This window comes from Dermacentor variabilis, chromosome 9, assembly GCF_050947875.1.
Source record: "Dermacentor variabilis isolate Ectoservices chromosome 9, ASM5094787v1, whole genome shotgun sequence".
NCBI lineage: Eukaryota > Metazoa > Arthropoda > Arachnida > Ixodida > Ixodidae > Dermacentor > Dermacentor variabilis.
In genome coordinates this window covers 91,687,169-91,798,644 of record NC_134576.1, presented here as the reverse complement: position 1 = coordinate 91,798,644, position 111,476 = coordinate 91,687,169, and the positions used below count along the sequence as shown (strand labels likewise).

Genomic DNA, 111,476 nt, shown 5'->3' with positions numbered 1-111,476 from the left:
TCACCTCCAGACACGCACTTGTTGGCATTGGGCTGTGGGCCTGAGAACACTAACATAGCAGATTTTCTGGCATTAAAGCTAAGGTCAAGGTGGCGTAAGCAGGTTACAGGGAGTGTAACCAGCTGTTGAAGATCATTTAGGGTCCCTGCAAGGAGGAATTTGTCAGCGTAAATTAAACCAGGCAGCTTCCAAGTCACGGAGGTTCCGTTGTACAGGTGCCTAAACGCAAAGCTGCCTCCAGCTGCTAAAATTGCTTGCTCCAGTCGGGAAACATACAACATATATAGCATCAGTGACATTGGACAGCCACTGCTAGAGTCCCCGCATCACTACTGATTGCGACAGGACTCCACCAAAGCGTGCAATGACCATGTTGTTTTTGTACAGCTGGCGTAACAGACCAATCCATACTTTAGGCATGTGGATGTCTGCCATCCGGTGGAACAGGTGATCGTGGAGAGACACTGTCGTATGCCTTTGACACATCCAGAAAGCACCCCTAGAAGCTTCTTCACTCCTTGCGGGCTACTTCCACTACCCTGTTTGTGTCGCGGCCCTGCACGCCCATTGAGAAGGGTGGGGGAGGAGGGGGTGCGACGACTTTGGGAGAGCATATTGCCAGTATTGCCGGGCACTGGTCATACAACCATAGAGGTATGATACATCAGTCAAACGATAAAACCGAGGAAAGGCGTCATGTAGCCGCACACGAGACACCGCCGCAGTGGAGATGGCGCTTCGCTATTCCTAGGCGGCAACTTCAACTTTGTCGCATCTCTCCTCGTGCCGGCGCGCGCTCGCTTTTTCTTCAAACTCAAGGGCGCATACCCGACACATGCGCGCACCATTTTTCGACCCTAACGGGCACTGTTTTCTGCTGGTTTCTGAAGTGCCACTGCAGATGGCGTTCCGTTCACTTTTGGTCTGGCTGTATGTCCGCAAGGTCAATTTTACCACCATTGCATTCCGCCACCTCATGGTCTCCTCTTCAAACACCTGAAGAGGAGATCATGCATCGCACAGTGGGGAGATGCATAGCAACAGAGTCTGCACAAATTAAAATGACACATTTTCGGCAAAAGAGAAGTACATAAAAATGAGAGAGAATGACGGCAAGTTTGTATAAGGGACACCTTGCTATGCTAGACTGGGGTAAAGGGTTAGCTATAACAAAACATGAGGACCATTTGCAAACGTGTGGAAATGCACAACCGGAGTGCAACTGCAGCTGTGCTACCACAAATTTATAGCTGTACTGTGGTGGCTGCATACACAAATACAAACCTGGTCCTTTCAAGTTCGAAAATTGCTTTATTTGCTCACTTCTTACATATGGCAAGTCCTAAAGAATTACACCAGTGAGAACAGCTTACATACAGTTCAACAAAAAGGACCACCACTCTTGTATACGTATATACATATACACTTAGACCTCAATTTAACAAAGTCCATGGGACCCAAGGCTTACCGTGCTACATTAAGGACAGTAAAAGCACTCATGTGACAACATAATATAGTTCAAGAGCCAAAAAAAGACATAACTTTTGCATTTATGGAATTTTTTTGGAATAAAGAATTGCAGACTAAGGCTGCCCTGAGAAGACAACACTTGTTTTATCTTGGCTGCTATACAGCAACTGGTGCCATCTGATAAGCCAACGTGGAGTTTGTAACGCTGCAATGGAGTGTTTCATAAAAGCAAAACTAGCCATCCTAAAACAGGCAAGGTAAAGCGTTCACTTTTGAAATAAATTTTGTGGTGTTTTGAAACCAACACATTCCCTATATGCTGAGTTCAAAACGCAAAACCAGGCTTTATAGGACACATAAAGTCAAAAACGCATAAATCCATATGGGACCTCAACAAACGCGTCATTTGTAGCGTTAAAATAAAATAAGGCAATGAAGGTATAATGCACTTTAAGTGGTATTTTGGGAATAATTAAGTTTATCAACAAGGACATGTAGAAAAAAATAAAGGGGTGAAGCACAAATGCAGTGAACTTAAATGTGTGAAGGAGCAATAACACACACACACAGCTAATAGTAGAAGGCTAATGGGCTAGTATGTGTAGCAATTTGAATTATTTCTGAAGTGCTGACCCTTGGAACAAGCATACAGCAGTTGACAACTCATGCACAACCTCTCTGCAGAACAAATGTAGTCGTCACTGATAGTTTTAACAGGTGAAAATTTCCTATTTCTCCTTGCTCGCAGGGTGCTTAGCTTCCCTGCAATCCCTATGAAGTATCCATGCCCTGCCACATGTGTACCTTCTCCATGTGCTTCTGCCGGTGCGGCTTGCGTGTGAACGTCAATGGACAAAAGCTACACTGGTATGGCTTTACGCCTGTATGCGTTTGTGTGTGCCGCACCATGCCCGATTTTTGTGTAAAGCTCATAGGGCAGAGGTGACAGCGGAACGGTTTCTCGCCGGTGTGGATACGTAGGTGATCGTCCAAGTTGCTCTTTTGAAAGAAGAGCTTGTTGCAGTAGTCGCACTGGTGCGAGCGCTGCCTATAACGTGCTCTACGGAGATTCTCCATTCTCTTATGGGAAGTTGTGACATAGGAGCTCACAGGGTGCCGCACAAGACGCCTTTCCATGTTCGAGCATCGTAGAGGGGATGGCCCTGGCTGGTAATGCACGGCTTGAATGTCTGCACAAAAGAAAGCGACACGTCCTGAGCAAAACATACTACCTGCAGTTTTCTGCACCAATGAGCATGTTGGTTCGCTATCCCAAGGCTGCAGTTGTCAGCGAAGGACATGGTTCTCTTATGTTGGCGCAAGAAGCAATCGCGCACAGGTTGTGAGAAGAGGCAAATGACAACAGTGAACGACCACGAGGATGTTGGTAGGCAGGTTATGTCAGTGACTTGGTAGGAAAAGGATGGTTTATTTTGAAGCTTTACAGGTGTCTTGATTTGCCCAAAATATATCATACCTTGCAAAGTTTTCTGCCAGTGTGCACATGTGAATGTGTTTCACACACCATTATTTTCCTGTGCAACCAGGATGGAAAAGCATTTTCTGCCAAACCACTAACATAGTCTACCAACATACATTCTCACAATGTACAGTGAAGAACATTTGCTGACAACACAGGGCACATTTATGCATTTTTGTTGTTTTATTATTCCACCCCTTATGTGATGTTGCCCGAAGAGGTCTTTAAACAAACTGTCCAAAGTATATATTAAAAGAAGAGTTGAGCCAAGCCTGTCATTGTCCAGTTTCCAGCATAATATCAGAATAGAACAGGATGTGACACAGAACACCTCTTCCAATTATGTGAAATCATGGCATGTGGTTGTGGCATAACTCTACACTAAACACGCTTTAGCCACAATACTAGGTTTCTCACTAGTACCACTCACGCAGTGGCAAATGTGGACAGCAAAATGTGTGTTTTAGCAAGACGGACAATTGTGTTGGTGATGCACAGCTTCTGCATATGTGTTATCGCACCGAGTAGTCTGGCAGAGTTATACAGCGCTTTTGGTTTCTTGGAGCGGATACTAAATCGGCGTGGCTTTCACGTGCAATGGATTCCAATTTGATCAGATGCAGAAAAGAAAAGCAGAAAGATGTCAAATCTAACACTCAGTGGTGTGTGTAGTCTTATTTTGCTGCTGCAAATATTTTTCCCATTGTCCAATGGCATTAACTCACCAAAATAACCATGTCTTCAAGTTTGCTCATATTTATGTTTTATTGTGGTGTTGTAGTACATGTAGAGCGAAAGTGCATACATACTCTGAAATAGCGCAAACCAGGTATTGTGGTGAAAGACTCGGGAAGAAGTACCTGTTCCATTTGTGCTCTTTCAAATATGAACGTTAACCAACACACCCAACTGTCCACTTTGCTACATACTCTGCGTCCTACATGCCTGTATATGTGATTCTTTGGCTGCTCGGTCAAGAGGCTGATTCGTCCTGCACCAGCTTCTTGTCATCCACGAGTCCAGTGCAAATATTCTTTCCATAATGTGCTTTAGTGCTGTATGCATATTACAATAGCATGGAATTATCTACCATATTTTATAAAATCACCAAGCATTCTCTGGCTCCGAGAAATCATTTAGAGCAATCTTAACATCTACTAGTGGATTACAATCACTTCACTCATTTTGTGCCACGATTTTCTTTTCTATGTATCCTGCAGCTTACTTATGTCTGATGATGATGATGATGGTGAATGTGAATTGTTAGCGATATGTTAGTTAGCGGTTAGTTGACTTTTAACTAATAATTTATTCAATTTGGTCCCTGAATTGAATAGTCACTATTTGAAAAGCCAAAAAAATTTAGAATTATTTCTTAATACTTCACATCATAATTGTGCATGATTAAACAAAGCAGAGGTAAATATGCAACACCTTTCATAGAAGCCATAGTGAAGACAGATTTTTTTTTTTTATTTTCACCAGTCTAGCTTATATGCTCAGGTACCCTTCTTTCAGTCATTTCAGAACGCACGCCTGCATGCACACAGATATACAACAACAACAACGAAAAAGTCTGCACAGCTCTGGAGGCATAAAGAAAAAAATTCACTGCATCTAAGCAACTAATTTTCTCTTGAAAGGCTCTGCAACACATTTTGAACAGAGTGAACGAATGGTGCTAGTTCTTAGGTTGTGTGGTGAACACTTTTACCCAGATATCATATACACCTATACATATGGCAGAGAATCGAAAATGAGACCAAAGGAAACGCAATGCACTGCTGTCAGTGGACTTGTTCGTTTAGGCATCAAGGTCTAAGGTTATTTTTCCTGTAGATGTTGGCCTTTGATCCTTTTACGTAGTCTTTCCTGTGCTGGCCTGTGGAATGGTCATAGCATCTGCAAGAAATGAAAGCATGAAGCTGAGATTTCAGCACAATGAAAACAGGAGGCACTTGCGGCATTGGGAATTGTAATGCACTCTGTGTCACCCTCCTAACAGCACAACGGCTCAGTGACTATTAGGGCTGCCACTTTGCTGATTCATATGCCACCTTCATATGGCCACTCCTCTCGCCAGTTTTCAGTACACTAAAAATTGAATCACAAGCACTCTGTCTGGTGTTCATACATAGCAGACAACTGATCGGTCGCAAGCGGATTCATTCCCAATTCCTTAACCTTTTCACCATCGTGTTATCCAAAGTTGCAAAATTAAACCATCTACCTTAGTGCTTTTTTTCTTCTTCAGAGTAAGAGCTTTCTCCTAAAGACCAAACACATGCTTGGCTTGACTCTGATAAGTTTTTTCAACAATAAGCCACTGCTAGCCCTTGCTGCATCAGCAGGCACAACCAGTTTGACACACACAGGCGAAACGGACGCATAATGTGTGTTCTGCCGCCACACAACCCTACAGCATGAAACCTATGCACAGCCTGCTGTCAGCTTTACTTGCTGGACTCCTAAAAATATGCCAATACTACATAAAGCCTTCAGGTAATCAGATCGCACTCAGCCATGTCACTGTTATCACCGAGATCAGACACCAATTACATCCAGTCATGCTCATTCATACTTACTTGCACTCGCAACCGGGAAAAATTGGGTGCAAGCATGAGTTAGTGTGCCAGGCCCCTACACTTGACGCCATGGCACCAGCATTCATTCATTTTTATTCAACATCATGTTACATGGTTTCTCCTTAGCCTCTTCTGCTGCAGTTTTTATGCAAACACCATAGGGCAAAAGCGCCCCTGAAATGGCATCTCGCCTTTGTGGATCTGCAAATGGTGTGCAAGGTTCTTCTGCGCAACATAAATGGGGCAGAGTTGGCAAGAGAATTGTCTCCTGATGGTATGGACACATAGGTCTACAACCAAGTGGCTCCTCTGCATGAAGGCCTTGCCAAAGTAGTTGCACTTGTGGAGACACTCGCCTCTGTGTATTCTTTGGTGAATCTGCGTGCTTGTGTGGAGAACCATGATGTAGACTCACATGAGACACTGCCACAGATGCCGTCCCCTGTGAGAGTCTAATCGAGGTCATTTGGGATGAATATGCACATCAACAAAGTCTGTTTAAAGCAATCTGGCCCATTCTCAACAAAAGAGACAGAGGAAATTGAGAGGACAATAGAGAGAGTTTAGCCAGCATAAGGTGCAAATGGCTACTCTGTACTGGAGTAACAAGGTAATAATACTGAAACATAAGTAGACACAAGATTTAAATGAGAAAACAACTTGAAATTGCACAGCATTTACAGCCCATGCGTAAGTAAAGAAAGCAGTACCACATTTAAGGCCCCCGTGTCGTTAACAGTCCACACAGTAACAGTCCTTCCCACTAATGGAGCCATTTGTATATTCTGTCGGCATGGTGCAGGTATCTTCCCTTGGGGCTTTGATGCTTCGCATTAAAGAGTTAGACAGCGAATGTATAAAGGATACGTCCGTACAGCTATATAAGTTTGAAATTAGATTCTTTGAGTGCTGGTTGTCCCGTAAGATGTGACTGATACCTTCTCGACATGAGACATGATTTACTCTTAGTTTCGTACCCGCATCAGCCGCAAGTGCCACCCGGATTATCGTGTTTTGTATGATCTCTGTGGTTTGTGTGGCATACTTTAAGTGACGAGTATGTTTCAGGGGAAGCATAAACTAGCTCAAATAGAAAGTTCCTTTCCCTGTGATTGCTTGGCCTTTGTGGGCATAATCTGTGAGAAGAGCACCAGAGCAGTCCCAGAATACGCTTAGTATGACATTTCGTGATGCCGGCGCGGACTGGCGAGTTCACGTGCTGTTTGCTTTGCGATTTCGTTCCTGGGTCATAATGGTGGGCCCAACACTCATGAATGGTGACGAGGCGGTCGAAAAGGTTACCAGTGTGGCTCTCGCAAAGCTTTAACAATTTTGCCACAGCTTCCTTCAGCAAGTCATTCTCATCCTGCATTGCTGTGAGCATTCGTGTAAACCAGAGCGCGGCTACCTTTGTCACGATGGATACTATGGACTGAGCCCGCACTCACGTTATCCTGCGGCACTATTTGTTCAATAGATATCCGCCAGAGCAATGGAGCCTCCACTTCCATTAGTAATTTGTTGTTCACCATCGAGCGACGGTCGGTTACATTGTTCCTCGTCGTCCAGGCTAGCTTGATCGCATTGAAATCGTCTGCGCAGTTTCAAAACAGTGTCATTAGTTGGGACGTTGTCACCGTGCACCACCACCAGCTTGGCATAAATTTGCTTGGAATTGCATTCTTTCAAATGCAGAAAACAGATCACCGTTTGTGCACCAAATCATTGTGTCAAACTTTTCTAATGGACGCTGACATCTTTGTTTCGATACCCTAGCGGTGTTTTGTGGTACTGGATGGGTGGATGGATGATTAAGGCTCAACCCTTTGACTCGGGCAGCAACGTGGCCTCTGACGGAGTGTACTTGAACCATTGCCTCTGAAGGCGCATCAAGAACGTTCGGCGCATCCACGCGCCATTGGATGGCGCCCATTGGACGGTCGCGTTGGGAACGGTCGTGGCTCGCGGACGCTCCTGTGGACGAGGCTTCAGCGACTTCGTTCGTAGCTAAGTACTCTTTTATCTTTATTAGCTAGTGTTTTGAAGTGTTTTCTTTTGCATGGAGTAGGGGCGCAAATTTTGAATTTTTGGTAGGAGTAGGAAACGTACCGGCTTTGTCTAGGTCTGGCGGCTCCCCCGTTAGGCCTAGGGGGTAGTTCTTTCAGCTAGCTCTTCGGATTCTCACATGGAGTAGGGAGTGATAATTCTTTGTTTTTGTTTGGGATAGCGGTCGAGGTCGGGTTTGCGTGAGTGATTTGGCGAACTTGCTCGTTGGGCCTAGGGACGTAGGCCTAGCGATGAACTCGAAAAACATGAAGGCCGCGGGGGACGGGGAGCAAGTGCAGTGCGACGAGTGCCTGCGCTGGTGCTTCCTCGACGAGACTAAATTTCAGAATTTAGCAGACGCGGTGGGGTCTAGCTTCACGTGCAGGTCGTGCGAGCGCGTCAGGGAAGCCGTCCAAAAACTGGAAGAGAATTGGGCGGCTAAGTTTGAAGAGCTTAAGGCAAACCTGAGGGAGGAGCAGGAGAAGCGGATAGAACTGCAGGCGAAGGTTGAAAATTTCGTCAAGGTGGAGGCGGCCCAGGCCGCGCAGTTGGTGAGGACTGTGGCCGAGCTTGGGGAGGCGAAAGAAAGGAGCGCCGAACTGCAAAGGCGGCTCGACGCTCTTGAGACTCGGGCAGCGGATAATGTCGGGTCAGGACACCAAAGCGAGGGCGAAGTGGGAGGCAGGGAGCCAAAGCAAGCGGTCGCCAGCTCGCCGCCGGTGAATCGGCGTAGCTATAGCGAAGCAGCGCAACACGCCCCGAGTGAGGCGACGCTGCAGCCACAGGAAGCCGGGAAGCAGGGAGAGGTAGGAGAGAGTCAAAGGGTGATTATCGCTGGCGACTCAAACATGGCTGGGTGCTCAAAAGCAATTGTAGAGAGGGTGAAAGGCGACAAAAGAGTGGCGGTAGGGACATTTCCAGGACAGACACTGGGTTCTGTCATGGAGCGAGCAAAAGAAAAGCTCACGGAAAATGCCCACGTGCGCAACCTTGTCGTAGTAGCAGGTGGGCTAAATGACGTCCTGAAAGGGAAAGGGCCAGGACTAGCCCAGCGCTTGGCGAAGGGGGTGGACGACTTGCGCGAGCTATCCCCTCAGGCGCAGATCGTGGTGTGCACGGTGCCGGAGGTGCCTGTGCGTGACAGTCACGTACAAAGAGCCGTAATGGCTGCCAATGAGGCAATATGGAAAATGAGCCGAGAGAAAGGCTTCGAGGTTGTCGAAGTAAACAGGGAAGTGAGAAGTTGTGGTGGTTTTAAACGAGATGGGATCCACTTCAATTACAGGCTAGCACGAGAAGTGGGCTGGCGACTTGGGGGTCGCGCTGTTGCTTTTTTAGGGGGCCCGCGGGCGCTCAGGAGGTCAGAGTAGGTAGTAATAAAGAAGGTCCCCTAGGGGAACATCAGAAGAGCATTGCCGTCGATAACAGAAAAAGGAGGAAAGCAAGAACAAGAGCTCGCCATGCAATAGGCTACATAAACATGCAGGGCGGCAGAAGAAAGGAAAAGTGGGCAGAGATTGAGGAGCAGTTACATAGAGAACAAATAGGGGTGTATGCGGTTACAGAAACGCACCTTAGAGACTCAGAAGAGCCGCCAGTTATTGAGAATTATGTATGGGAAGGGTGCAACAGAACTAAGTCGGAAAGAAAGGGAGGGGGAGTCGGAATGCTCATCCATCAGGGAGCCAAATGGAAGAGAGTAAATTCACAATGTCAAGAGCATCTTTGGTTAGCAGGTACAATGAGTGGGAAAGAAACTTGGCTTGGAGTTACGTATTTGTGGACCGGAATAAATTGCACAGAGAAGAATAAAGAGTTAGTGGAATGCATAAGCGCTGATATTAGGGGTTTCGGGAATGGTGCTGAGATAATCCTATTAGGTGACATGAATGCCCACATACAGGATTTAGATGGCTATACCGACAATAACGGGAAGTCAATGCTAGACCTTTGCGAGCAACATAACCTCGTGATCGTGAATACAGGGCTTAAGTGTGAAGGACAGATCACGTGGGAAGTGGGAAACCGGCAATCGACCATTGATTACTGTCTGATGACAGAAGGAATTCATGATAAGTTGAGAGAAATGGTCATCGATGAGGAAGGGTTTAGCAGCATAGGGAGTGACCATAAACGCATCATTTTGAAAATGGGATATGTAGTTGGGAAAGAGAGCAACGAAAGCAAAATGGCCAGTCCAAATTTGAACGCTGAACAAATAGCGAATATAGTCACTAGAGTGGAGGAAGAAATTGGCAAGTCGCCAAGTAAGGGGTGGGAATATGGTGAGCTTCTAAGTGTAGTAACGACAGAATTACGGAAAGAGAAACAACATGTTCATTGGAAAGGAAAAAAGAAACCGAAAAGCTGGTGGAACAAGGAGATACGAGAAGCGATCGCCGAACGACAGAAAGCATCTCGAGAGCACAGGCAGGCAAAGAAGGCGCAGTTGCCACAGGATGAAGTAACCAGTAAATGGGAAATATACCGGGAGAAAAAGTCTATGGTTCAAATACTGGTACAAGCAAAATTAAAAGGTGAAAGCGAAAGTTGGTTGTCAGAAATACGTGAGAAAAAGAAGGCCGCACCTAGAATATTTTGGAATCACATAAAATCATTAGGCAGGAAGTCAACAACAATACAACAACATATCCTAGATGAAGATGAAAACAGACTGGAAGGAGAAGCAGCAATAAATTACATCCAAAAAGTAACAGCCGAATCTTTCAAAGGCAAGGACGAGGTTGTATTTGAAGAAAAAAAGAGCATGAAAGAGACCCAAGGGGGAAAGGAGCTAGTGCTTACAAATTTAAACTGGAAGAAAGCGGAAGAGAAAATTCCTAAGCGCACAGCCACAGGGCTAGACGAGGTTCCCGTTAGGCTGATAAATGAACTGGGACCAAAAAGTAAGGAAGCTCTCGTGAAAGCAGTTGAAAAAACTTTAAAAGATAGACGAATACCAGACAGTTGGCGACAAAGTAGAATGAATTTAATTTATAAAGGTAAGGGGGAGAAAGACAGAATTCACTCGTATAGACCGTTGACCATTACATCGGTAATATACAGGCTAGCAATGCAGGCAATCAAATTAAAGCTTCAAGCATGGGCAGAAAATAATGGCATTTTGGGAGAGCTTCAGAATGGCTTTAGAATAGGTAGGCGTTTGGATGATAACTTGTTTGTTCTTACTCAGTGTATTGAAATATCAAAAGCAGAAAGCAGACCGTTGTATGTGGCCTTTTTGGACATTACAGGAGCATACGACAACGTAGACCGCAGCATTTTGTGGGATATTCTGGAAGGGGAAGGCTTAGGTAACGATTGTATACAGCTTTTCAGAGAGATTTACCTAGAAAATACTGTTTGCGTTGAATGGGAAGGGAGGAGGAGCGCGGAGAAAGTTCATATCAACAAGGGACTGAGGCAGGGGTGCCCTTTATCTCCGCTGCTGTTTATGATGTACATGGTGAGGATGGAGAGGGCGCTAGAAGGAAGTAATATCGGGTTCAATCTATCATACAAACAGGCAGGTACAGTAATAGAGCAGCAACTCCCAGGTTTATTTTATGCGGACGACATTGTGTTGCTCGCAAACAAGCAAAGTGATTTGCAACGTCTGGCTAATATCTGTGGACAGGAAGCCAACAATTTAGGTTTGAAATTTAGTGTTAGAAAATCAGGTGTTATTGTATTCAATGATAACAGTGAACAGACAGTGGAGATACAGGGCCAAGAAATACCTCGGGTAACAGAATATAAATACCTTGGTATATGGATAAACGAAGGCAACGGATATATGGAAACACAGGAAAAAACCATAACAGTCAAGGGGAAGAGAAATGCAGCCATAATGAAGCACAGAGCGCTATGGGGATACAATAGGTACGAGGTCCTCCGAGGTATGTGGAAAGGGGTAATGGTTCCAGGACTTACTTTTGGAAATGCGGTTGTTTGCTTTAAATCAGGGGTACAATCAGGACTCGACGGGAACCAAAGGTCAGTGGGTCGCCTCGCATTGGGCGCTCACGGGAAGACTACAAATGAAGCTGTGCAAGGGGATATGGGCTGGACTAGTTTTGAAGTGAGGGAAGCTCGCAGTAAAATTGAGTATGAAGAACGGCTGAGGAATATGGAGGAAAGTAAATGGGCTGGGAGAGTGTTCAGGTATCTGTACAGGCAAAACATTGATTCACAGTGGAGGAAAAGAACTAGGAAGCTTACCAGCAAGTATGCGGCCTGTGGGGTGGGCAACACAGCAACAAAGAAGGTCAAGCGGAAAGTCAGAGAGGCTGAATTAATCTCATGGGTGGCGGCAATGGAAAAGAAACCTGCCATGAGTAACTACTTAAGGGGAAAAAACGAAATTAGGAAAGAAACCATTTATGATAACTCAAAGGGAAGCTCATTACTTTTCGAAGCGAGATCGGGATGCCTTAGAACACGCACCTATAAAGCGAGATATAAGAAGGAAGAAGAAGCATGTGCTTGCTGCGGTAAAGCTAGGGAAACGACGGAGCATATTTTATTAGAATGTGAAGACGTCTATCCAGCGGTCGATTTAGGCACCACTGGCCTCCTTGAAGCCCTTGGGTTCAGCGGGAGCAGTGGTAAAGCAAACAGGTCCGCAATAGACATCAGTAAGAGGCGATTGGAGGATTGGTGGAAGAAAAGTAGGGAAACGACAAAAGACGGAGACGTACAAAAGCACAGTTCGCAATAGGGTATCAGAAAATTTGGACGTGGTAGTTCATAGTGTCTTTTTTTTTGTTTCTCATTGATTAACCAAGGTAGGATATTAGGCAGCATAGTAGCAAGAGTTTGGTGGCGCAAGCCACCGCCCCGTTCCAAAGGGGACACTCATAACATCCATCCATCCATGCACATCTTAAAGGCTATGCTTTTGCTGGTAGAATGTGGTAGGGGCGATTTCGGGATACTTCGAATTTTGAACACCACCTACGGTTACCGACAATTACGATAAAAAATTCACAGACGGTTACGATACGCCCTAATGCGAAATTTGAGCGCACTTCTATACGTGCGTTCATTTAGGCATGGCATCGATCAACGCACCGCACTGCAACGACTGGCAGAGCCGGCAACTGCAGCTTATGCAACCGCGATTTTTGCCGTTCTTTATTTACCGGAAAACGCTTGCGGCGAACGGAATGCGCGAAGGCGAGCCACAACGTCCTGAGCGCGGTATGGTCGTATGGTCCGGAGAGAGCGCGGCATAGAGAGTATAGATGGAGCGCGGAATGCCACCAAGATGGCATGCGCGCGATTACGCGCTCAGCCGCACCGACTGAGAGAGAGAGTGATTATGACGAAGAAAGTGCGCTTTTTTCTGCAACCCGTCTCGGCGCCTTTCGCCGTGCCTGGAATATAAGAGGAGGTGCGCCCCCTCCCTCCCCCCATAGCGCTTGTGAGATGTCGCGCACCCTCCCTCCCTGCCTTCCTCCCTTGTGAGCGCAAGCTGACTACGCCGCATCAAGCCACCATATGCCACCATCCATTTCGGCTCACTCTCGCAAGCTTTCGATCGCACCGACATCTTACGGAGCGCGGCCGCGATATTATCGCACTCAGACTTTGTACGGAACATCACGCCGACGGCGTAATTTCGTCCGAGCAACAGAAAGCTGAATAGCGACTTTTTCAGGATGCTCCACAATTTTCTCGTTGACACTTTTGCCCTGGATATATTATTTGAAAAATTGATTAACTATAATAACTAATTATGTAATTAGGTAATATACTAGTCTGAATTTGTCCAAATGACAGCAAACAACATTACTTTGGCTGTGTCCAGCTGCATGTCACTTCGATATTTTAAAATTTTAGCACTAGTTACTTGAAACACATGGTATATTCAAGAGTAAGTTGTGCAATTTCATTGCATATTCACTAACGAATTACTCTTCAGATCAGTATCAGAATTACAGTGTCAGATCTTTCTACCTTGTTTTGAGGCCAAAGTTTTGTTTTGACCGACTACAAATTCTTTTGTAGCGGCAGCCTAGAGTAAGGACACACACTGTATTGCAAATCTCTTGCAATTAACAAAATTACTATCTGTGGCAGGTTCAAAAGGTTAATTTGTTTCTGCAGCTGGGCATTGGAGTGCATCTCAGTGAACTTGACATGCATTATGTCTGTAGTCACAATGTTCGCAAATGCGCGAAAACTTGTAGACTGCACGCAGTACTGGCCACTGCATACAACGTTCGGCAGTTGGCTTGCAGCGCACAACATTGCTGTGTACGGTGGGACTACGACAGCCACACTGTCCTGGGGAGAGCACCGAAGGAAACGGCCAGAGCAAAGGTGCTCCTATGCGATATCGGAAGCCGCGAACACAGCATAGCCTCCAAAAATTCGTGGTGCGGTCTTACGCAGACTAATCACGAATGCTATGAAAATCATTTTATACTTCGTCAAAGCTAGAGGAACACATGCTCATTTTAATGCCTCTCTTGTACGCCTGTTTCAAATTTATGCCGCTGGTAACACAAACTTCATGAACGCACCTTGTATCCAAGAGTGTTAACAATTAAGTTGTGTGGATTAACATCCTGAAGCTACACAGTAGGTATGAGAGACACCACAGTAGATGGCTTCTGATTAATTTTTACCACCTAGGATTATTTAATGTGCACCTGAATAAGTAAAAGAGAGTTACTGGCTTTCAACCCTGCTGTTGCGATATGTACAGCACAACATCATGATGTTTCTTTACTGTAGTACTACACAAAAGTCAGTCATCATGCCACTGCTATTATACTACTATCATCACCAGCATCACTACCTTGCTGCTGTCAATGAGCACGATTGGATCACACACACCACTTGCTTCTGTTATACAAACATGTTCATCTATATAGCAACGATTTCTAAAAGCCCAATGTTGGATGATCAGCTACCTGCAAAGTGTCTCACATGACCAATTCCTACACTGCAGAGGATCTGGTTACACTTTATTCCTAAGCACTGCAAGAATTTGTGAACTCAGTCTTCCGACATAATGCAGTGGCTCTGTCGATCTTGCACAGGATTGGTAATTTCAGCCGACCTGATCAATTTCTGTCATGTTTACGTATGACTAAAAGAGCACTTATCTTTGCTTCAGAGGGACCTGCACCTGCCTACACTTTGTAGATGTGGAAGCTCCCTTTCCAACATGATAACAGAGAAAACTACAATTTTGTTTGGTCACGAAGACTAGGAAATAAGGAAAACCATGAAGGCCTTGTCAGTCGCTAGGAAATGGAACAAGTGCATTAGCAAGCCATCAGTCAGTTGCTCTTAGTGGGAAAGGATTACGATTTTTGCAATAGCATGAATTTCTTTAACCAGCACTTGGAGGGCGGGGGGGGGCAGGCACGTGTTGCTTTTCTGTGTCTAAAAGACAAAGTTTACCTTCTATCTTATCTTCTTATTGTGCTTCTATCTTATCTTCTTGTTGTGCTCGAAAGGCATTGTCATGCATGTGCGATTTTTATCTGTACACGTATCCATGTTTACTTCTTTAATTTATGTTTACATTTTTTCACCAATAAATTCGTGGCTGCAAATCAGTGCTCATGTGCGTGCCTTATTCCTCATCTGCTTGGGCACTGTCCAGCAAATGCACTGCCCAGCAAGAATTCCCCCAACAAGCCAAACTTTCCCTGCCTTTCCCTGTGCATAGCCATTCAGTTGACCCATTACATCATTCGTCAAGAGGCCAGGTGTAATGGATGTTGGTCAAACTGTGTGGTGAGGTGGGCACTTTTTGCTGGCACTTTTCACCAGGGACACAGAGTGGGAATTCCAGCTGTGTGCCTACACTTGGGCACATAAGATGTACGAAATACTGTGGTGTTTTGAAATTTTGAAATATCAGCCTTCTCCATTACCTGGGCATGCCGTTACAAATTTCTATCTGTACTGTTGTTGTTGTGTACACAAAGGCAAAACTGGTCATATCAAGTTTAAAATTTCGTTTATTTGCTCACTTATATATGGTGAGTCCTCAAAACATACACCAGTGGAAACAACTGGATCACCTGCTCTGTTCTCTTGATATACAAGGCAGCTATAAAAATCAATACAAAAAGGAAGACCACTCTTGTATACACAAAGCATTAAACCTCAGTTTAACAGTCCAAGGGATTGCAGTCTCATTTGACATCGACAAAACTCAGGCGACTAACACAACATTATTCAAGAGCCAAAAATGGCAAATTTTGTCTTCCTGCGCTTTGTAAGAATAAGTAATTGTGGGATAAGGCTAAACTGAGAAGACAACACCTTTTTTAACTTGGCTGCAACGGAAGAGTGGCACCAGCTTGTAAGCCAACACTGAGCTTGTGATACCGAGACACTGCGATAAACCGTTACATAAAAGGAAAACCACCCGTGTGAAACTGGCAAGGTAATGCATTCATTGCTACAACACTTGAATAAATTTAGTAAAATTCTGAACATAACCATGAATTGATGTGACATGTTCTTTCCTTTACCAATATTTTCCCTTGAAATATAATTGATTCAGATGACAGATTGAACTCACTTCATTGCTTCAAGGTTTTTGTCACATCAAGCTCTATAAATAGGATTTGGGAATAAAAATATTTCAGATAGAAAATTTTGTAAAGTTGGGTTTTACTTAATGGAGGTTTGACTGTATATAAAATCAGAAGATGGTGGTGACCTGCTTCAACAAAAAAAAATAATAATAATAAAAAAGATGCAATCAATGGATCGCCTGGTACAAGCCTGCAAAACAAGTGAAACTGTGACAAATATTAATGCACACAATGAAAATGTTACAATGTTCCGAAGAAGCAATACAGCCCATTAAGAACACATGAAGTCGATAAATGCATAAACCTGCAAAACCTCAACAAATATGTCAGTTGTAATGTTAAACATTGCATTTAGCAATAAGGATATGTTGGAAAAATAAAGGACTGAATGTAAATATGTGGAAAATTAATATATAAGCAAGACTCTGTTAACAGCTAGCATGTGAAACAATAATCTCTTGAATGATTCTTGAAGTATCTGCCCCCTGAAGTGAGCATGTGGAAGTTGACTTCCCATGTACAACCTCTCTCCAGAACAAAACAGGCTGTCATGGATAGCTTCACATGACAGGCGGCAATTTCCTACTCCGCCTTGCTCAAGTGTTGCTTAATTCTCCTGAATTTACTGCTACAGTGTGTGCGGCCTGCCGCATGTATAATTTCTCTTCATATGCCTCTTCTGGTGTGCTTTGCGGCCAAACCGCATTGGACAAAACCTACACTGACATGGCTTCTCGCCTCTCTGAGACTGTATACGGCACATAAGGACCCCTTTCTGAGCACAGGCATAGGGCAGAGGGGACAACAGACTGGTCTCTAGCCAGTGTGGACACGTAGATGTACGTGCAGGTTGTACCTCAGTGGGAACACCTTGCCGCAGTAGTCACACTTGTTCAGGAAATTCTCATTATGTTCTCTTTGGTGAATCTCCATTGTGTTGCGGGAAGCTGTGGCATAGCCGCACACAGTATGCCGCAGCAGATGCCTTTCCATGTTTGAGCATAGTTGAGGGGACGCTTCCGGGTAGCGACTCATGGCGACGGTGTCTGCGCCACAGAAAGTGACACACTCTGAACCAGAGTGTTGACGTCGGCTAACCGGTACATATATCGAAGTCTAAACAGCACGAAGGATCGGACAAATAAGAACGCAAACGCTTCGTCAATTGTGTTCTTACGTGTCCCGTCCTTTGTGCTGTTCAAATTGTCACATTCTGAAACAAGCATGATACCTGCTGTTTTCCGCACTAGTGAGCATGTTGGCTGTCAATTGTCAGTGAATGGTATTGGTGTATCACATGGTAGCACAAGAGGTAATTAGAAAACAGGGTATGAAAAATAAAATTAAAAATAGTAAAAGGCCTTTTGGTGGGCAGGTCGTGTCAGTGAGTTGGCGGGAAAAGGATGCTTCATTTTGAAGCTTTACAAACGCATTGATTTGCACAGCATACATCATACCTCGCAGCAAAGTTTCCTGGCAATGTGTTCCGCGCACCGATCTTGTCCTGTGCAAACAGGATGGAATAATACTTTCTGCCAAACGATTACCACATGCTGCCCACATATACATTCTTATGATCAACAGTGAAGAACATCTGCTGTTTAAAAATAAAAAGGCATAAGTGTTTGCACACTTATGCCTTTCTGTTTTCCTATCTTTCCACCCATTATGCAATACCATCGAAGTGGTCCTTAGATGAACTGCACATAAGAGAGGCTGGAAGAAGGCCTGAGCTAAGCCTGTCATTGCACAATTTCTAGCATGACACGATTTGCGGCTGAATGTCATTGGATAAACGCTACACTGAAACAGCTTTTCATTTGTGTAACACGAACAGGAATGGCACACAAATACGAACACAAAGCAACATAGTAGATAACCTCTTGCAATTATTTGATATCATGACACGTGATTCTGGCATAACTGCATGATTAATGTCATACTAGGTGTCTGCAATACCACATCAATGTTGCACACAGTGGTGAATTTAGAGTGAAATGTGCGTTTTAGCGAGATACATGATTGGGTTAATGATGCACATTAATATAAGGGAGCCAGTTAATAGGCAATGGATAAGTTGCCTGCTGCAAAGTGAAACGACAAGAGACAAATCATTTTGTTGTTGCACCTACTTTTCCATTGTCCACTAGCAGAGACCCACCAAGATTACCGCATCTTCAACTTTCATTGCTCATATTTATGTTTTATTTATGCTATTTGAGAGGTATAGCTGCCAGGAGTGCAGCCATAAGGACAAGTCTGAGACAGAAAGTGGATACAAGGACAGCATGAAATTTGTGAGGAAGCACATAGTGCGATTTTTTTGCACAGCATATTGCACTGACCACAGGCTAGCGCAAGCCCCAGCTCCTGTATATTTCAGTGCATGAAGGCACAGTCACACTCCTAATGTGAAAAAGACAATCATGAAAATGGCGGCAGAAATAACACAAGCACAAAGGTGAAGATTGGCGTACAGAGGGCACCAGTAATAGTAATTGTCATAATCACTCTCTGCCGTCATGAAGAGACAGCAGACAGTCAATATGTCAATTGCTATTACTGGCACCCTCACAAGGGTTGTCCCTCATGAGGACGTCCTCTTATCTAACCTCACCCTCATGTGTTAAGGTGAGGGTGAGGAAGGGTGACAATGTGGAACTAAATGAGAAAGGCGCAATTCATATTGCTGAAGTGCAGAGGAAGAGAGCGCGAGAAACAACTTCATTTAGTTGCCTGCAGAATGACACCATGACTAAATGGTGCCGCGACGCGGGCCCTGACGTCTTCTCAGCGGGTGGTCTCTACTCAACTCCAGCGTGTGTTACTCCTGTGGTCGGTCGCCCTGAGGGGCAATATTCCATCGGTTTCGCTCGGCCTTTGTCTTTCAAGAGTCGCCGAGACCTGCTGGGCCCAGGTTTGGATTTTGTGGTCGTAGCATTCCACCGCAGCCGCGAGTCGCGGCGGAATCGTTGTACTTGTCGAAGCTTCGTCGGGGAACTTGGTGCAATCCCATAGGATGTGCGTCAGTGTGGCCCTTACCCGCTAGCACACGGGGCACACATCACACATATATACTTTCGGGTACAGATGATTCATTAACACTGGGGTGGGTAAAGAACCAGTTTGTAATTGTCTGAACAGCACCGCCTCCACTCACCTCAGCCCCGGGTGCGGCGATGAAACTGTAAGTTTGTTGAACGTCGCCATGGCTGAAGTGCAGAGAAGTCACTTAGACCACATGCATGATGGGTTTGAGGACTAAAGTTTTGAAGCGCACTGGCAGGAAGGCTCTTGAGCTCCGATGTACACTGACGCCCATATTTGTAACTGACCTCAGTTGTAAAAATGGCTGTTGATGTAAGCTGTGACAGCAATGAAAGTGGGAACAGGGATGGTGACTTTTTGACATCACTCTGATGTTTCTTGTTTTTTTTTTCACCAATTACCACAACTAAGCATGCTCCTTTATCCGAAAGAAGCTTTCTGGAATTTACCTTTTCTTTCTCTGATTAGAGAGGGCCAAAAACTTGAGGTTTGAGGCTTCTCGGGCATTGATAGTGTTTTTTGACCTAGAGATGGCAACATGAAAAAGAAGAAAATACATTACATAAATATAGCTAAAGCTCAATTACAGTACGAAAACTGATTTACTTTTTGTTTCAGCTGGCACATGGCAACACTGGTAGAGGGATTTTATTTACAGTAAGCATGCAACTTAAATATTTTAGCTTATAACATCTATAGTGTCATGCTAATAATCTCAAATAAGCACAACAGGGTAGTTGATTAGTATAACAGATAGTTTAATAGTATCCCACCACAAATGCCAACAAGCTCTCCGTTTTGAAATCCCAGCAACTTGATGAAACAATGCGAGCATTGCGGATGGCTTAATTTTTAGGTTTAGTCAGCTAGTTTAGCCAATGTCCATATAAGCAAAGCAATGCGGCACACTTCGACAGTTGTAATGGCATGGCAGACAATCATAATTGTCAACTAACCTCACTAGGTGAGTAAATGGTATGAAATTGTAACAAACCACAGGTAAGAGAAGGAAGGTAGGCTCTTTAATCTGAGGGTGAGAGTGAGGGAGGGCAGATAAGTTCTTTGTGAATGCAAAGGAGGGTGGGTAAACTATTTATATATAAGGGTGAGGGCAAGAGAGGACAGGGGGTAGAAAACCAATAATTGAGGTAAAGAGTAACACTTCTACCCGCTTCACTGTGTGTGGATGATAAACAGCACACAGATCCGACAGCTCCTTCAAGCTGCAAGGTACTAGCACTTACACAGTGTTCGTAATAGACACAGGCACTCTGTGCACACTAATCACGATCACTGTCGCCATCACCATCCAGTAAGTCCACAGCACGACAGGGTGATGTTCCGATACTTCAGTACAAACAAAAACATCTACAAACGGTCTCCAATTAATGCTCTTTCTCTGTGCTTGCCACACCAGTCCTGTATTTGTAAATTGCTTGACTTCATTCCTTCCTTTGCGGTTTATGCACAAGAAGTAAGAGACAGATTGCCACTAAGGACACTTCGCACTTCCAGAAGAAGGTTAGAATCATGTGGCAGACTCTCTTCAAAGCAAAATTTTCGTTTTTGTGCAGTCAATATACTCCCTGCAGCACCCTTCACCTCAACCCACGTCAAACAAGACAGAAACAGAAAATCTTGCCCCTTCGTGCCACTGCAATATGCTGCTACACACAAGGAAGTCACTTGAAAAGGCTCTGCAATGCACCAGGAAAAGCTTGTCGAGTGACCAACGGAAACACCGGCACCACCTCTTGTCACTGTTATCTATTTGATATGCACTTACTTGCTGCTACTGTTGTGTGCGTGATCTTGGAAATGAAAGTGTCATCCATAAGGCTCTACTCAGGAAGTCTGTGGCCTCACATTTGTTATGAGGTCAAACTACACCAGTCAGGAACGCACCAAGGATGTGCAACCATTGCAAATTCACGGGGAAAATGGACGTCGTCATTTTTCATAGCCAAGCAACACTGTGCCAGATATTAGACAAACAATATGTATCAAGGTTGTTTCCCCAATGACATGAACACATTATCTAGCATATAATTCTTAAACATATGTCCAAAAATTGCCCTCAGCAGCCTGTAGTAATGTTGTGGAACACAGTTCCCATGTTTGAGGCTCTTATAATCACTTAAAGAAGGGGACATGGGAATGATAGTACTAAGCTCAGGAAATTAATTGCAACAGCTTTCATACTGGGATAGTTTTGCTACAAAAGTCTTTTACCTAGTGGCAGCTACCTACATCATAATGCATTGTTAATCAGGCCTCTAATTACACAGTCCATGTCCATGCTTCATGAAATGCTTAAGTGTTGCAGGATAGGAACAGCTAACTGTGGAAGTTTTCAAAGCACAGGAACAAAAAGAAAGTAGATATTTTGCAACATTGGCCCTTAGCATAGATATTCAGTGAAGAACATGGGCTGTCTTATGGGAAAGTACTTGCTATACCTCTTGAACAAGGGCTAACTGGTTGTGGCAATTATTTAGCTTTTTCTAAGACACTGCTTTATAAACCTTCACTTTAGGGGTAAACATTGCAATTTGTCCTGAAAAATGAACAGACATATCTTATTTTTTGGCAAATGCATCACAGCAAATAAAAGTAGACGCACATGCCTCCCAAAGTCAACCATTGAGCCATGTCACAAAAAATGCCAGCAAATGGTGGCAAGCATCTTCAAAAAGTGGTCAAATGCTCCAAATGCTTCCTGCGCTCATGGTTTTTCTGCAGCATCTTTCGTGAAAAGGCCCTGGGGCAATAGCGGCACTGATAAGGCTTTTCCCCAGTGTGTGTTCGCATGTGATACATGAGAGTGGCCCTCTGCGTGAAGTTCCTGGGGCACAGGTGACACTGGTACGGCTTCTCACCGGTGTGGATGCGGAGGTGAACGGTCAGGGCTCCCCTCTTCTTGAAGACCTTTTTGCAGTAACCACATGTGAACCGTTCATTACCATGCACACTCTCATGGTAGCTCAGGTCACTCCCACTAGTTGGAAAGAGGGAGCAATGCAGCCCTACTTGTCTGGTAGACGCGCCATCACCGAGCTGATCAGCGCTGTGCTGTAGTAGTCTAGCAGAACCTGCAAGACAGAAGATGCGACTCGTTGTAAAACAGCAAGGCTGATCAGATGGCCTGTATATCTTGCACATATAGGGTAACGTAACACATGAGCGCAGGCAGGAGGTGATGCATAAGTAGTTGACAGCATCTTTACTAGATTGACACTGAGCAGTGAACGCTGGCTAAAATCTCTGCCTTTCATTAAGGGGTTCTCTCTCTCTCTCTGCTTCATTTGCTGTAAGTACCTACGGTGCTGTTGCTACTTGTTCTCTGCAGTACTTTTCCACACTAAGGCTTGGCACAATCATTTGTACGCAGCTCTCCTCAGGTTTATGTATGTATGTATGTATGTATGTATGTATGTATGTATGTATGTATGTATGTATGTATGTATGTATGTATGTATGTATGTATGTATGTATGTATGTATGTATGTATGTATGTATGTATGTATGTATGTATGTATGTATGTATGTATGTATGTATGTATGTATGTATGTATGTATGTGTATGTACATTTAAGTAACTGTAAATACAAATTGCTCGGAAGCCTTCATAAGATCTATAGCACTGACATAACGACGTCACAAAGAAGAAACAGTACTGGAGCAGATAACTGTAGGGCAGCGCAGATAACGAGAAGTGTAGGAGAGGTCCTGGTCAGCACAGATGTATTGGAGAAAGTGTGGCGGAAGTAATGTGCTGTTTTTCATAAAGGAGCACTGGGATTCGTACCCCAAACGCCAATGTGCTCCTGAAGCTCTCGCTGCTTCTCTCGACCTCTGAAAAGTGAGATAAGGTTTTTCAGCCCTGTGTCTTTCTCGCAGCACATTCTGTTCGTGAGACAAGCTGACTCTGGAGTGTGGGATGTGTGTAAGCTCGAACATTGCGTTTTGGGGCTGTAAGTGTGAGTGTCATCCAGCAACAGTGACACTCAAGCACATCAACCAATCATGGCGCGGGTCTTCGTCATCTTCAGTCTGTCACGGAAAAAGACAGAAGTGTATCTGCTTCACTAAAAGTGTTACAAAATTTTTGTAGCCTTTGTTCTAGCGTGCGTCAGCAGCACACAGTTCCGGCAGCTCACAGCAGGTTCAAAGCTCGCACCTATTTGCTTCAGCAAGCTGATTGAAGGTGCAAAGGGAGATGGCACACCAAAATGGCTGTACGACCGGCTTCAGAAACATGACGCCAGGGCCTCTCCTATTTCGTGCTTCCTTGATGAAAAGTAGGAATTTTTTATAAATGCAGGAAGTTAGGATGGTTGGCCATTTGACTTGTACAAAATATTTGGAGCACTAAACGCTTTCATGCTGTGAATTTTTATGTCATGAAGAATTCATGTTTTAAAGCGTTCATGTTGCATGTTCATATGTAGCATAACAAGTATGTCGAAAAAGCAGAAACAACAACAGTAGAGTACATTCTATGGGGCCTCGAAAGAAAACATTTACACCTGACATTAATATTTATCTTGAGCAGTTTTTGAGCCGGAGCTTACAGAGAGGCTTAGAACTAAAACCTTTACATTTATTAAAAAGCACATTCTATACTTTTATGGTATTCATTGACCCTGCTTACACACTCCCAATTTTTGTTCCCTAAAATTGCCATTGTGAGCTGAAAGATAAGAACTGTGATGTACAAATACTTTGTCTATATCAAGTGCAATGAATAAACAAAGCAGACTATGATAAAAAATAGCAACAGGAACACAAGCAGCAAGATGAAATATGAAGCAGAAAGGTGCCAGTAATGGTAACTGCCTTATGCTGTTGAAGTTGTAGTGGTTATGAAGAGACAGCCGAAAATGACCATGAGCACATCATACAATGCAACTGTAAAAGCCATTATGCTGCTTACTGCACTCGGCATCACTGATCAACGCCTACCAGCAGCAACTAACAGACTCAGTCACAACACAGTGCTAGTGACACAAAACAGAAAGTGCTGCTGAATTGCACCCAACTCAGTGACAATGAGCAGCAATGACAGAACTCACTATACAAAAGAACAAACATTCTACACTTATCACCAGAAAGACAAATTTGCAGGGAATGTCACAAAATGACATCAAAGGAAGATGCACAAGTAGGCAGCACCACTCATACGTCTGTTATAGTGGACACTATGCATCTGCTGGTGACGCTGCAAGTGAACTTGGTGCACATGCTTGTTTGCAGACATTTGCAGATAAAAGGTTGTCATCAGTTCCTCTGACATAATCTTCTAGCATCTCATTTTCCTTGGGTGGTGCATCTGCCTTGATGCCTGCAAAATCGAGGCACAGAGAAGTGGAGTCAAGGTAAATTAGTGCCGCAAGTGGCCAGGTCTACTACACTTCATGCCATGCATGCAATAATCACATGTAATGAGGACTCTTCAACTGTAGAGAGCACGAAACTTTACAAATGTAAAGTGCCACTGACAAAAAGGGAAAATCTGAAGTGTACAGATGATCGAGGGTGCTTTCAGGTACCAACATATTCAGAAAACGCAGGTGCACCAGCCAAACTGCTCTTCAAGAATTGCCACACAGTAGCCATCATTATCATCGCCATTCTTTTGGGCCACCTTTCTTTCTCTAGCAGAATATGCCCAGGACCACTGCAAGGCCCTTGTTCCAGAAATGCTGTGGGATCCTTAGATGTGCAGAGAGTTCAAGGAAAGGCACCAGCCACAGAAATTATTGCTGCATGGTTTGAGTACAGCCTAAAATGAGTTTAACTGTAAAATGGGTCTTGCATGAGTGTGTTGCTTCAGCATGTGCTCACATGGGTTGACCACAGAGCCTCTGCTCTCCTTATGATTACCATGCGAGAGAGACAGCATTGAACCACCACTTTGAAAAACACACACTCAGGTGCTCTAATCTGTAGGTGAATGCAAGCGATTTTGATCTGAAGAGTGCGTGCTGACACGGTGAATTACTTTTGAGTGGACCTGAGCATCCTGCAGTTCTTCCCATAGAGACCTGCCATCATTCACACTGCAAGTAACACACATGTTGAAAGGAGACTGGTCGCATTTCACATTTACTGTTCAGTTATCAATGCTTTGACTCAAAGCTGGCTCAAATGTTAAGACCAGACTCTCAAGCAGGTTCCTAATCGTGGCTAAGTCAGCTGCTAGGCAAAGTCTCGCCACCTTTCTTTCTTTCCTTCTAAAGATGAAAGCCTGGTTTCATGTACTGTGAAGTGAGGAATAGCAATCCTTAAGAAATGCAAGGTCTTAAAGGGACCCCAAGGAGAAGTGACAACGTAGACTGCTAGATCACACTTCTGGAATATCAAATCGCTCAGCTTCACTGTGATATGATGCTTGCCAAGTGAGAGATCACGCAAGGATAGTTGACAAGAAAAAAAGAAAAATCTATATAAATTTCTCAAAAAGAAACATTTGCAGTCCGAATGACATTCGCTTTTGTTTGGGAACTGAGCATGGCATCGCAACCACCTTTCTGGGGAGTTTGCTTTATCAATTGAGCTAATGACGAGGCAAGTAGAAGGTAGAATTTAACCAATTTGAGGCTCAGGAGCACTGAATAAGCAAATGAGCTCTGCGTAAGTATGCAAGATGATGGAGGTGCTATGAAAAAAGAAAAGAAAGACAGTATCCACCTCAAGAGTGGCATGTGTCCACAACAAAAATCCCCCCAACGGTTTCCTCAGAATTAAACTTTGTAAGCGAAAAGAAAAAAGAAACGTCCACATTGTAAATTCCAGCAGTACTCATTGCTCTTCCCTTGTGTGCAGTGCACTTGGCTGCTGCAAATGCCCACCGTGAAAAACAGCAGCGCCATTCACAAGACTTCACTTTGGGTCTACTATCTCAAACTGGTTTTCAGGCCAAATGTTACTGGGTACTTGAAAGATGACAACGGCATTTGCATATCCTGCCATTTGTGCGTCCAGTGAGAAGTACAGAGACATTGTGACATTAGTCATTTGCAAGTTGTTCAATTAAAAAAACGTGAGATTTTTGCACAAATTAGGCCCGAGGATGGATTAACATTCTTTGTGACAATGGCGCACAGTCTCGCCAAAACAGCCAGTGCTCCATTCCATTGCTCTATCACTGCAGGCATTCAAGGCATTTCCACTGCACATCTTGGGAGGAGAGAGAAAAGTTGAATGTCTCAGATGCAGTGGAACACAGACGATTGGAGACGGCATGTAACACTCCTAGAGGTCTGCAAACACAACCTATAGTTTTTGAATAATGAGCAGATGTCCTCACTACCACTAAGACGAGGTTCACGACCTAGCATTCATAACAATAACAAAGTTCTTTCATTACATTGCACATTATGAAGCCTTATTTCTTAAAAGCACAAATGGAGCATCAGAAACAAATAAGCAGTTTGTTTGCATACACAGAATTCTTTAAAGAGTGTGAATGATCACTGTATAGCCAATAAAGTATAATACACATATCTGTGGTATAACGAAGTAGGTATGATTGGCACTTCACTATATATTAAAATTTTGTTCATTTAAAATTGTGGATAAACGCACTTCAATATACCAAGGTTCAATATACACAGTGTTCTGTGGACAACAAGTTGTAAAAAGTTAAATGTTTCATTACATCAAGATATCATTATAGTGAAGTTTGTTATATCAAGTTTAACTACACACACACACACACACACACACACACGCACACACACACACACACACACACACACACACACACACACACACACACACACACACACACACACACACACACACACACACACACACACACACACACACAATCTTTAGAGCCACAATGATATCTTGCCAAAACATGAAAGCCAAGGTTCACTTTGAGGATGCCACTTTTCTAGAAGCTGGTCGTAATTTCTGAGGCAAACTAAAGGTGGCATAAGCATGTTTTTTTGGCAAGTTACTGCTGCAATTTGAGTTGCATACAGAAGCAGCAGTAGTGCAGTAGAAAGGATGTTCTACATCTGCCGCCATGGGCATTGAGTTGTGGCACTGGCTAGCGCTCTCGGGGCTAGATCTAGCTCGCATATTAAATAGCAAAACAGCGCTGAATGAATGAATGCATTCTGGGGTTTTACGTTCCAAAACTACGATTTGATTATGAAGCACGCTGTGGTGGAGGACTCCAGGGGACCTTTAAAGTGCCCCCAACGCACAAGACACGAGCATTTTTGCATTTCACCCCCATCAAAATGCGGCCATCACAGCCAGGATTTGATCCTGCGACCTCATGCTTAGTAATACAACACCATAGACGCTAAGCCACCGTGGCTGGTGAAAATAGTGCTACAGTAGCTCAATTGGTAATAACACTGCACACATTATAAAGACGTGGGTTTGTATTCCACCTGCGGCAAGACATCTTTTTTGGTCTAGTTTCATCTCCCTTCACTATATTATTTTCTACATCTCAATTCAAAACAAGTAATTTATGCTGTGCTTTCGTTAGTTTCATTGTATGTTGGTTTTATATGATTGTGATTAACCAAAATTCTGGCGCCTCAATTCCCGTTCTTCTCGTTCAGTAGTGTGTGAAGAAAGTTTACATACCCTAGCAATGACAGCTACAGGAGGCTGCGGTTAAGCAGTCCTCATTCTGTCTTCGATCCAACTATGCGGCATTCCACATTATACTACTGTGCAACCGTGTTGCAAGGGCTGGAAATGGCAGCTGGCTCTTGGAAGCAGTAGGTGTCCCAAAGTTTCTACAGTAATGTCGCCTTGTTACCAGTCACTCTGTTCGATTAAATTCACTTTATTTCCCAGAAAGTGAGAAGAAAAAAAACAAAAAAGCGTTTTGGAGAGGCTTGTCAGCTGGAAGCTGAGTAGCTTGACAAGGCTGCCATAGGCAGAAAAATTTGTTACAATGCCTGTGTCGCCCTTTTCGAACAATGTGAACAAGTCCCTCACACTGGCTTGTCATGCAACAAGTGACAGCTTGACTCTCAAGGCAGCAGGCGTAGCGAAATTCCGGCAACACACCGTCAAAGAATATAAATTTTTGCTCTAGCTCATTCATGAATGCCGCTATTAAAAACATCAACCTATTTGTGTTCGGTGCAGAATGCAGCCTTTTTCTAGCAGTCTCGGGAACCGCTTCCTACATGTCGAGCAGTTGTTCAGATGAGACCCATCAGAACCACGCCAGGCGCCATTGTAGAAGGGATATAGAACCAAATCACACAGTAAACGTAAATTCCTTCCGTATATACAAAGTAATGACACGTTATCTACGCTTAATACTAGCGCAAATTCACACTTCCCATCGCGGCCACTGCGTCCATTATTAAAGGACGCTAACAACCACTGCGCCGTCGTTGCTCCCCTTCCGGTTTCGCACGATGCAATCCTTGCTCTTCGACACCCTGTTTGTAAGTTCCAGCGATGGGGTACACAAAGTTCATTGAACGATCAACAGTCATTCAGATCGAGACAGCTGACACCGTTGGTGTCGGTCAAACATGGTATGGAAATCTAGCTGCAGATTCATCGCTGTGTACGGCGCCGTACTCAGTAGTACACTGGCGGCCACGATGGGGCCCAGTGTAGCCGATTCAATCCAGCCTATTAAAAAGACGAACCCCTCGTATGTGAGGGCATAGCACACCAGAGATACCCACTTGCCTCCGTCAGCAAGCTCACAGTAAATTTTGAAGCTGGGAATTCGCCTTTCCTGAAGCACTCGTTCGTAGGTGTTCACCATCACTGATCGTCGGCGTTTGGCTTAGTGCATTAACATGCATTGAATGAGTGTATGCGCGGTACACACTTGGCAAACATGCGCTCAGTAGTCATTTGGTGGCAACGCAGGGACGCCAATACAGGTATACAGCGGTTTTCTCTCACGAAACTACACGGAACTAACGGAACATACACTCGGGCAGACGATGGATGGATGGATGGTGGCTATAATTTCTTTCTCTATGGCTATACCACAGAACACCTTTACATATGGCTATACCCTCTGTAACGGGCGGCGGCTGGCGCCACCTAGCCTTTTGCTCCCCCTCCTATTTTATTATTATTTTTTCCTTTCTTTATATCCTCTTTTCCTTAACCTAGTTTTCACTCCCCTCCTCCCCCCAATATAACTATCTAAAACAGTAGAGGAAACATTATCTCCCCGATTTATGGTATTATCTATCCCTTGACTTCCTCCACCAATCCTCTAGCCTCCCCTTCGTTACTGCATGCCACTCTTTTCTCGTCTATTTGCCCTCGTTCCCCGGGAAAACCTAATGCCCCTTCCATATCTGCCGCTGTTCCCTCTGCCAGGGTCGGGCGAAGGTCTGTGCATCTCAGCACTATATGCTCAGTGGTCTCCATTTCGGCTCGATCCGCAAGCTGTGCACCGAAGGTCCACGTCTTCAAATTTAGCCCTGTATGTTTTCGTTCTCAAAACCCCCGTCCTAGCTTCGAATAATAGTGAGCTGCCCAGCGAATTATCAAATAAGAGCTCTCTCTTAATCTCCTGTTTTTGTGACCTATACATTGATAGCGCTGGCTTTCCGAGCATTCTTTCTTCCCACATTTTTCTTTCCGTCGCCTTCACCTCCTTTCCCACACTAGAACCACGTTGGACCCCCTCCCTCGGCTGTAGGTATCTATTCCTCAGCTTCCTCGTCCTGAGTGTCCACTTTGTGTTCAAACTTTTCATGTACAGATATTTGTACACATTTCCTGCCCATCTTTTTTCCTCCAGTGCTCGGAGTCTCTGTTCAAATTTTAGTTTACTTATTGCCTCTCTACCTTCGAATGACGTCCATCCCATGTCCCCCTGCACTCCCTCATTAGGGGTGTTCCCGTGTGCTCCTAAGGCCAACCTGCCTACACTTCTCTGTCTCGTTTCCATGCATGCCTGAGCTTCCGATTTCATGCACAGTACTGAATTTACGAATGTGAGGCCAGGTACCATAACACCTTTCCATACGCCCCTAACCACCTCGTATACCTATTATAGTTCCAAAGTGCCTTGTGTTTCATTACAGCTGAGTTCCTTTTCACTTTTTCAATCATAATTTTTTCCTGTTCTTCCAAGTACTTTTTGCCGTCGTTTAGCCATATGCCCAAATACTTGTATTCAACATGATCAATCTTAGTGATTTGTATTTCCAATGGTTCCCCCCTTTCTTCATTGTATACTATTATCCCAGACTTCTCTCTACTGAATTGTAGTCCCAATTTTCCCCCTCCTCTCCACATATGCTCATTAGTTCCTGTAGCCCTACTCGGGTGTCAGCAATCAGTACAATATCATCTGCATACATCAGTCCGGCTAGTACTTGAGCTACCTTCTGCCCTTCCAGCATATAGCTTATGTCAGTTCCTATTGTGCTCTGTTCTAGTCTCTTTTCCATTTGGCTCATATGTAGATCATAAAGAGCAGAGGCGACAATGGACAGCCCTGCCTGCGACCTCTCCTTATTTTAGCTGGCTTTGTAGTTTCCCCCTCCCATGTTATCTCTACCTCATTATCTGTATAAACTTGTTGTAGGAACTCAATCATCTTTCTATCTAGACCATATTCCCTTAACTGGCTCCATAACTTTTCTCGGTTTACATTATCATAGGCTCCTCTGTCTAAAAAAGCTATCCATAGCGGTTTCTGCCTGCCTGTCGCTATCTCTATGCACTGTGTTATAACAAATAAATTATCATCTAGCCTTCTGTTCCTTCTAAATCCATTCTGCAGTTCTCCCAAGATCTCTTCACGTTCTGCCCATTCCTCCATTCTCTTTTTCACTATCTGCATTGCTACTCTGTATATGACTGATGTGATAGTTATTGGCCTGTAGGATGTAATGTTGTCCTTGCTTCCCTTACCTTTGTAAACTTATATCATTCTGCTTGATTTCCAGTCCTGTGGAACATCTCCCCCTACTACTATTTGTTCAATAAGTTGTCGTAATCTTAATTTACTTTTCTGGCCTAATATGCTTATCAATTTCATAGGTATGCCATCAGGTCCTGTCGCTGTTCCCACGGGAACCTTGTGTTCAATTCTGTCCCATTCCTTACTTGTCATCTTTCTGTACTCCTCCTCTAATTCTGTCCTGCTGTTGTCATTGTTCTCCATTTTGCTACCCACTGGCTCTGCAAATGCTGCCTATATTGCTAACCTAATATATTCCTGAGCTTCCTCTCCCTCTACCTTTGTTCCTTCTGGTGTGGTCAGACTCTGTTGCTTTACGTGTTCCCAAAATTTCTTAGAGGCATTTCTGTCTTTTTTTCGTATCTCTAACATCCACTGTACCCCAACTTTTGCTATCTTGGCTTGAATTAATGCCAATGCTTCTCTTTTCATTGCAAGGTAATCCTCCCATTTTGTCTCCACCTCTTCTGGTGTGGCTCCCCTGTTCTTCGCTGCTCTGTATTTTCTGCACGCATCTTTGCGTTGCTCTATGGCCTCCTTAACTTCTCGGTCCCACCAGCTTTTCGGTTTATGTTTTCCCTGCTTACTTCCTAGTTTCCTAATCTGTCCCTTCTCTAGCTCTCGTTTAAAAATACCTATTAACTCGTCGTATGTCCATGCCCTTTGCGGTTGCTTAAATACCATGCTTTCAATGTTTTTGGCCACTTCTTGTAGCTGCCTGTCATTCAATTTGCTCATACCTTTCCTTTCTTTAGTTTCTACTAGTGGTACTGTCCTTCCAAAACTGATTTTGATTCGTTTGTGATCACTCCCCAGGCTTTTTGTACCTTCCTCATCAATTTCACGACAAAGGGACGTGATGTTAGCGGCGATTGAGCTTTTCTCAGGCCTGCCAACGACGAAAGAAAAATAAACACTTTTGAATAAACCGCTTTGTTAGCTAGTTCAACGAACACATATAATAACAAAATATTAGTTGCCAAAATACTGTTGACGGGGAATTTGTTGACATAGCGCGCAAAGCTGCCAAGCCGTAAGCAATCGCAAGTACGAAAACGAAACTCAATTTGTAGCCGCGGGATATGGCGGTTTATGGTGGCGGCGCGCGTAGCTGGCTGGTGCTCGAACTGTCTTTAGCTCCAGTTTCTGATGTTTGCGATGAAAGTTAGCGCTCACTGACAGCGTAAAATCACTCTTCCTACTGGAGTGAGGCTGAAGAGTTTGTAACATTTGGTAAAACTACATGCCACCGCGGCTTCATGACAGGTTCCCAACCACACGACTCAACCGGCGTTCATAACTCGTTGCTTCCCCTCATTTTCGCAGGTGCTTGGCCGTGGCTCGTTCGGAACACTGCTGCTGATGGTGAACCTTAGGGACCGCGGAAGTATTCTTCAGCCTGTGATATGTGCAACAGTAGCAGTCAACACTCTCGGAACGATGACCGTGCGCGCACGCGCGCCCATTCTTCGACATGCACAATCTTTCTTCCAACGCCAATTACCATGCAGTGCACCTCCTGCCTGATGTCCGGTCTCTGCGCATTCGTATCGATAGCTTTAGTACAGATAACTGCCATCGTGCGTGCTAGCAAACCCCGCCTGGCATGAACGGCCGGGAATACCTAGCAAGCACTATGGCAGGGATGGCAGATCTGAGACTGTAACGGTAAGCCATTGCACTATGCCAAATCGCCTCGTACATTGTTCAGTCTTTCCTTGTTTTAATGACCATGTATGCGTCAGGTTTGGGGTGCAAGATCCACAACCTGTGAAAGCCGTAAGGTATGCCATTGTCTCTAATGTCATCCCATGCCGTATATTAAAGCGTATCCCCCTTAAACACAAGTTACTTCTGTCTGGTGGAAATTAACACATTTGTTGCATACGCAGTATCATTAAAGGCTAAATAACTATAAATTTAGTGTGTTGTGTACAAATGATGCGCGCGCCGCGTCAGAACAAGAAGAAATATTTCAGGTACAGTTACGAAATTGCCCGTAGCGCATGCAGTGTATACCTAGTGAACGCGAACTATTAAAAAAATAATGCATAATGTATATGAGAAGAGATATGTATGAGAACAGCATCCGGCTACATGACAGCATACTGGCACTGCCAGCTGTGAGGTTCTGTACTTCACAGAATTTTCATTTGTTGACGCAAAAATTATCTATATTCAGCCCTTTTCCCTACACAATTCTGAGAACCCATAAACCTCCCTGCATATACATATACAGATGTAGTGCTTGAAGAAGTACCTTGTGAACCGTGATTATTAGTCGTGAAACACGCCAAGAAATATCACAGAATTTATGCAATGTTTTGGTCGACAGTATAATCACTAAATTTCTAATGGGGATTCCTGTTCAATTCCACACGTCTCTTCCGTATAGCCTTAGCTTTAGCACTACTACTACTTGCAGCCTGCAGCTTTTTAACAATGCCTAGTGGCTTAACTTACCAAATAATGTATTCATGCAAAAGTGTCAAGTTCACATTTAATTGTACAAAACAGCATTTTGTCTTTTCACCTATGCACACTATGAAAACTTCAAACTGACTGACTCTAAGTTAAGCCCGTGCACTGACGATGATCGATGATGTGCTGTCTTGTTCACTGTCATCATTTTAACATTTACTCCTCATTTGTGCCCTTCACTACGAAATTATGGCTTGAAATTTCCAGAAAAAGGGAACGTTCCTTGCATGGAACATCACTAACTACGAGTAAAAAAACGTCGGTCTACGAGCTCTTCTTTATGACACACTTTAAGCTCATTGGCTGTCTTTGCAGTACAGGTACGATCACGGTGGCCATAAGATGCACATGACACATCTTAAAATGTTAACACTTTCATTAGTGTTAATGATTCTGCAGGTTTATCTCTTAGTGCATGTTTGCAGACGTGGTGCCTAAAGGGGATTGGTTGGTTAATTGGATTTTCTGCACACATCAAAATGTTCAGGTGTGACAGCTAGGGTGGCATGCAAACAGTACCCAATAGGGTCCTTTGCATCCATGACACAATCGTTGTCTATACTCCATTTCAGACATCAGGTGTAACGCTGTGGAGGCCAGAGAAACTTTTTGCTGTGGCTGAGTCCACACTTGGAAATAGTTCAGGGTTCTTGATCACAATTGTGCAAAACTGCTGTTTATATAGGATCAGTATTGAATAAAGAGAGTGTTAATCCTTAGAAACAAACAAAACTCGGTATACAGCTACTAATGCATTGTTTTAGGTCAATTAGTTTTTCGTTGCTTTTCTTTCTGGGTGGTCATCTGCAGCACGTTGCTGCGGCCGCACGCTTGCGTGAGCAGACAGCTTTAGTGCGCAGTGAAGCATTGGCAGAATGCAGGGAGCAATAAATTTTCGTTGCCAAACCTCTTGCCTACCTTCCACAGTGTTGCACCTGATGTCTGAACGGAGTTTATGCAGTGCAACGATGGGACAAGAAAGACAACACCCAATATTTATTCCACGGTGTGTGTGTTCTTGTGTGTGTGGTTTTTGTCGCATATTCGTAATTATTCTGCATTTTGTCTTGTTTCTGAGTCTACTATAGTCGCCGATGCGTCAGGAATGCAGCACCGACTGTCTGTCAAAGAAAGCAGCTATGCGTGCAGCTGTAAATGATCTTGTGTTGTTCCTCCTCGCTTTCCTTCTTTATTCCCAGTCTTTCTTTCCCAGTCTTTATTCCAGTCTTTCTTGTCCCGTCATTTAGCGCTGTTCCAAAAGTTGTGCTAGGTCTTGTGTTCTCAGTGTCATTGTGGCCTGTTTGAAGTTTGCGTAGCTGTGCACGCTTTTGAAAGTCACCAAACTGCGTTCACATCATAATGCACTTTCCCTCCTTCCTTGCAGCATTAGCTGCTCCAGGAAAGGAAGACAAGGAGGCACGAAGATGCAGTAATCTCTAGCCGCTACACAGTCGCCTTAAGGCACTATGTTTGCATTAGCTATTAGTGATAGCAGTGTTTATGCATTATATGCAGTGGACAAACTCTTCCCTATTGTGTGCACGAAGCACACTGCATGGCATATTGAGCGCTCAGTTCAACGATGGGTTTCAAACCCGTGTGTGTGGTTTTTGTCGCATATTTGTAATTATTCTGCATTTTGTCTTGTTTCTGAGTCTACTATAGTCGCCGATGGGTCAGGAATGCAGCACCGACTGTCTGTCAAAGAAAGCAGCTATGCGTGCAGCTGTAAATGATCTTGTGTTGTTCCTCCTCGCTTTCCTTCTTTATTCCTACATTTGCCTTGCTTAAGTTTTGCTGTGTCAGAAGCCTTTTTACTCAGGGCAACAAAGGGTTGTTTGTTCATGAAGTACAGAAAATGTCCATGTCCATGGGTGTCCTCTGTGTTGCTCAGCTGAGCTCAAGGCCACAGATTCGGTCTCTGCAGTGACTGCATTTTGATGGGGGCGAAATGCAAAAACGAATTGTGTACTTTAGATGCATGTCGAAAAACCTCAGGTGGTCAAAATTAATCCGAAGTATCCCACTACGGGTTGCTTCATATTCAGATCAGGGTTCTGACATGTACATTCTCAGAATTTTAATAATCTGTGGGGACTTGCAGTCTTCCATTCACCTTCCTGGCTCTTCCATGTGCCTTAGTGCCCTCACTTGTGGGGGTGAATGGCAAGGAGGTAGATAGGCATTTCCTACGGCAATCATATTGTAAATGTGGTGCCTGGTGCATGATAGTGTGCGTGCATGTTTGTGTTGCGAGATGTTTTCCTTATCACCATCCTTGCTGGTCTTCTTTGTCCCCCCATGCACTAACAGCCGAGATCCTTCTATTATTGGTACTTGTTTTTATCAAGTCATTTTATCTAGTGGTTACTAGATAATGATTTCGTTTGCACTTTTTCAGGTCCACACGATGATGGTGTACAGAGGATGGTAGAGAGGAAGTGAAGCCCAATATTTAGGAACTGCACAAGCATATATATTTGGGCTGGTCGATTCATGACTTGAGCAGAAACAGTGCAGAAGAACAGGATGTAGAAAGGTACAGACAGTGATGCTGTTGCCTGTCCCTTATATTTAAGTCCTGTTTTTCTTGTGCTGTTCCTGCTCAAGTCCTGATATTTAAGAGGCCTAGCTTTACTAAACTTCGTCAAAACGCAATGAAATTTTTGTCAATCTCTAACAGACTGTTCGATGATTGAATTGACTAGCTATCACCGAGTAGTGATTTAACATTTATTGATGTTCTTGACAAGTCAGCCTTAGTCTCTGGAATGTGTGAAAATGCTTTCTTACAGTAGGGTAAAAGCAGCTTAAACTCTAATATTTCATTTCGGCTTGACTTGGGTTGACTCAGTTTTGAATGTACTTCATGGTTGCAGAGTTTGAACTCTGTTTTCGCTTATTGCAAGCTTTTTCTCATCAGCTAAAATTTCTGTAATAGCAGCAGCTCTTAAAGCAAGGCGTGGCTCATCAGAAATGTTCGTGTTTGATAAATTTGATATCAAAGGTGCCTCTAGTAATAACTTGGAGTCTACAATCAGCTATAGGTTAATGGCTTTTGGGTGGCTTTTCATTGGTAAAATTTTACTGTTTAACAGTTTGCAACCTAATTTTGATCATACCTATGTTATGTAAACAGACAAAAGCTTTATTTGTACATGTGTTAAGCCATTTATTGATCATTTTGGCGTTAAAAATGATAATTGAAATGTATGCCTCAATTATGCTTGAAACTGTAATCCTGCTGTACTGTTATGTCATTTGAGAACACCTGGTCAGCTACAGGAATGTACAGTGCTTTTCCATTTGCGCGTAATTTTCCTTTCTATAAATATGTTTCATCTACAACTACAACATAGCCACGTAGAGCAAGGTTCTAATAGAAATTGGTCACATGGCACTATATGCTAAATTATTATCCTACAGAGAAAGGTGGATTTAATGCCACAAACAGAAAATAAACCTAGATCTGTGCATTCATTTCTTACAGAGTCGCACACAAGAAATAGTTGTTTTATACCTAAATCCGGCATGTTTTGTGCAGTCCTGTGCGAAATCCACCAAATTTGGTGCAATCGTACGGGGAGCCAAAGTCTTAGTGCTTCAATACGCTGATGCACCTCTTACCTAGCACAGTGCATGTTTATTGCAAGTGCTTGCAGGAACATTGCTGTACAAATGAAGAGAGATATGTGTGAGCATTACAAAATGCTATGCAAAAATAAGTATGCAGAGCATGCCCAGAGTGTTGCACTGAGGACTTGTTACAGTATTGACTTCCCTGTAATGTGATAGCTGTGGTTAGTATCTACTAGGAAATTTTTTCTTTGTAGTCTGGCATTTAGGGTTTATAGCAATCTAGTCATGAAGCAGTTTTATTTGTTTTTTTACGCTACAACGAGGCTTTTTCCCCTTGCAACGGGCTCTTTTGTCCATTTGTATAGCGCAAGCAAGCCTTTTAGCGACTTTTTCTTTTAACCCGCCACGGTGGCTTCGCAACTGTGGTGTTGCGCTGCTAAGCACGAGGTCGCGGTATCAAATCCCGGCTGCTCCAGCCGAATTTCGGTGGGGACGACATGCGAAAACGCCCTTGTCTCATGCATTGGGGTCAAATAGGCCCTTGTGGACAAATTAACCCACAGTCTCCCACTACGGCATGCCGCATAATCAAATCGTGGGTTTGGCACGTAAAATCCCAAAATGCATGTAAGCAACTTGTTTTCTTTTCTTTTTCACCCGCCGTGGTTGCTCAGTGGCTATGGTGTTGGGCTGCTGAGCACGAGGTCGCGGGATCGAATCCCGGCCACGGCGGCCGCATTTTGATGGGGGCGAAATGCGAAAACACCCGTGTGCTTAGATTTAGGTGCACGTTAAAGAACCCCTGGTGGTCAAAATTTCCGGAGTCCTCCACTACGGCGTGCCTCATAATCAGAAAGTGGTTTTGGCACGTAAAACCCCAAATATTATTATTATTATTATTACTAATTTGGTAGTCTGTCAGCTGTTTGGAGGACATTGAGGAAAGGAGGAGGCCAAGTCGTCGACTCCCGTCTTAAACTTTTTTTCACGTTAGCGCATAAGTGAACAGCACCGTACATTTCATGTGCCTTGGGTGCCTTGCCTTTTTCGTCTCGCAGAGATGTGGAAGTAGTCGTCAAGCCTTTAATTGTAAATAGAGAAGCTCAAAAGCGGTCCGTCTGGCTCTTGGTAAAAAAAAAAAAGATTACATTCTTACTGCATTAAACTGTATTCTTTTTATACATAGACGTCAATGCTATAAAGGCTAGAGAGACTTCTCTCACAGCTCGCATTCGCTAAAAAAAAATTCGGCTGCATGTTACACTAACACGTGAAAGCGGAAGCCTGCTGCACACGTGGTCACTGGTAATGTATTAAGTTATATTATTGGAGGGGTCAGACTTCTTGCAAGACATAACAAGCCGCTGTGTGAAATAAATGTATGGCACTGTAGATTAACGACACAAGCGAACACCTAATGCTCTACCTAAAGGTTCTTTCGTTCCTTTTTTTCTTTCGTTCCTTCTTTTTCACTTTGTTCTCTTTCATTTCTTCATTTATATTTAGGCTTTGCATCTTTGCTTGCTTATGCGGATATGAGCCAGTCCTGGTGATATTTTTTGCGTCACTGGACCAGACGCTGCTTTTTTCGTGTATAAGCCATTGCAACGAGCTACATAAGACTTTCGCCTTAAAATAGTGCATCACACATGTAAAAGATGTAGGCATAAGTCATGTAATTTGACTTAACGTTATGTCTCATACTCATATTTTGCAAAATAATACGCAGTTGTCACGTGGAAGGTGTTGGAGATCTGAACGTATGTATCACTTAACCAGCTAAGTGACATATTTTTATGAACAGTGGCCACAGCGCACCGCTTGCTTGTGACCAGAACATAGCATGTTGCATGCTGGAAGGACAGGGGTATACATAATTCAGGTTTTGATGTGGCCCAACATCCACAAGTTGTCATAACTTGTGCAGTAGTGAATTCGTAGCAAGTGTTGCAACTAAAAAAAAAAAAAAAACTGCGATGCAAAATGTGGGAAGCGAGACTTGTATGACCACACTAGTTGCATTGCTTTGGCAATATTGTCTGCTGAGTATGAAACTACAGTACATTACTTCTCGGGGGGGGGGGGGGGGTGTCACAAGCACTCACCGATAGGTAATGTACCACGGTTTCCTGTCGTCCTTTTAGGACATTGTTTTGGAATGCTGCTTGAAGACGAAATACTACAGTTATCCCCAAAAAGTACATTTGATCCTAAATACTCCCGTGTTTCATTTCTTTTCCCCATGTTGTACTCACTTGTATTCCTGTTTCTGTGCCTTTCTTTTTCTTCCAGCACTATCAGCCAAGACAGAGGCCCGACTTTCCATGTGTGACCAGCAAACACAGTCTCTCCCTGTGTTTGTAAGTGGCTGCACAATCCACTGCAACATGTGCAGCTTCTCCACAGCGCAGGTGGGAACCATGGAGCAGCACCAGCTCACGCACACGGGGGAACGACCTTTTGTGTGCAACTACTGCCCTCGCACCTTTGCACGCTGCTACGACCTCAAGATGCACATGCGCATCCACACAGATGAGCGACCCTACTCGTGCCCCATCTGCCCGTCGACGTTCCACCAGAAGTCGAACCTGCAGCGCCACATGGTGTCCCACACAGATGAACGGCCCTACAAGTGTAAGCGCTGCACACGGTCATACCGCAGCTCTTCGGCACTCGACTACCATGTGAAACGGTGCACGGTTCCCGTGGAGATGCCACCTGCGTGAATGCCTGCCTTGGCATGCGCGTGTGCATGTGATTTCCTGTGCTCACCTTGAAAATGACGGTAGTACATCAACTGGCCACAGTGCACAAGGACACCTCTGAAGGCCGAGATTCTACCGGAGCCGAAACTAACTGATATCGTTTGGTACAACAGTTCACGTCCGTGTGTGCAGTCCATCCTGTGGCAGCCTGCGCAGTGATGTGCACCTTAAAGCGGCTGCAGTTGCCAAGGCCAACTTTGAAAGTTGATAGGCAGCACGAGTCAGGGACAAGTGCACCTGAGGCTGCACAGCTCACAGTCGTTCGATTTTGGTGGAGAAATCGCCACAGTAAAAGTAAAAGCGCTCTTTAGAATGCACACAGGACAGCACATAGGCGCAGCCAAGTGCAAAACTTGAAATGGTAGTGATGAAGATAGCAAGTTCCTCTGTGATGTACGTGTGCCGCCTTTGAGTAATTAACTTTGGTGCTGTGCACATTTCCGATTCTATTACGATGCATGTAGTCAGTCAATTGCAAGAGAAACTTTTTATGTTGTTTTAACTGGCCTGTTCTCTAAGACGCTGGGACAAGCAGTGCATGTATATTCTAGTAAACACTTGTAGTGATCGTGAAAGAACTGCTTCTTGACCATTTGAAAAGCAACCTTGACTATGGTGGATCAGGCGCAGTCGACTTTTACTGCACTGCATAGTCAAGTTAAAGAAACTTCACAACCCATTGCCATTTGGCTCAATGCACGACAGTAGAGCGGAATATGCTTTCAAGCATAGTGCAGTGCTAAGCATAGTGCAGTTCTATCAATTCATTCATAGTACAAGCACAAGGTGGAAATTCAGAAAACATTTTCCCGTGAGCTTCAGTCACACAACAATAAAGACTGGGTGTCGCAGTTGTCACTAGGTCAAGATTTGTCAAACTCGTTCATTTTGCTGCTAAACATGGTGCAGATTTGCTACACACATCCGCAGATGGAAAATGTTTGCTCATGCTGCTTTATTAGTGATGGAACTCATCACGTACAGTTCACTTACAGCAGCAACAAGGAAATTTGTAAAGAAAGTTTGATGTCTGGTATAGCAGTGCTAATTGGAAATCGCAGGGAGAGGCCTTCGTTCTGCAGTGGACATAAAATAGGCTGATGATAGAAGTGGTGCTAAACCTTGCAGTGCTCAAATGCAGTTCCACATCAAGGACAGTGAAAATAACCTGTTCACCCTCGTTTCTAGCCATGGAGAGTACATTTGTAAAATGTTATTTGAGTTAAAACTTAATTAGTATACTTGTTAATTGGTTTTCTGAAGTGTGTCCAACTGGGGTACAATTTGTTCCTGCATGTCAAAAGCACTACTACAGGCTATGTGTTAACTTCCTTGGGCTTACATCAGAAGTTTGAAGCATCAAATATGGTGTAGCATATACATTAGACGCCACTTGAATGGGACTTAACGGTACAGAAAAAGAGTGTTCCATCTATCAGAAGTTCCGTTTATGTGAAGGATGCAAAAATCAAGGAAAATATTTATTTCAAAGGTGTCGAGTGTTTTAATTTCAGTGCGGTGAAAAAAAAAAAAAGTTTTTATACTCTGCTAGGAATAGCACCATTTCTTTCGCACAAGGCATTTGTTCACATGCTCTTGCTTTTTGACTGTCGCCGTCGCGATGCACCAAGGAATGCAAAAAATAGAACAACACGAGTGCTACGGAACAGCTGCTAATGCCACAACCGTGCAACTGGCCGATATGTTGGAATTTGACTATTTGGCATCAGCATTTGACATGTTTGTCGACCTACTCCCATTTCATATGAAGTATGACAGCCGATGAGGTAGGTGCACTTTCAGTTCCAGTTTCGTTTAACTGGAATTCACTAAAAGAAGCGTAGTGTTAATTGTTCCCATGGGTGGCCAACAAAAGTTGATGCCCTCGTCCCATTCATCTGGGATTACCGTTTAAGAGAGTTTCATTTATCCAGCGTGCACTGTACAATACTTTGGGCAGTACAGGCTTAAAGCACGAAGACTAAACTACATTTGCATAAAGCTGGCCAAGGGCTTAAAGAATGGCGTTGGGAAATATTTTTTGCACAAACAAAGAATTAAGGCATCGTATCAGAACCATGGAGTTGCCAGCTACCGAGTGAAGCAAAGAAAAAGAGGAAGATTAAAATTTCATGTTGGCACTGTTTTATTATTGGTGTCGCAAGTGGCAGCACATCAGTTTTGGTGCACGGTGCACCAAAATAGTGATGACAGAATAAGCAGGGAGAAATGTACGGAGGTTAACCATAAAGGCAACCAAATGGCTACCATATTCAAAAGGGAGGATGTGACAGAAATATTCCCTCAGCACATGCATGCACAAGCAAAGTGTGAGCAATGGCAATTGCAAAGGTTAGTTGATCTCTCAATACACTTGGTGGCTTCAGAGACTTCTGCACCATTTAACGGTGAAGTTTGTATCCTAAGATCTTGACAGTCTGCTACAGCTTGTGCTTGCATGGAGTATAAACGTAATAAAGCCAGTTTTATGGCTCTGTAGAGTTCAGATGCATCTTTTGCCAACTCCGAACCCCAACATCAGTCTATAGGCACAATGGCACATTGCACTTAACTTGGCTTGCTTAGTGCCATGTGGTTTTTAAAGTTTTAGTTGCATCTTAACAAGGCATCTGTCAAGGAAGTATTAATTCAAACCAACTAGCCTGCAAACGTGTTTTAACTAAATTAACCAGCACGGTGTCATGTGCGCACAGGTAAACATGAACACATTTCGCTTGATGAGCGCGGAAACTGTCAAAATGCTGGAGTGAGGAATTGCGGCAGCAGCAAGCAAATTGACCTTCGTGCGTCTCTTGCTTTTACACAAACGAAACGTTACATGCACAGCGCATACGAAGCTACAAGCACTCTGCTCACTCCGCAAACATCGCAGATCAGTTTGAAGATGAGGAGTCTGCAAACTTGCAACACAAATGTCTTGCGTACGCTTAACCACGGAAGACGGTCAAAACATGCGAATTTTGAGAAAACTTTTTTTCTGTAACCACTAATCTTGGCACCAACAGAGGCACAGCGGTGGTTGTGTCATCATTGGCGTATTTAAGTCCACACGTCAGGGTAAAGGCCTCTCCCAGTCACTTCCAGTTACCTCTGACCCCACTGTATGCATGCTCGTCACACCACAATCCTTGCCATGCAGACTGACCACAACAACCATGAGGTGTTTGCTATACATACCCACTAAACAACATTCCTTCCTGTTAACCTCAACCATTATGTGTGTTTGCTCCCGAAACCATGCTGCCACTTTCCAGCCAGTATCTCTAAATGCAAACTGCAACAAAATTTTGGAGTGTCTTGTTTCAGTTAGTGTCAGTATAGAACAGGCTCCGTGCAAAATTTGACATTTTAGATATGAGTGGATATGTCACGAAAAGCTCCCTAAATAGATGTTATGTCGCCAACCAAGATGGCTCCTATGCACAACTTCCGAGATGCAACAGCACCCATGATGTGCTGATTATCTCGGTGATGTACTTGGATTTGAGTCATACCTACTAACTACCAGCTGCATGCATAGTCTTATTTAGGAGCTACTTCAAGGCGCTTAATAAGAAAATAAAGCAATTGCCAGCAGTGCAGCATTGCCAAGAGAGGGAACTTGTAGACGAAACACACAGAGCCCAGGCTGAGGAAATAGACCTCTAGCCTGCCATTTTGCTCAGAGGGAGGAAATGAGAAAAAAAATTACCGACGATTACGTTACTTCCTAATGCGAAGTTTGAGCGCAGCAAATAAGCTGTTTCACCTTTTCGATAGATTGAGGCAAAGAAATCGAGCAACACATGTATGCGCTATCACAGAATTTTTTTTTTATTTTTCACACGTATTCCTTTAACAAAGACTCCACTAACAGTTCTTGACAGTCATGAAGGAAGCTTTGTGGTCGGAGAAATAGACTGATATATGTTCGACTTGGTACACCAATGCTTGATTCTCAAAGACGAGATGTATACAAGTGCCTCGCGAGGTTGTCACAGCCGTGGGACGCGTTACGAGCGAGAGGAACGGGATGTTCTCCCGCATAAGTGTTAGGAAATTGCTGTTTGTCTTTATGTCAAGCCGCCACCGATCTGGCTCTCTGATTGCCACCGCACAGGGCGAACGGCAGCGGCAATTTCGGCTCGGGCGGTGCACATATATACAGATCCGCCGCCACCGATCTGGCTCTCTGATTGCCACCGCACAGGGGTTGCATTGGAGGAGGAGCGAAGAAAGGAATTAAGTTCGAGCCGGCGCTTTGACAACCGGAGACTCGCAGGAAGAGGGGCGAGGGGGGCGGCGTGTACACCCAGCGGCAAACGATGGGGGCAGAAGCGCGCGCAGCAAGTGGACAACACGATAAAGGGAGGAGGGAAGAGATAGCAGCGACTGACTGATGCCGCTGACGCCGATAGTGAGTCAACCCCAGCTGCGGAGTTGGTTTCAGGGACAACGAATAACCGGCGCGTCGGCAACTGAAGAGCACCCTATCCGCCACACAAGAACAGGGGGGGGGGGACCCTTTCCTCCTCTTTCTGCATGGCGGCGACGGTGTTCTATGCAGTCACGTTATCTTGACTCTCTAGCGGCGTCAGCGGCATCCAGCGGTATCAGTCGGTCGCTGCTAGCGCTGGGGGGATGAAAATGGGGCGGAGCTGGTTACGAGGCCGACGACGACGACGACGCGAAACCCAGGAACGGACGCCAAAGAGCTGCGCTCTAAAAAAGAGGGCTATGAGGAGTGATGATGATGATAGACAGTAGGATACAATTGTATACATGTTCATGTTCAAAGCGCTCATTCACAGCCTTTCACCTAGGCCTCTGTTAATTAAATATGGTAAGTGAGCCTACTGGCTGCAAGATCGACGGAGTCGCCACCTGGTGGGTACTAGCTGAACTAAGAATAGTGCGGATTGCGCCCTGTGTCGTCTGCTAGCACAGCATATTTACATGTGCGCATATGGTGTGCATATCTTTAAAGGCTGTTTCTTCCGTGGTTTCAGCACAGTCGAAAATGTTGGTCAGCATTTTTTGACAATGTACAGAAGCATTAAGCCTTGCACAATTATTGTCTTTGCAATGTAGTAAGATCAGCTACTGCCCGTGTCAAGCACACAATGTGTTACCATCACATCCTCCATTCACCACAATCATATCACTTTTATTCTTGCTTCATGTTTCGAGTACATGCCAAAGAGCATTTTAACTTGTCTGAAAAAAAAATGAGGTGATCGCAGCGAGACTTGAATACTGTGGTTTTTAGCAACTGGTCACAATGGTGTGGGTCACTCCGCAATCTCTGTGATACCCTCAAAATATGCGAGGTGGCATTAACATTACTGAGCAGCAAAATAAAGAACTTTAAGCAAGCACTCATACAATATTGCATCATACACTTTATATTACGATAACTGCATTATGATAATTGCAATGATTGCATGACTCGCACAGTGGTTATATTAACAGCCTTAATTAGCTATACTCTATATTTTTTAATCTGTGGTACTGACGCCATTACTGTGAATTCATTTTGCCTCGCAAGTAAATTGTCAGCTTTTCTACACTGCTTTGCTACTACGAAAGGACAGCTCAGATGTGGTATATAGTATATCAAGACCATGTGTGACACGGCAGTCTGTAGATGTAGGAGGTCATAACACTGAGTTGAAAGAAGACTATTATAATCTCCTTTTGCTCCTCAGCGTGGCATTTTTATCATGACAAAAGATTGCGGCGATTATTAGCTGAAATAACACAACCTAATGATTTTACCTCCTCAAATCATTACAGTTTTGTCCCACCACTGTCACGTGCATAACCCATGCAAGGGCAGCTTTCAACGTCATTGACACATTTTTAGTGTAACTGCGATAAAAATAATCTCGTCTGAAGCAACTTGGTGATCCTACTGACAATGTCACTCACAGTGGCCTAGCTTCTTCATCTGAGCTCGTTACTGGTTTTTATTTCACAGCAAAACAATAAAACAAAAACTGAGATGTATGCATACAATTGGTGATGTAGAATGCGTATAAACCTGCTACTGTATCTTCGTTGCACAGGGACACAGACTTTTTAGATTAAGTGCAAGATTCAGAGGGAATGCAGTATCGTTTAAGTTGCACAGCAATATTGTTATGCGAAGGACGAGTCAGTAAGATGAGCAACTAGTATTTACAGGTTATATTTACAACAGCCGTTGCAGCGCTGACCGGTTAGGTTAGGGTTCACAGCGCGAGCCCAGTTCGTTCTTCCTCTTTTCTGGAGTGATGGCGCCCACGTGCCTTGTTCAAACAAACAAATACTACACGCCTGTAGCATAATCCCCCGGCGGCAGAAGCGACGTCCTGGAGCGTCTAAATGTCATCACTGGGAGGGTGTTACTGCTTCAGTCGTGTAACGTGCACGATATCACTGGACGAAGAAGCAGATGTGGCGTGGGGGGCGATCTCGTAGGTGACGAGAGTCATGGCACGAAGCACTCGGCATGGGCCTGTGTAATGAGACAACAGTTTTTCGGACAGGCTGTCCTGACGCGACGGAGACCATAGAAGCACCAAAGAACCAGGCGGGAACTGCACGGTGTCACCGGTCATACAAATGCCTTTGACTCTCTTGGGATTTCAGAAGGCGGTCACGGCCAATTTCCCTTGTGTGGCCACCGCGGGCGATGGCATCAAGTGCATATTCACTGGTCGGTGCTGCGTGAAGAGGGAGGGTTGTGTCAAGAAGCAGTGCTGGTTCTCAGCCGAACAGAAGGAAAAATGGGGAATAACTAGCTGTGTCGTGGCGCGAGGAATTATAAGCAAATGTAACAAACGGGAGAGCGAGGTCCCAGTCAGTGTGGTCTGAAGAGACATATTTTGCGAGCATGTCCGTGAGAGTGCGATTGAGACGCTCCGTGAGGCCATTTTCTTGCAGACGGTATGACATGGATAGCTTGTGCCTCGTGCCACAGGACTGCAGGATGTCCGCGATAACTTTTGATAGGAATGTCCGGCCACGGTCTGTGAGAAGTTGTTGTGGAGCTCCATGTAATAAAATCATGTCGTGTGTTAGAAAATCGGCGACATCTGTGGCGCAGCTTGTAGAAAGCGCTCTGGTGATTGCGTAGCGCGTGGAGTAATCCGTGGCCACAGCGATCCACCCATTCCCAGAGGTAGAAAGAGAAAAACGGCCAAGTAAGTCCAAACCAACCCGAAAGAATGGTTCTGCGGGAATGTTGAGTGGTTGAAGGTACCCAGAAGGGAGCGTCGATTGTGTCTTGCATCGCTGCCATTTCTCACACGCAGCTACGTGTCTTCGAACGGAGCGAGCAGGCCCTGGCCAAAAGAAGCGTCAGCGGATCCGGTCGTAGGTACGTAACACATCCAGGTGACCGGCAGTTGGGAGGTCGTGAAGTTCGTGGAGAACAGCCGAGCGAAGGTGTTTAGGGATCACAAGGAGTAATGCAGGGCCGTTGGGGTGAACGTTATGGCGGTAGAGTACGCCATCTTGAAGTGTGAATAAGCGAAGGGAACTGTCGGCAAGTGACAATTCCAGGCGGTCATTGATGATATGCAAGGACGGGTCACGGCGCTGCTCGTCGGCGACATGCAGCAGTGGAAAAACAGAGAGAACACAGGCGTCGGTGTCAGTATCAGACGTAGAGGTCGCGTCTTCGACTGCGTAGCGAGAGAGGCAATCTGCGTCCTGGTGTTGGCTTCCCGACTTGTAAGTCACTGTGTAGGGATATTCTTGTAGTCGGAGGGCCCAATGACCGAGCCGGCCAGTGGGATCCTTGAGCGACGAAAGCCAATAGAGTGCATGATGGTCTGTGATTACTGAGAAGGGCTTGCCATATAACCATGGGTGGAACTTTGAAACAGCCCAGACGAAAGCAAAACATTCGCGCTCGGAAATCGAATAGTTGCGCTCTGCAGGTGTCAGGAGCCGGCTAGCGTAGGCTATAACGCAGTCGTGTCTGTGTTGGTGGCGCCGATCCCATAACCACTGGCATCGGTTCAGACCTCTGTAGGTGTGAACGGGTTAAAGTGGGCCAAGACCGGTGGATTGGCGAGAATTGTGATAAGGTGCGAAAATGCGGCAGCCTGAGGGGAACCCCATGTAAAAGGCACGTAGAAGTTCAGTGAGCGGTCGAGCGATTGCTGCAAAATCTTTCACGAACCGTTGGAAATAAAAACAGAGCCCCACAAAACTCCGGACATCTTTGACAGACTGAGGTACAGGAAAAGCCGTTACTGCTTGAACCTTCTCCGGGTTGGGTTGTACTCCGGAAGCATTGATGAGGTGGCCTAGCACTGTAATAATCTGTCGGCGCCCGAAGTGGCACTTTGATAAGTTTAATTGGAGCCCAGCCTTGCGGAAGACGTCAAGGATAGCTGCGACGCGCTCGAGGTGCATATCACATGTAGGAGAAAACACAAGGACGTCGTCGAGGTAACAAAGGCAAGTTGACCATTTGAAACCTTGAAGCAGAGAGTATCATCCGTTCGAACGTGGCGGGGGCATTGCACAAACCAAACGGCATGATCTCGAATTGGTACAGGCCATCTGGAGTGACCAAAGCGGTCTTTTTTTGTTCTTGCTCATCGACGGAAATCTGCCAATAACAAGATCGAAGGTCGATGGACGAAAATTATTTGGCACCGTGAAGACAATCAAGAGCGTCGTCGATTCGTGGTAAAGGGTAAACATCCTTTTTTAGTGATTCGGTTTAGGTGGCTGTAATCAACACAGAAACGCCATGTGCCATCTTTCTTGACAAGCACGACTGGCACCGCCCAAGGACTCGACGAGGGCTCAACAATGCCTCTGGCGAGCATCTTGTTTACTTCCTGCTGAATAACTTGCCGCTCTGTCGTGGACATGTGATATGGTCGACGGTGAATGGGAACAGCATCACCAGTGTTGATCCAATGCTTAACAAGGGACATCTGACCAAGTAGTCGATTGGCAGTGTCAAATATGTCGCGGTAGGAAAGCAAAAGGCGATATAGGGCGGCTGCTTGGTCAGGTGTGAGCTCCGGAGCGACCATGGAACGTAATGGGCCATCGAGGTTCAAGGCATTCTATGCATGTAGCGATATTAACACTGGGTTAACAGCGGGCGGAACACAACCAAAACATGCACAGAAAGATTCGAGGTGCCAAAACAGAGACTCTGTGGCTGATCAGTACCAGTTCCCTATTGAATGACTAGTTGAAGCATCTTTCAAGTAAACAGAAACATTCTGTGCCTTTCACACAAAAATGTGGCATGTGGCATTAGAGGGCAATATGTGAACAGTTCACTGCTGTCAGCGCATTTCATCACCAGAAAATAAGGCCCCATCGTCCACAGTGAAGCACCACCAGGTACTGTCGGCCAAAAAAGTAAACGGACCACGGCTTAGGTGGCCGGAGCGGCTGCGGGGCCACACCGGGGCGCTGCTAATTATAGCAGCGTTACTCGGAGCACTCTCGTCGTCGCGCGCTGACGACGAGAGTGCTCCGAGTAACGCCAGACTTCGCCCTTGCTCTCTCGCGGTATCTCGTCACGCTTGATAAATTTCTAGTGCACCATTCGGTTGCTCTGCTGCTGACGGTCGCGACGAAGGGGACCATGCATTGCCGGTAGCCTAGCAGATGGCGCTTTCGCACAGTAGCGGACGGCCGTGGGGCATCAAACTGTGGCACTGAGAAGGAACGAAGACCCGTTCTGACTGCTGTTTTGCTTACATTCACCTTGTCGTTCAAATTAGTGCATGTCGCCGGCGTCCATGGCTGCTCAATTTGGCCGCAACGGCGGCTACGGTGGCGTGGGCACTTTCATGCCAGTGCGTTAAGTTACGTAATGTGGAAAGTTGGGCTAGTTGGCGATTAATCATCATACCTTGCCGGTGAAGCAGCACACTGACACGCACACAGTGAAGACACACAAGAAACGCAGACGACACAAGCAGCGAGTGTCGTCTTTTCTTGTGTGTCTTCACTGTGTCCGTGCCAGTGCGCTGCATCACTGGCAAGGTAAGCGATAAGTTACAGGCGTCAATCTTTACTGCGGGTATAGCTTTTCTGTCGAGATTACTTCTCCGGCGTTGTCTCCCACAGTGGGTTTAATATTCATATCAGCGATGCCTCTGAAAACTGCTTTGATTACCAACTACAATGCGTAGGCCGTTGTGTAACTTTACAAAAGTACCGTCAGGAAGAGATGAGTGGGAAGACGAATTGCATAAACCAGTCAGTCGTGAAAGTTTATTCACGGAAGCATTCCATAGCTTGCAGGGGGCCTCAGTGTGATGAAAAGTTCCCGTCGACTGCGATGACTTGGCTTTGTCGCCTTGACATCAAATCATAGAGCGCCGCCGCTATAGCTTTGGACATCCGCGCAGCGCTTCCCACTCTGCAACATATCGCGCCGGTGTGAAAGACCGCACGTCACCGTAGCCGCCATTGCGCCTACTTGCGTGATGTTGCCTAAAACCGAGCAGCAGTGGACGCCGGCGGCATGCACTAATATGAAAGATAATGTGAATATACGCAAAACAATCAGAACGGGTCTTCGTGAATCCTTCTCAGTGCCGCGGTTTGATGCCGCGCGGCCGTCCGCTACTGTGAGAAAGCGCCATGTGCTATACCGGCGATGCACGGTCCCCTTCGTCGCGACCATCAGCAGAACAACCATCTAGAAATTTATCAAGCGTGATGAGGTACCGCGTGAGAGTGAGGGCGAAGTCTGGCGTCACTCGGAGCACTCTCGCCATCAGTGCGCCGAGCGAGATAGTAGCACCCTGCTGTGGCCCCGCAGCCGCTCCGGCCACTTAAGGGAAGCTGAAAGCTTTTCCAGAAAAAATGAGTGAAGAGCAGTATGTCGTGGTCTTCAACCCTCTGAATTCGAATATCGCATCGAAATTGAGCGAAAGAAAGCGCAAACATATTTTATTTCGACGAAAAGTGCAGCAGCACACACGCCTAGTTCGCGCGCCTCGTTTCCGCCTGTGATTGGTCGGGTGCCTCGTGACGTCAACAATGGTGTTCGTCCGGACCGACTGTTGCCGCTACACACGGTGTAAGGTAGTTTGGTGGTGTTTTGCTGAGGCGGCCATGGAAAATTTCGAGAGCTTGCGTTTCTCTGAGGAGTTCGGCGTTAAGTCCAAACTCCACGAGAGCGATTTTGTGCACGACGGTGACGGACGATGGCTTCGAGCGACAAAACGGGCTGTCGCTTGAACAGATCGCTCGGTGTGGTCGCTCAATCGCTCGTTTCTAGAAACCTAGAACTCGTCGCTCGTTGCCCGGAAATGCTATGAGCGACTAGCCAATAGTGCGACGCCGAAACTGGATGTACTTAACTCAAATACTACTGTTTGTTGCACGGAATGAGCAAACTATTGAATTTTATACGTGCAAGAATAAGAACCTAGTGCAAGACCTTAAGAAATATTTTATGCTCCTTCTTCAATAAAATGTATCAATTTAAATTGATAAAGCATGCTTCACGCTAGTTTCGACGCGTATATTGCTGACCTCATACCGGAATGTCGTCGCTCTAAGCCGTCGCTCGCGTGGAGTTCGGCTTTCAGGCGACGAGTGAATGCGACAGCCATCGCCTCGCTTGTCAAGCTGTCGTTGGCGCATGCAAGATCACTTGTAAGGGGTTTATACTTTACTCCCTACATGTACGAGCCGATTGCGAAGAGCCGGCCTCTTCAAGAAGCAAAAAATGCTGGTGCAAGCACTGCTTTCCATGCGAACGAAGGCGAAGTGTTAGCATCTTCACGGTTCATGAACCTTCATGGTTTATAAGGTTCCCGCATCCGTATATGAGCGTCTTATTAAATCAATCAATAGCATCTCCTTGTGTTGGAAATGTTCTTTGGCGAGTATGTTTTTTGTTAAGCTACATTCAGCGTTCCAGTGAGTACGTTTCTGGGCACACAACTGCAGTGTTATGGTCCTGCATGCCTCCTCGTAGAACATAAGCGGTGATGTGATCTTCGGCATTTGTGCACTGCCCCAAAGCTGTCGGCAATCTACACAGACGGTTTAAATGCGGGAAAAGTTTACCGGCTGTTGTAGCATGTGAAGTATAGAACTTTCATCAGCGCACCACCCGCACGCTACTCATAACCAGGGAATTCCGTCGGCTACGTGAGATGGTCGGTTTCTCTATGTGTGCGAGAGAAAGGGGGAGCGCAGCGTCCTGGCGTGAGCAGGCTTTCCAACACATGCAAAATTTACGCTTGCACTGCGTTATGGTAGCTGCATGCAGGCTGTTTCACGACACACGTGCGAGTGGAAAATTTGTGGCGCTTGGCGATGAAACCTGCGTCAAGGGTGGGAGATAAACATGCACCTTCCGTTCAGCATGCTAATTATTTTTTAGGAGAACTCAAAGCACGCATTATTGATAAACTCCGGTAGTAATCGTCACGGAAGTGATTAGAGCACAACACTGTTGTTCTTGAGCACTTGAAGTTGTTTCGCTGCACAGCAGCCTCCCACTTAGCTGAAAGCTTATTGTCTTGCAGGAACTAATGGAACATCGGAACATCGTCGCGGCCGCTGGTGTTCTGTGCAAGCGCAGGCTGCACAGAACGCCGGCATGATCGGCCTACAAGTTCAGTTGATGCTGCGCACGTCAACTACCACTCCTATATACACACAAACAAAGGAATGTAGGGTCGAGCGAAGCAGATTAGGACAGCACGCACGCAGAAACAAGCACGATCAGGCACTGTCGTGGAGACTGCGAAGGAACGGAACACCAGTGCTGACGTCACAACGCCACGGTTTCCGGCCTCCGCTCGCATCATCAGCGTCAGCAGCAGCTACAGCGCAATTTTAACCGATGATTGCGTCGCTCCTAAGTGAAAAATCGCCCCTCAAATTTTACCTTTATGGTTTATAAGGTTCCCGCATCCGTATATGAGCGTCTTATTAAATTCGACAGACTCTTCAGGTTCCCTTTAAGCCGTGGTCCATTTACTTTTTTGGCCGATAGTACATATCAGTGTGTGCTACCGACTTCCTGGTTACGCTAATGCGATGATAGTGCTGCCATTCGTAGCTCGCTCTTGTGGCGAATGTAGCTCACTTCATTGATATATAAGAGAGCCTATATGGCTCGCTTCAATGAAATGACCGGCTAAAGGCCCAGTAACACCTCACTCAATGGCCAGTTGTTAATAGGCACAAAGAGGCCAATGCCCACCGTTTACAGCCAAATTTTGGACAGTCAACAAGTATGTGCTGCACTATCTTAGGTACATCACACATATGAAAGACTGGCAAGTTTGCATGTTGGATAAGAAGCAAATATCACTTAAAAGCAATACATAGTTTAAGCATGTGAAGGAGGCTCACATGGCTGTGTTGAATGCCACACAGCATTCAAAATGCCCTGTGGGGATCAAGCTTACAAAAGACATTTGTGGATTTTTTTTTTTTTGTCTAATGATGTGCTGTGACTTTCCACATAGTCTTGGTATGAAAAGAATAACAGTCTGGCTTCAACAAGTACGCTGTTATGTTAAGGCTCTCATAGCTGTTGCATCAACAGATCATTCCTGTGCAGTTTGCAATGTCCATGTATCTACTGGTATACAATACTGTGTTCCTTTCTTTCAGCAACAATGAGGAATCCCACAATGTCTTGGGCCAGAAAATATGAAGTTTTTCCTCAAGACAGATTAAAGTATAGTTGCAGCGCTGGTCTTGGGTCGCATAATATGGTCAAAGTCTGAGGGAGCACGTAAGAAATGTGCCTAACACTAGCACTGCTGTGTGTTGGGTGTAACACTTTAGCTTTAACTAAATATAATAATATTTCAGCAGAAGTAGACAAGGACAAAAGACACCACAGTGTGCTAAGTTCAACAGTTTATTCCGAAGAAATTGCCCATGCTTTTATATACCACGCACGACAGCCCCACTTCCTGTTAGTATGTCATATCGCTCTTTGCAAAGAAGGGCGTCTATCAAGCAGGTTGACAAATGCAATGTTAACACAGCTTTCACCTTTACACTTGACAACTTGTGCTTCTATAATTTCTCTAACATTCTTCTCTGGCAAGAATGATGCAATCATTTAACAACGGAGCACAGCCACATTCCTGATGGTGTACAGACGAATGACAATCACGGCAATTTTTTACAATTAAAGTATGCTCTCTTAAGTGGTCATTAAGACATTGTCCCATCAGTCTTATATATTTTTACCACAGGAAAATAGCAATTCATACACCACTGCTTCATCATGATCAATAAAACGGTTTCTACGTCTCTTGGAACAACCAAACAGTTTTACTGCATAGGTTTGTCAACTGACACACCTTGCTAAGTTTATCTGGGGCAGAAAAAACCACTCTTGCATCAACCACCTAGCAAAGGGACACTAAAGGCAAATACGAAGTCGATGTGGACTGTTTAAATACCATTCCAGAAACCTTGCAACGCTTGTTTCGTACCAAGAAAAGACTTAGTGCAAGAGAAAATTGCATCTGAAAGGTCCGAATACCTTTATAGCATTTTTCAAATCTCTCGGCAGCGAACCGGGGAAGTGGTGACGTTGCATACGCCATTGCCACCCTTTGCTGCCGTCAGTGAGTAAAACGGCGCCCAACAGACAGTGATACCGAGCCAAGACAAAGCAGCGGATTCGTTACTGCAGCTAGTGGCATAGACCGTTCGGGCATCTTGCGTCATCACATGGAAGTTGAATTCTTCGCTCCTAGAAGTTTGCGCGACTTTCGCAAGCCAGCAAAACCAGCGCAGCACTATGCGATAGCTGCTGAAGCGTGAAAGCAAGGGTGGCGCAGAGTCGAGCAAAAATGAAACCCTTCGACCAACTGCGTCGTTTTCAGGGTTATTCCAATGAGTACTTTTAGAAAAAAGTGATATAGAACTGGACAAGTAGCATTTTATTTCGTATTATAATACAATACAAGGATGTTTTGTGCAATGAGTGGTTGAGTACTGGTGACAGAATTGAACTGAGGAGTGCTTTTGTCATCGGGCAAGTACTTGAATGTCCCGGGGGAGTCTCTGTCCTGCATTTACCTCAATTTCTTCATTATTAAGGCTCTGCTCGCAATAATACTGACACCTTAGAGATTCTCAAGCATTATTTTATCATTTTGGCTTGACTTAATATTTGCCTTTAATGTCCCTTTAAGACAGTGTGCCATCCTATCAGTAGGTAGGGCACAACTGCAGTCTTTTAACAATTTATTTGACAACTCTTCATTTACTGTGCTTTCTGTACGAGGCCTTCTGAGGAAAGAATCCGCTACCCACACCTCCGAAGTATTCAGCTACCCTGCTGCAGACAACTGTTAACGACTTTCTTTCAGCTTGCAGAGTCCTTATGGTAGCACCACTTTTTTATGGCATTGCTTAGACAAAATTTGGCAATGCTTCTTTTAACCATTTTTGACTGGGCATGTTGGATATATCAGCCTAGAGCCAATAAGTCCTTATTACCTTATAATACCACCCATCAACTCCAGTTCTATAGTTTTAAAAAGGTCGAGAGCATAAAAAAAAAATCACCGACGATTACGGTATACCCTCACGTGAATTTTGAGCACCACTGTCTAGGTGTTTTGAATCCACGATATATTGTGGCAAAGAATTTGATTCTGAATGACGGGGTGCTCTCTGCAGCAGCACTGAGCCTCTGCTCAGGCAGCTCATTTAGTAGCAGCAATATATGCGAAGCATTTCCACCGGTTGTGACACTCATTGTTCAGAAAGAAAGCATGAACACGAGAACGCACGGCTCGCACCGAGCACATTCTCTAGCGGCAGCGGCGCTACAGGTAAGTAGAACGTGCGTAGCGAGTCCGAAGCCAACGCCAACAATTTCCAACCCTCCTCTCCGCTTTCCTCTTCACACCTCTTCGCTCTCGCTGCTATTTCATCCCGCGCTGTGTGCCGCGCTCACTCTCATCTTTCGCTGTGCTAGTTCGCTCGATCACTAGCTCGCTGCATGATCGGGCATTTAAGAGCTGCACTCTAAAAAATGTATAAATATATATATATATATGTGCGTGTGTGATATATAATAACAAAATAAGCCTTCAAAACATTTACACATGTAGGATTGCAGCAGTGCATTTGGTAGTTTCTTTTCCTGCCTCTTCCTCAAATCAAGCAGCCAGATGATTTCGAGTTTGTCTGCCCCCTCAAGGTCAAATTAAGTGAAGTCACTGTACTAAATTCTGCTATATTCTCTATTGCTCACTGCATGAGTTGCCTTAAGGAGACCCCACATCCGGCGACACATTGGGAGTGACTTGCCGTGTGTGTGTCGCCTCGTGCCTCTTCAGATTGGACTCGTCGGCGCAAGACATTGGGCAGAAGCGACAGTGATATGGCTTCTCGCCTGTGTGTGTTCGAATATGGCGCAATACACTCTGTTTCTGGGTGAATGCCATGGGGCAGAGATGGCAGCGGAATGGTTTCTCGCCGGTGTGGACACGAACATGTTTGTCCAGGTCAAACTTCTGCTTGAACACCTTGCCACAGTAGCTGCACTTGCGCGGCTGTTTGCTTATGTGGGAACTTTTGACGACGCTGCACACGAGACGCTGCGGCAGATGCCTTCCCTTGTTCAGGCTTTGTTGAGAGGACAGCTCCAGCTGCACAGGTTCGGCAGCGAGGTCTGCACAAAACAAAAAAAAAAAAAGGAAAAAAGGGTGGGGGAAACATGTTCTTAGATGACATGGTACCTATAGGCTTCCCATGCCAGGAAGCACTGTTACTCACCGTTGTGAAGCTGTCAATTGTCAATGAAGCACACTGCCACATATTACAATCACCACATGTTAACGCAAAGGGTGTTGTACACATGTACACATATGGCAAAGGTACTAATGTACGTGATTGTGGGAGGTTAATGTAACAGGCTTGTATGTGGCTCAAGGCTTGTCGACACAGGCTCTCAAGGTGTAAGTACGACGGCAGGTCCCATTTACAGTCTTTATGTTTTCTTTCCATTGGTCCCTGAAATTAAAAAAAGATGGCACGGTGCAAGCGGAAGCCTAGTCGTTCTTGTTTTTTGCATGTCTTTCGTGATGTTCTATGAAAGATAAGTTGAAAGCTGCAGCTCCTCTGTCAGTTAATAACCATCAAGAGCTTTTTATGACGTGTGCATTCTGCAACCAGTGATAAAAGCTTACTACAATCTGCTGCCCTTTGTAGAAATACAATTCCATCTGTATGGAAAGTAATCTCCACTGCAAAATAATGAAACAATACTAGCTGCACGACGTATAGCACATCATACCAAGCAGTCAGTTCACTAGACCACGCAGGCTGTGGTGTCATGTCATGTGTGCAGCAGTGTGACATCTGCGCTTTTCATCCCAGCCCTTTATGCCAAAAGTTCGGCATGTTCAACAGGGACGTGCCAAAAGTAGACATTTACTACATGCATGTCATATTGTACTTGTATTCCTTTTTTCCCCGATTTTGATGCCTGTTGTACCAATTACTTGTTATAGAAGTGTAAAGCTATTGTTCATTTAAAAATCTTGGCAAAAATGTGATGCAGAAGGCGATGAGTACAAAGATAACAAATAATAAAAAGTAAGGCTGAAAGATGCCCAGTATGGTGAATACCGTATAGAACCGTGCAAAGGCTACACCTGTGTAAGGACCACACCCCCAACTTTGCAGACCAGATGTTGAGGAAGAAAATTTTTAGTCAAGAAGCAATTGCATTCGCTGTCCCGATTACATGCGCACGCGTCGGCAAATTTTCGCGTGCTGCATACTTCCACGTGTCACTAGTAGATGGCAAGTGTCATCTAGTAGCGGTATACAGTATCTAGAGCTATCCAGTAGCATCCCTTAGAAGGGATTGAACAAAATGGTTCTGTCCCATGTCAGGGCCACACCTTGTCAAAATTGTGAAAAAAATAGTGCGGCTTTTACACAAGTCTATACTGTAAACACGATAAATCAGAGAATGGGCTGACAAACACCTGGGCGAAATATCAATCCTGTACATGTGGCAAGGAGCCCACAATCTGCCTCAAAAGACCACCTGCCCTTCCATTCAACTTCTTGAAGTCACTGTCTTTTGTTTTTCACGATTAACTTGCGTCAGATGAACAGATCTCCAGAACCCTTATTGTAGTTCCACTACCTGGAAGAAAAAAGAAATAAATAAAATGCTATGCCAGCTTGGAGCTGCACTTTTCCTTTAGTACAGCAAACATTTTTGTTGAACCATCCTCACAAAAATGGTGCAACACACACACACACACACACACACACACACGCACACGCACGCGCACGCGCACGCACACGCACACACACACACACACACACACACACACACACACGGGTACATTTGACATCACCTGATGTTCTATGCCCATCTAAAGATAAAGCGCATAGAAATGCACAAATAGAATGAGCTGCAAGCTGCGAATGTGGCTTCAAAGTTTGTTTCATTATAACTCTTCTTGTTGCTTGGTCAACAACTTCTGCCAGAAATGCACACATTTTGCACTATGCAACTGACGTCCGTTATCTAAACACATTCTAGCACATCAGTCAGGAAAAGCACTGCGTGACGAATATATTGCAAACCAAAACAACAGCGTCACAATTTGTTACGCACTTATTTTCTACATCTGCCTTCTGCACGAGTGCTACAAAGAAAGTGTTGTCCATTCATATCCCAATTATACCAAGCGGTCGAGTGGCATTAAACAGAGCAGTTTTTCTTAGTTTTATTATTTAGCTGACTTCTCAAATTGGAAATGGAATAAATTTTGGTCTGCAAGCATTCGGCGTTATAGCATTGCGTATACTAAACCACAAAATATGTATGAAACATGCCAGCCTTCAGATAACATCATGTTTAGAAAAACTTGGGCTACAGCTGCTCGGTCGTCATCAGCCTATTTAACTCCTTGCCAGCGCAAAGACCTCTAAATAACCTCCAATTACCCTCAATTACTAACAACGGACCTTGATCATGACAATGTACAGAAGAGTAAAATTGGGTTGGAGTACACACAGCAGGCATTACCAAATCATAGCTGGCAGCTTACCACTATCCTTGAAAAGAAATGTGTGCAATCACTACTTTCTGCTCTTATTAACATATGTCGCAGAAACTTGGAGGGTAACAAAGAAGCTTGATAAGAGGCTATGCAGCAAGCGGCAGGAAGAGAAAGTAAATTATATGTGCAAAGTTACCAGACAGGAGGACAGCGGTGTTGGTTAGAAGGCAAACGGGGCAGCCGATACTCTAGCTGACATTAAGAGGAAGAAATGGGAGTGGCAGGACACACACTACATAGGCCAGATAAACGGTCTATTACAGTTACAGGATTGTCACCAAGAGAAGCGGAGCATATTCAGGGACAGCAGGGAACTAGGTGGCGAGATGAAATTAGGAAACTTGTGGGCATAACATGGGGTAAGACAGTGCAAGACAGGGCCAACTGGAGATCGATCGGAGAGGCCTTCATTATCGGACATAAATAGGCTGGTGACGACAAAACATTTCTGTTGCTTTGTCAACAATTTCGGCCAGCAATGCCTGTCGTGTGCCATGCAGCCAACTTCCAGTATCTCAACACACACTTTAGCACACAATTGATGAAAAACACTGTGTTACAAATACTGCCAACTAAAAGACACCAGCACTACCTCCAGCACTGTCAGACATTTGCTATGCGCTGCTCTCACTACTGTCTTCTGCTTGAGTGCCACAATAAAACTGGCATCCATGAGATATATCACAGCAAGCCTCATGCTTCACATTTCTTTTGAGGTCAAATACCACGAGGCACGAACTCAACAGAGATTTTGTATGGCAAAATGTTGACATTTCTGATGACCAAACAACATTGTGTTGCATTGGCATGAGGTGCACGTGCTGCCATCATAAACAAAAGATGATGACGGTGACAAAGACGAAGACATGTGCATGATCGTGCAATGGCGGAAAAATAAAAAATAAGAATTCCTCATTCACCCGTCATGACGAGAGTAAGGAATGGAGAAGCGGCGTCATTGCAAAAAGGGAAGCAAAGCGGCAGCATCGACGGAAGAAGCAGCCTGTTTCAGGGCTCTCTAAAGGTATGTTGTAGTAAAATTAATGCTTTTGTAAAAGCAAGAAGGTCTAACTGTGAGAAAAGGTGGCATAAGCCACGAGGGACGCCAAGACAAAAGACGAATGGCAATGCCACTGTGATGGTTCTGGAACCGTACAGTATCCTACAGAACTTAAAAGAGGAAATAGTGGCGCTGTTATCATTCAGCTAACATGGTAATGATGGGTGTTACACAGGCATTTTTGCATTATTTATTACACATCATTTTTCTATATTTCCAAGCAATCGTGTTTTCTAAATGCGCAAGGGCAACCCGAGTCAACACATATTAATAATTACAGCGAATCATGGTATTTGTAATGATATATTTTGTTGAAAAAGATTAATTTTCAAAGCCACAATGTTGTTTGAAGCCATAAGGACGAAGTTTAGGAGAATACATTCATTTTCATGTTGGCTGAACTGCCATACTTGCAGCTAGCACCAGGCATTCCTCTAGTGACTCACGCAGTAAACTGCCTGCCTGCCAACAGACCCCCTCTTGACATCATCAATACTGACGAGTGGTCGAGCAGAGTCTGGCTGAATGTTTATTGAAAACGGAGGATTACAATGCGTTCCAAACGAGCCAGAGGCTCAACTTGGCAACATTTGAGAATTCTTCCTGCGCTAAAGCTGCCCGAATATGAGGAAATACGGCAGAATCCACGACAACACTTCAATGCAATGATGATGCAGTGAAGAGCAAAATTCATTAAATAGAAGCTTGTCAATACTTTACCATGTAGCACTGTCAAACCTTGTTGCAACTGATGCAGAGATAACAAATTATCAGATATAACAAAGCAATTAGGAATTTTCTGCCTTACATCAGTGTGTAATTAATAATATGCTTCTAAGAAATATTGGACAAAACGATAGTATTTTCGTGTCAGATGTGACTTCATTATAACAAGATTAAACTTTAATCAATTAAACATTTTTCAGCCAAGAGAACGAAAAGAAAGTTTAGAAGGAAACATTACCGATTTGAGTTGGTTTACTATTTTTTTCTAAGCATCCCTTAAAGATATGCTGATAGCATTCGTTCATTTACAGGAACATCAGCACTGTCTATGGCAAAATTGACTCTGCAGAAAACTGCAATGTACAGAAAGTTTAACACGCTGCCCTTATCACAGCCATGCCGTATAACACATAGTCTTCATAATTGCAGTAACTGTCGGCGCATTTCTGGTCATACTAAAGCACATAAGCCTGCTGTTTCATGTGCCATAAGCCATCGGAATGGCCTTCCTGATTACATTACAAACACCATAGATAGTAACACATTTAGAGGCAGGATAATCGCCATACTCACCTAATATCTTTGTTTTTATGTGCTGTTACCAAAACAAAATGTTTTTTAATATTGTATTACATGTACGAAACTGTGCTCCTGTTCAAATCTGAGCCAAGTTGTGTTCGGCTTTTATATAGCCACATTTCTAAAACCTAAAATTTGTACAACTGCTCTCCTTGATTTTAAGAGTATAATTTTTAGTGCTTGTTGCTAACAATTGTGTAACGTTTTTGCTCTTATGCTTTTGCAATTTCCATATATTGTCCCACTCACACAATGATCCCATGTAAAGGAGCCTGTGAGTTCTTTGAGAAAATAAATAAATATATAGAAGAAAAAAATTGTCATCCCCATAAGTTTATCAGAAGGCTTCACAAGTGATGAACTCGTCCTGGTCCAGAGACTCAACATGGGTCTAACACATCTGTGAGGTCATCACTCTACAAGCGGGAGGCTAGAAAATTGCAGGGTGAGGTTGAATCAGTCGATAACTCGAAGTACATGAACACTGCTTACAGATGGCAAGACACTGAAGCGTCCATCGAAGCCTGTGTTTATAATTACTGGGCCTTATTTCTATTGCTCTATCAGAAGATTTTTCAGCTACTACAAATCGCTTCATTATACCATACAGCAAAACAAGTGCCCAAGGAGTCATACACGATCAACAGCTTATTCCTCAATTTTGCGTAATCTTGTGCCTTTATGTGGTCATATGCAACACCTTAAAATCAACTCCAACCAAATTTTGGACTGAGGAGAAGTTCTAGTTTAAGGTAATGGAGGTATAAAGGAGTCCTTATTCAAAATATTTTGATTGAAATAGGATTGGAATCATGATAAAATGCTTGCGAAAATTGCTGTTTTTGATGCCAAAATCGGGAAGGAAAAGAATGCTGCCATTACTGCTTAATGAAAGTGATGCACGATCTAGAATGCATAGCTACTCCGCGTGACGTCCGAGATAAGGTGGTGCTCACGATTTTGGTGTTGTTACAGGAGTAGAATAATCTATCACAGCCATGTTTGTTACACCAGTGTTCAAATGCAATTATTCAAAAAGCTAGGTAACCAAGGTAATAACCTTGCTGGAAATTGACAAATTTTGATGTCTTCCACTTTTATTGATTTGTCCCAATTCTTTACAGTTCAACACAAGTGCTATTTGAATACTCCATCAGCCGTAGAGTTAGATTAATTGATTAATTTGACTCTGGCTAATTCAACTTTTCGATTACTTCTATTCCAGCCTAATGTCCCACCAGTGCCCATATATTTCTATGGCCAAGAATTTTCTCTACATGTTCAAATGGGCCCTGACCAGAAAGTTCGAACTTTACTGGTCATTATGGGCACACACGACCCAAATGATGACCACAACAGCTGTTGCATCTGCCTTTGCAGTGCTAGACAAACATGAATGCGCAGGAAACATGTTTCCTCCCGTGAAAAACACTTTTTCGGCCTGCCTTAAGAACACTCTCAGGCAAAAACTGAAGCTTACACTGAACAATTACCATATTTACCCATTCACAACACACTTTCTTTTGCCAAGAATATATGTAAAAGAATCACCTTTACAGTGAAATAACGTATGAAAATACACCAACAGCATGTATTCAGACGTGACAACAGCCTACTGTGAGAACCAAGATCATCATTACTGTTATTATCAGATGTCGAGAGAACCAGTTCTTGCATACGATGGCAATGACAGCGCACTGGTAACGGTTTTTAATTACAAAATCTAATTCAAAAGATAGAGTTATCTTATGCTAAGCTAGCGGTAACGAAGTCATGGCAGCTGTTTTCGGCGTTCCTGAGAATCGCACACATCACAGGATGAACTAGCTTAGGACTTAGTCTGAGTGTACGCTAACATCCCATTTGCGATGATTGCGGAGTACAGTAAAAGCTCGTGGATACGATCACGTTGCGTACGATCTCCTGGTTCGAACGTTAGCAATCGAGAACACAAGAAATGACCCAATAATGTTACGCTCATTTTTTATGGGTTGTTACGTCCCAGGAAAACACAATATTTTTGCATCAATGTTCAGTACATTGCCAAATTGCGATTGTACGATACGTTTTCTGGCTGCTAGATGTAAACAAGGAAAGGCACGAGGCAAATGCAATCAAAAGCTCTACCTGCCAGAGCAGCTTTCCCACATTGCTTGCTTGCCATTGTCACATGAGAATGTTGGCACGCATGCATTCTTCTTCTGGTACCAGCATATTTCATGGGCCGTGGCACGTCGCCAATTACAGCTATCGCTGCCAACCCTATTGCGATAAGCATGTTTACTGTACATGTGCGTGTGATACAATGCCATCGAAAGCATACTGCACGCTTTTCAAAGGCGGTAGCCCAAACATGCCACCATTCCCTGCTGTAGGCAGTGCGAAGTTAGCACCATGTCTTGCTCTGATGGCATCGCTTTCCGGCGTTGCCCACCAGTTCGACAGTTTTTGGTTTTCAGACGCTGTTCCGAAACATTGCACAATAGGAAAACGACAATGCTCATATCGGGCCGCTTGGTCCCCAACAGACTGACGCAAGTCAATGTCTCATTCTGCAATGATTTGCGCAATGCTGCACTTTACATAACTGTAAACTACAGTTGAGCCTGATAAATTTTTCAGTGACTTTGGATCGTACGCTTTCCCGGTAAGTATGTTTTTCTCACAGTTTTTTTTCTTCAAGAACATATTAACGAGGTTGTACTGTAGTTTCATAAGGTGGAATATCAAACATGTGATGGATCATACAAGGGACTAAATGCTGTGGCCCATGGATAGCGAGAAGGCAATATCTGAGAGCTATGACGGTGGACACTAATTTGCACATACTATGTATCTGTTATATGTCCAGAATGCATGTTATATCCGAGGGCGTGCTAGTATCGGGTAATATACTGCCGAATGAAGCGGCACTGTGTCTGGTAGTTTTTTCTGCCTCTTCTTTATCTCAATCCTCCAGATAATTGATTGGTTTCGTTGGTCCCACCAAGGTCAAATTAATGAAAGACACCACACCAACTTCTCTATTGCTCACTGCACGAGTTGTGTTAAGAAGACAGATTGAATGACAGATTAGAAGTGAACTGCCATGCATGTGTTGCCTTGTGCCTTCTCAGATTCGAAGAATTTCTGTATGACTTTAGGAGAACCGAGGGAGTGGTGACGTGGCATATGCCATTGCCACCCCTTTGATGCCGTCAGTGAGCAAAATGGCACCTGACAGACAGCGATACCGAGCCAAGACAGAGCAGCAGATTCGCGACTGCAGCTAGTGGCGTAGACCGTTCGAGCATCCCGCGTCATCACATGGAAGTTGAATTCTTCGCTACTAGAAGTTTGCGCGAGTTTCGCAAGACAGCAAAACCAGTGCAGCACTAGGCGATAGCTACTGAAATGCGAAAGCATGGACGGCGCGGAGTCGACCAAAAGCGAAACTCTTCGACCAACTGGATCGTTGTCAGGGTTATTACAATGAGTACTTTTTTTCTAAAAGTGAAATAGAACTGGAGAAGTAGCATTTTATTTCGTATTATAATACAATACAAGGATGTCTTGTGCAATGAGTGGTTGAGTACTGGTGACAGAATTGAACTCAGGAGTGCTTTTGTCATCGGGCAAGTACTTGAATGTCCCGGGGGAGTCTCTAATTATGTCCTGCATTTACCTCAATTTCTCAATTATTAAGGCTTTGTTCACGATAATACTGAAACCTTAGAGATTCTCAAGCATTATTTTATCATTTTGGCTTGACTTAATATTTGCCTTTAATGTCCCTTTAAGACAGTGTGCCGTGCTATAAGTAGGTAGGGCACAACTGCAGTCTTTTAACAAGTTGACAACTCTTCATTTACTGTACTTTCTGTACGAGGCCTTCTGAGGAAAGACTCCCCTACCGATACCTCCAAAGTATTCAGGTACCCTGCTGCAGACAACTGTTAACGACTTTCTTTCAGCTTGTAGAGACCTTATGGTAGCACCACTTTTTTATGGCATTGCTTAGACAAAATTTGGCAATGCTTCTTTTAACCATTTTCGACTGGGCATGTTGGATATACCAGCCTAGAGCCAATAAGTCCTTATTACCTTATAATACCACCCATCAACTCCAGTTTTATAGTTTAAAAAAGTTGAGAGCATAAAAGAAAAATAAAAGAAATCACCGACGATTACGATACACCCTCACATGAATTTTGAGCACATCTGTCTAGGTGTTTTGAATCCACGATATAACGTGGTAAAGAATTTGATTCTGAATGACAGGGTGCTCTCAGCAGCAGCACTGAGCCTCTGCTCGGGCAGCTCATTTAGCAGCAGCAATATATACGAAGCATTTCCACCGGTTGTGTCACTCATTGTTCAGAAATAAAGCATGAACACGGGAACCTGTGGCTTGCACGGAGCACACTCTATAGCGTCAGCTGCGCTGCAGGTGCAAGTAGAACGTGCGTAGTGGGTCCATGCCAACGGTTTCCACACTCGCCGCATGCCTGGTCACCAGTGGCACTCTACTCTTTTCCTCACCCTTTTTCCACAGCCTCCTCAGCTCCCTGTCTCATGGTTCTTATAAACCCTCCTCTTCACAACTCTTCGCTCTTGCTGCTTTTTTATCCCGCGCTGTCTGCCACACTCACTTTCATCTTTTGCTGTGCTAGTTCGCTCGATTACTAGCTCGCTGCATGATCGGGCATTTAAGAGCTGCAGTCTAAAAATATATAAATAGATATATGTGTGTGTGTGATATATAATAACAAAATAAGCCTTCAAAACATTTCCACATGTAGGATTGCAGCAGTGCATTTGGTAGTTTCTTTTCCTGCTTCTTCCTCAAATCAAGCAGCCAGATGATTTCGAGTTTGTCTGTCCCCTTAAAATCAAATTAAGTCAAGTCACTGTACTAAATTCTGCTATATTCGCTATTGCTCACTGCATGAGTTGCCTTATGGAGACCCCACATTCAGCGACACATTGGGAGTGACTTGTCGTGTGTAATAATAATATTTGGGGTTTTACGTGCCAAAACCACTTTCTGATTATGAGGCACGCCGTAGTGGAGGACTCCGGAAATTTTGGCCACCTGGGGTTCTTTAACGTGCACCTAAATCTAAGCACACGGGTGTTTTCGCATTTCGCCCCCATTGAAATGCGGCTGCCGTGGCCGGACTTGTCGTGTGTGTGTTGCCTCGTGCCTCTTCAGATTGGACTCGTCAGAGCAAGCCTTCGGGCAAAAGCGACAGTGATATGGCTTCTCGCCTGTGTGTATTCGTATATGGCGCAAAACACCCTGTTTCTGGGTGAATGCCATGGGGCAGAGATGGCAGCAGAATGGCTTCTCGCCGGTGTGGACACGCACATGTTTGTTCAGGTCAACCTTCTGCTTGAACACCTTGCCACAGTAGCTGCACTTGCGCGGCTTTCTTATGCGGGAACTTTTGACGACGTTGCACACGCGACGCTGTGGCAGATGCCTTCCCTTGTTCAGGCTTTGTTGAGGAGACAGCTCCAGCCGGACAGGTTCAGCAGCGAGGTCTGCACAAAAAAAAGAGGGGGGGGGGGACATGTTCTTAGAAGATATGGTACCCGTCGGCTTCCAATGCTAAGAAGCACTGTCACTCACCGTTGTGAAGCTGACAATTATCAATGAAGCACACTGCCATATGTTACACTCACCACATGTTAACGCAAAGGGAGTTGTACACATGTACACATATGGCAAAGCTACTAATGTACAGTGGAATTTCGATATGATCACAGCTAATATGAATTTCCGGATGATACGAATTTTTCTGTGGCCCCGGCCAAGCCCCATTACTTTGCAGCGTGCTAGAGAATGGTTGTTACGAATCAATTTTCGACCCGCGTCGGTTGATACGAAAATTACCGAAGACAAAAGTGTGATTGGCAAAAGCCAGACGCTGCTGCCGTGTGCACTCCGATTCATTCGCTTTCGTGTCTGGCGATATCGCCTGTTGCTGCTGCCGCTTTCGTTCTGCTTCCCTGCCTTCGGTACCCGGCGATCTAATCAGTCGCTGTTGGCGTTTCCGTTCTGCCTCCCTTGCTTTTGCATCTGGTGACATGTTCAGTCGTCGCATGCGCAATCGCTCCTTTTTCTTGTGACGTTTGGTGTTGGGGGAATCCGGCGTCCGCTGCCGCTTCCCCGAACCGCTTAGCGTGGCATCGCTGGACCGCTTCGGAGCCATGCCTCTCACTCACTCTACTGCAACGGGAGGTGTCGCAAAAGAGCGGAGGTGCAGCCATAGGATAAAGAAACCAGCTGCCATCGCCGACGCGCGCGCTCATTCTACTGCTGTGTGACGTCACGGTTGCTATGCACAGCTGCGCCCCCCACCAGCGCCGGTTGCTAAGGAGGGGAGGAGGTTTCGCCGATGCGCGGAGGAGAGGCCACAGTTGGCACGATTCCGGCGCACGGACGGACGCGACTGCGCGCAGTCACGCGATTTCTCCCTTCTCTTTTGGTACGGAGGCGCGGACGCGGCGCCGGACAGCGCGGAGGCCGCGACAGGGCGCGAAGAGTTTGAAGCGGTGGCACTTTTGTTGCTTTTCCTCCTTTTCCACGTGCCATCAGAACGAGTGGGTGCTGTGCTTCGGGCCGCGTTCCTCGTGTTAGACGTGGGCGACGGCGAAGGCCCACCACCGGCAGCTGAAACGCTGCACGCATTCGAAGTTCTGAGGCTTGCTACGGCCGCGGATGAAATCGGCGACGACACGTGCACACGTTTTTATGGATTTGAACAATGTCTGCTAAATGACCTGACAAAGAAGCAGAAGGACATTAGAGACTTTTTCTTCAATAAATAAATGCTTTTTACATAAGTGTGCCTGAGTGAGTTCACCTCTGACTCTTTAATTTAGCTAGTTTTGATTGTGTTTCGATGACATGAATTTCGGCTAATACGAATATTTTTCGTGACCCCGTGAGATTCGTATCATCGAGATTCCACTGTACGTGAATTGCGGGAGGTTTATGTAACAGGCTTGTATGTGGCTCAAGGCTTGTCAACACAGGCTTTCAAGGTGTAAGTACGAAGGCAGGTCCCATTTACAGTTTTTATGTTTTTTTGCCATTGGTCACAGAAATTAAAAAAAAGATGGCACGGTGCAAGAGGAACCCTAGTCGTTCTTGTTTTTTGCATGCCTTTCGTGATGTTCTATAAAAGATAAGTTGAAAGCTGCAGCTCCTCTGTCAGTTAACAGCCACCAAGAGCATTCCATGACTTGTACATTCTGCAACCAGTGATAAAAGCTTAATACAATCTGCTGCCCTTTGTAGAACTACAATTCCATCTGCATGGAAAGTAATCTCCACTGGAAAATAATGAAACAATACTAGCTGCACGACGTATAGCACATCATACCAAGCAGCCAGTTCACTAAACCACGCAGGCTGTGGTGTCATGTCGTGTGCAGCAGTGTGACATCTGCACTTTTCATCCCAGCCCTTTATGCCAAAAGTTCGGCGTGTTCAACAGGGACGTGCCAAAAGTAGACATTTACTACATGCATGTCATATTGTACTTGTATTCTTTCTTTCCTTTTTTTCAAGGTTGACGCCTGGTGTACAAATTTCTTGTTATACAAGCATAAAGCTATAGTGACTTTCAAAAACCTGGCAAAACTGAGATGTAGAAGTCAATGAGTACAAAGATAACAAATAATAATAAGTAAGACTGAAAAATGCCCATTATATATTAAAAAAAGTTATGGTGAATACCCCATAGAATCGTGTACGGGCTTTACCTGTTTAAGGGCCACACCTCCAACTTGGCAGACCAAAATTTGGGAAAGAAAATTTCCAGCGGAGAAGCTATTGCGTTCACTGTCTGGACGCCATGCGCACGCATCGGCAAATTTTTGCGTGCTGCGTACTTCTGCATCCCACTAGCAGATGGCAAGAGTCGTTTAGAAGAGGTATATAGTATCTAGAGCTATCTAGTAGGGGCCCTTAGACGGGAATGAACCAAATGGTTCGGTCTCGTGTCAGGGCCGCACCCTGTCAAAATTGTGAAAAATATACTGCGGCTTTTAAACAAGTCTATACAGTAGACATGATAAATCAGAGAATGGGCTCACAAACACCTGAGCAAAATAGCAATCCTGTACATGTGGCAAGGAGCCCACAATCTGGCTCAAAAGACCACCTGCCCTTCCATTCAACTTCTTGAAGTCACTGTCTTTTGTTTTTCACGATTAACTTGCGTCAGATGAACAGGTCTCCAGAACCCCTATTGCAGTTTCGCTATCTGGAAGAAAAAATAAATAAATAAAATGCTTTGTAAGCTTGGAGCTACACTTTCCTTTAGTACAGCAAGCATTATTGTTGAACCATCCTCACAAACATGTTGCAACACACACGCACAAAGAAAGGGTAAATTTCACATCACCTGATGTTCTAGGCCCACCTAAAGATAAAGCGCATAGAAATGCACAAATAGAAAGAGCTGCAAGCTGCGATTGTGGCTTTAAATTTTATTTCATTATAGCTGTTATTCTTGCATGGTCAACAACCTCTGCCAGCAATGTACACATTTTGCTTTATGCAACTAATTTCAATGATCTAAACACACATTCTAGCACATCAGTCAGGAAAACCACTGCGTGACAAAGATATTGCAAACCAAAACAACAGCGTCACAATTTGTTACGCACTTATTTGCTACATCTGCCTTCTGCACGAGCGCTACAAAGAAAGCGTTCTCCATTCACGTCTCAATTATATGAACAGGTTGAGTGGCATTAGGCAGGGCTTTCTTAGTTTTATTATTTGGCTGTTTTCTCAAACTGTAAATGGAGTAAGTTTTGGTCTGCAAGCACGTGGAGTTATAGCATTGCATATACTAAACCACAGAAGATGTATGAAACATGCCAGCCTTGAGATAACAACATGTTTAGAAAAACTTAGGCCACAGCTGCTCAGTCATCATCAGCCTATTTAAGTCCTTGCCAGCGCAAAGACCTCTCTATTATCTCCAATTTCTCCCAATTACTCACAAGGGACCTTGATCATGACAATGTACAGAAGAGTAAAATTGGGTTGGAGTACACACAGCAGGCATTACCAAATCATTGCTGGCAGCTTGCCACTATCTTTGAAAAGATATGTGTGCAATCACTGGATTCTACTGGTACTAACATATGTGGTAGAGACTTGGAGGTTAACAAAAAAGATTGAGAAGAAATTAAGGACTGTGCAGCAAGCGGTGGAACGAAAAATCATAGTCGCAACCTTACAAGACAGGAACACAGTGGTGTGGATTATAGAGCAAACGAACGCGGCCGATATTCTAGTTGACATTAAGAGGAAGAAATGGAAGCATGACAGGACACATAATACCCCTGTCACACGGCACATGTAATGTCATTTGCAGCAAATGAGGTTATGTCTTGATGCCATTTTTGTTGCTTCTACATGGCCGTAGAGAATGACATTCACAGCTAATGGCATTCGCCCACTGAACTCAAGTTTCCTGAACTCATGCAAGTTGGACTTATGTAATCTGAACAACAGTGGTTTGGCAAGAAATAAGTTAAAATGAAATGTAATCATAGTAAAGGTTGTCATAATTTCTGTTATTAACTTTTTAATAAATTTATATTTTTTTGCTGTAAGGCACGATAGTTGCAGTTTGTGCAGCTATATTGTTGTTCCCAGTCTCCGACTGGATGCTAGTACCTCTTGTTGGCCATGTTTACAAATGCTTGTCTGCTTATTTTCCGTTTCTGCATACAGCTTTCAAAATGGTGCAGCACTAAAGCCTATCTACCAACCACGAAAGCCAACTCTGCAGATTTGTCAGCGAAGAATGAGAAGCAAAAAGCGCACATGACCGAAGACAAGACGCACGCGCTGCTGAAAGTGTGGGAAGACCACCTCACCGATTTGCGCAGGGCGAAGCGCAACCTGAAATGATGCATGTTGATTGCCGACTGCCAGCATGCCGACAAACATCGCCATCAATTGCGACTGCCATTTTGTACACCCGTTTATACAGGGAACGCAAGGTTGCAATGAAATTCGGTATGAATGTTATTTACTATGAATGACATTACATGTGCCGTGTGAAAGGCTATAATACAAAGGCTAGATAATTGCTCTATTACAGTTACAGGATGGGCACCAAGAGAAGCGAAGCATAGTCAGGGACAGCAGGGAACTAGGCAATGTGGTGAAATTAGAAAATTTTCAGGCATAATATGGGGCAAGATAGCATAAGACAGGAATAACTGGAGATTGATGGGGGAGGCCTTTGCCCTCAGACATAAATATGCTGGTGATGACGACGAAATGTTTCAGCTGCTTTGTCAACAATTTCTGCCAGTGACGCACGTCATATACCATGCAGCCAACTTCCATTATCTCAACACACACTTTAGCACACAACTGATGAAAAGCACTGTGTGACAAATATTGCCAACTAAAAGAAGACACCAGCACTAGCTCCAGCACTGTCACCCACACGTTATGCACTGCTCTGTCAAACTGTCTTCTGCATAAGTGCGACAATAAAACTGGCATCCATGGGAAGCATCAAAGAAAGTCTCATGCTTCACATTCCTTACATGGTCAAATCCCATCAGGTGCGAAGTCACCAGAGAGGTTGTATGGCAAAATGTTGACATTTCTGATGATCAAACAACATTGTGTCGCATTGTCATGTTATGCATGTGCTGCCATCACAACCAAAAGATGACAACAGAGATGATGATGAAGACACACATGATTGTGCAATGGCAGAGAAAAAAAAAGTGAACAAAAATGAACTGTCGGAGAGCACCGTGGCGCATCCGAGGAATGGGGAAGTGATGTCATTGTGAAAGGAGAAGCAAAGACAAGAAGGCAGCGTAGGCTGAAGAAGCAGCTTGTCGGACTGTGGGTCCAGAGTGTTGCCTATGCCTGGTGATCCTGAGCCTGTGGCTGGTGTACGTCAGTAGAGCACCAACCACAGCCCATAAGCTCCTGGCCTACCTTCCTGGCCTAAGTCCCTACCAGAAGGCCCTAGCCACAGCAGACACTCGCCATTTGCTTTCAGCCAGCATCTGATGTGCTCCAACCTCTAAACAGGGTGATGCGTTAACTTTGGTGTTTGACCTGTGTAGTTTGGCAACTAATTTACAGCTTTACAGCCAGCGTGTTTTAATGTGAGAGCATTAGTTGGCTCATCGTGTGACCCCGAAGTCGTCAGAAAGCCATGGCAGAAAGACGGCACACAGATTATGTCATATTCGTCTAAATAAAAATAAAAAGTGGCCACGGTGAGGATTCGATCCACCACCCCACTGCCACTCCTACCGCTATGTAGCCGAATGCGCTAACCGCTACATTGCACCACCACTGCAAAAGGCAACCGTGATGATTGTGTTTGAGCCTGCGCACGTGGTAGGGTTGTGCCTGATGGTCGATTCACTAGATGGTAGAGCAAGTGGCGGCAGAGCAAGCACTGAGGGCTGCAGCCACTCGCTCTGCCTTCCGCACCCACAGACACCGAAGCCGGAGTCCACAGTTGTGATGACAAATAAGATGCAATTTTAGGTACCGTCAGATGACGACTATGACATCGCCCGGGGGTGTGAGGTTGAATTCACCCATAAGCCTGATGTATCGTAAACAACATGGTGCCGCTCAAAAAAAGTACTGTCATCGCTCAGCAAAGTGGTGTCATCGTGCTGAAAAATGCCGTGATCAAGAAAGAACATTCAAAGTAACGTGCGTGAAACACTACTTCATTGAGAATTCCGCAAATAAAACTCGGCTGACAGATCGCAATATGGCCAGTTTATCGTCTTGCGTTGTTGCGACCTCAAAAGCAACAACATTTTCCTGCTATACTAAACTCGGCGGCATAATTCAGCGACACACTCAGTGACAAGTTAATGCTGTTGCATTTACACATCATAAGAATTGCTTAGGTGCCGCCACAGTTTTCTAGTTCATATTTCGTTAATGTCCTGTGTTCTTGAAGGCAAAGTGTGACTGTGTATGTGTGCAACAGAGAGTATACGCTTCATTGTTTTTTCAAAAATGTTTTCTTACTTCAAAAGTTCAACAACTTGCTGCGGTGAACATACCTACACATGACATAAATGCAGAACCAGAGCTTCGGGGGGGGGGGGGGGGGGGGGGAGGGGGGGCTAGGCTGGACTGGGCCTCCTTAGACCCATGGTGGGGGACAGATGAGCTTAGGATGGGACTGAATAATGTAAAGCTTCCACTCACATTGGCTGCTTTTTGAAAATTGCAAACGGCATCCAATTCATTTTATTGCTAAGGTACACAGCAAGATGTTTCAGGGCCGCCTAAAGGTTTGTTGTAATAAAGTTAATGCTTCTGTAAAAGCAAGAAGGTCTCCTGGTGACAAAAGGTGGCATAAGCCAGGAGGGACGATAAGAGAAAAGACAGGCGGCAATGCCACTTTGATGTTTGTGGTGTCGTAGAGTATTCCACAGTATTTAAAGGAGGACATACTGGCACTATTATCGCTGTGGGAATTATGGGTGGTACATACATATTCTTGCATTATTTATTACACATCATCTTTCTAAATTTCCAAGCAATCATGCTTTTCTAAATGCACAAGGGCAACATGTCTCAACACACATTAATACTGTATTTACTCGCATAATAATTGCACTCATGTAATGAACGCAGCCCCCACTTTCCGAATCAAGAAGTGCTTTTTTTCCTCCTTTTTCTCGCATAATGGTTGCACCAACTTGCCGCCGTGAAGTAGGAGACACATGGCACGATTCGGCGTCTCATATGGCGCCCGGCGGGTGCAATTATGTCCGACGCCATGTTGGACGGCGAATTGTACCATCTCTCCTACTTTTATGGCGATATCAATTATACTGACGCTCAAGACGCATTTTTGCCGTCGTCATTGCCACGCGCCGCAGGGTGTAGGTATGAGTGAAAGCTTGCGAGGGAAGCCAACGATCGTGGCTCACGTGTTTCGTAGAGTAAAAAGCCCCGGGGGAGAAAGGTGCGGCGGCTTTGTATTCTGTCAGCAATTTCGTATTGCACAACCGCGCTCGAGGTGCGCCGATGATCGCAGCTTAATCTCCCACATATAATGGAGGAAAGCGGGAAGGAAGCACACCGTCTTCCATTGCCCGCATGGCGCTGAGGTGGGGGCAGCGTTTTATTTGCGCAGCAACTGCGTGCGCGGCTACAGCGTGCCTTAATTACCTTCAAAGCAATCTGCATCGGGGGCTGAGTCGATGGCGGCTGATACCTTCGTGCGTGCTGCGTTCTCGCAACTCAGTTTGTGTTGAAGCGAATCTTTGAAAGTTTATACAGCCAGTAAAACTATTATCCTTACTTCATGTACCCGTCTACACATTTGCTATCGCAATCACTGGTTCACATTTCGAGCGAAACTGCCTTTTATGGAAGTGGCTGCGAAAAAAAATTCTCTCACAATTTTACCTCGCATAATAAACGCACCCCCAATGTTGCGCATATCTTTGGGGAAAAAAAGTGCAATTATTATGCGAGTAAATACGGTAATTCCAGCGAATCATGGCATTATTAACAGTATATTTTGTTGAAAAAGATTAATTTTCAAAGCCACAACGTTGTTTAAAGCCGTAAGGACGAAGTTTAGGAGAATACATTCATTTCCACGTTGGCTGAACTGCCATACTTGCAGCTCCTGTGGACCACTAGCACCAGGCATCCCTCTAGTGACTCATGCAGTAAACTGCCTGCCTGCCCTCTTGACATCATTAATACTGACGAGTGGTCGAGACGAATCTGGCTGAATGTTTATTGAAAATGGAGGATTACAATGCATTCCAAACGAGTCAGAGGCTCAACTTGGCCACCATTTGAGAATTCTTTCTGCGCTAAAGCTGCCCGAATATGGGGAAATACGGCAGAATCCACGACAACACTCCTATGCAATGATGATGCAGCAAAGAGCAAAATTCATTAAATGGAAGCTTGTCAATACTTTACCATGTAGCACAGTCAAACCTCGTTGCAACTGATGCAGAGATAACAAATTATCAGATATAACAAAGCAATTAAGAATTTTTTTCTCCCTGACATCAGTGTGTAACGAGTAATATGCTCCTAGCAAATATTGGATAAAATGATACTATTTTCGGGTGAGATGTGACTTCGTTAAAACGAGGTTAAACTTTAATCAATTAAAACATTTTTCAACCAAGAGAATGAAAAGAAAGTTTACAAAGAATCATTACTAATTTGAATTGGTTTAGTGTTTCTAAGCATCCCTTCAAGACATGCTCATAGCATTCGTTCATTTACAGGAACAACAGCACTGTTTATGGCAAAAGTGACTGCATAAAACTGCAATGTGCAGAAAGTTTAAGGAAAGGCAAAAAAATTGTCATCCGCATAAGTTTATCGGAAAGCTTCACAAGTGATGAACTCGTCCCGGTCCAGAGATTCAACACGGGCCTAACACATCTACGAGGTCATCGCTCTACAACCCAAGCTATCTGGTAGGCTAGAAAATCGTGGAGCGAGGCGGAATCAGTTGACAACTTCAAGTACAGGAACACTGCTTACAGATGACGAGATACTGAAGTGTCCATCAAAGCCTGTGTTCATAATTACTGAGCCTTACTTCTATTGCTCTATCAAAAGATTTTTCAGCTGCTACAAGTCGCTTTATTAGACCATACAGCAAAAAGTGCCCAAAGAGTCATACACAACAGCTGTCTTATTCCTCAATCTTGCATAATCTTGTTGCCTTTATGTGGTCATGTGCAAAACCTTAAAGGCCAACTCCAACAAAATTTTGGACTGAGGAGAAATTCTAGTTTAAGGTAGTGTAGATATAGGGGCGCTTTTGTGCAAAATATTTTGATGACAATATGATTGGAAGCATGACAGAATGCTCGCTAGAACAGCTGTTTTTGATACCAAAACTGGGAAGAAAAAAAGATGCTGCCATTATACTGCTCAACGAAAGTGATGCATGATTTAGAATGCATAGCTTCTCAGCATGACGTATGAGATTAGACGGTGATCCCAGCTGCCCGTGACACACTGGAAAATCTTGGAAGCGACAAGCTGGGCCTAACCTACCATTAACCACTAACCACCAAATGCAAGCATTGTCTCCTTGGTGCTGTTTATGGACTGCTAATAAGATAGTTATGCAATTACCAGCCTATGGCTCTGCCAAGATTGCTTCAGTGGTGTATACTATTCATTCATCACCAACATATAGCCAAAGTGAAATTTCGGTGAAGTTGTCTTTCAAGACAGCTTGCTCCAATGATCAGATGAGCTTTTGACTAAACAGAAGTAAATGGTCAACGCAAACATAAGTAAGAATGTAGCTGAATCAATTAGATTTGTACGTAGTGGACGCACCTTGAGCCCTATTTCCACAACTGGAACATGTGTTCTAAGGTACACTTGAACCTTGTTATTTACTAGTATTTTACACTTTTGCAACTAAAATACACATTTTAAGCTGCAAGCAAACAGTGAACACCTAATCACTTTGTTTGATGTCCTAGATGTTTTATTTTTCGGTTCTGTTACAGCAGTAGAGTACTCATTATAATAAATGTCTTCATCATATCTGATAATCTATTACATCAATGTTCATTACACTAGGGTTCAGCTGCAATTATTTAGAGAAGTTAGGCAACCAAGGTAAAGACCCTATTGGAAATAAACACACAGATTCTAATGTCTGCCACTTTAACTGATCTGTTTCCATTTTAGAATTGAACACAAGGGCTGCTTGAATACTCCATATGCTGCACTTTCATTAATTCGAATCTGACTAATTCAATCTTTTAGTTCTATGTCAGCCAAATGTCCCGGCCAGTGCCCACATATTTCTATGGCCCAGAATTTTCTCTACATCCTCAAATTGGTCTTCACCAGAAAGTTCGAACTTTACTGGTCAGCTCAGACACACACAATCCAAATGGTGATCACAACGACCGCTGCATCTGTCTTTGCTGTGCTAAAGGAACATGAATGTGTCAAAAACTTGTTACCTCCAATCGAATACACGTTTTCAGGCAAAACATCCTCAGGCGAAAACTGCAGCTTACACTGAACAATTACCATATTTACCTGTTTCCAACACATTTTTTCCCCCCAAGAAAATCCATCAGAATATTATCTTCACAGTGCAATAAAATAAGAAAATACACCAACAGCATATTTGCTGACATGGCGACAGCCTACTCCGAGAGCCAGGATCATCGCTACTGTTATCAGGTGTGAACAGAACCAGTTTTGCACATAATGGCAACGACAATGTGCTGCTAACAGTTTTTATTAACAAAATCTCATTCGAAAGATCACTTTGCTAAGCTAGCGGTAACGAAGTCACAGCAGCTGTTTTCAGCATTCCTGAGAATTGCATGCATCACAGCATGAACTAGCAATGTGTTTAGTATGGGCATACGTTAACATCCCATTTGCGATGATTGTGCTGTACAGTAGAAGCTCGTGGACACAATCACGCTTCATACGATCTCCTGGTGCCAACGATAGCGATTGAGGACACAAAAAATGGCCCAATACAGTCAGGCTTGTTTTTCATCAGTTGATACGTCCCAGGAAAACACAATATTTTGCACCAATGTTCAGTACCTTGCCAAATTGTGATCGTACGACTCGTTTTCTGGCTGCTAGATGTAAACCAGAACAGGCTCAAGGCAAATGCACTCAAAAGCTGTAGGTACTTGCCAGAGCAGCTTCCCCGCACTACTCTCTTGCCATTGACACATGAGAATGTTGGCACGCGTGCATTCCGCTTCTTGTACCAGCATATTTCATGGGTCGTGGCACGTCGCCATTCACAGCTATCGCCATCAACCCTATTGCGATAAAGATGTTCACCTATCTGTTTCACTGTGCACGTGCATGCGATACATTGTCATTGAAAGCATACTGCACGCTTTTCAAAGGCGATAACCCAAATGTGCCATCGTTCCCTGCTATAGGGAGCGTGAAGTGAGCACCATGTTTTGCTCTGGTGGCATCATATTCCGGCGTTGTCCACCAGCTCAATTCCTTTAACAGAGGAGTTGTTTAAGCTTTTAGTTCTGCCATGGACCATTACAAGAAATCTACGCACAGCTGTGCGCTGTCTCACGTTGCCTAGCAACCATCTGCAAGAGCACCAAGCCATATAACCTCCTCGCACCCCACGTGCGTAAGGCGGAGTTGTGGCGTCACAGGCAAGTAAAAGCTTGGAACAGCCAGTGCGGCGACACACCTCTCGCCTCCTCTACTCCGCAAGTTTGTGCTGCTGCCATGGGAAGACCGAAGAAAGTCTGGACGACCGTAGAAGCGGCTTACCAGGAAGAGTGCCGTTCTGCCAAGCGAGAAGTGATGCGTCGCTGTCGTGCTGATCCGGAACACCGTGCCGAAGCTGCGGCTGAGAAGGGGCGACGCCGAGTCAAGGATCCAGAGTTTCAGTCCAAGGAATGCGAGAGTCGGCACCGGAATGCTCGACGTTGCCAAGAAAGCAATCCCAGCCTGCCACTACTCGAAAACTTCCAGGTTCAAGCCCACTGAGAAATGGGGGTACGCCGTTTCCAGAGCAAATTTCTAGGCATCGAGTTTGGGCACAGCTGTCGCGTCTGCGACCAACAAGGAAGCTCAGCGCATGGCTCAGCGGGACTACAATCGATGAAGGAGAGCCAATCCTGCCCATCAGGCCGAGGCCACTGCCCACAAACGCCGTTGCCAAGCCGAGTATACCGAGATTTGGGCAGAGACAACGAACACTGCCGATTGAATGCTCGGCACTTTTGGGAATCGGTTCCGGGCCTATGCATCACAGAGAACTTCCAACACCAAGCCCGCAAATCCGTGGGAGGTGCGAACGGCCGCTTCCAGTGCGAATTCCTTGGCATAGAGTTTGGGCAGAGCTGCCGCATCTGTGACCAGCTCTGGTTCGATGTGTATCTCTCACAGTGAGCTCGGTGAAGAACTTTGAACAGGAGAGCTCTGCCTTGCAAGTGCTTCGCGAAGCCTTCCCTGACACCACTGACCACGATGATGGTCAGACGTAGAGGACAAGGACCGGATCGAAGATGATGACGACTGGTACTGAAGCACTGTATATAAATAAATTGTGTTGCTTGTACTGTGGCTTCTATGCATGTGACTTGCTAAGGCTTGTGTGGCTTACCAGCCTGGCTGTGCATGACCTCGCAAGAATTTGGCAAAACTTCGCAAATCTTGACAACACTCAGTAAGAGCATAGTTAATCCATGTATGACCTCATAAGACAGCAAAACCTAGCAACACTTGGCGTGAGCCTAGCCCCCAAGCCATGCATAACATTGCAAAACTTAGCGAAACCTAGCAACACTTAGTGTGAACCTAGCCAAGCCACGCACAACCTCGCAAGACTTAGCAGAACCTAGCAACACTAAGCAAAAGCCAGAACTAGCTCCGCTAAGACCCAGGGTTGCACTACTAGTGTGAACTGCCTACGTTTTCATTTTTTTTTTGTTTTCATTAGTCGTCTCAAAACATTACACAATAGGAAAACGACAATGCTCATCTGAGGCCGCTTGGTCCCCACCGGCTCGATGTACGTCAATGTCTCATTCTGCAACCATTGTGCAATACTTCGGCTTACGTAAATGTAAACTACAGTTGAGCCTGATATAAATTTTCAATAACCTTGAATCATATGTTTTCCCAGTAAATGTGTTTTTCACAATTTTTTTTTTCAAAACACATTAACGAGCTTCTACTGTAGTTCAATAAATGCGGAATATCAAGCATGTGATGGATCATACAAAGGACTAAATTCTGTGGCCCACAGATAGCAATAACGCGCTGTTCAAGAGTTATCACAGTGGGCACTAATTTGTAGATAGTGTCTGTTATATGTACAAAGTGCTTGTTTTACATTTGGGGCCATGCTAGAATCGGGTAATAGTGCCAAATGAAGCAGCGCTGTGTCTGGTAGTTTCTTCTGCATCTTCCTTATTTCAACCCCCTGATATTTGATTGATATTGGTAGCCCCGTCAAGGTCAAATTAATTGAAATCACTGTACTAAGTTCTCTATTGCTCACTGCATGAGTTGCGCCAAGAAGACCCCGTATTGAGTGACACATTGGGCGTGACCTGTCGTGTATGCGTTGCCTCGTGCGTTCTCAGATTAGACTCGGCAGCGCAAGCCTTCGGGCAAAAGCGACAATGATATGGCTTCTCGCCTGTGTGTGTTCGCATATGGCGCGAAACACTCTGTTTCTGGGTGAACGTCATGGGGCAGAGATGGCAGCAGTACGGTTTCTCGCCAGTGTGGACACGCATGTGTTTGTCCAGATCAAACTTCCGCTTGAACCCCTTTCCACAGTAGCTGCACTTGCACGGCCGTTTGCTGACGTGGTGAGTTGCGACGTCGTCGTACACAACATGCTGCAGTAGATGCCTTCCCTCGTTCAAGCCTCGTTGAGTGAACAGCTCCAGCTGGACAGGTGTGGCGATGAGGTCTGCACAAGAAAGGGAGAGACATGTTCAGAGAATACATAGCACCTGTCGGCTTCCCATGCCAACAAGCACTGTGGCGCACCATCATGAATCTGTCAATTGTCAATGATGCACACTGCCACATATTTCACACACCACGTGTTATCCAATAGGTGTCGTACACAAGTAGGAATGGTACTAATGCACACGGTGGCGCCATGTTAATGTAACAAGCTTGCATGTGGCTCAAGGCTTGCCGACACAAGCTTTCGAGACATAAATACGACAGCAGGCGTCATTTACAGTCATTGCGTTATCTTGCCATTGGTCCGAGAAATACTTAAAAATGGCACGGTGCAAGAGGAACCCTAGTCGTTCGTGTTTTTTGCATGTGCTTCGTGACATTCTGTAAAAAATAAGTTGAAAGCTGCAGCTAATCTGTCAGATAATAACCATCAAGAGCTTTTTGTGATGTGTGCATTCTGCAACCACTGATAAAAGCTTACTACAATCTGCTGCCCCTTGTACAAATACTGTACCATTCCATTTATATGAAAACGAATCTCCACTGGAAAATAAAAAAACAGTACAAGCTGCATGACTTATAGCACATAATACCAAGCAGCCAGTTCACTAGAACACACAGGCTGTGGTTTCACGACATGTGTGCAGCAGTGTCATGTCATGTCTATGGCATCATGTCTGTACTTTTCATCACAGCCCTTTATGCGAAAAGTTCGGCATGCCAACAAAGACGTTCCAAAAGGAGATATTTACTACATGCATGTCATATTGTACTTGTATTTCTTGTTACAAGTACAATACAAATTTCTTGTTATACAAGCATAAAGCTATCGTGCCTTTCAAAAACCTGGCAAAATTGAGATGTAGAAGGCAATGAGTACAAAGATAACAAATAATAAAAAGTAAGACTGAAAGATGCCCATTATTGTGAATACCCTATAGAATCGTGTAAAGGCTTTACCTGTTGAGGGTCACACCTCCAACTTGGCAGACCAAAATTTGGGAAAGAACATTTCTAGTGCAGAAGCAATTGCGTTCACTGTCTGGATGCCATGCGCACGCATTGGCAAATTTTTGCGTGCTGCGTACTTCCGCATCCCACTAGCAGATGGCAAGAGTCACCTAGTAGAGGTATATAGTATCTAGAGGTATCTAGTAGGGGCCCCGAAACGGGAATGAACCAAATGGTTCTGTCCCATGTCAGGGCCACACGTCAAAATTGTGAAAAATAGGGCGGCTTTTACACAAGTCTATACGGTAAACATGATAAATCAGAGAATGGGCTCACAAACACTTGAGCAAAATATCAATCCTGTTCATGTGGCAAGGAGACCACAATCTGGCTCAAGAGACCACCTGCCCTTCCATTCAGCTTCTTGAAGTCATTGCCTTTTGTTTGTCAAGATTAACTTGCATCAGATGAACAGGTCTCCAGAACCCTATTGTAGTTCCACCATCTGGAAGAAAAAATAAGCACAAATAGAATGAGCTGCAAGCTGCGAATGTGGCTTCAAAGTTTGTTTCATTATAACTCTTCTTGTTGCTTGGTCAACAACTTCCGCCAGAAATGCACACATTTTGCACTATGCAACTCATGTCCATATCTAAACATACATTCTAGCACATCAGTCAGGAAAAGCACTGCGTGACGAATATATTGCAAACCAAAACAACAGCGTTACCATTTGTTACACACTTATTTGCTACATCTGCCTTCTGCACGAGTGCTACAAAGAAAGTGTTGTCCATACATATCCCAATTATACCAAGAGGTCGAGAGGCATTAAACAGAGCAGTTTTTCTTAGTTTTATTATTTAGCTGACTTCTCAAATTGCAAATGGGATAACTTTTGGTCTGCAAGCATGCGGCGTTATAAGCATTGCGCATACTAAACCACAAAATATGTATGAAACATGCCAGCCTTGAGATAACATCATGTTTAGAAAAACTTGGGCTACAGCTGCTCGGTCGTCATCAGCCTATTTTAGTCCATGCCAGTGCAAAAGCCTCTCAACAATCTCCAATTACCCTCAATTACTAACAACGGACCTTGATCAGGACAATTTACAGAAGAGTCAAAATGGGTTGGAGCACACACAAGCATTACCAAATCACTGCTGGCAGCTCACGACTATCCTTGAAAAGAAATGTGTGCAATCACTGCTTTCTGCTCTTATTAACATATGTCGCAGAAACTTGGAGGGTAACAAAGAAGCTTGATAAGAAGCTGTGCAGCAAGCGAGAGGATGAGAAATTAAATTATAGGTGCAACGTTACGAGACAGGAGGACAGCAGTGTTGGTTAGAAAGCAAACGGGGCAGCCAATACTCTAGCTGACATTAAGAGGAAGAAATGGGAGCGCGGCAGGACACATAATGCATAGGCCAGATAAATGGTCTCTTACAGTTAGAGGATTGTCACCAAGAGAAGTGGAGCATAGTCAGAGACAGCAGGGAACTAGGTGGCGAGATGAAACTAGGGAACTTGTAGGCATAACATGGGGTAAGACAGTGCAAGACAGTGGCAACTGGAGATCGATCGGAGAGGCCTTCATTATCGGACATAAATAGGCTGGTGACGCAAAACATTTCTGTTGCTTTTTCAACAATTTTGGCCAGCAATGCCTGTCGTATGCCATGCAGCCAACTTCCAGTATCTCAACACACACTTTAGCACACAACTGATGAAAAGCACTGTGTGACAAATATTGCCAACTAAAAGACACCAGCACTACGTCCAGCACTGTCTGAGATTTGTTATGCACTGCTCTCACTACTGTCTTCTGCTTGAGTGCCACAATAAAACTGGCATCCATGAGATATATCACAGCAAGCCTCATGCTTCACATTTCTTTTGAGGTCAAATACCACGAGGCACGAACTCACCAGAGATTTTGTATGGCAAAATGTTGACATTTCTGATGACCAAACAACATTGTGTTGCATTGTCATGAGGTGCACGTGCTGCCATCATAAACAAAAGATGATGACCCTGACAATGACGAAGACATGTGCATGATCGTGCAATGGCGGAAAAATAAAAAATAGGAATTCCTCATTCACCCGTCATGACGAGAGTAAGGAATGGAGAAGCGGCGTCATTGCACAAAGGGAAGCAAAGCGGCAGCATCGACGGCAGAAGCAGCCTGTTTCAGGGCTGTCTAAAGGTATGTTGTAGTAAAATTAATGCTTCTGTAAAAGCAAGAAGGTCTAACTGTGACAAAAGGTGGCATAAGCCACGAGGGACGCCAAGACAAAAGACGAATGGCAATGCCACTGTGATGGTTCTGGAACCGTGCAGTATCCTACAGAACTTAAAAGAGGAAATAGTGGCGCTGTTATCATTCAGCTAACATGGTAATGATGGGTGTTACACAGACATTTTTGCATTATTTATGACACATCATGTTTCTATATTTCCAAGCAATCGTGTTTTCTAAATGCGCAACGGCAACCCGCATCAACACATATTAATAATTACAGCGAATCATGGTATTTGTAACAATATATTTTGTTGAAAAAGATTAATTTTCAAAGTCACAATGTTGTTTGAAGCCATAAGCACGAAGTTTAGGAGAATACATTCATTTTCACGTTGGCTGAACTGCCATACTTGCAGCTAGCACCAGGCATTCCTCTAGTGACTCACGCAGTAAACTGCCAGCCTGCCAACAGGCCCCCTCTTGACATCATCAATATTGACGAGTTCTCGAGCAGAGTCTGGCTGAATGTTTATTGAAAATGGAGGATTACAATGCATTCTAAACGAGACAGAGGCTCAACTTGGCAACGTTTGGGAATTCTTTCTGTGCTAAAGCCACCCAAATACAGAGAAATACGGCAGAATCCACGACAACACTTCAATGCAATGATGATGCAGCGAAGAGCAAAATTCATTAAATGGAAGCTTGTCAATACTTTACCCTGCAGCAGTCAAACTCCATTGCAGCTGATGCAGAGATAACAAATTATCAGATATAAAAAAGCAATTAAGAAATTTTGTGCCTTACATCAGTGTGTAATTAATAATGTGCTTCTAACAAATATTGGATAAAACGATAGTATTTTCGGGTCAGATGTGACTTCATTATAACAAGGTGAAACATTAATCAATTAAACATTTTTCAGCCAAGAGAACGAAAAGAATGTTTAGAAGGAAACATTACCGATTTGGACTGGTTTACTGTTTCTTTCTAAGCACCCCTTAAAGATATGCTGATAGCATTCGTTCATTTACAGGAACATCAGCACTGTCTATGGCAATATTGACTTTGCAGAAAACTGCAATGTACAGAACGTTTAACACATTGCCGTTATCACAGCCATGCCGTATAACACATAGTCTTCATAATCGCAGTAACTGTCAGCGCATTTTTGGTCATACTAAAGCACATAACATGCCTGCTGTTTCATGCGCCATAAGCCATCGGAATGGCCTTCCTGATTACATTACAAACACCATAGATACTAACGCATCTAGAGGCAGGAGAATCGCCACACTCACCTAATATCTTTGTTTTTATGTGCTGTTACCAAAACAAAATGTTTTTTAATATTGTATTACATGTATGAAACTATGCTCCTGTTTAAATCTGAGCCAAGTTGTGTCCGGCTTTTATATAGTCACATATCTAAAACCTAAAATTTGTACAACTGCTTTCCTTGATTTTAAGAGTATAATTTTTAGTGTTTGTCGCTAACAATTGTGTAACGTTTTTGCTCTTATGCTTTTGCGATTTCCATGTATATTGTCCCACTCACACAATGATCCCACGTAAAGGAGCTTGTGAGTTCTTTGAGAAAATAAATAAATATATAAAAGAAAAAAATTGCCATCCACATAAGATTATCAGAAGGCTTCACAAGTGATGAACTTGTCCTGGTCCAGAGACTCAACATGGGTCTAACACATCTATGAGGTCATCGCTCTACTAGCGGGAGGCTAGAAAATTGCAGGGTGAGGTTGAATCAGTCGATAACTCAAAGTACATGAACACTGCTTACAGATGGCAAGACACTGAAGCGTCCATCGAAGCCTGTGTTTATAATTACTGGGCCTTATTTCTATTGCTCTATCGGAAGATTTTTCATCTAGTACAAATTACTTCATTAGACCATAAAGCAAAACAAGTGTCCAAAGAGTCATACACGATCAACAGCTTATTCCTCAATTTTGCGTAATCTTGTGCCTTTGTGTGGTCATATGCAACACCTTAAAATCAACTCCAACCAAATTTTGGACTGAGGAGAAGTTCTAGTTTAAGGTAATAGAGGTATAAAGGAGTCCTTATCCAAAATATTTTGATTGAAATAGGCTTGGAATCATGATAAAATGCTTGCAAAAATTGCTGTTTTTGATGCCAAAATCGGAAAGGAAAAGAATGCTGCCATTACTGCTTAATGAAAGTGATGCACGATCTAGAATGCATAGCTACTTCGCGTGACGTCCGAGATAAGGTGGTGCTCACGATTTTGGTGTTGTTACAGGAGTAGAATAATCTATCACAGCCATGTTTGTTACACCAGTGTTCAAATGCAATTATTCAAAAAGCTAGGTAACCAAGGTAATAACCCTGCTGGAAATTGACAAATTTTGATGTCTTCCACTTTTATTGATTTGTCCCAATTCTCTACAGTTCAACACAAGTGCTATTTGAATACTCCATCAGCCGTAGAGTTAGATTAATTGATTAATTTGACTCTGGCTAATTCAACTTTTTGATTACTTCTATTCCAGCCTAATGCCCCACCAGTGCCCATATATTTCTAGGGCTAAGAATTTTCTCTACATGTTCAAATGGGCCCTGACCAGAAAGTTCGAACTTTACTGGTCATTATGGGCACACATGACCCAAATGATGACCACAACCGCAGTTGCATCTGCCTTTGCAGTGCTAGAGAAACATGAATGCGCAGGAAACATGTTTCCTCCCGCGGAAAACATTTTTCGGCCTGCCTGAGGAACACTCTCAGGCAAAAACTGAAGCTTACACTGAACAATTACCATATTTACCCATTCACAACGCACTTTCTTTCCCCAAGAATATACGTTAAAGAATCACCTTCACCAGTGCAATAACGTATGAAAATACACCAACAGCATGTCTTCAGACGTGACAACAGCCTACTGTGAGAACCAAGATCATCACTACTGTTATTATCAGATGTCGAGAGAATCAGTTCTTGCATACGATGGCAATGACAACGCACTGGTAACGGTTTTTAATTACAAAATCTAATTCAAAAGATAGAGTTATCTTATGCTAAGCTAGCGGTAACGAAGTCATGGCAGCTGTTTTCGGCGTTCCTGAGAATCGCACGAATCACAGCATGAACTAGCTGGGGATTTGCGATGATTGCGGAGTACAGTAAAAGCTCGTGGATACGATCACGTTGTGTACGATCTCCTGGTTCGAACGTTAGCGATCGAGAACACAAGAAATGACCCAATAATGTTACGCTCATTTTTTATGGGTTGCTACGTCCCAGGAAAACACAATATTTTTGCATCAATGTTCAGTACATTGCCAAATTGCGATCGTACGATACGTTTTCTGGCTGCTAGATGTAAACAAGAAAAGGCACGAGGCAAATGAAATCAAAAGCTCTACCTGCCAGAGCAGCTTTCCCACATTGCTTGCTTGCCATTGTCACATGAGAATGTTGGCACGCATGCATTCTTCTTCTGGTACCAGCACATTTCATGGGCCGTGGCACGTTGCCAATTACAGCTATCGCTGCCAACCCTATTGCGATAAGCATGTTTACTGTACATGTGCGCGTGATACAATGCCATCGAAAGCATACTGCACGCTTTTCAAAGGCGGTAGCCCAAACATGCCACCATTCCCTGCTGTAGGCAGTGCGAAGTTAGCACCATGTCTTGCTCTGATGGCATCGCTTTCCGGTGTTGCCCACCAGTTCGACAGTTTTTGGTTTTCAGACGCTGTTCCGAAACATTGCACAATAGGAAAACGACAATGCTCATATCGGGCCGCTTGGTCCCCAACAGACGGACGCAAGTCAATGTCTCATTCTGCAATGATTTGCGCAATGCTGGACTTTACATAACTGTAAACTACAGTTGAGCCTGATAAATTTTTCAGTGACTGTGCATCATACGCTTTCCCAGTAAGTATGTTTTTCTCACAGCTTTTTTCTTCAAGAACCTATTAACGAGGTTGTACTGTAGTTGGATAAAGTGGAATATCAAACATGAGATGGATCATACAACGGACTAAATGCTGTGGCCCATGGATAGCCAGAAGGCGCTATCTGAAAGCTATGACGGTGGACACTAATTTGCACATACTATGTATCTGTTATATGTCCAAAGTGCATGTTATATTTGAGGGCATGCTAGTATCGGGTAATACTGCCGAATGAAGCGGCACTGTGTCTGGTAGTTTTTTCTGCCTCTTCTTTATCTCAATCCTCCAGATAATTGATTGGTTTTGTTGGTCCCACCAAGGTCAAATTAATGAAAGACACCTCACCAACTTCTCTATTGCTCACTGCACGAGTTGTGTTAAGAAGACCCCGCATTGAATGACAGATTAGAAGTGAACTGCCATGCATGTGTTGCCTTGTGCCTTCTCAGATTCGAAGAATTTCTGTATGACTTTAGGTGAACCGAGGAAGTGGCGACGTGGCATATGCCATTGCCACCCCTTTGATGCCGTCAGTGAGCAAAATGGCTCCCGACAGACAGCGATACCGTGCCAAGACAGAGCAGCAGATTCGCGACTGCAGCTAGTCGTGTAGACCGTTCGGGCATCCCGCATCATCACATGAAAGTTGAATTCTTCGCTACTAGAAGTTTGCGCGAGTTCCGCAAGACAGCAAAACCGGCGCAGCACTATGCGATAGCTACTGAAATGCGAAAGCATGGACGGCGCGGAGTCGAGCAAAAGTGAAAATCTTCGACCAACTGGATCGTTGTCAGGGTTATTTCAATGAGTACTTTTTTCTAAAAGCGAAATAGAACTGGACAAGTAGCATTTTATTTCGTATTATAATACAATACAAGGATGTTTTGTGCAATGAGTGGTTGAGTACTGGTGACAGAATTGAACTCAGGAGTGCTTTTGTCATCGGGCAAGTACTTGAATGTCCCGGGGAAGTCTCTAATCATGTCCTGCATTTACCTCAATTTCTCAATTATTAACGCTTTGTTCACGATAATACTGACACCTTAGAGATTCTCAAGCATTATTTTATCATTTTGGCTTGACTTAATATTTGCCTTTAATGTCCCTTTAAGACACTGTGCCGTCCTATAAGTAGGTAGGGTATAAATGCAGTCTTTTAACAAGTTATTTGACAACTCTTCATTTACTGTACTTTCTGTACGAGGCCGTCTGAGGAAAGACTCCCCTACCGACACCTCCAAAGTATTCAGGTACCCTGCTGCAAACGACCGTTAACACTTTCTTTCGGCTTGTAGAGACCTTATGGTAGCACCACTTTTTTATGGCATTGCTTAGACAAACTTTGGCAATGCTTCTTTTAACCATTTTTGACTGGGCATGTTGGATATATCAGCCTAGAGACAATAAGTCCTTATTACCTTATAATACCACGCATCAACTCCAGTTTTATAGTTTAAAAAGGTTGAGAGCATAAAAGAAAAATAAGAGAAATCACCGACGATTACGATACACCCTCACGTGAATTTTGAGCACATCTGTCTAGGTGTTTTGAATCCAGGATATAATGTGGCAAAGAATTTGATTCTGAATGACAGCGTGCTCTCAGCAGCAGCACTGAGCCTCTGCTCGGGCAGCTCATTCAGCAGCAGCAATATATACGAAGCATTTCCACTGGTTGTGTCACTCATTGTTCAGAAAGAAAGCATGAACAGGGGAACCCGTGGCTTGCACGGAGCACACTCTCTAGCGGCAGCTGCGCCGCAGGTGCAAGTAGAACGTGTGTAGTGGGTACATGCCAACGGTTTCCACACTCGCCGCATGCCTGGTCACCACTGGCACTCTACTCTTTTCCTCACCCTTTTTCCACAGCCTCCTCGGCTCCCTGTCTCATGGTTCTTATAAACCCTCCCCTCCACTTTCCTCTTCACACCTCTTCGCTCTTGCTGCTTTTTTGTTCCGCGCTGTGTGCCGCACTCACTCTCATCTTTCGCTGTGCTAGTTCGCTCGATTACTAGCTCGCTGCATGATCGGGCATTTAAGAGCTGCACTCTAAAATTACATAAATATATATATGTTTGTGTGTGATATATAAGAACAAAATAAGCCTTCAAAACATTTCCACATGTAGGATCGCAGCAGTGCATTTGGTAGTTTCTTCTCCTGCTTCTTCCTCAAATCAAGCAGCCAGATGATTTCGAGTTTGTCTGTCCCCTTAAAATCAAATTAAGTCAAGTCAATGTACTAAATTCTGATATACTCTCTATTGCTCACTGCATGAGTTGCCTTAAGGAGACCCCACATTCGGCGACACATTGGGAGTGACTTGTCGTGTGTGTGTCGCCTCGTGCCTCTTCAGATTGGACTCGTCAGAGCAAGCCTTCGGGCAAAAGCGACAGTGATATGGCTTCTCGCCTGTGTGTGTTCGCATATGGCGCGAAACACTCTGTTTCTGGGTGAATGTCATGGGGCAGAGATGGCAGCAGAACGGTTTCTCGCCGGTGTGGACACGCATGTGTTTTTCCAGATCAAGCTTCCGCTTGAACGCCTTGCCACAGTAGCTGCACTTGCGCAGCCGTTTGCTGACGTGGTGAGTTGCGACGTCGTCGTACACAACATGCTGCAGTAGATGCCTTCCCTCGTTCAAGCCTCGTTGAGTGAACGGCTCCAGCTGGACAGGTTTGGCGATGAGGTCTGCACAAGAAAGGGAGAGACATGTTCAGAGAATACATAGCACCTGTCGGCTTCCCATGCCAACAGGCACTGTGGCTCACCATCATGAATCTGAGAATTGTCAATGAAGCACACTGCCACATATTTCACACACCACATGTTATGCAATAGGTGTTGTACACGTGATACACATGTGGGAAAGGTACTAATGTACACGGTGGCGCCATGTTAATGTAAGAAGCTTGCATGTGGCTAAAGGCTTGCCAACACAAGCTTTCGAGGCGTAAATATGACTGCAAGTGCCATCTACAGTCATTGTGTTATCTTGCCATTAGTCCAAGGAATATTAAAAATGGCACGGTGCAAGAGGAACCCTACTCGTTCGTGTTTTTTGTATGTGCTTCGTGACATCCTGTAAAAAATAAGTTGAAAACTGCAGCTGCTCTGTCAGTTAATAACTATCAAGAGCTTTTTGTGATGTGTGCATTCTGCAACCACTGATAAGAGCTTACTACAATCTGCTGCCCCTTGTACAAATACTGTACCATTCCATTTTTATGAAAACGAATCTCCACAGGAAAATAATAAAACAGTACTAACTGCATGACTTATAGCACATAATACCAAGCGGCCAGTTCACTAGAACACACAGGTTGTGGTTTCACGACATGTGTGCAGCAGTGTCATGTCATGTCTATGGCATCATGTCTGTACTTTTCATCCCAGCCCTTTATGCCAAAAGTTCAGCATATCAACAGAGACGTGCCAAAAGGAGATATTTACTACTTGCCTGTCATATTGTACTTGTATTATTTTTTCTTTTTTTTTTTCAAGGTTGACGCCTGATCTACCAATTTCTTGTTATACAATCATAAAGCTATAGTGTCTTTCAAAAACCTGGCAAAATTGAGATGTAGAAGGCAATGAGTACAAAGATAACAAATAATAAAAAGTAAGGCTGAAAGATGCCCAGTATGGTGAATACCGTATAGAACCGTGCAAAGGCTACACCTGTGTAAGGACCACACCCCCAACTTGGCAGACCAGATGTTGAGGAAGAAAATTTTTAGTCAAGAAGCAATTGCATTCGCTGTCCCGATTACATGTGCACGCGTCGGCAAATTTTCGCGTGCTGCATACTTCCACGTGTCTCTAGTAGATGGCAACAGTCATCTAGTAGTGGTATATAGTATCTAGAGCTATCCAGTAGCATCCATTAGAAGGGACCAAACCAAATGGTTTGGTCCCGTGTCAGGGCCACACCTTGTCAAAATTGTGAAAAAAATAGCGCGGCTTTTACACAAGTCTATACTGTAAACACAATAAATCATAGAATGAATGGGCTGACAAACACCTGAGTGAAATATCAATCCTGTACATAAGGCAAGGAGCCCACAATCTGGCTCAAAAGACCACCTGCCCTTCCATTCAACTTCTTGAAGTCACTGTCTTTTGTTTTTCACGATTAACTTGCGTCAGATGAACAGATCTCCAGAACCCTTATTGTAGTTCCACTACCTGGAAGAAAACAGAAATAAATAAAATGCTATGCCAGCTTGGAGCAGCACTTTTCCTTTAGTACAGCAAACATTTTTGTTGAACCATCCTCACAAAAATTGTGCAACACACACAGAAGAAGGGGTAAATTTGACATCACCTGATGTTCTATGCCCATCTAAATATAAAGCACATAGAAATGCACAAATCGAATCAGCTGCAAAGTGCAAATGTAGCTTCAAAGTTTGTTTAATTATAACTCTTCTTGTTGCGTGGTCAACCTCTGCCAGCAATGCACACATTTTGCACTATGCAACTGATTTCAATGATCTAAACACACATTCTAGCACATCAGTCAGGAAGAGCACTGCGTGACGAATATATTGCAAACCAAAACAACAGCGTCACCATTTGTTACACACTTATTTGCTACATCTGCCTTCTGCACGAGTGCTACAAAGAAAGTGTTGTCCATTCATATCCCAATTATACGAAGAGGTCGAGCGGCATTAAACAGAGCAGTTTTTCTTAGTTTTCTTATTTAGCTGACTTCTCAAATTGCAAATGGAATAAGTTTTGGTCTGCAAGCATGTGGCGTTACAGCATTGCATATACTAAACCACAAAATATGTATGAAACAAGCCAGCCTTGAGATAACATCATGTTTAGGAAAACTTGGGCTACAGCTGCTCGGTCGTCATCAGCCTATTTTAGTCCATGCCAGTGCAAAAGCCTCTCAACAATCTCCAATTACCCTCAATTACTAACGGACCTTGATCATGACAATGTAAAGAAGGGTAAAATTGGGTTGGAGTACACACAGCAGGCATTACCAAATCAGTGCTGGCAGCTTACCACTATCCTTGAAAAGAAATGTGTACAATCACTGTTTTGTACTCTTATTAACATAAGTCGCAGAAATTTGGAGGGTAACAAAGAAGCTTGATAAGAAGCTGTGCAGCAAGCGGCAGGATGAGAAATTAAATTATAGGTGCAAAGTTACCAGACAGGAGGACAGCGGTGTTGGTTAGAAAGCAAACGGGGCAGCCGATACTCTAGCTGACATTAAGAGGAAGAAATGGGAGCGTGGCAGGACACATAATGCATAGGCCAGATAAATGGTCTATTACAGTTACAGGATTGTCACCAAAAGAAGCGGAGCATAGTCAGGGACAGCAGGGAACTAGGTGGCGAGATGAAATTAGGAAACTTGTAGGCATAACATGGGGTAAGACAGTGCAAGACAGGGCCAACTAGAGATCGATCGGAGAGGCCTTCATTATCGGACATAAATAGGCTGGTGATGACAAAACATTTCTGTTGCTTTGTCAACAATTTCGGCCAGCAATGGCTGTCGTATGCCATGCAGCCAACTTCCAGTATCTCAACACACACTTTAGCACACAACTGATGAAAAGCACTGTGTGACAAATATTGCCAACTAAAAGACACCAGCACTACCTCCAGCACTGTCAGACATTTGTTATGCACTGTTCTAACTACTGTCTTCTGCATGAGTGCCACAATAAAACTGGCATCCATGAGATATATCACAGGAAGCCTCATGCTTCACATTTCTTTTGAGGTCAAATACCACGAGGCACAAACTCACCAGAGATTTTGTATGGCAAAATGTTGACATTTCTGATGACCAAACAACATTGTGTTGCATTGTCATGAGGTGCACATGCTGCCATCATAAACAAAAGATGATGACGGTGACGAAGACATGTGCATGATCGTGCAATGGCGGAAAAAGAAAAAGAATAAAAATTCCTCATTCACGCGTCATGAGGAGAGTAAGGAATGGAGAAGCGACGGCATTGCAAAAAGGGAAGCAAAGAGGCAGCATCGACGGAAGAAGCAGCCTGTTTCAGGGCTGTCTAAAGGTATGTTGTAGTAAAATTAATGCTTCTGTAAAAGCAAGAAGGTCTAACTGTGACAAAAGGTGGCATAAGCCACGAGGGACGCCAAGACAAAAGACGAATGGCAATGCCACTGTGATGCTTCTGGAACCGTACAGTATCCCACAGAACTTAAAAGAGAAAATAGTGGCGCTGTTATCATTCAGCTAACGTGGTAATGATGGGTGGTACACAGACATTTTTGGATTATTTATTACACATAATCTTTCTATATTTCAAAGCAATCGTGTTTTCTAAATGCGCAAGGGCAACACACGTCAACATATAATAATTACAGGAATCATTGCATTTGTAATGATATATTTTAGTGAAAAAGATTAATCTTCAAAGCCACAATGTTGTTTGAAGCCATAAGGACGAAGTTTAGGAGAATACATTCATTTTCACGTTGGCTGAACTGCCATACTTGCAGCTAGCACCAGGCATTCCTCTAGTGACTCACGCAGTAAACTGCCTGCCTGCCAACAGACCCCCTCTTGACATCATCAATATTGACGAGTTCTCGAGCAGAGTCTGGCTGAATGTTTATTGAAAATGGAGGATTACAATGCATTCTAAACGAGACAGAGGCTCAACTTGGCAACGTTTGGGAATTCTTTCTGTGCTAAAGCCACCCAAATACAGAGAAATACGGCAGAATCCACGACAACACTTCAATGCAATGATGATGCAGTGAAGAGCAAAATTCATTAAATAGAAGCTTGTCAATACTTTACCATGTAGCACTGTCAAACCTTGTTGCAACTGATGCAGAGATAACAAATTATCAGATATAACAAAGCAATTAGGAATTTTCTGCCTTACATCAGTGTGTAATTAATAATATGCTTCTAAGAAATATTGGACAAAACGATAGTATTTTCGTGTCAGATGTGACTTCATTATAACAAGATTAAACTTTAATCAATTAAACATTTTTCAGCCAAGAGAACGAAAAGAAAGTTTAGAAGGAAACATTACCGATTTGAGTTGGTTTACTATTTTTTTCTAAGCATCCCTTAAAGATATGCTGATAGCATTCGTTCATTTACAGGAACATCAGCACTGTCTATGGCAAAATTGACTCTGCAGAAAACTGCAATGTACAGAAAGTTTAACACGCTGCCCTTATCACAGCCATGCCGTATAACACATAGTCTTCATAATTGCAGTAACTGTCGGCGCATTTCTGGTCATACTAAAGCACATAAGCCTGCTGTTTCATGTGCCATAAGCCATCGGAATGGCCTTCCTGATTACATTACAAACACCATAGATAGTAACGCATTTAGAGGCAGGATAATCGCCATACTCACCTAATATCTTTGTTTTTATGTGCTGTTACCAAAACAAAATGTTTTTTAATATTGTATTACATGTACGAAACTGTGCTCCTGTTCAAATCTGAGCCAAGTTGTGTTCGGCTTTTATATAGCCACATTTCTAAAACCTAAAATTTGTACAACTGCTCTCCTTGATTTTAAGAGTATAATTTTTAGTGCTTGTTGCTAACAATTGTGTAACGTTTTTGCTCTTATGCTTTTGCAATTTCCATATATTGTCCCACTCACACAATGATCCCACGTAAAGGAGCCTGTGAGTTCTTTGAGAAAATAAATAAATATATAGAAGAAAAAAATTGTCATCGCCATAAGTTTATCAGAAGGCTTCACAAGTGATGAACTCGTCCTGGTCCAGAGACTCAACATGGGTCTAACACATCTGTGAGGTCATCACTCTACAAGCGGGAGGCTAGAAAATTGCAGGGTGAGGTTGAATCAGTCGATAACTCGAAGTACATGAACACTGCTTACAGATGGCAAGACACTGAAGCGTCCATCGAAGCCTGTGTTTATAATTACTGGGCCTTATTTCTATTGCTCTATCAGAAGATTTTTCAGCTACTACAAATCGCTTCATTATACCATACAGCAAAACAAGTGCCCAAGGAGTCATACACGATCAACAGCTTATTCCTCAATTTTGCGTAATCTTGTGCCTTTATGTGGTCATATGCAACACCTCAAAATCAACTCCAACCAAATTTTGGACTGAGGAGAAGTCCTAGCTTAAGGTAATGGAGGTATAAAGGAGTCCTTATCCAAAATATTTTGATTGAAATAGGATTGGAATCATGATAAAATGCTTGCGAAAATTGCTGTTTTTGATGCCAAAGCCGGGAAGGAAAAGAATGCTGCCATTACTGCTTAATGAAAGTGATGCACGATCTAGAATGCATAGCTACTCCGCGTGACGTCCGAGATAAGGTGGTGCTCACGATTTTGGTGTTGTTACAGGGGTAGAATAATCTATCACAGCCATGTTTGTTACACCAGGGTTCAAATGCAATTATTCAAAAAGCTAGGTAACCAAGGTAATAACCCTGTCGGAAATTGACAAATTTTGATGTCTACCACTTTTATTGATTTGTCCCAATTCTTTACAGTTCAACACAAGTGCTATTTGAATACTCCATCAGCTGTAGAGTTAGATTAATTGATTAATTTGACTCTGGCTAATTCAACTTTTTGATTACTTCTATTCCAGCCTAATGCCCCACCAGTGCCCATATATTTCTATGGCCAAGAATTTTCTCTACATGTTCAAATGGGCCCTGACCAGAAAGTTCGAACTTTACTGGTCATTATGGGCACACATGACCCAAATGATGACCACAACCGCTGTTGCATCTGCCTTTGCAGTGCTAGAGAAACATGAATGCGCAGGAAACATGTTTCCTCCCGTGGAAAACACTTTTTCGGCCTGCCTTAAGAACACTCTCAGGCAAAAACTGAAGCTTACACTGAACAATTACCATATTTACCCATTCACAACACTTTCTTTCCCCAAGAATATATGTAAAAAAATCACCTTTACAGTGCAATAACGTATGAAAATACACCAACAGCATGTATTCAGACGTGACAACAGCCTACTGTGAGAACCAAGATCATCACTACTGTTATTATCAGATGTCGAGAGAACCAGTTCTTGCATATGATGGCAATGACAGCGCACTGGTAACGGTTTTTAATTACAAAATCTAATTCAAAAGATAGTTATCTTATGCTAAGCTAGCGGTAACGAAGTCATGGCAGCTGTTTTCAGCGTTCCTGAGAATCGCACGCATCACAGGATGAACTAGCTTAGGACTTAGTCTGAGTGTACGCAAACATCCCATTTGCGATGACTGCGGAGTACAATAAAATCTCGTTGATACGATCACGTTGCGTACGATCTCCTGGTTCAAACGTTAGCGATCGATAACACAAGAAATGGCCCAATAAAGTTACGCTCATTTTTTATTGGTTGTTACGTCCCAGGAAAACACAATATTTTTGCATCAATGTTCAGTACATTGCCGAACTGCAATTGTATGATACGTTTTCCGGCTGCTAGATGTGAACAAGGAAAAGCACGAGGCAAATGCAATCAAAAGCTCTACCTGCCAGAGCAGCTTTCCCACATTGCTTGCTTGCCAGTGTCACATGAGAATGTTGGCACGCATGCATTCTTCTTCCGGTACCAGCATATTTCATGGGTTGTGGCACGTCACCATTTACAGCTATCGCTGCCAACCCTATTGCGATAAGCATGTTTACTGTACATGTGCGTGTGATACAATGCCATCGAAAGCATACTGCACGCTTTTCAAAGGCGATAGCCCAAACATGCTACCATTCCCTGCTGTAGGCAGTGCAAAGTTAGCACCATGTCTTGCTCTGATGGCATCGCTTTCCGGTGTTGCTCACCAGTTTGCCTGTTTTTGGTTTTCAGACGCTGTTCCAAAACATTGCAGAAAAGGAAAACGACAATGCTCATATCGGGCCACTTGGTCCCCAACAGACTGACGCAAGTCAATGCCTCATTCTACAATGATTTGCGCAATGCTGCACTTTACATAACTGTAAACTACAGTTGAGCCTGATAAATTTTTCAGTGACTGTGCATCATACGCTTTCCCAGTAAGTATGTTTTTCTCACAGTTTTTTTTTCTTCAAGAACATATTAATGAGGTTGTACTGTAGTTGGATAAGGTGGAATATCAAACATGTGATGGATCATACAAAGGACTACATGCTGTGGCCCATGGATAGCGACAAGGCGCTATCTGAGAGCTGTGACAGTGGACACTAATTTGCACATACTATGTATCTGTTGTATGTCCAAAGTGCACGTTATATTTGAGCGCGTGCTAGTATCGGGTAATACTGCCGAATGAAGCGGCACCGTGTCTGGTAGTTTTTTCTGCCTCTTCTTTATCTCAATCCTCCAGATAATTGATTGGTTTCGTCGGTCCCACAAAGGTCAAATTAATGAAAGACACCGCACGAACTTCTCTATTGCTCACTGCACGAGCTGTGTTAAGAAGACCCCGCACTGAATGACACATTAGAAGTGAACTGCCATGCATGTGTTGCCTTGTGCCTTCTCAGATTCGTAGAGTCTCTGTATGACTTTAGGCAGAAGGGACAGTGAAATGGCCTCTCGCCTGTGTGTGTTCGCACATGGCGCACAACGGCCTCTCTCTGTGTGAAAGTCATGGGACAGAGGTGGCAGCAGAATGGTCTCTCGCCAGTATGGACACGCAGGTGCTTGTGCAGGCCAGACTTCTGCTTGAATGCCTTGCCACAGTAGCTGCACTTGTGTGGATGCTTGTTTCTTCTTTCGGTCTTGTGGGAAGCTGGAATGTCACTGTTCATGGGATGCTGCTGCAGATGCCTTCCCTCACTCAAGCCTTGTTGAGGGCATGGCTCCAGCTGGAGTGGTAAGGCAATGAAGTCTGCATCAAACAAAAGATCACTAGTTCTTAGAAACACAGGGCACCTGTCAGTTTCCCATGGAAACAAGCACTGTAGTCCGCTGCCGTAAAGCGGTCAACTGTCGAGGCATACTGCCACATATTACGCTTGCTTTTGTTAATGCAAAAGGTGCTGTTGTACACATTTATACATGCACACGCATGGCAAAGGTACGGTTGTATACGTTTGCGACATTTTATTGTAAAAGGTACTCTTTCTATTTGTCTCAAGGCTACCTGACAAGCGTTTAAATTGTAAGCAGGACTACAGCAGCCATTTACAGTTACATATTTTTCTTGCCATTGGCCCCGGACATTAAAGAATGGCATGGTGCATTACGAACCCTCATCATTTCTTACATGCCTTTTGTTAGGTTCGGTGAATAACATAGCTTGGCGAGTTCAGCAAGTTTAAAGCTGCAGCTACTCTATCAGTTGACAACAATCGAGAGTGATGTGTGCATTCTGTGAGCAATGACAAGAAACTACTACAACCTGCTGCCTTTTGAGGACATACTATTTCATTTTTCTGAGAAATAATATACTATAATATAATGGAGCAACACTAGCTGCATGACTAATGGCATGCCATATCAAGCAACCAGTCCTGTTTACTATGCTGTCTGTGGTGTCACGTTATGCGTGTGGCTTCACGTCTGATCTTTTCGTCCCCGTCCTCTACGCTGTAGGTCTACCCTGTCAACGTGCCAAAAGCAGAAATTTAGTGCATGCATATTATATTGCCCTCATATTCCTCCTTTTAAGGTAGCTGCCTACTGTACCAACTCTTTGTTATTCACAAGTGCAAAGCAAACCTTCCTTAAAGAATTCGTTTTAGTGCAATGTCACTGCTATTGCTGTGCGGAACGGTCAACCATATTTTAAAGCAGCACCAGAAACTTGTTCTGCACTTGAGAAATTATTCAAAGCAATGTTTAACTCCACCAGGGCATGAAAGAACTACATTACGTCAACGTCATTATACTGTTCCATACAACGCACCATATATTCTCAAGGGCTGCACTCGTGTAACAGCAGTACCCACAACTAAGCAGCCATAATTTTGTTTAAAAAAAAGATGTTGAATAAAGGGAGCATTGCTGCAGCATGTCTGCTCCTTCATTTCTAGGCCAAGGCGTGCGGCATCATGACACAAAATTGCAAAAAGCATTGATGCACATGGAGGTCTAACACCATGGATGGCACGGAGGACATCAGTACCTACAAGCTAGTGACAGTGATGGCAACTTAGACAAAGCGAAGTGCACAGGTAGACATATGACGGTTTATGAAAATAATACAGTTCACTCCTTTAGCACATAGGAGCGAACACTATGGCTGGGTAATTTGGATCGAAATGGAACTGCAATTTGTCATGATAGCTAGAAATAAGTTGTCACCCTTACACGAGAGTATACAATAGGTTCATTGCTCATCGTCCGAATTTACTTTTTTACGAGTTTCCAATCAAAGCTTCCAGCAAGGGCTTTTTTCTCTTCCCTCCAACTTTTTCTTTTAGTAGTCTTTCTTTCTAGTTACAGAATGTCCCTATAAGGCAGTGTTTGAAGCTCTGTGCTGTATATTAGCCTAAGCCTAGCTATATCCCTTGTGACAAATAAATGACTTGAATTGGAATGTTTCAAGACAGTCAAAAATAGCAAGTACAATCATAGCGCAAATTTCTGTGCGTTGCATATATCTATTTAAAATTCCTCAAAACTTCATCGGTAGTTGAGGATATAAGCACAACAAAGGTCTGTTCAGTAATGTCAACAAAATTTTATTTATGGGAAAGACTGCATTGTTCTCAAGCATAGTATCTCGTTTACAAAATGGGGGCACAAACTTCAGCCAATATATCTAGTTTTCCAGAGTTAGAATTGAGCAAAGCCGACAGTAATTATAACCTGGGAGAACACTCAAAGTTCTAACAAACTAACAAATATTCAAGCAGACAAAGCAAAATAAAAACAAAGGTTAAAAAATGCTCTTTCACAACAGTATATGATGGAAATGTGCGATGCAAGGGCACATCAAGTTACAATCATGTTCTTCAACTAAGACCTCGATCCTCATTTGCTGTATAGGCTCAATGATAAACAAGCACCGGCGCATGTTTAGCTAAACCAACAGCAGTGGCAGAAGTAAGATGGAGATGGCGATGAGTGCAGAGATAACAAATAAAAAGTAAAAAAATGAAAGGGTGCCCATAAACAGGCACTAAGCACTTTTTCAATATGATGAATAAACATTTCAAATCAGGGAATGCTCGCACAAACACCTGAGCCAAAAATCAATCCTGTGCGTGGGGCAGAGAGCCGACAATCTTAATCAAAACACCGCCTGCCTTCCCCTTCAAGTTCTCAATGTCATTATCACATTCTGTTTCTTACGATGGACTTTTCTAAGATGAACAGATCATCAGAATCCCTTCGTGTTACTACCATAGTTCCATGATCTGAAAGAAAGTCAATGATGCCTCATCTTTGAGCAGCACTTTTTTTCTGGTGCAGAAGACACTTTGTGGTGAACTCGCCGCACAAAAGTCCTGCAACACAAAAGAAAGGTTAGTTTACCATCTGCTAACATCATATGTCCATGTAAAGATGAAGCACACAGAAAGACTCACAAGCTGCAACTGTGGCTTCGTAGCTTTGTTTGCTTACAGCTGTTCTTGTTGCTTGGTCAACAACTTTTGCAAGCAGTGCATGTATTTGACGTTACGCAACCAGCGTGCATTACCTCAACACACATTTTATCACAATAAAGAGAAAAAGTATTGCAAACCAAAACAATGTCACCATGTTTTATGCACATTTTTGCTACATCTGCCCTCTCCATAAGTGCTACAATGCAACTGTTGTCCATTCACATCCCACTTATGCCAAAACGTCAATTGGCATCAGGTAGAGCAATTTTTTTCAGTTTTATTATTTGGTTGCCTTCTCACAAGGCAAGTGAGAATGGACTAAGTATCAATCTGCAAGTTTGCAGCAAGATAGCATTGAGTTTATCCAACCACAGAAGACGTACGGAACACGCCAGTCTTGAAATAACTTCCACGTTTTCAAAAACTCAAGCACATGGCCTGGCACTAACAGGAGCACTGTAGCTGCTCAGTCATCATAGGCCTGCTTAAGTCTATGCCAGGGCAAAGGCCTCTCAACGATCTCCAATTACCCCCAATTACTCACAAGGAACTCTGATTATGAGAAGGAAGCTTACAGAATAGTCAAAATTGGTTGGAGCACACACAGCAGGCATCATTAAATCATTGCCGGCTGCTTACCACAATCCTTGAAAAGAAATGTGTACAATCATTGCATCCTACCAGTAGTAACATATGTGGCAGAAACTTGGGAGGTTAGCAAAGAAGCTTGAGAAGAAAATGTGCAGCAAGCGGCAGATCGAAAAATGGTACACAACATTAGGAGACGGGAAGACAGTGGCATGGATTAGAGATCAAACAGCGGTAGCCGATAATCTAGTTGCCACCATGAGGAAGAAGCAGGACACATAAAACATAGGCCAGATAACTTGTCTATTACAATTATAGGATGGGCACCAAGAGAAGGGGAGCATAGCGAGGGACAGCAGGGAACTACGTGACAAGATGAAATTACGAAACTCGCAGGCATAATATGGGTTAAGATAGCGCAAGACAGGGGTAACTGGAGATTGATATGGGAGGCTTTTGTCAACAAAGATAGGCTGGCAAAGATGATGAAATATTTTTGTTGCTTTGTCAACAAATTCTGCCAGCGATGCATGTCCTACACCATGCAGCCAACTTTCATTATCTCAACACACACTTTAGCACACAACTGATGAAAAGCACTGTATGACAATTATTGCTAGCTAAAAGAAGACATCAGCATCACTGTAAAAAATATTTTCGCTCCGTCTTTCATTTTTTTTTCTTCCCACGTACTTGCGCTATTAAAAATGTTTTACCATGCTATACCAACACGCCCAAATCACTGCGGTTGTGACCAGTAATACCTTCACCCCTGTCACCCAGGTGTTATGCACTGCTCCGTCACTACTGCCTTCTGCATGAGTGTAGCAATGTAACTGGCATCTACGAGAGCTATCACACGAAGTCTCCTACTTCACATTTCTTACAAGGTCAAATCCCATGAGGCAAGAATTCATCAGAGAGTTCATATGGCAAAATGTTGACATTTCTGGTGGCCAAACAACATCGTGTTGCATTGTCACGAGCTGCACCATACCATACGTGCATCTCCTGTGCACTGCTAGCACCATGTGTCTCTCTATTTACTTTTGTGTCAAACTCCATGCCTGCCCAACCCAACAGCCCCCTCTTGACAGAGCGTATAAGCGTGACTGAACGAGGACGCAGAAAGAAACAGATACACAGAGACAGCGCTTCACTTTTAACTGTAGATTTTATTTTCGCACGCATCGATGTATATATACCATGCAAGCGGAAACAAGCGTGACAGAAAAAAGAACATTGAGCGGTGCATATCGATGAACCATACACGTGTGCAAGGCATGGTGAAAACACATACTGCAATGGTTACAAAGATAAACTGAGGAACCGTATCTCCTTTTCAGATAGCGACACTGAAAGCTTGCTCACGCACCTTTCCCGTAATTTTGCAATTTCGTAGGCTTCCCCAATCTTCCTTGTCATCCTGCTTCGAACCCTATACAGAATGATAGTAATGAAGAAGAAATTGCGGTCACTGACCAAGTCAAGGTGAAAATAACACATAGACACTTCGGGATCCATACGGGTTCACACATCACACTAAGAATGGTGATCACACTAAAGACTAGAATGGTAGTACTTTCAAACCTGGTTTTGCAGGAACAATCACGGCTATGAATACCCAAGTGACCAGAGATTACCCTAGTGACGTTATATTGATGCTCTTTTAATCTCTCATTGATGCATCTGCCTGTTTAACCAACATACATTTTTCCGCACGAAAGTGGAATGGCATAGACAAAGTTATAAGAGCAGGTTACAAATTGTTTGTGATGTTGAGTAGAACATGCGTGCCTTTTGTTATTCTCTGTATTAACCTGTTTGCATAGCTTCTGTAGGCGCTCAGTGACAGAAAAAACCATGTCCACGCCCGATTTTGCTGCTATTCTTCTCAGATGATGTGAAATGCAATGAATGTATGGTACCACAGCAACTTTCTTAGCTCCAGCAGTGGCACTTCTTCCATTCGATGTGTTTTTACACTTCCTGCTTAAGCCCTCTATGACAGAGGTGAGCATACGCATCGGGTAACCAGAATTTGCCAGGCGCTTGGCCCGATTTCTGAAACTGGCTTCCTCTTTGTGGTCACATGACTTTGTCAAAGAATTATTGAAGCACAATGTTACTACTGCGCATTTTACGAGTTTTGAATGGCCGGAATGAAATGGTAGGACTGGCTTATTGCCTCTCGGCTGATAGCTCCAGTAGGTCTTTTGTGGGGAAAAGTACAATCCCAATTCTAAAAACCTTATGAAATTGTCTATGGGGACTTCATGTGTCAACGATAAAGGGGACAACACTTCAGTGGACGATGTTACAGTTTTTGAAACCGGTGAGTCAAAATTTTAATATTCGTTATTCAATATGATTAGATAATCGTCAACAAATCTGAACACTTTCACGACATCGCTGTTATTTTTCAGGCGTTCATCAAGAACCCGGTCACGGTTAGCTAGATATATCACTTAAGCAGGGAGCAATACATGACCCAATGCATATGCCATCTTTTTTGTTTGACAACATCTCCCTCCCAAGTCGTGTATGTCAAGTTAACATAAAAACGAAGAAGTTCTAAAAATCTGTCGCAAGTCAAACCAGACGCGTTTTGAAACCTAACCGCTCCAAGCTTGTCAATGCAATCACTTACACATTTCATTACGTCATTCTGCGGGAGGGAATAGTACAGGTCCTTTAAGTCTATAGAAAAAGCGACAAGGTTCCTGTCTTGCCAGTCTAAAGAATTCCACCCCTTGTTCAGACTTGGTTACCAAAAATGGGTTGTCGATTGGCAAGAGCTTTAAGTGCTTTTGTAAAAATGTGGCTACAAGTTTCTGCCAGGTTGCATTCTCTGACACTATCACTCGGAGGGGGCATTCAGGCTTGTTCGTTTTGGCTGAGAAAAACAATTCAAGGTACCCCCCTGTGTTTTTTTTTTTGATAGACTGGGATAAACCATCTAGTTTGAAGCTTTCGCATAGCTTCTTCGCTTTATTTTGTACTTTAAGTATTATGTCGTTGTGGACCCTGAAAGTTGACGAAATGGCTTTACGAGCCTTTTAATTATACATCGTCCTGTTCATCACCACGAAAGCGCCCTCCTTATCGCAGGGATAAGTGTGAGCGCATTGTCTTTCATGAACTTAAGAGTCTTGTTCAAGGAGAACCTTTCAATAAGGGGACAGGACCGCGTTAGCACATCCATTCCCTCAGATACACACCTTTCCAACTCAGCTTCAGGTACTCGCTTTGACACTTGTCATACCGTTGCGAACAGATCGGGAGCAGACTTCTTTGGCTGAGTCGCGAACTTGGGCCCACATTTAAGTACTTGCAGTACCTTGTCCGGTAGCGCCACATCACCGACGATGTGTACCTGGCTCGTTGATGCTGAAGGCTTCTTCTGTAATCCCCGTCTCAGGCTTGGTAAAGCATGCTGCCATAGGAATTCCGTCATGCGGTCGATGATCCGGGAGAACTGTCGCCACGAGTTCCCACTTGTTGCAGGTTCCAGAAGTTGCCCCAAGTTTTCTCTGTACAGTCGTAAAAAATTGTGTAAAATTTTGACTCGCTGGTTTCAAAAAACCGTAACCTCATTCACTGCAGTGTTGTCCCCTTTATCGTTGACACATGAAGTCCCCATAGGCAATGTTATAAGGTTTTTAGACTTGGGATTGTACTTTTCGGTAACTTGCAGATTGCAGTTTAACCTTGTATCAAAGGGACTTTCGTTATTTCAAACCCTTTATGGTACCCTTTGGTGCTAGTACATTGAGCATCAGGCAAGATAATAGTATTCAACAAGATTGGCAACATTCTTTCAAATGATTCAAACTGAATGTCCATAGACTCAAATATACCTTGTGCAATGCTACGGTGTTCCTTGCAAGTGATGTGCAGCCCATATAGGCAACGGCACTTAGTTATTTTTCATTAGGTTGCTTAGTGCTTTTTCTTTTCTTTCCTCCCTTTCTTTTATTGATACATTTATTCCATTTTAGTATTCTTTTCATGAGCACCATTTTCTGCTGCTTCTTTTATTCTTTCTTTCCGAGAGACAGGAGCTCACTGACCTCCAGCCAAGCTGATAATCTCCTCCCGCCTCCGGCCCCCCCGTCGTCGTCCAGGCCCCTCCCACCAAAAAACATGCGGCCGTGACACGTCAACCAGCCGACACACGGCGCTACCTCACATCCCTCCACCGACGTTGAATAGCACACCTTTCTTTTCAATTCTACACCCTCAACATACCTCGGTCGCTGCCTCGCCCACCCGCCTTACCCCCGCTCCCCTTCAGAACCCTACCTACAAGTCCACTTGTCAAAACGTTGACTCCCGCTCTTACCTTGTGATTGTTTTGCTCATCCTGCCGCCCATCTGAAGCTTTCAAATTTACATCTTATAACATGTACTCGTGCCATTATAAGCAAAACAAATGCTCACAAAGTGGGTGGCAGCAGAGTACCACCGAAAGAGGCTGTTAAATCTGGTTGCTAGCACCCCGTTATAGCTTCAGCAAACATGTTGAAAGGATACTCTGTTACTATTCAAATTTGCATCTCACGATATCGTCGATAGCAATATGGGTTCCGTCTTACAAGCAACACCTGGGCGCATCTACTGTACATACCACGCAGTTCTTCCTGCGAAATTTCGAACTGGCTCAGACGAATGGTTTTATCTGTAAGGCCGAGCGCCTCCCTTTAGGGAGCTTTTACACCATGGGGAAGTTGCTAGCTCCCGGGGCACCGAGTCAGGCGGCTAGCCGACCCTGGAGGGACCGGAGACCGGCATTCGTGGGCACCTGAAAAGCCAAGAAACAGACCTAAAGAAAAAAATTAGGGGCCCTTGAAATGTGGCCAACCTCTCTGGGAAGGCCGAGAAAGCGGGCTCTCAATCCATCAGATTCAGAAGCTGAGAGACAAGATACGCATCCGTCGTGGAATACCGTGGAACTCGACGTTGCAAAAATTAAGAAGCTTTGCGTTCGCTGTCATCGCTGACTCGCTGGTTGCCGCCGTTTGGCCGAGTGCGCAAAAGTGGAGCGGATGATACTCTCACTAGCCACACGACGGGAAGCAGCCGGCACCTCAAGCACACAAGCTTTCGCTCACATCTTGGAACTCACAAGCACGACGACAAATATGCGAAAAGTTGCAAGAAGGTTTAAATAGGCAAAACACAAAACACCACAGGAAAGTAAACAAACGCTTCCTCCACGCTTGCGTTGTTTGATGCTAACAGCGATGGAGCTTTTCTGGGCGTGCTGGCGGACAAGAGGTGCCGAACACTTTCGAATGGGCAGATGTGTTAGCGAAGCTTGCCAACGCATCACGCAGCAACACTTGCAAAAAAAAAAAAGTGGGGGGGGGGGAAGAGAAAAGTCCTCAGTGAGGAAGTTGCGGTTGCACATTAGAATTTTAGCGAAAGGGCGCGTACGCGTCGAAGGCGCGAACTCGCCGGTGCCTTAAATCGTCTTCGCCTCCAATCCCTAGTTTTTGAGGCTGAAACGTTTAGCACACACATGCCACGGTTTTGTCGGCTGTGAGCACACTCAGCCGGCTCGGACGGCTGAGTGTGCTATCATGGAATAAAGAACCAACTTGTGCTATGACCAAATCATAGAATAAAGAAGGCGGGACCTGACCATAAAATAAAGAACAAACTAAGAAAACATATATACAGTGTACACTTACAGCATTGGGCGCGGAGTGGCGCTAGCGGTCACAACCATTACGAAGTAGAAACAGGGTATCACATCACCTCTCCCTTAAAAGAAATGCGCCCCTCGCTCTCCTCGCTCAAGAAAAGCAAGAGCAATTAAAGAAACAGAATTGTAAGCCATTATACAATAGATACATTTTCCAACTTGTACAAGTTATGGAGTGGCGTCATTTACACCTTTTGTTGCCGTTTTACAAATGGAAAATAAATGCAGTGGAAATGCGACCCACTACATGCCACATGTAGTTAACTTGGAAATGAGTTGCGACTATCACGTTAGCACGGTAACACTGAAGTGTTTAGGGGATGGCATCTTTATGCAGTAAAAAATTCAGGTATATGTACCTATCACACACTTTTCTTTCTTTCTTTCTTTTTTTGAAAGCACGCATCTGTTTCCCCATATTTCTTTTTCAAGGAAGAAAGCATGAAATGTAAGGAATAGAAAATGAATAGAACCTATATATTGCATATCACACAGCACAGAAGTTCACAAAAGTACCCTTCTTGGGGAGGCAATGAACGGATGCATACTTGCAAATACACACCACACATGATAATAGAATTCACTCAATACAAGATAAAAATGGACAACGCAAACATGCGCACCCTTGGACAAAACGGATGTGTGGCTCACTCACTATGAGCCCAAGTTGAGACAGCTCTGTGGCGGTCATGTATTTTAGTATGTGCATAGTGTACGTTTACACTGCAAGAATGCAAGGAGTGGCCCCTGTGAGGATACTACTTGGATGCTATTTACCTAACAAATATGTGAGGAAAGAGATTTTTGGCATAAGAGCCGAATTCGCATGGGAGAGTTGAAACCTCTGTAGAACATGGGAATAGGAACCTGTCCAGTTCCTGAAAGGCCGAAAGCCGCAACGTTATGGTAACAACTAATCATAGCAACCTGAAAAATCTTACCAGTAAGCATAAATTTGTGAGTAGGACTGCTAAATGGAAAAGCATGGTGCAAATGTTTCCAAGAAAACCAAAACCGTATCTATTTTGAGACTTCCCTAAACCATGTTGAAGGTTGTTTACTACGTGTAGTCCTGCGTGGAGATGGTTGTGGTGGAGAATGACTAGAGGAATTATTACTCGTAGATGAGCTAGAATGTGTGTAGGTGGCCCGAGTTCCTTCAGGAGCCTTCTGCTGCAACGGAGTGTCGGACACAAGCTCAAGAGATTCTTCTGCATGAGATGAACCCGGTCGTGGGGGGTGAAACAGGAGGTTGTAATGAAGTGGGTAGTGCAGGAAAACCTGTACCAGTTGGAACTGGAAGAAAGGGTGGGAAATTATCATCAAGGGATGAGTAGTAATTGAAATGACTCCTTTCGACTAAGCTTTCAAGAGCATCCTGTCATACATGGTTTTTCATCAGTTTGGAAGCATCCAATGCTTGCGATTTTCAAGCTGGAAGTATTTTGACCTACCCTACGATAAATCTTGAATGGACAGTATTTAGGACCAGACTTTCGCGAGACACGTACTTGGACAAGATCTCCTGACAAGATCTTCTAAATAGCAATCTGTATAATTCTTTGAGGGCATGGTTGAATCTTTCTACCTGGCCATTTGCTAGTGGGTCGTAAAGAGAAGACGAGAAATGCTTAATGCCTCTTTCCTTCAGGAACTTCTGAAATTCTGCAGAAACAAACTGGGGCCCATTGTCGGACACTATGGTATCAGGAAATCCTTCTTTACTGAATATGAAAATAAGACTGCACATGATGGCTTCGGATGCGACTGAAGGCATAAAAGCAACTTCGGGCCACTTAGAATGATAATCAACAATGGCTAAAGCATAATGCGCACACTTTGGAGCATGATCAAGAGGACCTATTATGTCTATGGCTAATTTCTCCTATGGTCTTAACAGCCATTCGACAAGTTGTAGTGGAGCAAAAGATGGTTTGGCAGATTTATCTGCATGTTGACAAACAAAGCAGTTTCTTAAAAGTTACTCAACTTAATTGTCTATCCATGTGAGGCCCACCAGTAGATGACTCTCAGTCTGAGCTTTGTTTTAGTGATGCCTAAATGACAGCAAAAGGCATAGCGCATTAGAAACACGACAAAACAAAAACACAGGCACACATGTTTAGCGCCGAACGTGTGTGTCATCTGTGTTCTTATTCTGTCCTCTTTCTGATACGCTACGCCTTTTGCCTCCATCATGATCAATGTCATGATATACCAACAAGACCAACATGAAACTTTAGCCTAAATGACCCTCATGAGCAATAGACAGGAGTTTCTGATGCAAGGATGCAGGAGGAACAATATGTTCTCCTCGGAAAAGCAGATTATCCACATAGAATAATTCAGACTATACGGAAGCATATGCCTGTGATTCTGGCGGAAGATCTGCAGCATTTCTCCACCCTTTGACTATTTTTTCTTTTAATGCTTGGCAAACCAGATCAGCCTGAGTAGCTGCTTGGAACGCTTCCTTTGTAATGCATGATGAAACCAAAGGCACTATTTCCTCATCTAGTGCTGGTTCAGATTCAGGAGGAACAGGTAGGCATGACAATTAATGCATTCGCAATGACATTTTGGTCATGCTTGCAGTACTCAATGGCAGAAGTGCAATACAGTAATCTTGCATTCCACCTCTAAATCCTTAATGGATCCTTTGAAGACAGTAATGTAACAAAAGCTTGGTGACCAGTTCATAGTGTGAACTGTCTACCCCTAGCATGCAAGACGCTACCGCTACTTTTACTTCTGCTCCACTAATGGCAACTTTTTGTTCTTCGTGCCCTGCAGGGCATTCGCATCTCCGCTGCCACCTTTCCCTGCATTGCCCGATACTCCTTCTGTACCATGGTCGACATGGAAGCGTTCCTTTCACGCATTTCTCCAGGCAACTGGATGCAAGGCACTAGCAGACGAGAGAAAGAAGGCCATTTTGCTCAGTAATTTTTTGCTTCGAGGGGCAGCGTTTCTACTATGACCTGGCATCGCTAACTGACCCAACAACTGCAACATTCAAAGATATTCTTCGTATTTTCAAGCGTCACTACGAAGAGAGTACAGAGCCTCTAGTATAGGTACCGTATTATTTTCCGGGACAGAAGACAGTAGCCAGAGGAAGCTTTCCAAGACTTCGTCACTGTGCTACAAAGGTCAGCGCCTGCTTGCGCATTCAATGCTTGGCATGATGAGTCCCTCCGAAACCAAATCTTACAAGGTGTCGCCTCAGCAAGGATCCAAAAAAGGTTACTTTGTTTTTTCATCCACTTTCATTTTTATTAATTTATCGTTTATTTCATTTATTAAGCACAAGTAATTTCCCATTTACCCTATGTTGTCCTTGGTGTCAGTGTTTGTTGGCTTCTTATGATATGACTAAAAAAAATCAGGCCCCTCGGTTAACCACCTTGCTCCAGCCAGCTTTTGACCAACAGCAGTACTGGTCAATGCAAATGCTTGCAGGAACACAGCTGAGTTAATTATATGCGTACTTACCGAATATGTCTTTAGGCCTGAATGTCATCTTAGTGCACTTGCACAACTGGAACATGTGTGCTAAAGTAATCACATATAAGAAACTGAGTACAGAAGTTGATGACCTTGTTGGCAATTATACCATACAAATT

General features: G+C 44.0%; 2 protein-coding genes across 7 annotated transcripts; one reads left to right on the top strand and one right to left on the bottom strand.

Annotated features, from left to right (window-relative positions):
* Positions 1–1,291: 1,291 nt before the first annotated feature.
* LOC142558444 (uncharacterized) lies at positions 1,292–106,413 on the bottom strand. The gene is made up of 11 exons (XM_075670578.1): positions 105,362–106,413; positions 98,469–98,884; positions 97,854–97,971; positions 92,055–92,135; positions 90,325–90,721; positions 80,459–80,901; positions 56,215–56,619; positions 24,442–24,543; positions 21,893–22,291; positions 17,008–17,197; positions 1,292–2,755 (listed from the first exon to the last, which is right to left on the bottom strand). The coding sequence occupies exons 1-11, from the start codon at positions 105,498–105,500 to the stop codon at positions 2,242–2,244; spliced, it is 3,204 nt and encodes a 1,067-aa protein (XP_075526693.1). The 5' UTR covers positions 105,501–106,413; the 3' UTR covers positions 1,292–2,241.
* LOC142557127 (uncharacterized) lies at positions 29,530–40,829 on the top strand. Of its 6 annotated transcripts, XM_075668766.1 has the most exons (5): positions 32,194–32,370; positions 32,464–32,805; positions 32,883–32,921; positions 36,020–36,157; positions 39,490–40,829. In XM_075668766.1, exon 5 carries the CDS (start codon positions 39,522–39,524, stop codon positions 39,921–39,923), a length of 402 nt encoding a protein of 133 aa, XP_075524881.1. In that variant the 5' UTR covers positions 32,194–32,370; positions 32,464–32,805; positions 32,883–32,921; positions 36,020–36,157; positions 39,490–39,521; the 3' UTR covers positions 39,924–40,829. The 6 variants fall into 6 exon arrangements, with proteins under 6 accessions (XP_075524883.1, XP_075524881.1, XP_075524882.1 ...); XM_075668767.1 differs by lacking the exon at positions 32,883–32,921; XM_075668765.1 differs by lacking the exon at positions 36,020–36,157.
* Positions 106,414–111,476: the final 5,063 nt, after the last annotated feature.

Bases quoted from the DNA above. Each gene is read 5' to 3' on its own strand.
- LOC142557127 (XM_075668768.1), top strand. From the start codon at position 39,522: ATGTGTGACCAGCAAACACAGTCTCTCCCTGTGTTTGTAAGTGGCTGC.
- LOC142558444 (XM_075670578.1), bottom strand. From the start codon at position 105,500: ATGTGGCGCTACCGGACAAGGTACTGCAAGTACTTAAATGTGGGCCCA. The intron at 24,544-56,214 runs AAGGCAACTCAT...TCGATTTTGCAG, and splicing joins GCCGGATGTGGGGTCTCCTT to GCATCAAGGCAGATGCACCA. The intron at 2,756-17,007 runs GTACAACCTGCA...CCTTCGCTGACA, and splicing joins GGCAAGGTGTTCCCACTGAG to ACTGCAGCCTTGGGATAGCG.